Source organism: Lygodium microphyllum, chromosome 22 (genome assembly GCF_053477565.2).
Source record: "Lygodium microphyllum isolate KBCC chromosome 22, Lygodium_microphyllum_v1.1.10, whole genome shotgun sequence".
Lineage (NCBI taxonomy): Eukaryota > Viridiplantae > Streptophyta > Polypodiopsida > Schizaeales > Lygodiaceae > Lygodium > Lygodium microphyllum.
This window is the reverse complement of record NC_141156.1, coordinates 52,426,310-52,570,488: the sequence shown is the minus strand read 5'-3', so window position 1 is coordinate 52,570,488 and position 144,179 is coordinate 52,426,310. Positions and strand designations below refer to the sequence as shown.

Sequence of the window (144,179 nt, the reverse complement as noted above, 5' to 3'; positions counted from 1 at the left end):
GGGAAGACATTGCATAAAATAATTCTTAACATCCCTCCAAATGCCCTTCCAATAGAAACTCTTATGGATATTATCAAATTTTTTGAACAATCCATGGTATCCCGCTAAAGGCGAAGAGTGCATCTCATGCAAGATTCGGTCTTTAAAAGAAGATTGTGGTGTTAAGTAGACTCTACCATGATACCATAAAATACCATTGTGCCATTTAAAATTGGGATACTCTTCTCCTTTACCTTACTAAAATTCATTCATCATCTTTGATGCTTGCTCATCAAGCAAATACTCTTCTTGGATGTCATGGATCCAATCCTTATGCACGGTTGAAATAGTAGAGATAGAACATGCCCACATTCTCGATAAGGCATCCGCCACCACATTGTCTTTTCCAGCCATATAATAGATCTCAAAGTCATATCCTTGAAGAGTAGCTAACCATCTTCGTTGCTTGGGAGATAAATTTGGTTGTGAAAGGAAGTATTTTAGCACACAATGCTTGCTTTTGACCTTGAAATGGCTGCCATAGATTTAATGATGCCACTTTTTGATAGCATGCAATATTGCTAACATATCTTGCTCATAAACATGCAATTGATGCTCCTTGTCATCAATCTTTCAGCTTTCATAAGCTATGACTCCATGATCTTGACATAAAACAGCCCCAATTCCCCTTCCACTAGCATCCGCACATATGATAAACTCCTTAGAGAAATCCAGGCATACAGGGATGGGTGCTAAAATTAGAAGAAATTTCAACTCATTGAAACTTTGATTGGCGATGGAGTCCCAAAAGAAAGACTCCTTTTTTAGTCTATCCGTAAATGGAGCCATCACATGAGCATAATTCTTGATGAACCTCCTATAAAATGATGATAACCCAAGGAATCCTCTCAAAGAGGTTGCATCCATAGGAGTAGGCCATTCTTTAACACATTTTACCTTATTGGGGTCCACTCTAATGCCTTGCTCTCCCACAACATGACCTAAGTATTCAACTTCATTTTCCATGAAAGAACACTTTGTCATCTTGGCAAAGAGTGTGTGTCTTCTTAATGTGTCAAATACCTCTCGGATATGCTTCAAATACTCATCCTTGGATTTTCTATAGATTAAGATGTCATCAAAGAAAACAAGGATTTTTTTTAACAAGAAGGTTTGTAATATTTTATTCATGAGGGCTTGAAAAGTAGCGGTTACATTGGAAAGCCCAAATGGCATAACCAAGAAGTTGTATAACCCTCTTTCAGTCCTAATGGCTATTTTGAACTCATCTCCTTCCTTCATTCAAATTTGATGATAACCCGATTGAAGATCTATTTTGGTGAAGACCTTTACATCCTTAAGCTCATCCAAAAGATCATAGGATACCTATTCTTGACCGTTGACTTGTTCAAATCCCGATAATCAATACACATGCGAAATGATCCATCCTTCTTTTTTACTAAGAGCACGAGAGACCTCAAGCCGGGTTGTGCACCCCTTTAGGGTCTTAATTGGGAAGGGAGGTTCACCTCTCTTTTGTCTTCTCGACTTGCCTGGCATCCGATTTTCCTCACGAGAACCAACATGGCAAGTACATTCTAATGGCTAATCAAACAAGGATGGTATGCATTGACTACAAAAGCCTTTAAATTCTTTAATGAAATGCAAGTGGATATTGGGAAATGATTGAATTGAAAGGGCTATGGATAGGGCATTACCCTTTTGCAGTGACTCGCTGCTTTTACAATATCTCCACTTACCATTTTCATCATTATTTTATTCCTATAGCATCAATTTTCAATCATCCAACAAAAATACAAGTCAAGTAGGTAGTGAATAGCATTTATGTAATCAATTGAGCTTCAACATTTGAATGGGCAGGAAAGAAACTCATCAAGCAATCATAATCAATCTTGGGCTAAATTCTACATGCCCTTCAATGGGAATTAAGGGGTTCTATTACACTCAATCTCTCTTATGAACAATGAGATTGGTTCAACAATTGGATGAAAAGAGAGATTAAGCTGAAAGCAATAGGATTACCTCTTTAATGTTGATGGAAAGTAGTAGATGAATCCAACCAATCAACATTAGCATAAACCATCATCAATAAACCAAGATTTCAAATCATAAGACTAACTTCAAGAAAGCTTTGTCCAATAAGATTTCCCCCATGTAATCTTCAGCTCCCAATCAATAAGATTGCTCCAATGCAATCAAAAGAAGCCAATGATTTGATAGAAGTCTACAATACCTTGTTGGAAAAGACCCTTTGAGCTTTGATGAGTGTAAATTCTAATTTGAATCATGGATTCCATGAATTTTCAGACATTGCCATGTTCAAGAGGCTGAAAATGCTTTCAAACTTGAAGAAATTCTTCAATGTAAGCCTAATCTTTGAGGAATACCTTCAATTGAACCTTCCCAAGGTTGTAGCCAACAAAAGCCCCATGAATTGAAGCCTCAATGAAGCAATATTTGATGAAGATTGATGGCTGCCCTATTTTCCCCAATCTAAGATGAAGAAAATGCTTCAATCTTGCTTGGAAGCTCCAATGTTTGCTCAATGTCAATCCAATGCTTGATGTAGATGCTTGCTCTTGCTATTAGGAAGCTAGAAGAAGCCAAGAAGAGGCCAAATCTTCAAGAAATTGGAGGATTCTTCATGCTCTACATTTTCAACCATGGCCAGGGTTGTGAAGAAAGCTTCAGGGCAAAAGGAGAGTGTAAGATCAAGTAATAGAGTGTGGGTACTTCATGTCAAGGATGCCAATGATCCAACAAATAAAGGAGCAGCTCAGTGATGAAGAAGATTGATGAATAACCAAGCAACAAGGAGCACCAAAAAAATGGCACAAACTATCCAGGAGCTTCTTCTTCTCCACGTGATCATAAACTTGATGATGCTTGGCCAAATAGGTAGTCCACATGTTGCTTAAGACCTCAGAAATCATTCTTTGAAGGTCTCATGAAGAGATATGGCTATGGAAAAGAGAAATAAATAGATATTTCCATGGCACTTTTCAGCAAGAATCTTGGAAAGAGGAAAGATAAGCTTGTTCCAAAAAGTAACCACGGTTTAATCTCTCCAAACCTTATTTAAGCTTCAGTTAAGTCCATGATCCTTCAAAATTGGCCCAAAATTGACCATGTACCACAAAATGACCATGAATCTGCCATTATTTCTTCAGGCATTCTTCAAGACCATCAAATTTAGTCACGGTTTGCTACACAGATCTTAACTAGTCACGGTTTTAACTAAATCAAATCCTATGACTATTTCTTGTCCTCCAGTTACTCTATGCCTAAAATATAACTAGATTCACCATGAAAATGACTCTTCCCATGGATCAAAGTCCATGCTCTGATACCAATGTAAAGAAGCTAATTTCCACATGTAGCTATTAAATTGAAAATACAAGAAATAGACATAAAATGCCAAGAAACCATAGACAATGTGGCTAGGCATGAAATGATATTACCAATGTTGGCTGAGAATCAAATGATGAGTGGCTGCAACATGGTATGCACCCCAAGTTATGGTGGCCAAGAGTATTCACCCTCTTAGATGGTGGGAGGTTGAGACCTCAAATATGTAATGTTTGTAAAATGGCAAAAAGATCCTTCACATTGTGAGAGAGAAGAAGATTTCTTGTGTGTCTTACTCACCACCCAACCAAATATACCCTCTTCCCACCTTCTAATTGGGTCTCTAGGGCCTGTTTTCATGGTGTACCCGATCGGTGTTTCCAAATAGACAAGTCCTGCCCAATTTAGTAAGAAATCTGAGGGTATTCCCCAAGCTTCGGACCTTGGCACTTCTTGCCCTTGTCCGGGACACACTAGTTAATGGCCGTCTTGGGCTACTTGCCCGACCGAAGGTTATTATGTCTGACATTCTCTCCCCCTTTCAAAAATCATTGTCCTCAATGATTAGTGATGGAAAGTGTCATCGAATCAGAGCTTTTGATTCCCATGTAGCATCAGTAACTGGTAGACCCTTCCAGGCAACTAGATACTCATGGAGAGTACGATTACGCAACTGTTTCTCTCTCCGATCTAGTATCTTGTCTGGACCATGGTCAACAACTGAATCCTGTTCCTGCAAAGGTACCATACCATCAATTAGATTATCATCACGTGAGATATACTTTCTTAATCTGCTAACATGAAACACTGGATGAACACGGCATCCAAGAGGAAGTTCCAATCGGTAAGCTACATCACTTAGCTTCTAAATAATTTTCCATTGTCCACAATATCTTAGAGATAACTTTGGACATTTGTTAGTCGATAAACTAGACAACTTGGCTGGTACTTGGAGAAAAACTTTTTCTCATAATTCAAAGATCCTACTTGACCTTTTCTTATTTGCAAAATGCTTAGCCCTATCAACAGCTTGCTGTAGCTTGGCTTGAGCAATTTTAATATTAGCCTATATGTCAGTAAGAAATTTTGCCACAGCTGGGCATTTCTCATCTGACCTTACTATACTAGGAAAACTTGGATTCATTCCATAATTTATTTCAAAAGGAGACAAACCTGTTGCCTTATGAGGTCTGTTGTTATACTCAAATTCTAACAAGGACAAATGTGTATCCCAATCTGTTTGTTTATCAGATACATATGCTCTCAGCATGTCTTCTAGTATCTGATTGACTCGTTCTGTTTGACCATCTGTTTCTGGGTGATCACCACTTGACATGTTTAAAGACACTTTTAAACGACCAAAGACATGACGCCAAAAATGACCAATAAACCTAACATCCCTATCAGACACAATGGACATAGGTGGACCATGCAATCTAAACACATGATCAATAAACAAATCTGCGACTTGTGGAGCTTCCACAATTTTGCGAGTGGCTATAAAATGAGCCATTTTACTGAAGCGATCCACTATCACTAGGATAGTGTCTTTTTGTCTCTGGGTTCTAGGTAAGCCGACAATGAAATCCATGGAAATACTTTTCCAATTAGATTCTGAAATTTGTAATGGCATTAGCAGACCTGGTGGCTTCACCCTTTCTGCTTTATTAACTTGACATTGAAAGCATTGTTGGACATATTGGCAGACATCCTTAGCCAACTTTGGCCACCAAAATTTCCTTCTAACAAGCTGTATGGTCTTATCAATACCAGGATGTCCTGCACAAGGCACATCATGGTTATCAAACAAAACTTTCTTTCGTAGTTCCCATGCACTAGGAACACAGATCTTGCCTTTTTGTTTAAGAAACCCATTCTTAATTGAAAAGTTCTTAAATGAACTTGCCTTATCAGAAATAACAGTAGGTAATGAAATAGAAGTATCTGGTCCATCCCTAATCAAAGAGTCTCGTTCTATGGCCTGATAAATTTTTGCCATATAAGAGTCCTCTAACTGTGCTTCCTTTATTTCTTGAAGCAATGAGCTTTCTAAAATTGTAAAGCTCATTTGATACATTATACGAGATAATGCATCAGCAATAACATTATCCTTACCCTTCTTGTATCGAATTTCCATATGAAATTCTTACATCATTTCAGCCCATCGAGCTTGGCGCCCTCGAAGATCTAGTTGACTACAAAAATACTTAAGGGTATGGTGATCTGTATTAACTTTAAAATCTGTACCATATAAATAGTGCCGCCAAACTTTAAGGCAATGAACAATAGCATAAAGCTCTTGTTCATGAACTGGCCAATTCTGTTGGCTTGGGGAAAGCTTCTTGCTTTCAAAAGCTATAGGCATGCCTTCTTGGCTAAGGATTGCACCTATCACGATGCTACTTGCATCTATTTCTAAAACAAATGGTTTCTCAGGATCAACTATCTTGAGAACAGGGGCAGTAGAAACTGCTTGTTTCATAGCCTCAAAACTCTATTCTTGCACTGATGTCCACACATAGGCCACCATATCTTGCAATAAATGTGCCATATGAACAGCTATATACGAGTATGTGTGTATAAATCTCCTGTAGAATCCTGACAATCCCAAAAAGGAACGAAGAGCTGTTTCATTTTGGGGTGTTGGCCAACTAAGTATCACAACAACCTTCTTGGGGTCAATCTTGATCCCATCTGCAGATACAATATGACCTAAATACTGTATCTCTACTAAATATGGAATCGTCTTGTCTGGGTTAGTATAGAGTTTTGCTTCTGACAACCTTCAGTCAGGCAAGTAGCCCAAGACGGCCATTAATTAGTGTGTCCCAGACAAGGGCAAGAAGTGCCAAGGTCTGAAGGTTATTATGTCTGACACACATGTTACATCTCCACCTTTTATACTTAACCCTAGACTAAGGCATTTATGCTTTATTACAAATAGCTCATGATCATGATGGCTTAGTGGGGCTAAACACTTTGCACATGCTTGTGATATCTTGGAACCTATATTGGCTCTTATTTTCATTAGAGAAGTTTGTGAGGGATTTCCAACTAGTTGGTCAAACCATATGATTGTATTGCTTTTTAAGAGTGGAGACCCTATGATATCTACTAGACAATTATGATTGGATACATGTGTAATGTATCGCCGCAATCGTAAGACCCCCTCTAATTTTTTAAAAAATAAATATTCAAAGTTTTTTCATCCCCCCTGTCGTTGACAATGACAGGTGGCGGATGGGGGAAAGGAGGAGAAAACAGCACAACATCGACAATAGGGGAGGAAGCCGAGAAGGAGATGATGATGTCGATTAGTTGACTGCAGGCCGCAGCCATGCACCACAAGGACAAGAGGAGGGTGGGGGAGATACCACCACTCCACCTTCTCCCCATGCCCCCCAATAATAAACCACCAAAGGCCTATATTAATTCCCCCCAATTGTAATTAAAAGATATAGAAAGCCTTAGAGGAGGGGCCAGGACGTTGTAGGGAAGAAGAGGGAGAGAAGAAGAAGAAGAAGAAGAAGAAGAAGACGAAAAAGAAGAAGAAGAAGAAGAAGAAGAAGAAGAAGAAGAGAGGGAGGAAGAAGAAGATAGGTAGAAGAAGAAGAAGAGGAAGAGAGAAAGGGAGGAAGAAGAAGAGAAGAAGAAGATGAAGAAGAGGAAGAGAGGGGGAGAAGAAGAAGGAGAGATAGAGACAGAGAGACAGAGAAAGAAAGAGAGGGAGAGAGATTCTTTCTCTTCCCCTCCTTAGAGGAGGGTGGCCACACGCATTTCCTCTTCCTTCTTCCTTCTTCCTCGAGTTTTATTGCCTTTCCCGCAAACTTAATCCATATCCTACGAGCTTTTTCCCCCCCTCTTTTGCTCAAGAGGCTGCTGAAATTCCTAAGGGAATTACACCTAAAGCAAGGAAGATGGAGAATGGCCCCCAAGCGAAGAATGTCAATTGCGGGTGGCAATCCCACAAACCGCAACAAAGCCATGGGTGAGGGCACCACTGCCAATCCAACTGTGGTTCCGGTCGTAAGTAATGTATTTCCAAATTAATGGATGTTTGCTCGATTATCGCATGAGACATGTTAGGGCCATATTATGTAGCTCAAGAATAGTACATTGAAAAGGATAAATTGCATCGTAAGTATTTGAAGGATCGAATTCCTCAAATGCATGTATTAAGAGAAGTTAATTGCATTTAGATGTTATATGATAAACTCATAATCAGCATATAAGGCTTCAAGCATTGTCTTCTTCCCGTCCTCACAATAATAGGTGTGTTTCCACCACACCATTGGTATGACATAGCTTGCACATTTGATGGAAGTCATGATAAGTAATTTAGCTTAAGGATATTCATTTTTGAAGCTTTAAGCTTTGCCCAAGTTCTTACTAACAATACGAACTAATAGCTCATGTTTGGTAGATTGGAACCTTGATGTTATGCATAGTTAGCACAAATAACAATCATAAGGGCTAAAACTAAGATGCCTTGGGGAACTTTGGCAACCACTACCTTCATCAACCCAACTCGAGGACTGGGCTAGGTACGAATTACAATCCCAATCTTCAAAGGCAAGAGGAGAGCTCTAAGGATTGGGAAACCCTTAGTCGAAGGAAAGACATATGCTTTTGTACTTATTGGGAAGAGGGTTAGGTTATCGATCAATATAAGTGGTTAATAGAACTTATGTTTTTTACCGCGTTTGAAACCTTAGTCAAAAGAAGAAAGTGTTAAGTAATTTCTACGTAGATCACTCTTTGATCCCAAGGGGGAGAGCAAATACGCAATGGAAGGTTATCACGACTATTCCTGCAATGTTTTGGAAAAGGATACCATTATTTTGTGGATTGAGTAGATAACATCCCAAATGCTTTTGCATTAAACTGATTGTGGGATGTGAAATGGATTATTATTCCAAGTGCTTGTGTTTGATGGTAAATGCATGGCAAGGGTCTGTAATGACAAGTTGCCATGACAATAAAGGAATGGTCTTCTTGGAAGATGATGTTACGCGGATTACCTTGATTGTGCTTGGCTCTTAATTGGATTAATTAAGGAAGGATATTTTGCATGGTGGATCGTCTCCATGATCACACCACAGATTACCCCAAGAGGGCACTGCTCAATTTCACAAGCTGAAGGTCGAGTGGAAAAAAGGCCAACCACAAAAGTTGTGTCTCACTCCTAGGTCGCTTGGGGTCAGGTGAGCTCTAGACACCCCTTGCCAAGAGCAGTAGACTACCGTGAGCCCAACGTTTGTGGCGTTGGAAGATCCAATTCTAGATAATGGATAGAAAGTATGGTGCCATGTGATTTGGACCGGGTACTTCTATTGGACAAAAGGGATACATAATTTCTCTTGTATGGGCAGGAGACAAAGATTAACTGGAAAATAAGTTAAGAAACTTGTTTGTCAAAAGGACTGCTTGCACTGTTTTCGTGTCTGTGCCATAAGTTACGTGAACGAACCCTATTCCCTAAAATGCTTAATTAATGAAGCTGATTTTGAATGTCACACATAAATGCGATAGGACCTAATTAGAAAACTAAACTATTAAGGGAAGTGGGTGGACGGAACCTGGACAGAACCCTGACAGGTCTGATAGGGTGGTCCCAAAGAATTGGGAGGCTTCTCACAAGGATTACCATCGTTCGACCTTTAGGTATGGTTAGGTAAGAACCCGATTCATGCCATTTTAGGGGACCGAGATGGGACTATGCCCTACGAACAAAGAGGTTGATCGGCGCATCCCTCTCATTTCCCATTCTCTTTGAACTAAGTGTGGCATGGGTCTACTTTGGATTAGTTATCTCTAGGTAAAGTAGGATGTCCAAAATCCGACGCTAGGATGCTGTCAGGAGACCTTGTCCACTAGGAACCCAAATTTCAGGTCGATCCTAGTGGGATCGGCCACCGCAGAAGTTATTTTGCAAGGTGGAATCGGGAAACCCTAGGCGACAAACCCCGCGACATTCCATGGGAGTGTCGGCGGCATCGCTCTCTATGGACCGTTAAAAGCGTGCCTGAACAGCCAATAGGCAAGCACATAATTGTTGGTATCATAGTAAAACTTTGTAATGATATGTGATTGATTAATGTATGGTTCGTAGACATATCCTAAACAAAATAACCTAAGTGGTATGACTTGATTGTTAGGTGCCTTTTGCACCCACGCATGCTAACATCCAAGAGAAGAAATTCCTTCTTAAGCAAATTAAGGCACCCGAGTTTGATGAAGAAGGAATCGATGTCGCAGCAGAGGTGGAGATATGGATTGAGTCGATGGATGATTATTTCTCTTCTTTGGGAACTGTTGCTACCAATCAAGCAATGATAGCCAAACTTAAGTTAGTTGACCAAGCTCGGTTATGGTGGAAGCAATGGTGCAAAGATCAAGGTTATTCTAAAGCCGTTGTCACTTGGGCTCAGCTGAAAGATGTTGTACGTATACGATACCTTCCACCAACCTACCAGACTTTTAGGATGAATAAATTCTTCAAGCTCAAATAGCTGGAATTAACCTTGGAAGCCTACTACTCGAAGTTTGTAACCCTACTAAAATACACACCACCTATGGATATTGCACAGCAAGTATCCAAGCTTTTCCATGGCCTAAACACTCCTCTAAACCATCGTCTTGAAGCAATGCGTCCAACAGACTTGCAAGATGCATTACTTTAAGCAAAGCTAATCGTCCAAGAACTTAATTCAGGCAATGGTGACAAAGATGATCCCTGAGATCACACCAAGAGATGCCACATGTGCGGAGAAACAGGACACATCTGTAGGAGATGTCCCTTTCGTCAATGCTTCCACTGCAATGAGCTAGGACACGTCCAAGCAGACTGCCCTCTAGAAGACAATGAACCTCCAAGGAAATGAGGTTACACATGTGCAGTCTTCAGATATATAGAGGAATCATATGAAGAAGAAGACCTAGAACCTACAACGCCTCTTCAGGATGATTAGTGATCCTAGAAATTCTATTGACATGTAATATAACTTCTATTTGAAATAAATCCTACTCTTCTACCTACGACTAATTGCAATAATATGAGTTGCACTACTTGAGTCATTAAGAGTAGCACAGTGGATGCATAGACCCACAGGCCTTAAGCCCCATTAATGCTTGTCTTTCCTAGTTCTTTCGACATGAGGACATCTCAAGCTCTCTAAGGGGGAGAGGATGTAACATATCGCCGCAACTGTAAGACCCCCCCTAATTTTTAAAAAAATAAATATTCAAAATTTTTTAATCCCCCTTGTCGTCACCCATGACAGGTGCAAAGGGGGGGGGGGGGGGGGAAGAGGAGAAAACGATGCAACGTCCACAGTAGGGGAGAAAGTTGAGAAGGAGATGACGATGTCGATTAGTTGACTACAAGCCACAGCCATGCACCACAAGGACAAGTGGAGGTTGGGGGATATACCACCACTCCACCTTCTCCCCATGCCTCCCAATAATAAACCCCCAAAGGCCTATATAAATTCCCCCCAATTGTAATTAAAATATATAGGAAGCCTTAGAGGAGGGGCTAGGACGCTGTAGGGAAGAAGAGGGGGAGAGAGAGAGAGAGAGGAGAAGATGATGATGATGATGATGATGATGATGATGATGATGATGATGATGATGATGATGATGATGATGAAGAGGAGATGGAGGAAGAAGAAGAAGAGATGGAGGAAGAAGAAGAGAGGTAGAAGAAGAAGAGAGAAAGAAGAAGAAGAATAGGTAGAGAGGGGGAGAAGAAGAAGGGAAGAAGAAGAAGAAGAAGAAGAAGAAGAGGGAGAGAGAGAGAGAGAGAGAGAGAGAGAGAGGGAGGGAGAGAGGGAGAGAGAAAGAGGGAGAGAGATTCTTTCTCTTCCCCTCCTTAGAGGAGGGTGGCCACACACTTTTCCTCTTCCTTCTTCCCGAAATTTTATTGCATTTCCCGCAAACTTCATCCCTATCATGCAACCTTTCCCCCCCCCCCCCCTTTTGCTCAAGAGGCTACTGAAATTCCTGCAGGAATTACACCTAAAGCAAGGAAGATCAGGAATGACCCCAAGCGAAGAATGTCAATTGTGGGTGGCAATCCCACAAACCGAAACAAAGCCTTAGGTTAGGGCACCATTGCCAACCCAACCACAGTTCCGGTCGTAAGTAATGTATCTCCAAATTAATGGATGCTTGCTCGATTATCGCATGAGACACGTTAGGGCCGTATTATGTACCTCAAGAATAGGACATTGAAAAGGATAAACTGCATCGTAATTATTTGAAGGATCAAATTCCTCAAATGCATGTATTAAGAGAAGTTAATTGCATTTAGATGCCATAGGATAAACTCATAAATAGCATATAAGGCTTTAAGCATTGATGTCTTCCCATCCTCACGATAATAGGTGTGTTTCCACCACACCATTGGTATGACATAGCTTGCACATTTTATGGAAGGCATGATAAGTGATTTAGCCTAAGGAAATTCATTTTCGAAGCTGTAAGCTTTGCCCAAGTTCTTACTAACAACACAAACTAATAGCTCATGTTTGGTAGATTGGAATCTTGATATTATGCATAGTTAGCACAAATAACAATCATAAGGGCTAAAACTAAGATGCCTTGGGAACCTTTGGCAACTACTACCTTCATCAACCCAACTCGAGGATTGGGCTAGGTACGAAATACAATCCCAATCTTCAAAGGCAAGAGGAGAGCTCTAAGGATTGGGAAACCCTTAGTCGAAGGAAAGACAGATGCTTTTGTACTTATTGGGAAACCCTTAGTCGAAGGAAAGACATATGCTTTTGTACTTATTGGGAAGAGGGTTGGGTTATTGATCAATATAAGGTGTTAATAGAACTTATGTTTTGTACAGTGTTTGAAACCTTAGTCCAAAGAAGGAAATGTTAAGTAATTCCTATGTAGAATCGCTCTTTGATCCCAAGGGGGAGAGCAAATACACGATGGAAGGTTATCACGACTATTCCTGCAATGTTTTGGAAAAGGATACCATTGTTTTGTGGATTGAGTAGATAACGTCCTAAATGCTTTTGCATTAAACTAATTGTGGGATGTGAATTGGATGATGAATGGGAGCATATGGAGCAACCACTAGGTGTGATGATATCACGTATCATACAACTAAAGAGCTCAATCCCACATGAGATCGTCATAGAAAAGATAAGACTAGTGTCTATGGTGGTTGAGGCCCTACTCTAGGTAGTGACTTTCTTACATAGATTATGGGAGCTACCTCAAGATAGATACCCATGACAAACATTAGCTTCATGTAAACATTTAGTAGTAGAGGGTGACAAACCTTGTTGGTATGCTCGGATGAGTATGTAGATGAGTTTGCATCATCCGTCCCCATGATTACACCCAAGATTTCCCTATATTATGTCAGAGTCAATTAAATTCAAGTAGACATACTGAGATTAGATATAGAGAAGACTTGGATTAGACCCTTTTCCCACATAGCACAAGGATGGCATACTATCAAAGAAATTCTCGTTAGCTCTTTGAGGATGGTTTCGAGCTATATGGATACTCAATTTTTCCACATGGTTTACACATAGTTATTGGGTAGATCTGCACCTCAACACATCACTTATAAGGATTGAGAAAAGTAGATGAAAGTGTATGGAGAGTGCAAATCACATCTGCCAACTTCATGATAGAGAGGTAGAGACCAAGGAGTATTATATCTATTGATGTATAGTATATTATGATATTCAATGCAAGTACCAGTGATTGTTTTGAGAGGAATTTGTCTCTCCAATAGGTGATGTAGTTTGAGGATTTGAGATATTTGGGATTCTTTTTTTGGAGCTTCAAAGGCATAGAGCTACTATTCTATGGAATAGAAGCCCCCATAGCCAAGTATGATTAGACAAAGGGTTGTCATTGACTTTTTCACTACCATACAATCAAGCATGGAATCGCCACCACTACGGGCCAAAAATCAATAAGATACATTATAGAGGAGCTTCATCTTCAAGGGATATCTCCTTGGATAGAGAACTAGCACTGAGTTTAGTGACACCCACATCCATTTAGGAGGAGGCCCACACACCCTTATCATAGACAGATTAGAGCTCTCATTGAGTGCCACAAAAGATAAATCTCAAGGCACCTCAACCACATAGAGCTATATTTCCACCCAAGGGAGACACTTAGCTAAGGAAAAGAGCATTTCTATATTTTCTTCTTCTCTTATTTCTTAGTATTATCACTTACATCTACACCACACATATATTCTTATAGAGATCTAACATCTAGTCTCGTATGCACATCTTGTATCTTTGAAGATGATAAATACAATTCTTTGTATGTTTTGGTGTAGTCTCATAGGCTACAGTGCCCTTTTAGAGATGTTAATACTCTCTCTCTCTCTCTCTCTCTCTCTCTCTCTCTCTCTCTCTCTCTCTCTCTCTCTCTCTCTCTCTCTCTCTCTCTCTCTCTCTCTCTCTCTCTCTCTCTCTCTCTCTCTCTCTCTCTCTCTCTCTCTCTCTCTCTCTCTCTCTCTCTCTCTCTCTCTCTCTCTCTCTCTCTCTCTCTCTCTCATGGTTTGGACGGCCAACAAATGGGAGAATCAAAAATCTGCCCTGAGCTCAAGTATGGGCGCCATTATATGGTTGTCATAATCACTGTAATGATATGTCCAAGAGCTATCTCATGGAGAGAGAAGAATTCTTCTTTGCTTGCAATTTTCTCCAAGTTCTTTCTCATCTCCATCATCATGTTATTGGCTCCTTAGCTCATGATGTCTATTTTGATCTCGTTATCTCCCTCTTAGTATTTGCATGGTAGTGGCTAGATAACAAATTGATAGTGAAAGTGATAAGAAAAGAAAGAGTTGAAGACACTATTAATAAAACTATTAAGCTTATAAGGTTTTTAAACTTTAGTTGTCATATTATTTTCTAAGTCCCCATTCACATTTCCATTGGACAAAAGGGTTAGGACATTACATCCTCTCCCCTTAGGGCTAGGGACATTACATCCTCTCCCCCTTAGAGGAATCAAGGTGTCCTCATCTTGAGAACAATTAGGGGTGTTATTTATTTAAAAAATTCTCATCAATCTAAGTGGCACCCTCTTCAAGGTAGTTCTTCCACTAGATGAAGCATTCTTTAAGAGTTCTATTCGTAAGGTTTTTTTTTAAATATCATGTACTTTCTCAGATTTAAGCTCAACGACTCCTTGGCTTGGAATTAAAGCATGTTGATCATGAAGAACATGTTGAGGATTGGATACATAAGCCTTTAGTAAGCTAAAATGGAGGAGATTCTAGATTTTCAAAGTGCTCGAGTAGTTGCAACTTATATGTGCTAGTCCCTAGGTACTTATCTTGTAAGGTCCACAATATATTGGGCTAAGCTTCTTGAATCTACTCAATGATATTGAACTCTTCTTAGGTCGAATGCAAAGGAACACTATTTCCCCTTTCTTGAAGATCCATTCATGTCCTCTAAGATTAGTGTATGCCTTCTAATGATCTTTAGCAACTTGAATTTTCCCCTTCCTTAAAGATCCATTCATGTCTTCCAAGATTAGTGCATTCCTTCTAATGATCTTTAACAACTTGAATATCCTATCTTATTGCCTTAGCTTGCTCATCCATTTTCTTTAGCATCTTCTTGGAAATAATACCTTTAGAGTGGGGTTGGAGAAGTTGAGGAAAGTAAGGTAGCCTTCCTTGAGCCTAGAATGGAGTCATCTTGATGATTTGATGATAAGAGATGTTGTAGGAAATTTCTACTAAGGGTAGATATTACATCTAGTGCTTCGGTTCTCTACAATAATATGCTCTTAACATGTCTTATTTTACAATTAGTTTGTGGGTGCTAAGCCATACTAAATTGTTCTAATAGCCTAAAATAAGATCTTCCAAAATCGAGAAGTGAATAGGCCCGAATCTCGATCATTAATGATCCTTTTTGGTAACCCATGAAAGTTGAATCTTTGACAAATAACCTTGCAATGTCTAACACCATGTAGTTGCATATCTTAATTAGCGTGTCCACAATTACCATGATTGAGTTATAACCTCCCTATACTGAGGACAATCCTACCACAAAATCCATGCTAATGAATTCCTATTTCATTTGAGATATGTCAAGTGGTTGAATATTTCCTAGCATCTACATGGTCTGATTTTACTCTTTGGAAGGTAAGGCATTCAATGGCATACTTAAGTACATTGCTTCTTAGCATATCCCTATGGTAGCTCTTCCTAATTGCATTGCAAATCTTGGCATAGCTAGGGTGTCTTAAAAATGGGGAGTTATGAGATTTCCAAAGCATCTTTTTCTTTAGCTATTGACTAGCTAGAATACATAGCCTTCTTTTGAAGTGAAAAAACTCCTCCATCCTAAACCTATTATGACGTGCTATCAGCTCATTTTAAAGAGGGTATCGTTGGCTTTGATTTGAATCAAAATTTTGGTAATCGAATTTTTCTTTCAAGTTATAGCCAATTTTCTGGCAGGGGGTATTGCAAGACTGCACTACTATGGCAGGTCATAAAGGCAAGAATAAGGCCCAAGATGAGTATGCATAGCAAATCAAAGATTCCATGCTGAATAATACACCTCAAGAGGGCCCTAAAGAGCCTCAAATGCATGGGGAAATCAATGTACTCAATAATACCATGTATGAACATGAGAATAGGCATGCCCAAAGACATATGGAGATGTTATCTAGAGTGGGCCAAGAGGGCCATTTCTTTTGTCATGATACCATTTATCTCATTAAGCCAAGAGGGCCATGTATATATTTGGTGCAGGTTTAATGGTTTTTTAGTTTCAGTGTTGTACCAAACAGGTCTGACGTATCACCTAGGAATAACTCATAAAGAAAGTATATCACCTCGACTACTTGGCCACAAGAAGTGTGGCACAACAAGAAGCTATGTGTATCTTTGGGGATTGTTTTTTCTTTGTTGGCCACTGGAAGTCAAGTCATGAAGTCCCAGGGTTAGGTTAGGTGTGTCTAGGGAGGTCCAAGCAGTTGTTTGCCTATTAAGAAGAGCTACACAATGGTCTTGAGCTTCACAAAAATGTAAAAGCAAGATCACCAAAGGCAAGAAGGCTCTCAAAGGAGCCATGGTGGCATTCTCATTATCTAAGCTTAAGAGCATGTATACATAGTAAGCTACCTGCATTATGGTGGTCTACTTCTATTTCCTGAGCAAAATACCAAGAGATGAGGAGTTTGTAAAATGTTTTGGATCCACATACTCAAATCGTCTCTTTGTTAATCCTCCTTGTTGGCAAAGAATATTCATTTGCACTACACCTAGCGCATTATTAGCACCAACACTCATTCACACACAACATTGAATGAACTCTTACTAATTCATGAGTTTCAAATACTCATCAATATGACCATCTCTCACATAGACTAATCATATTCTAATCTCAAATTGTAGCATAACCAAAATTCTATAGTCAAATATACTCAATTTAATATTATCTATCATCCATTTTTGCTCAAAACTATTTAAACTAAGATAATTAATGTTTTTCAAAAAATAGATTAATTCATTTTTTTCTAAATTAAAATAATTTATTTAAATTTTGAGAATTTTTAAGATCTTTACGACTTCAAAATCAATTTTATTTGCCATTCATTTCTACTAAAAATAGTTTAAACTACACAAAAAATGTTTTTTCAAACAAACATGAATTTTTATGAACTAATTAGGATTTTTATAGATTGAAATAATTTATTTTAGGCTTTTTAAGAATTATTTTGAGATCCTCATGGCTCCAAATCGGATTTTTCAAATTATTTTACTAACTAGCAATCTTTTTTTAATTAGGGCTTTTTTAATTCTAAATTTCTAATGAATTTTAAAATAATTATTATGAATTTCATCCCTTTTTTATCAACTTTTTTTAATTAATCATATTTTTCTTAAAATAATTTAATTATTATATTAACTTTTTCATTTAAAAAATAATATTTTCTACATCATTAAATAATCTCATTTGTGCGTGTATGTGTGTGTGTGTGAAACAAGGGCTAATGGGATAGGGGACTAGGGTGGGGGCTATATTTTTCGATAGCCATGCAAATACCACGCCCCCCCCCCCCCCCCCCCCCCGCGGCCTCTTTTTCAAAATTAAAAAAAACGACCAAATCTCCACCCCTCTGTTTTTAAATTTAAATAAAAGAAAGTACTCCCTCCTTTCTTCATATAAAAACAAAACTTAAGTAAAAATATTTTATGCAATTAATTAAAGTTTTTATCTAAAACACACAGATAATAGAATAAAAATAGTTCCCCTTACCAAAATCTCACTAAATGACAAATCTCTCTCTCTCTCTCTCTCTCTCTCTCTCTCTCTCTCTCTCTCTCTCTCTCTCAAACTAAATAAAGGAGGGTCCCTCTTCTCATTTTCAATACACAACAAGGATGAGTTAACTCTTGAGAATGAGAGAGGGAGTGAGTTCCAAATTAAAGGTGAGAAAATTTTGCAAGGAGTTAGTAATAGTTCGCACACCATCCATATATCATGAAATCCTTTCCTTTCTTCCAATCCACAATGGCCCTTGCATGCATATCAACATATCACTTGCTTAACCTTGGCGAACTTGCTTGATTTGATTCAACGATGTGAAAAGATGTCAAGGATATGAAGAAATGTCTTAAATTTCAAGACATTCAATGGTTTGTGGAGTATTTTAATGCTGAATCTTTCAATCATCCCATCATTTTTTAATTTAACCAATGTAAGTCCCCCCTCGAGTAACCATGATGCCAAAATCCAACTGTTAATATGATTAAAGAATAATATTTTGTTTCTAAAAAATAAATTATTATTTAAAATAATATTTAAATTTTTACAATTTTACAATAAATTTAAAAGTACTTTTATTTGTATTTAAAAATATATATTTTCTTAATTTTAATTATAAAAACTCATTTTACATCAGTAAAACAATCCTTATCTAATTTTCTTTAACACTTTTATCTTTTAAAAGTAGAAATATAGCCAAAATAATGTCAAATTTTTTTATTATAAATTTTATAAGAAAAATAAGCTAGATTAAAAATTAAAATTAATTAATTATACTTTAAAATATTAACTTTACTTTTTTCAATTTAAAAATTAGTTTAAGTTTCTTATAAAACCTAAAATTGATATAAATTCATAAAAAAATCTTATTTAGTATCTATGATTGTTGCCTTATTGAATTATTAAATTGAAAATTTAAATCATTCTCATAAATTAAAAAATAAACTATATAAAAAGTATACTTTTTTAGATAAGATTATTTTTATTTTTATAATATTTAGTTACTTAATATAAATTAGGATAAATACTTAAAATACTAAAAATTGATGTTCTTTTTGTAAAGTAAATTAATTTAGTTTCTCACCATTTTGTTAGAGTGCATTCACATACATTAAAATACTTGGTTTACTTTCTTAAACAAAAACATGAAAATATAGCATGCTTATACTCGTATAAAGTGAAATGCATGTAAATGCACAAAGATGAATTGTGATTGATTAAGAAATCATAGAGAAATGTCTATTCATTGATTTTCATTTACTCTTTTTTTTAATGAATGATTAGTAGAAAATTTAGCAACTGAGTGTGGTTGCTTTAAAATATGAAAATATTTATACTAATCACGTCCATGGCTTTAGTAGTCGGATAGGAATGAAATTTGATGACATCCTGTCAGAGAGAGAACCAAGGAGAGAGGAAGAGGAGAGAGAAGACTGCAGAGGAGAGAGAAAGACTGCAAGGAAGAGAGAGAATAAGAGTGACGAGGAGAGAGAAAGACTAGATTTGGAGAGAGAAAGACAAGAAAGATGAGGAAGCCATAGAAGCTGTGAGCAAGAAGGGAGAGAAAGACTGTAATTGTATTAATGTGTCAAAAAGATATGAAAATTTACATCTTCTCTCCTTTTATACCAATGTCAGTGTGACATGGCATATTATCAACATTTTTAACTATTCCCAACTTCTTACAATCCATCCCTTCCCAAAAGTTTTTGTCCTCAAAAACAAACCTAGAAACAACTAGAGAGGAGATGGATAGAACAGAGTACTACTCTGTTTTACAGCTTTACAAATGGGAAATGAATGAAGAATGATCATTACAAGAGCTGAATTTGAAGAACAGAAGTAAGGCTCAGCTATATACATGATTTGAAGTACTTCAGAAGCAAATGGAGCCATAAAATCTTCAACAAATAGTCCCAGAACAAAGTAGATAGCTTGCTGAATATACAGTCCCTCTGGACCAAATCTGCCATAACTTTGGATAGAAGTGTCCAAATGAGATGTACCATATATCAAAACAAAGCTCTTGAAGAGTACTTTAAGCCCATGTAGATAGCTTGATTCTGAAAATTAGGTACAATAAAAACTGTTCTAAAACAGCGTGCTGTCCTGAACCAATCTGCATCAATACTAGCTCCATAAGCAATAGGCTTCAGCCACCAATGTCTCCCTCAAGTATGGATACTCATCCAATATAGAATCAGGTCTCCAAGAAGCCTCTTCAGAGGGTAAACCTCTCCATTTGATCAAATATTCCACAATAGAACGTGATCGAAGCTTCTTTTCACGCTGATCTATAACAGCCTCTGGGATGTACTGAACAAGACCATCTTCATCAATAGGTGGCAGCTCATCAACTATATCCACTGGATCACCATAATAAGGCTTGAGCTGACTAACATGGAAGACGTTATGAATCTTTGTAGAAGAGGGAAGCTCTAGTTTGTATGCCAAATCTCCAATCCGCTTAAGGATCCTGTAAGGGCCATAAAATCTATGGGCAAGCTTATTACTGGATCCATCTTTCAATGTAGAGTACTTGGATTTGGGCACCTTCAACAAAACCAGTTCTCCTTCTTGAAACTCTAAAGGCCTCCTCTTCTCATCAGCATATATCTTCATTTGATCTTGAGCCTTCCGTAGATTCACCTTGTATTGCTGAAGAAGGGTCTACATTCTTTCCAACTCTTCCTTCCCATGAGGATTGATCTTTTCATTAAAGATGACTGTGGGTAAGGGCACCTTGTAACCATACAAAGCCTCAAAGGGTGAAACTCCTATGCTCGCATGAGTGGAATTGTTATAAGCAAACTCAGCCAGGTGTAACCAAGAATCCCATGAGGTTTGGACATCATAGCAAAAATGGCGAAGATAAGTCTCCAACCATTTATTAACTCTCTCTGTCTGTCCATCAGTTTGGGGATGATAAGCCGTAGATGGAGCTAACTTAGTGCCCATAGATGTAAATACCGCTTGCCAGAAGTTACTCATAAACTTTGAGTCCCTATCATGGACAATCACCTGCGGTAATCCATGTAGTCTAAAAATATGCTCCATAAACTGTTTGGCCACTTAAGAAGCAGTAAACTGAATTTTTGTTGGGATAAAATGAGCTGCTTTGGTGAGTCTGTCAACCACCACATAAATACTATTCCACCCCTTCTTGGTAGTAGGTAAGCCAGTGATAAAGTCCACAGTAATATGAGTCCATTTACCCGTAGGAATAGGCAATGGCTGTAACAAACCTCTTGGCTTATGGGCGCTATCCTTATTTTGCTGACAAGGCATACACTTCATAACAAAGTCCTTGACATCTTTCCACAGTCTTTTCCAATAAAAGCTCTTGTTGATCCTGTCATACGTCTTGAAAACTCCCAAGTGTCCAGCTAAAGGCGAAGAATGTAGCTCCTCCATAATTTTCCGTTTGAAAGAAGAAGTAGAGGGAATAACAATCTTGCCCTTCCACCAAATAAGACCATTTTTAAGTTGGTAATGTGAGTTTTCTTCCATAAGACCTTGCTGTAATTTCTGAAAGATTTGGCTGAATTCCTCATCTAAAAGATAGGCCTCCTGTAGTTCTTCAATCCAATCATTATGTAGTTCTATCATGGCTGACACTTTACAGGCCCACATACGAGAAAGAGAATCAGCCACTATGTTATCTTTGCCCCTTGTAAGAGTGATTTCAAAGTCATAATTCCGTAATGTAGCTACCCATCGTCGTTGCTTTGGAGTGAGATTTGACTGAGTAAGGAAATACTTGAGTACCCGATGATCACTATGTACTCTGAATCGACTGCCATATAAGTGATGGTGCCATTTCTTGATTGCATGCAGGATAGCCAACATTTTCTGGTCATAAACATTCATGGCCATCTCCTTATCTGTAAGCTTACAGCTCTCAAATGCAATTATTCCATGCTCCTGAAGCAAAACAGCCCCAATGCCATGGCCACTAGCATCACACTGTATAGTAAACTCTTTGGAGAAATCCGGGCATACTAGGATAGGAGCAGAAGTAAGTAGTTCCTTTAACTGGTTGAAGCTACTATCTGCAAGAGCATCCCAAAAAAAAGCCTCTTTCTTCAACCTGTCAGTCAAAGGAGCTGCAATTGCCACATAATGCTTTATAAATCAGTGATAGAATGAAGATAGACCAAGAAATCCTCTAAGAGAGGTAGTAGTAGTAGGCGTTGGCCAATCTCTTATGCATTGCACCTTCTTGGAATCAGCCTGTATTCCTTTTTCACTGACTATATGCCCCAAGTATTCCACTTCAGTTTGCATGAAAGAGCACTTCTTCTCCTTAGCAAAAAGCCTATAATGTCTCAACACATCAAAAACCTTCCTCATATGTGACAAATGATCCTGTAAAGTCTTGCTATAGATCAAAATGTCGTCAAAGAACACCAAGACAAACTGAAAGAGGAAAGGTTGCAAGATCTTATTCATCAGGCTTTGAAAGGTAGCTGGAGCGTTTGTAAGCCTGAATGGCATCACCAAGAAATGATAGAGCCCACGATCAGTCCTAAAAGCAGTCTTGACTTCATCACCCTCTCTCATGCGAATCTGATGATACCCTGATCTCAAATCAATCTTCGTGAAGAATCAAGCCCCCTTAAGCTCATCAAGCAAATCATCAATCCTGGGTATAGGATACCTGTTCTTCACTGTTATCTTATTGAGATCCCTGTAATCAATGCACATTCTGAAATATCCATCTTTCTTTTTTACTAACAGGACTAGAGATGCATAAGGTGAAGAACTTGGTTCAATGAATCCCATTTCAAGAAGTTCTTTGATTTGCTTGGCTACTTCCTCTCATTCACATTTTGATAGTCTGTAAGGTGGCTTATTGATTGTCTTTGAGTTGGGCTCCAAATCAATGGGGTGATCCACCGCTCTCTTAGGAGGCAATGAAGTAGGTACTTCAAACAAATCTCTATACTCCTCAAGAAGAGCTGTCAAGGCTGGATGGTTTGCTGAATTATTGGGCTGATCCTGTGTTTCTTTGTTCAAATGCAAAACAAATATATGTGAGCGCTTCTTGTACTCTCTCTTGAGTTGTTGAATGGTGATAAGCTGAAAATTAGATCTACTAGGAATTCCCTATAAATGGATGAGATGTCCATTGAAGAAAAACTCCATATATAACTATGAGAAATCCATAGTAATCCTGTCTAATGTCATCAACCAATCACAACCAAGTACAATATGTATGGGCCCCATTTCCAAAGTGATCAGGTTTACTTTGACTTCAAAATTTTCAGCCAACTGCAAAGAAACCTGTGGGCAAATCTGTGTGCTAGTTTCCTCTTCACCATTAGCCACTTGTACTCTAATGGGCTGCTGTAAGTCTGTGGGAACACAATTCAACTTGTCTATAATGGACTCATTGACAAAACTGTGAGTACTGCCACTATCTATCAGAATGAACACTGGCTTTCCACATATGCTTCCCTTCATACGAAGTGTATTAGGGCTCTTAGATCCCGTCCAAGCATCCATAGAGATAGAACAATTAGTGGTAGCAAGCAACTCATCACAAGATCCACCAGGATCAAATGGAACATCTCCGCCTGGATCAAAAGGAAAAGAGTCGACTGGATCATAAAAGTACTCCTGTCCACCGTCATCCTCAAAATCTTCATTTTCAGCATTGATTGTCACTGCATTAGCTTCATCTATGTCATCTTCAAAGTCCTCAAAAACTAGCATACTCTGAAGCTTTGGCTTGACATTTTTGTATACACACTTTGAAGCATGGTCAGGAGTATACTTTTCTCCACACTTGAAGCATAAGCCCTTGTCCTTCCTTTCCTTGTAAAGATCCATGGGAATAGATTTGGGATTTGTATTAGCTGAAGTGGACTTAGGCTTGTTGTCACCCTGCTTAAATTCAACCTTTGGACTGTTTGCTGTCCTGAAATTACTTTGAGACCTAGAAGCATTGAATGGAGAATAAGTTGGTACCCATAAGCTCCCACTAGGCATATGATTGCTGCCATAAATGTTACCAACTTGTCCTTGCTTTAAAATAGTCCTTGGTTGTCCACAACTTGGCTGAAATGAAGGCTCTTTCCTATACTTTCTTCCATAGCGCTCCGCAAGCTCAATAGCCTTGAAAAGTGAAGTAGGATTTTGCGCCATAACATCAGCTGACAAAGATGGTTCTAAACCATACATAAACTTGTGTAGCTTGGCCTCATCACTGATGCTTTCCACATACATGGTCAAGTTGAGGAATTGGTTTGTATATTCTCTTACACTTAGGCCCCTTTGTTCCAAACCATACCATCTTCGTGCTAGCTTCTCTTTTTCAAGAGGTTAAACAAAGACTTCAGCCATAAGTGCCTTGAAAGCTTCCCAATTCTCAATAAGTACATTCTCTTTCTTGATATACCTCCACCAAGTATGGGCAAATCCTTCTAGGTGCAAGGAAGCAAAGTGAATCTTCATATCATCAGTTTTAGGATATATATCAAAGTAGGACTCCATCTTAGAGGTCCATTCCTCTAATTCTGATGGTGAACATGACTAGCCATTGAATTTGGCTAAAAAAATTTGTCCTTGAATTCTCTTTCATGAAAGGGTTGCTGTCCCAAATTGGCTGATCAGGATTTCCAAGTACAGAACCTCCAAATTGAGACTGAAATCTTCGAACAGGTGGCTGAGAATTACCAAGAAATCTTCCTATTGGTAAAGTACCCCTGGAATTTTGAGTATGCAGTCCAAAAGCTTGAGTATTGGCCCCATTCAAACTGCCCAAATAGTCATCATGCCTTTGTGAAGCTTCTCCTACTTCATACTGACTATTTGGAATGCCTCTTCTTCCAATAATCCCATTTCCATGACCATTCTGGTTAGATGGCTGAAGTGGGACTGAAGAGCCACTGTTTGAACAAGCCTTCTCATTAACTTCCTTTGATGCCATTTGCAACTGCATAAATTTAGCAATTTGTGCCATGAGTTGTTCATTGGATTCTACCAACTTATCAATAGAAGCCTTGGTCTGATCAGTAGATTGAACCATCTGCTCCATTCTTGACAAGATGGCCTCATGTCGTTCCCTATGTCTTTGTTCATGGGCACACAAAGTATTATTGAGCAAATTGACTTCTCCTTGTTGTTGAAGCTCTTCAGGGTTCTCTTGAAGTGTGCTATCCATCATGGAATCCCTGATTTGCTGAGCATAATCCTCTTGGACCTTATTTTTGCCTTTATGTCCTGCCATATTAGTGCAGTCCTACAGTACCCCCTGTCAGTAAAACGGCTATAACTTTGGCTAGGAAGCTCCAATTTCAGAACTTTTTTGTGCGAATCGAATCTAACAATGCCCTCTTCGAGATGAGCTATAGCACGCTATAACAGGTTTAGGACAGAAAATTCTGTAGCTGGATTTCAGAGTCTGAACTGTCCAGTCTTGCACCCTGTCTAGACCTGTAAGTGCCCTATTTTGACCCTGTAATGCAAGATAGTAACCCCAAATGGCTACCAAACCCTGCAAAGGGGTATATAGGACCTGTGGGTACCTTGTAGGTCCTGCACCTATGCTTCAGCAATGAAGGGTGTACCTGTATCCACCTGTAAATACCCTGTAAGTGACCTGTAAATTCCATGTTTTACCCTGTTTTGGTGTCCTGTAGGTACTTGAGTCTTTGAAAAGTCTTTAATCTTCAATCCTCCACTCGTTGTACCTGTGTGAGGGATAAAACGGCATGACAGGCTCCCTACACGGGCTCCGAATCACCGGGAGGTGGGCAAAGTTCCCCCCGGGTCAGTTGGTTGCACCCCTTCGGGATCTTCGATAGTGAGGGAGGGTCACCTCTCTTTTATCCCACTATCTCCCCCAGCATCCACCTTTTTCCTCGGTGGGAATATCAACATAGCAGAGGCTAGTGTGCTAAGCAATCAGCATGATATGCATTTCAGAAATATTCATTCAGCCTTTCATGAGATGCAATTGATTGAGATAAGAAAATTTTGGATAGGAGAAGGGTCTTACCGCTGCAATTCAGTGACTCACTGATTGCTAGTACTTACCCTTTTACAATATTTCAATTTGGGCAAAAGAAATTCAGCCAATCAATTGGATTAGAGTAAACAAAGGCATCAATCAATGTATTCAGTCAATAGGATTCAAGTGTTATGCTGAAATTTCAGATTGAAGCCTCTAATTCACTGATTGGAACTAATATGCATTAAGCAAGCATTGCATTCATGAATAGATGGATTCAAGCAAAGATTGGCTGAGAATTTAATGAATAATGTTCAATTCTTTAATCTCTCAATCAAATGGATTAAGCTCAGCAATTGGATTAATGAGAGAGATTAAGAATTGAAGAGAAGTACCTTAACATGGCTGAAGATGACTTGATTAATTCTCAAATGCTTGATAGAGCCCCCGGTTGTTCAATGTTGGTAAAATAATCCATAAGGCTTGCTTATCCGGTGCTTGAGACCAATCTTGAAGCTTCAAATGCTTGAAATTGAAGCATTAAACCCGTTTCCCCCAAATTTTTGCTCCATAGAAGCTCTTGATCTTCAATCTTTAACCATTCCGTGCTTAATCCTTGCAATTTGTTGAAGAATCCTTGCTGAGATGATTCCACGGGCCAAAAGGATGAAGAATCTTCAAGAAATTGTCAAGAAATGAAAGCTTGGGCTGAAGCTTTCATGGCTACCCATGGACTGTTCATGTAGGGTTTCAAGAGAGTGAAAAGCTGAGAAATATAGCTCTATTTTGGAGTAAACACACCAGGACCTTGAAGGAATCACTGCCAAGGATGAATTAGAAGCACCATAGCTGAAGATTAGCTAAGAAATGATAGAGAACAGGGCTGGAAAAATCAGCGCAAATTTCGGGCTGTTGTCCAGGCCACGTGGCAACTTCAACAGGGCATGAAATGGTGCTCTACTTGTTGCATTTGATGTCTAGAGTGCCATTATGCAGGCCATTGTTGATGGAGAGCAAGGATCAGTGAGAAAAGAAGAGATCTCAGTCAGCAAACTCCATGAAAGCTTGGGCAGAGCTTGAAGAAAGAGGAAAGGAATACCTCTTTTGAAAAGTAACTGTAGTTTAGTCTCTAACTAAGCCCGATTAACCATCCTTTACCCTAGTTACCTCCATTTTGCATGAAATTTGATGACGTCCAGCCATTTAAGCCTTTACCCTCCATATCTGACCTTGGATATCTCTAGATGTAGTCTCTTGCTAACTGTAGATGTCCTGCAGTACTCCACTAGTCACTGTCTTGTACCATTTTTGTCTGAAATTGGTTTTGAAATAGGAAAATGGGACTGAAAATGGAAGAAAATAATGGATCAAAGACTGAAGCTCTGATACCACTTGTCAGAGAGAGGAAGAGGAGAGAGAAGATTGCAGAGGAGAGAGAAAGACTGTAGGAAGAGAGAGAATAAGAGTGACGAGGAGAGAGAAAGATTAGATTTGGAGAGAGAAAGACAAGAAAGATGAGGAAGCCATAGAAGCTGTGAGCAAGAAGGGAGAGAAAGACTGTAATTGTATTAATGTGTCAAAAAGATATGAAAAATTACATCTTCTCTCCTTTTATACCAATGTCAGTGTGACATGTCATATTATCAACATTTTTAACTATTCCCAACTTCTTACACATCCCTAGGGCCACCTCTATTACTCCTCACCCAAAGTATTTGTATACTACCCAATGTAGCTAACCATCACTTAGGTACATGGTCTTCCATATAGGAAGGTTCACCCTTGTGGTAGGTAAGAACTAGCGAGGCTTTAGTTTGAGTTCTAATCTCAATATCGGTTCTTAAATAGAGTTGAAAACCTATACAAGCTCAATATGGTCAAGCATTGGAAGGCCCGATATGAATAAGGCAAGGGTAGTAACTCATTTTTGGGTTGATTCGCTTTTGAAGCGATTGTATGTATGTGTATAAAATTCAAAAACAACTTGTTTTCAAATGGATTACTTAGTATTCGTATCTTAAAGCTATGCTAATGAACCCTATGAAAATACTAATTAATAAAGCTATTGATATTATATCATTATATTATGGTATCATGTTTAAAAATACTAAAATATGCATCAACACTATGGGAATTAGGTAGATAATTTCTCAAATGAATCATCCTACAATCAAGTGGATGTAGTTAGCGGGGTGGGTCTCCCCAAGTTTAGAGTTAAGACTAATAAACATAATGAGTTGTGGAGGATCCTTTGGGCCGAGAGGCTTAACATTGTTCAACTTTTTATCTTCTACCTAGGTCCTATGGGTTTTGTAGAGTATCATGAGAGTGAGGTGAGGAGCCGAGCCAAGTGGGTGTATAGGAGGATTATCCAAATCATGCAACCACACTAGGTTGTATTCACCCATAGATCCCACTCTTCTAGCTTTATCAAGTAGAGAAATTCCCAAATCTACCCACCAAGTATCTAGCCCTAGATACCCTTAGTGAGCCACCCAATATAAAGCTATCTCCCTTCAACATTTTCATGGTTACTTTTGTATATCATACGACTTCTAAGTAAACCAAAGCCTTGTATATAAATTCTTTTTTTAAAACCAATACAATTGGCTTTCTTTTATTTTCACTGAGTTGTTTTGTCTCCAACACATACATATAACTGTGTTGAATTAATATATTTTATCGCATATAAATTTAAGGAGAACCTTGGCATAATTTATTAGTCTTTCACAACACTATGTATCAATCCGCTATGCATTTGTTGGATTATACTTGGAAACAAGACTTCATGAAGATCATGGAAAATTCGTATTACCCTCATGGATACTATCAAGAGAGGCAATGGACCCCGCATGGTGTCTATTGTTTTATTCATGCCAAAAGGGTAGCCTATCTTGAAACAAATCTTAAAATAATTCAATGGATAGAGGAACTCAAACTTGACACGATATTTTTGTTCAACGAGCTATAAGTAAAAAGCATTATAAACTGTGTATGATCAAAGTATCTATCAAGATCAATATATCTATAATTGAGTTACCGACATTTTACATCCTAATAGATTAGCTTACCAAGGTAGACTAAATCAAAATGACTACATTGTCAAGGAAACTTTCGACTTCTAAGAGTCCATCATAAGCCTCTAATTTATAAAGAAATATATGTGGTCAAGTTTCACAACTAGAGGCCTTACACAATGTTTTAAAAAGCCACATATTATATATATTGAAGCAATAAAAATTGAGCTTTTAATGGTGTGAATAATCTTGCCTAAGGTTACTATATATCTTTCATGTATCCCCACTACAAATTTCCTTGGCCAATCAACATGAAAAGCATTTTCTATTAATTTAGCAAGTTAACTCACCTAGGTTTAATGGTGAAGGATTAAAGATAGAAACAAATGCCGAGACATGGATCAAGAAAATGGAAGACTACTTCTCCATGGTGGGAACAAGCCTGTCATTGCCTAGTTACATCTCACCAACAGAGAAGCATGTTTATGTGGTGAAAACCATGGGATTGCAACAAAGGTGTTACTAAGATATCCCAAACCTAGGAATAGATTAAGGTAGCTATCCAAGGAAGATACCTATCCCCAGCATGTTGAATCTATAGAATGGACAAGTTCTTTAGCTTAAGGCAATAAGGCCTAGCCATGGGGGGATACTACTCATGTTTTGTTTCCCTCCTAAAGCATGCCCCGAAAATGGCAATGACACAACAAGTAATGCACTTCTGTCAAGGCCTAAATCCACCCGTGAATGATAACTAAAGCCCCTAATTGCCAACCTAACATTGACAGTAACCCTCACCCTACAAATCCCAAACAAGGGGCCCATCCCTTTTGCATTGAATGCAACTAGCTATGCCACTTTCAAGCTCAATGCCCCATTTAAACAAACAATGTCAATCCTCCTCATAATGCTACAACCAAGGAAAACTTCAACAATCAAGATGATGATGGGGAGTAGGACAAGGAACAAGTAGTTGAACAAAAAGAAGAAGAGGATCTTGCTCTACAAGAAGCTAGAGAGAGGTACTAGCCATGCGGCCATCAATGATCAAGAGATCGAGCACTAATTCACCATCCTTCAAGTGTGTGCAAAGCACCAAGGTAAATCTTTCCTGATTCTTATTCATTGTGATACTACTCATTCATTCATGTGTCCCAAGTACATTAAGGAATTACAATTGGAACGTGAACCCTCTAGGACACTTGTAGTTGAACTAGCAAATGGAAAAGAAGTGTACTCAAATCAAATTGTCAAAAACATTGATCTTCATCACTAGAAAATCAATACACAAAGCTTGGAAATGTATGAGTATCTCTTATGTATGGATTGGCTAAGTCGTATGTTGAGTGTGAAATATGTTGGTTTTTGGGCTGATTTTTTGTTGTTTTTGATGATAAATGGTTGCTTATTTTGAAGCGTTTAGAAAGGTTTGGATAAGTTTTAAGGGTTTTTTATGGTTTTTGATGAGGATGTTTGGTTCTATAAGGTCTAATTTTCTTCTGTTTTGTTTCTATTTTGGTAGTAGAGATGGATGAATGAATGTTTTGAGAGATGATTGAAGTTGTGTGAATAGGTTTATGAAAGATTGAATTTTTTTTGTTTTGGTTTTTATGATTTTGATGGGTTCTGTTGATCTTCTGTGAAGTTCTGTAAGCTTATGTAGCTCTGTTGTTCTGTACTTCTGTTGCTCTGTGGTTCTGTTCTGTTGTTTCTGTTGAGTGTTATAATGGATGTGTGGATATTTTGGGAAGTGTTTTTGTCTTAGGAAAGGATGAATGGAAGCTCTATCCAAGCTAATTCAAGTGAAGAAGATTTACAGAAGATTTACAGAAGGTTACAGAAGACAGTGACAGAAGACAGATCTCACAGGACACTATGAAGTCTCTGGTGCCCTTTCATATCAGACATACCTTTTGGAAGGTGTATCCACAACCTAAGAAGGATTATTGAGAGTGATTATTGATTATTGTAGTGAGGATATGATATACTATTGATGGAGAGAGAGAGAGAGTCAGAGATAGTCAATTTTATCAAAACAGTGTAATTATATGTGAGAGATTGAGAGAGAGAACTATGAAGATATTGAAGATGAATAATATGTGATTGATTTCCATTCAAAGATGGTGTATTCTTTTTTGTTCTTTGTTCTTTTGATGGAGATTGTGAAGATTATGAAGAATATGGTTGATTCTATCAAATCCGTGGGAGATCTACATGATGTTGCATGAAGATTTGTTGTGCCTAGTATTCTTTTCTTCATTGTAATCATAAAAAACCTAATAAAAAAGCTTGTTGATGATGACAATATAGATTTTCTTGTAGTAGAAACCCTATTTCCTTGGTTTCTCTCTTGGGGCTCCATATTTTTGGTGCGCAGCCGGGGAATACTGCCATCAACAAGCACAAACAGAGGCTGAAAATGGAAGAAGTGGCACTGTGGAAAAAGAAGTAAATCAATGGATAGTAGAGTTCCTGCCACTATTGAAGAATTGCAAGACTTCATTGCCAAGGCAACATTCTACAAAAGATTCATTCCCCAATGGAGAAAGCACAATGCTATTCTGATGAAGTCCCTCTGTTGACTGTCTGTTTTCACTACCCTTTGAAGCTGTAGAAAGTTGCATCACAGTTGCAAAGTTCCTCCCACAAAACTAAAGAGTAGAATAGAGAGAATGAGTATCAATGGAGGATTTGGCCTTCATTGAAGGATTTCCAGATATCATCAAGTGGGAAATAGTCAAGAAGCTTCAGGAGTCGTGGTCTGTGGAGGTTCACAAAAATAAGAAGAAACAGAGCTGGGACTTGTTCATAGACGCTCAATAGCAAGATACGTGGGATGCTTGGTGTTCTGACAATCTTTTGTTTGTCCAATTGGCAACCCACTGGAAGTTGGTAGACAGAGTGTTCTTTACAACATACATTGTTGAAACCATCATAAGCTGGCATTACTATGATGATGGCACCACCACAATGCTTAGACGTATGCATTTTGACACCTTCAGAACCGAATACCTTCCTCTGTGCAGTGGCATGAAAGCAGAATTTAGAGACGTTGAAAAGGAAGAAGTAGAAGGAATGTTGGCAAGAGAGTCCTCCAGAGACTGAAGCCTTCTGTTATCCCTCTGTGGAGCACTAACAACATAGTGGAGTCAACCCCCTGATGAATGATGCAATAAAGAGGCAAGTGTTAGAACGAGTCCAGAGGTACGTGAGAAGAGAGAAAGCAAAAATCAAAGCCAAGAACGAGCTAGCAGGAGAAGCCGCCTTTGACGCCCTTGCGGAACTCTTTACAGAAGTCCCAATGGCACATCAAGCCCTTCCTCCTCCTGCTGGAGGTCCACTTCCAAGCCAGATCCGTCTTGGAAATATTGATGACAGGCCAGCGAATGTAGTCCCGTTGCCAATTTTTAAGGGAGAGTATAATGAAGACCCCGATCCTCATGTATCAGAGTTTATGGTAGAATGTGTGGCTAACAATGCCAGAACCCCTGAGCATTGGTTGGCAATCTTCCCCGTCACTTTCAAGGGTGTGGTGTTTCAGTGGTATGAGAGACAAGCAGTAGGAACTTTTGGCACATGGGACGACCTGAAGTTGGCCTTCCTGACTAAATTCAGGCGTGAAGGTTTTGAAGAGCGGATGCGAGAGGAGTTCATGAATTTAAGTCGATCCTCTGGAGAAAGAGTAGAAGCTTATGTCTCGCGAATGGAATCCATCCTGAAGAGATGGACCAACCATAATCTAGATGATGGCATTCAGAAGGGAGTGTTTCTTAGAGGATTACAACCAGAAGTCCGTAAGTTTGTGGAGCTGCAAAGACCAGCCACACTGCAAGCTGCAACAGAAGGTGCAAGACTATACAATGAAGTGGAAGCTAGATTAGCGATGAATCCAGGAAGAGGAGTCCCACCTCCTCTGATGCCAGGAATGATGTACCCACCAAATGTAATCCCAGGGACTGTCCCCTACCCCTACTAACAGATGCCCCCAGTATCACAGTACAGTGCACCAAATCCCCAGTGGTCACAGTCAATGTCTCAAATGATGGTTCAACCACAACAACAATGGTCCCAAACAATTCCCCCAATGCCAAATCAACAGCAACAGTGGAACCCTACCAACTGGAGTCAACAGCCAACAGTTCAAACAGGAGCTCTGAATCAAAATCAGAACAGAGACCCCTCTGCACTTGCCCAATCTGTTTATGCAATGACTACAGAGACTCCTCAAAACCCTCCTGCCAATGCCTCAGGAGGAGAAAGCTTGAAGGATTATTTATCCAACTCAGTTGCAAATATCAAAAAGAAGTTGATGGATGTGATTACAGAGCAGTTGCAGACACTGAAAGTGAATACCACTAGCATATCCAACGTTGCAAGAGCAGGAAGAGATGTGATGCGGTCAAATACTTGGTGTGGTAAGTGTCATCAAGCAGGCCATTTAGCCATAGAATGTACACGAAAGCCAACAGTCCCTGGAGCTTTCTGCTCCTACTATCTTAGGAAGAACCATACAAAGGATATTTGCTCTCTGAAGGAGATGCATGATAGGAGAAGGAAGGAAGAAGACGCAAGATTCAACTTGCTGGAATCCAAAATGACAACACAGGATATTGGACCCAAGCCTAGAGATTTTGGTCCTAATTTCGGACCCAAAAGATTTCCCTCTCAAAGTTACAGAGGAAGACAGTCTGGTGGTGGTCAGAGATCAGAAGTGGAGTGCTACAGATGCAGAGAAAAGAAACACATTTCACCAAATTGTCCAAATCCCAAAAGGTCAGTGGATTACAAACCCTTATGCAGTCGATGCAAAGGAGAAGGCCACACTGTAAAAGACTGTCCAAGCCCAGCCCCAGTGAGAAATAGTACTACTAATAATCCATTCAAGGCCCAAGAGCCTAACTCCAATTTAGTGGAATTGGAAGTTGCTGTCATCACGCATGCAAAGAAGAAGAAACCACTACCAAACAGTGAATTTCAATCGTGCAACAGAAGAACAGAACAGAACAGAGCCTGACAGTGCCGTACAAAGCACTACAATGCCACAGAGTGTCACTGAGATAGTTCCAGAGACAGGACTAGAGATCCAGGAGATAGAAGAGGAGGACGTGCCACAAGTGGCAGAAGAAGTCCCCATGATGCCCTTGTTGGAAGAAAAAAAGGAAAATGAAAATGGGTGTCGCCCCATTTCCTAACCGATTAGAGAAGCCGGTGGATCCTATTAAGGAATATGATCTGGTTAGAGATCTAGATACCTTTAAACCAAACCTCACATTCCGAAAATTGTTGATGTTGTCTCCCAGTTGCCGAAAAAGGTTCAAAAGTATACTGACAAGAAGACGTGGCTTAAGGATTGCTCCCTCAACAGCAACAAAGTCCAACAAAGCTCGAGAGCCTGTAAAAGAACTGGATGTGGCTAATGCCTTCTTAGATCCTGGTACCCCAGAGACTAGCGTGTGGATAGAAGGCTGCTTTATTGCAAATGCACTGATTGATGGTGGCTCATCAGTGAACATTATGACGGATATGACAATGAAGGATCTAGGCCTACAAGGTGTGCAACCAACTCAATGGCTCATCAGACTGGCGGATCAAAGCAGAATCAAGCCTTTGGGCATTCTCCCATATGTGAAGACTACAGTGGTTGGAAAATATTATTGGCTAACTTATCTGGCGGTGAAGCCAAACTCTTATGGTACATCTTACCCCCTGTTACTGGGTAGACCATGGCTTTTTGAAGCCAGAGCAAGGACGGATTGGTTCAAAGGAACCTTGACCTTGGGTAGAGGACCCAATAAAGTGGTGCTGAAGCTATATGGTGCTCAAAAAGGACATGGATCCACCTCCTTGGAATTATCTTCTGACTCCCTCAATGAGGCTACAGATGGAACATCAGCAGAAGAAGATGCTGTCAAACAGATCCTTCCCAAGAAAATAGAGGCACATTCCCTAACAGTAGGTACTGTAAGCCAACTCCCAAAAGATGCAAAGCCATTATCAATGGGTGAATACTTCCTGCCTGAACCAGGAACGATTTCCGAAATCACTTCTGACAGTGAGATAGAAGCATGGATGTACTGCTCTCCCTGTTACATGGCCATAGCAGAGCCAGAGACAGAGGCAGAAGGCAAAGCAAAGGACATGTTCTTCTCTTACAGAGCGCCTACAGAGGCAAAGCCGGAGTCTGAAGAGGATGATGATGAATCTGAAGAAGGAGACTTTGAAAGTGAGACAGAAGAAATCACTCCACCCACAAAAGGCATAGATGAGGAGGGAGTTCCAGAAGCTTTAGAAGCAAAAGACTCCATGCTATGGGACAGAATGGCAATGGTACCCTTTGGATTGGTAAATGGATCTTTCCATAGGCAAAGCCTATATAAGAAGTGGATCAAGCAAAATAAGCCGTCTTTTATCAGTGGTTCTTGTCGCACCCATCGACACTTGTCAAGAAAGGATGATGATGATGCTCCTTGTCAACAAGTACCAGTCCCAAGGCCACAACAAAATTCGAAGAGCCCCTATTATGTAATATTCCTGGATGCATTCTCTGAAGAGGAGTCCTCGAGCTCTAAGGTAATTAACATTCAAACCAAAACTGAGACAGCGCTGATCCCATTTCAGCATTTCAAGGAGCAACCTAAGTCCTTACTGAAAGAAGACGTTGGGTCTAGTGGGACATCAGAAGAGGACACCACCCCCTTGAAGGAGTTGGATCTATACCCAGAAGTAGTCCATGGGACCTTCATCCGTGAAGTAGAAGGTGAAAGGCAGTTAACCTTGGTAGATGCAGATGGCACTGAACGCCACTTGAAGGTGGGCAGCAGCCTACCAGAAGAGGAGTTGTCAACCTTGTACAACTTGTTGAAAGAGAATTTGGATGTGTTTGCATGGTCCCACAAAGACCTAAAGGGGATTGATCCCACAATATGTCAGCATCATATTGACTTGGAGCCTGATGCCAAGCCAGTATGGCAACGACAAAGGTGAATGAACCCGAATTATTCCACACTGGTGAAAGCAGAGCTGCTGAAGCTTTTGGAAGCGGAGTTTATCTATCCAGTGGCCAACAGTGAATGGATTTCACCCATCGTGGTTGTACCCAAGAAGAATGGCAACCTTCGTATATGTGTGGATTTCCGCAAGTTGAATTCGAAGACGAAGAAGGATCACTTTCCTATCCCTTTTACAGACTAGTTGTTAGACACAGTGGCAGGACATGAGCTTTACTCCTTGTTAGATGGCTTCAGTGGTTACAACCAAGTGCAGATAGCAGAAGAAGATCAGTTCAAAACAACCTTCACCACAGAATGGGGGACCTACGCTTACGAGTCATGATGGCTGCATTCCAAAATCATCTGCACGACTTTATTGAGGTATATTTGGATGACTTTTGTGTTTACAGTTTGATTCGTGAATACTAGGGACATTTGGAACAATGCTTTGACTGATGCCGGGAGTATGGGATCTCCCTCAACCCCGACAAATGCATCTTTGGAGTCTCTTCTGGAGTTCTGTTGGGCCACATTGTCTCTGCAAAAGGGATATCAATAGACCCTGCAAAGATCGAGAAGATTGCAACTCTGACAGCACCCACCAACCTCAAACAGTTGAGGGGATTCCTAGGCCATGTGGGTTACTACAAAAGGTTCATAGCCCATTTTGCAACAAAGGCAACCCCCTTGCACAAGCTTCTGAGGAAAGATGCAGAGTTTATTTGGACGGAAGAATGTGACAAAGCCTTCAACACTCTGAAGCAGTGTCTGATTGAGGCACCCATCCTACAACCTCCTGATTGGACGAAGGAGTTTCATGTACACACAAATGCATCAGTTGAAGGGCTAGGTGCTATCCTATGTCAAAAGGGCCCCTCTAAATTAGATCAACCGATATATTATGCAAGCCAAAAAGTCACTGATAGAGAGCGGAACTATACAGTGAGACCGAGCTGGAGTGCTTGACAATGGTATTTGCCCTAGAGAAGTTTCGCCACTACCTACTGTCTACCCACTTTAAATTTTATGTGGATCATGAGGCCCTGTCCTTCTTGATGAACAAAGCAAACGTGAAAGGACGAATGATGAGATGGCTCTTTTTATTCCAGGAGTTCGACTTTGAGGTAATTACCAAACCTGGTCGTTCCCATGTTCTAGTTGATCATCTGTCACGTATCTCGCAGACTACAAACGAGGAGCAAGATGATCCAGACCTCCCTGATGCTTCCCTATTCCTGGTAGAAACTTTAATCCCCTGGTATGCAGACATTGCCAATCTATTGGCAACCCAACAGTACCCTCCTAGCATTTCAAGTCGGGAAAGGAATAAGCTTATGTTAGACTCAGCCCCCTACACCCTGTTAGGCGGTGCACTATATAAGAAAGGCAAAGATGAAGTGCTCAGAAGATGTGTTGCAAGAGATGAGATTGGGATTGTTTTGAAGGCTTGCCATGACGAGCCATTGGAGGCCACTTTGCAGGAGAAGCGACAGCCAGGAAGGCTTTGCTAGAGCAGGTTACTAGTAGCCGACCATTCATAAGGATGCCTATGACTACTGTAAGCAATGTGATGTGCAACCTATCCTTTCTTTGAAGCCATTCGAGAAGTGGGGCATCGACTTCGTCGGCCCAATCAATCCTCCTACCAGAAGAAAATAGAACAGATACATCCTGGTATGTACGGACTATGTCACAAAGTGGTGTGAAGCTAAAGCTCTAAAGCGGGACGATGGTAATAGCGTGGCCCTGTTCCTGTACGAGAATATCATCACCCGTTTTGGCAGTCCCCTAGAGCTAGTAAGTGACAGAGGCACTCATTTCATTAATAAAGTCATGGAAGAGTTGACAGAGCTGTATAAGATCCGCCATCGTAAGTCCACTCCTTACTACCCCAGAGCCAACGGCCAAGTTGAAGTCACCAATTGCATTCTTTGCTCGATTCTGACAAGAACGATTGTCGCACATCGTCGCGACTGGAACGATCAACTTACAAAAGCCCTCTGGGCGTACAGAACCTCCCATAAAGCAGCAACAGGACAGACACCCTTCCAGCTGGTGTATGGTACAAAAGTTGTTTTCCCTGTTGAACTGGAATTGCCCTCTTTGCGAGTGGCTATCAAAGAGCGTTTGGGGGACGATGATTCACTGCAACGTCGTCTCCTGCACTTGGAATGTTTGGACGAAACTCGCAGGATGGCTCTACAGTGCATGGAAGCCACGCAAGCTCAACGTAAGGCCTACCATGACAGCTTCATCAAGCACAAGGAGTTCAAAGAGGTGATTTGGTCCTAGCCTATGATTCACAATTTGGCAAGTTTCCTAGCAAGCTTCAACAGCGGTGGATGGGCCCATATAAGGTACTTGCTGTCAACCCTAATGGCTCTGTCCAAGTGCAGACCGTTGATGCCTCTAATGATCCCTTCCTGATGATCAATGGATATCACCTGAAGAAGTACTTCCCTCCTTGGGGATCTTGACAATCACAGTCACCTGATCCTTTCCCCCGTTGGCGTGGCACTGTAACTCTTATGATGCTACTTCTGATAACTGTTCTTCAGCCACTCCTGATGAGGTGGACACAACCCTCTGTCCCCTCAACCCCACCTCCCGCTCCTGATCTCTTATCCTCTATTTTCCACTAGTGGTTGTGGCGAGGATGGTTCTGACAAATGGTATTTCTACCATTCCCTTGCTTGATTCCAAAAAGAAAAATATATATATATACATATCAATCATGGGAGAAAAGGACTTCGGTCCCTGTCATGCCGACCTATTCTTCGAGAAAAGGTGGAGAAAAAAAAACAAGAAAAAAGAGAAAAAAACAAACAAGAAAAAGAAAAGAAAAAAATTGTTATGGGAGAAAAGGAAGAAATTCCCTGTCATAGCAGGCCTCGTTCCAAGAAAAGGTGGTCAACACCCTTGGGCGGGAAGCTGGCTGTGGAAAAGGTGGCAACACCCAGCAGTCCAAAAAGTGGATTCATCAGTTGACATCCCCAGGATCCAGTTCCGAAGCTGCCTCCCTTGGTACGCTGTGTCCTGTGCCTTTCTGCAGAGCATTTGACAGTCCTCTAGCAGACGGCATGTTCCTATCTAACACAACGTTTGATCTGTTAGCTACCTCCCTGGGTACGCCTCTTCAACAACTGACGACGTGATCTTTATCGACAAACAATCGAGTGACGCGAGCTTTCATCCTAACCGGATGGGGAAGTGAGTATGGGTTGCCCTCTGTAACTATCAAACGAGTGTGAGACAGAGGGTGGGGCAAGTGACCAGTCTCTCCCTTTAAATCAAATGAGAGGTGAGAAGTGTGAATGAAGTGTTGCATGCACGGGATGGGCCTCTCAATGCACAAAGTACGATTTGTCCATGTACACTGTACTATAAGGCTCACTGGCCTTCCTTCTTGCACTGTATACCGGCACAGGGCAGGATGCACAGTTGCATCATCAAATGCATACAAGGCATGCAACCTTTGCACAAGTGACCGTGAGGAGTACATCAATGGGTTTCAGGACATGGTTGCCCTCTATATCTTTCAACAGAGCGTGAGATAGAGAGTGGGCTGAGTGTGACTGGAATTTCTTCAATCAATTACCGAGAGGTGAGGATTGAGGGACGTTACGACCTTTGGAGTCAGGCATGTTCTCTTTTCCCTATGCACCCACGGGTTGGGTTTCTGCCGTCATCACTAGATACGCCACCCTGTTCTGTACACTGCACTGTAAGACTCCATGGCCTTCATTCCTCCTTGCACCTATGCCAGACGGGTTGGATGCACTGATGCACCATCAATTGTGCACCCTGGCATACTCCTTCTGCACCATCCCCTTTGTCAATTCCTAAACCGAGTGTGAGATATGGGTTTCAATCATTATTCATCGAGTGATGTTCGTAATGGAGCGAGTGACTGTTCTCTAATCCCATCTGAGTGTTGTAAAAGCTGAGTGACTATCCTTCGTCAGCAACACCGACCCGACGAGAATCATCCATTAGCTACCTCCCTGGGTGTTGTTACATGGTCCCTGCCATGCTGGACGCATCTGTGTTGTAGAGCGAGCTCTGGTACCTCCTGCCGCCGCCTGAGACACAACGCGCAACATCGACAATCAATATCAAATATCTGCCACACGGGCCAAGTTTTCCTAACCCTATCTCCTGATTGCACGTGTATGTTAAGGTATTAAGTGTGGGGACGTCAGCGTCCAGTCGGTTGTCGAATCGTCGATTGTCGTGATGCATTTCCCTTGCCGTTAATGTTTTAAGTGTGGGGACGCGTCCTTGCACGTCTATGTGGCATACCGTCCTCCATATGTCTCACTTTGATCATGCATGTACGTCATGACTTTCTTTTACCCTCCTAGGGTCCCTTCCCCACCCAACCGTCCACTATCACCCCTCCCTTGGGGTTGTTCCTCCTCCATTTCTCTTTTTCCCTTATTTTGATGTGTTTCCATGTGAACGCACCCTACGTTCACTGAATTTCCAATCCAAACTTATAGCCCTGTTCGTCCCTTCGAACTGTCCTATCTCAGTCGGAACAGTGTTTTGACGTGATAGAGTTGTCGAGCCTGTTCTTCTGCACATTTTTCCTTCTTTCCGCCCTGCATTCCGGCAAGCGGATTTCCCGAAATTAATCCCCGTATGTGTTTTCGGGGCCGTTTTTCGTATTTTTTGCATGTGCACGCCCTTTCTTCCCCCCGGAACCCCCGTTGACCTTTTCCCCTATCTTCCCCCTGTCATCTAGTATATTTTTTGTTTTTATACCATTTCGTTTCGACGATCGGATTGTGAAATAATAATTTTTCTTTATTTTGATGTGTTTCACGCGACTCATTTCTCGTGTGAACGCACGCATTTGCGGTTTTACGCGTCTTCCCACACCCCATCGCGTAAGCGCACCCGGTCCCGATGTCCCGGCGCCGTTCCGATCCCACCACTGCAAATTTTTTTACCCCGCCCCGTGCACACGCGCGAGACGGGGGCACGCCTTTTTTTTAAATTAATTTATTTATTAATTATTTTTTTTAATTAATTCATTCATTTTTTTCTCTTCCCCCACGGGCACCCTCCCCTATCCCAACCACCCACCTTTTTTCTCTCTCTCCCTTCTTTTCCTTTTTTCTCTCTCCCCGACATCCTCCTCCCCCTCTCCCTTCACCGTCCTCCCTAACCACCTCCTCCTCTTCTTCCTCCACCCTCCCCCTCTGCATCCTCCCTTCCACCATCTCTTCCCCATCACCTCCTCCTCCTGCTACCTCCCGCCTCCATCCCTCCCTCTCCCTTCTCCTCCCTGGCGCCCGCCTGTGGCGCTGACTCCCACCTGTGGCATTGACGCCCCGTCCCGGCCGTTCGCCGCCCTGCCGCTTGGTGTGCCGCCGGTCGCCGCTGGTGTGCCGCGCGTCACCGCCCTGGTGATCGTCGCCCGCTGGCCTGGCTACCGCCTGCTGGTTCTACTGCCCTTCCTCCCACGCGCTATGGGAGGCGCCATTCGATCCGCCCCGCTCGTTGGCCTAGTCGCATCTCCGCCCGCCGCTTGGAGCCTCCACATGGTGCCCTGGTACGCCCGCCTCTTCCTTTGCCGCCTGGTTTCCGAACCGCCGCCGCCGCCCTGGCGTGCTGGCCACCTGCCGCCCGCCGTCTGGAATTGCCGCCCGTGCTCCTCCCTTTGTCGCCCGACCGCTCTGCCCTCTACCTCCGCCCTGGTACTCTGTTGCCGCCCTGCATCCTCCCACCTGTTACACACACACCCCCTCCCAAACCCCCTATTTCCACCACACACACACTCTTAAACCCCCCTCCCCCCCCCGGTCACACATACCCCCCCTTTAATCCCCATTCCCACCACCCCCCCTTAACACCCACTTCCACCCCCCGGTTCCTCCCACCACCCCTTAACCCCTTCCTAAGCCCCCCTCCCCACCCTAGCTCCTGTTCACCCCCTCCCATAGCGAACAAATCAAACCCACCTCCACTTCGTGGTTTTCACAATGCAACCCGTGCGATGATTTCTTATCGTGTCTCTTAGCGGCTGTTCACGTGCGTGTACGCGGGAGCGTGTCTTTTTGCGACTGTTCACACGCGGGACGTGCGTTTGGATTTGTTCGTGAGGTGGTGGGTGCTGTTTCGTTCACACGCAGCTGTTCACGTGTGTCCGGGTATTCCTTTTTGAAATCCCGAAAAACATTTTTTACTCACAAAATTCCATTAAACACATTTAAATTTTGAAAAAAACCATAAAAATTAGAAAAAAATTCTAAAAAATTACCAACCTTTTCCCACAATTTTATAAATTTTTTGCTTGAAAAATCCTATTAAAAATTTTTCCTAAAATTTTCAAATTGGCTAAAAATCTTTTTAAATTGATGGAAATTGATAACAAAATCCAGAAAAATACATAAAAATCAAAAAATAATAGAAAAAAATTTAGAAAATCACATTTACCCTCTTTCCTATTTTGAACATTTTCTTGGAATAAAAATATTCACATAATATTGGGATTTCTGTTTTTGGAATATCTCATGGCAATGTATTTATTATAAACAATTTTTTTGAAACTCCCCAACATCAAATGAACATTTTCATCACATTGAACCAATATGGGTTTCCGTCCTCACAGTGGGAAAATTTGGGTTCTTGGTTTTTTTTTTTTTTAACAAAACACAAACAAACAAAATACCATAAATCCCAAACAAAAACAAAAACAAATATCAAACCATTCACACTCTACAAATCAACACATCCAAATAAATCCAAGACATCCATTTTTTCTTCTTTTCTTTTGGTCATCCGTTTCATTGTTCTTTGTCGTGGTCATGGTGTGAGCTTGTTTTTGTTTTTCTATCCAACAAGACGACTCTTGGCAGTCGATTGTTTGACTGTTGTGTGGATTTTTGTGGACTGGGCATTCCACTTTTGGAGGTTGTGATTTCAGACTTCGCAGGCAGACCCACACATTACCAGGTTCTTTCCTTTTTTCCCCTCTCACTTGCACAATAACACACATTAATTGTATAAAATCAACCGAACATTACACACACATAATTAATAGACTACACCTCATAAATTGTAACTAAAATGAATCGGACGTTAATTGTAAAAAGAACCCCCGCCGTTGCACATGCACCTTTGCACCCTAACCCACATAAGTTGCAAATTAAAATCAATTCACAAATGCACATGCACACGCATTTCAGACACATTAACTTGTAATTAAAATCAACTCTCGAAGTCACGCATGCATGCACGCAAGTGCCATACATCATCTAATTATAACAAGGAACTGCATTAGTAGAGACCCAGTCAGTCAATCCAGTTGTATCAAAATCTGAGTGGGGCTGGGTTAGGATGTCGACTCACCATGCATTAACGGGTTAATTTAATAATGAACGATGCTTAATTGTTTATATAATAAAAAATGAGTCGTTAGTTTCACTCACACACTCCACCGCACTATAGGATGTGAACGCTACGTGGGAGTGGGAGTAGTAATCTGGCATTGGTCAACATAGTATTTATTCTTGTTTTTAGTCAGAATATTTTATTGCGTCATGATTTTTTTTGAGTCTCTGTTTGGGCTACAGAATGTAGTTTTATTTTATTTTCTGCCTGATACGGGGTTACAGGGTGCATGTATGTGTGCATAGCATGAAGCTTTTGGTCGCACGTGTGTAGAGGTCATGCTGTTTTTTTTCTAGGATGTGGTTTGCCTGGGGGTTGTTATGGTCCAGTCAGTCGTGTAAATTAGTTGGTTTCCTATCAATGGTCTCAGTCTTGGTTTTGTTTTTGGGTTTTGCAGGTTTTCTTTTTGTTTTCCTGGTGGTGTGTGTGGGTTTTTTTTTTTTACATAGTCTAAATGGCACCTCTTTCTATGCCTCCAATTGTGGTACAGCATGTTCCTCTTGCGGTCCATGACTATTCTCTTCTGTTAGAGGCAGATTATATTCGACGAGCTGACCTTTGCCATTTTGTGGCTCTCACTTTACCACCTGTGGATGAGAATCTGTGTTATTCTTTCCTTGCTTCTTACAAAAACCAGTCTGGCCTGGCTTATAACCGGACATTCTGTTTATCAATAGCTAATATTAGTGAAGCATTATGCTTGCCCTTATCTGCTTCCTTTGTGCCCAGTGGTAACCAGCTATACTGACAGCTTAGGAGATAGTCACACTGATGAAGAAGGAAACTTCCACCCCCTTGCTCCTTAACCAACTCATTAATAGCTCAGGGGTGTCGGTTGCCCACATTTATTCTCCAGTCTGGAAGCAGTTATGCCAGTTCCTACAGGATCGGTTCATGTCAGGAAAGAATGCATCCAAATACCTATCAAAAGAATTATTCACAGCTTCTATGAAGATTCTGGAGGGGGAGCTAAATTCAATTGGGCAAGTTTCCTGTTATCTAAGATGGATCAACATTTCCAGCGTGTCAGGAAGGGTCAAAATAGTATTGTTTCTTATGGTGCCTTCCTACAGAGGATCCTTACTTTTGTACCTCCTCTTGGTGGTGTTCCAGTGCCAGATCCAGCTCCTTTACCAGTGCAGCCTACAATACCAATTTCTTCTCCTAGGCCCATGCAGCTTAATTCAGAAGATGAGGAGTCGCCTGTTATTTTTTCTAGAAAGAAACGCCTTCGCACAAAGGGACCTTCCAATCCTTCTATCCAAGATCCATTGGTGCAAACATCCACTCCTATTGTGTCTGGCAATGCCCTTCCTTCATTCCTTTCCTGTACCAATCTACTTGTCACTCAAAAGGAAGGAAAATTAGATTCACAGATCCCTTCCTCATTACAAACCATTTTAGCTAGACCCATGCTTCCACATATGGTTTCCAATGTCCAGTCTACTCTAGAAACTTCCCTTACTTCTTGTCTTCAAACACTGCACACCAGTGTTTACACTTCCATGCAAGACAAGGTGGATTCCCTCACTAGTCAATTGAGTAAGGCACTGGAGGATCTGTCTTCAGAAAGGGCTACCCTCAGTGATATCCACAATCAGATGACTACTGCCACAGCCTTAATGGATTCACAGAAGATCACTATTCAGGAGCTAGAAGCTAAGGTTGTTAAACTAGAGGAGGAGAATGTATCTTTGATGCTTGAGAAGAATTCTGCCCTTGTAGAGATGGTCACTTTGGCTAGTAAGCTTGCTACCATTGAGGGTTAGTTCCAGCAATCTCAAGACATTGTAGAGTCCCAACAAAAACTCATTGAGGAACTTAATCAGAAGGTGGATGTTCTTTCTGTTTCCACTCCTGCTCTTGTATCTTCTGTTGTGTCATCCCAAGAGGAGCTTATTCAGTTGCAACATAAGGCTAAGCTCTGTGATGGGTTCTCAACTAAGGTTGATCGCCTTCAGCAGCGGATGGATTGTGTGTAGAATGATTTTGTCCATTATACTGAATTGGTGTCACCTCCTCCATCCTTTTGGGTGAAATATCATCAAGAGGTTTGCCTTATATATCTCTTTGAGCAATGTGGATTTAGAGCCTCCAGAGGATGGATGGTCCAATCTCTGGCCTGCAGATCTCTTACGAGCTGTTTTTGATAGATTTTTGGATGACTTGATTTCCCATGAGGTCCAGTTACTCTCTTTCATGTATCTTCCAAGCTATCTACAGATCCGTGATGAGGAAGATTTAAACGTTTATGTGGGAGATGTCATCTTACAGGCAGTGATCTATGTACATTCAGTTGAGCTTCTGTTAGCAGAGAGCTTACGAACTTATCGTGAGCAGACGTCTTGGTGCAAGGGATATGCTTGGCATCCACCTTTGGAGGATGTTGCTTTGGAACCTCGCCGCCTCAGAAGTGTCTTTCATAAATCAGATATCCAGCCTCTTCAATCTCAGTTGTTGAGCTTCATTACTGATAACCCTTTATTTACTGAGTCTTTCTTTCAGGATTTAAATTTTCGATGTTCTATTTATCCTTTAGATCCTGCTGATCTTTTATCATATTCCCTAATGTCTTATCATTTCCCATTATATGTTTCTCTTCTTTCATCTAGTTCTGATAATATTCCTCTCTTATCATTTACCCCTTCAGGATTTCCTCATATTCCAGTGTTCACTACATGTCCTTTCATTGCTGATCCTACACTATCTCCTACTCCTTCTGACATTCCACCTATTGTTCCTCCTGTTCCTTCAGTTTTTCCAACAGAATCCCTTCATACATTTTCTATGTATTCTCCATCTTTTCCACCTTCTTTATCCCTTCAATTACCCTCTTTTTATGATATGTCCTATCCTCCATTACAATGCTCTCCTTTCATTCCATTACCCTCTCCGACAGATTACATTAACCTTCCTCCCCAAACAGTGCTGGATACCCCAGGGTATGATGGTGACATCCTTCGTAGAAGACAGTGGACATTACATGATTCAGTGACATGTCCAGTGTTTAATTGGCCTCTCATTCCAGAGTCCTAGGATACTTCTGCAGCGTGTTTCAATTCTTAGCTTCACTTTGCTAGGGTACATGGTACTTCTGGAGATATCACACTTTGTCTTGCTACTCATTTTTGCTGGTATCTTGTGTTCATGCATCATCAGTTACACTTGAATGCTCGCAAGGGTATCCCCCAGATGCTGATTAATCCAAATGCAGATGTAGCAGTTGCTCAAACGGATCTCTTTTATTATTTTGCACAGGCCTTCCCTACCAGATTCATCATTTTATTGGAAAGGATGTGTTGCCTACAATTCCTCCAAAATGTACCTCAGTACTTTGTGGATGAAAACAAAGCCTTGGACCGTCTTAAAATTAGTTTGCAGTTTAAGAAGAAATACCTTCATCCTACTTAATAGGAGGGTTTTCTTGATTGTATCCACTCTCTTTTTTTTTAATGGAAATTTCTTATTTCTCTTCAACATTTTTGAGCAGTTGTGCCATTCAGATTATATTTGTGTATGGGTATTTTTTGTATTGGGTATTGTTGTTTTTCTTTGTGGATGAGAAGCTAATGAAGATGGAGCTGTGAAGATTGATGATGTTGCTTATTAGCTGGATGAAGTTGCAGTTGAAGATTTGGAAGCTGAAACATATTATATAGGTTTTATGAAGCTGATGTTGGGGTCATGATTGTAGCTAGTACATTGCGCTGATTGAAGATTTTTTAGCAAAGAGATTAGAGTTTTTATTCATTTTTCCCTGAGGTCATGAGGACGCTTCCTTTCTAAGTGTGGGGATATGTTGAGTGTGAAATATGTTGGTTTTTCGGCTGTTTTTTGTTGTTTTTTATGATAAATGGTTGTTTATTTTGAAGCGTTTGGAAAGGTTTGGATAATTTTTAAGGATTTTTTATGGTTTTTGATGAGGATGTTTGGTTTTGTAAGGTCTGATTTTCTTCTGTTTTGTTTCTATTTTGGTAGTAGAGATGGATGAATGAATGTTTTGAGAGATGATTGAAGTTGTGTGAAGAGATTATGAAAGATTGAATTGGTTTTGTTTTGGTTTTTATCATTTTGATGGGTTCTGTTGATCTTCTGTGAAGTTCTGTAAGCTTCTATAGCTCTGTTGTTCTGTACTTTTGTTGCTCTGTGGTTCTGTTCTGTTGTTTCTGTTGAGTGTTATGATGGATGTGTGGATATTTTGGGAAGTGTTTTTGTCTTAGGAAAGGATGAATGGAAGCTCTATCCAAGCTAATTGAAGTGAAGAAGATTTACAGAAGATTTACAAAAGACAGTGACAGAAGATAGATCTCACAGGACACTATGAATTCTCTGGTGCCCTTTCATATCAGACATACCTTTTGGAAGGTGTATCCACGACCTAAGAAGGATTATTGAGAGTGATTATTGATTATTGTAGTGAGGATATGATATACTATTGATGGAGAGAGAGAGAGAGAGAGAGAGAGTCAGAGATAGTCAATTTTATCAAAACAGTGTAATTATATGTGAGAGATTGAGAGAGAGAACTATGAAGATATTGAAGATGAATAATATGTGATTGATTTCCATTCAAAGATGGTGTATTCTTTTGTGTTCTTTGTTCTTTTGATGGAGATTGTGAAGATTATGAAGAATATGGTTGATTCTATCAAATCCGTGGGAGATCTACATGATGCTACATAAAGATTTGTTGTGCCTCGTGTTCCTTTCTTCATTTGATCATATAAAACCTAATAAAAAAGCTTGTTGATGATGAAAAGATAGATTTTCTTGCAGTAGAAACCCTATTTCCTTGGTGTCTCTCTTGGGGCTCCATCGTAATTAGATAAGTATCCCTTGTGAGCAAGGGACAATCACCTTTAACAACATTGATGGAACTTTAGTTCAAGCTCAACAAAAGGAAGGGAAACCCGGATTACAATTAGCAAAAGCAAGTTGGCTTATTAAGGATCTAAGGAAAGGACTACTTATCTATTTAATCAATTTAAATAATGCAAATCCACCTATAGACCTTAACAAACCGTCATGGCTTAACAAGTATGGAGATGTGTTTCTTGAATATTTATTTGAAATACCTTAGTTGAGATGTAGATCATGAAATTAAATTAACCGTGGGGATTAAACCAATGGCAAAGAGGCCCTACAAAATATTGATTCCTGATGCCATCAAATTGAAAAGAGTAGCTCAAAAAAAAAAGTAGAGCAAGGATTTATCTGACCTAATAACCCAACATGGGGTGCTCCTATACTTCTCCAAAAAAAAAAAAGGAATGGAACTTCGAGGCTTTGCATCAATTATTGCGGGTTGAATCAAGTAACCATTAAAAACAAGTACTCCATCACATGGATTGATGAATTTCTTGATAGACTTCGAGAAGCAAAGTTATTGTAATGTCTTTTAGATTGACCACTAGCTACTTTCAATAGATTAGTCTGTGACATTTTCAAACCATATCTTGACGAATTCATCCTTGGTTTCTTTGATGATATCTTGACCTATTTCAAAGAAGAGGAAGACCATCCAAACCACCTCAAAATTGTCCTTGAAACCCTTGAGGGTAAATAAGCTCTATGTGAAGAGAAGTACATGCACCTTCTTTGAAAAGAAGATTGAGTGCCTATGATTCACTGTTTTAGCTTAGGGAATCTTAGTTGACCCTACAAAGGTAAGGGATTTCTAGGAGTGGCCAGCTCTCCAAACTATTAAGAAATCCAAGGGTTCCTAAGGCTCACCACAAATGGTACTACATTTTCATCAAGGATTACACCCTTATTGCCACTCCCCTGACTGAACTCCTCAAGAAGCAAACCAAGATAATAAAGACTCCTATAGAGTAGAAGTGTTTTAACAAACAAAAATAATGCCTTAGTTTTGCACTAATATTAAATCTCCTTGACTTCTCTCAAGATTTTGAAGTCGTCTCACGATGCTAGCATTATTGCGATGGGTTGTGTACTTTCCCAAGAGGGCCGACCCATAGCCTATTCTTCTTGCCAATCCTTACAATAAGAACTATGCTATGCGTGATCTAGATCCTTTGGCAATCATTCATGCTCTTAAACTATGGCACTATTGTCTACTTGGTCATCACAAATTCACCCTCATCATCATCACTCACAAAAGCCTAAAATGGATATTCACCCAATCAAATCTCAATATGAGTCAAAGAAGGTGGATAGAAGTCTTATAAGTGTTCAACTTCAAGATTCAATATTGTCCTAGCAAAGAGAATGTGGTAGATCTAATGCTCTCATTTGCAAGGCCTTTCTAAACACCTTAATAATTGAAGATCCTATAAGGCGAAAGAGTCTTGGAAACCTCATCGCAATGTGTAGTAACCCATTCTAGAGGCAATGGTTATTGAAGGTCCTAAAGATCCAGTTTACTTGAAACTAAAGAGGATTATCTATCTAGAAAAGAAGACCCTTAAGAAGAAAGCCAAGTTCAAGGATTATGTCCCACAAAATGAACTGCTCTATTATTAGCAAATGCTTTATGTACCCAAAAGCTAGAAGGTGAAGAAGAAGATTTTGTGGAAAGCTTACGATAGCCTAGTAGTTGGACATCCAAGGTATGCCAAGACTCTAAATGCACTCAAGAAAAGCTATTATTGGCCTAGAATAAAAGCAGATTCTTAGGTATGTGACACAATGTCTAAGCTATCAAAGGATCAAAGATAAAAGAATCAAACTTCCTGGTGAACTACATCCCCTTGATATTCCCTAGATGAAATGAAAATATGTTAGTAGGGATTTCCAAAATCTTCATTAAGGGGATATTCCATCTACATGGGCTCCCAAAAAGAATCATCAGTGATTGAGATAGCCTCTTTACCTCCAAATTCTGAACTAGTCTCTTTCAAGCCCCATCGGGACTCCATCATGCTTCAGTATAGCATGCCAACCACCACAAACCCATGGACAAACAAAAAGAGTAAATCAAGTCTTGGAGGATATTTTGAGGGCTTTCAACTAAGAGCCAAAGAAGTGGATTGAATATCTTCCATTAGTAGAGTACAACTATAATGCTTCCTTCCAAAAGAGGATTGGAATGACCCATTCCAAGCATTATTTGGACAAGAGTACTTGTCTCCTCTTAACTTCTCCAATCCAACTATAAAGTTGGATACCTCAACAAAAATAATGCTGGGTGATATGCAAGAGTACTTGTCTCCTCTTAACTTCTCCAATCCAACTATAAAGGTGGATACCTCAAAAAGAATGTTAGATGCAGGTAAGAGTAGTCAAGGCAATCTGGCAAAATATAAAAGTAGCATAGCATTAGTAAAAGGCCTACATTGATCCAAACAAGACTATCTCGAACCTTTAAGGAAGTTGATATGATCTTCCTGTGAGTTTGATCCAAGAATAGCTCTCTCTCTCTTGGGGAGTTCAAAAACTCAATCCTAAGTATTGTGGACCTTACAAAACCATAAAATGCCTTGGAACACATGCATACAAGCTTGCATTACCTCCTCATCTAAAGATCCACAATGTATTCTATATAATCTTACTAAAAATATTATATTTCCAATCCAAAACATATCCTTAATGATGAACACGTTGCAATATCAACCTAAGGAATCCTTAAAGTCCAACTCACTAGGATCTTGGAAATTAGGAAGAAGCACTTAAGAAATTATACCTTATGAAAATATCTTATCCAATGGAAAGAGTTCCTAGAGGATGATGCAATTTGAATTGAGAAATACATCCTCCAAAGGGAACATCTAAAGTATCTCTCAAGATAAGGACATCTCAATTTCTCTAAGGAAAAGAGATTATAACATACTCAAAATTTTGCAATCAAATATACTCAATTTAGTCCTATTTGCCGTTCATTTCTACTTAAAATGGTTTAAACTAAGTCAAATTTTCAAAAAATTAATTATAATTTTAAGATATTAAAATAATTTATTTCAAATTTTTAGAGAAGTATTTTGAAAGCTTCATGGTTTTGAAACTAAATTTTTGAATTATTTTACCTGTTAACAACCTTTTTATTGCAATTAACTTGTTTAATATGTATTTAAATTTTATAAAATTTATTAAAAGCTAATTTTATTTCTTAAAAATATTTAGCTTTTTTCTTAGCTGGATATTTTTGGACTTAAATATCTAATTTCATCTCAAAGCACTTTGCACAACTAGTTAGTAACACAATTATTAACCATGCCTATTAGAATGTTTGTTGTAAACCTACAATATACCTATGATCATATATATTAGCAAAGCTATTAAGACCATATGCATGCAAGACCTTGTAATGGTTATATCTTCCATTTTTTATCCCCTAGGCCTTGGCAACAATTAAGGGGCTCTACCTTGCTATAATTGAGAGACTATTGATCTTTCTCATCCATGCTCTTTAAGGCATTCCAAAAGCATACAAAAAGAATAGATATGTGTTGTTGGGTTTGGTAGAGAGAGAGAGAGAGAGAGAGAGAGAGAGAGAGAGAGAGAGAGAGAGAGAGAGAGAGAGAGAGAGAGAGAGAGAGAGAGAGAGAGAGAGAGAGAGAGAGAGAGAGAGAGGGAGAGAGGGAGGGAGGGAGGGAGGGAGGGAGGGCATGGCTAACAATATCATGGTGCTTTTTAAGGAATTCTATATAACTTGCAATATATTTGGGTGAAAGCATGCTAACCTTTATTCTTTTTGTGCCTATTAGTAGGAATAACTTGCCTTGATAAAATTAATCCCTAAGCACCTTGAGAGACTGTAGATGGGCCAATGGAGTACCTTTGACCGTGCTCAATCTCTCATACAAGATTCTAGCCAAAGCTATGGCTGCAAGAATCAAATAATTGGTCTCCAAGGTGGTCCACTAGAAGCAATGTGGCTTCATTTTTTAGTGTTGAATTCATGATGCAATTATGAATCTAATTCTAGTAATAGAAACTGGGGTTGAATTCATGATGCAATTATGAATCTAATTCTAGCAATAGAAACTGGGCTATCGCCAATGGCCAAAAGGTGGTTTTGATGAATATGGACTTCAATAAGGCATATATGATCGAATTAGGTGGGACTTTATTATCAATGCTTTGTCAGCTATGGTCTTAGGGAAGGGCTTTATCCACATGATCTGCACTCTCTTCTCGAATGCAAGTGCTTATGTTAGTGTCAATGGTGCATTAGCTAAGCCTTTTGGCCTTCATGGATCACTTCATCAAGGGTGCCCCTTGGCCCTGCTACTGTTCGCAGTAGTCACTAGCCTTCTCCTCTCCACAAGTTGGATTGGCTTGTTTAGAGAGGGATGCTTAAGCCACTAAAGTTGCCTAGGAATGGCTATTTTCTGTTGACAATACAAACATGGTCCAAGCAAAGAAGGCCTAGGTGGATCTTTTATTGGAATTTTTGTCAAGAATTTTTAGACTTGTCAGTCTTGCTCATGAGTCGGACACAAGACAGAGATGTTCTGCATTGGCCTAGATGACTCGCCTGAGTGGTTGGGCTGCTATGGCTTCAAGATTTTGAAGAAGGGAGTAATGTTTAGGTATCTAGGATAACCCCTAGGGCTAGGCTTGACACAGTCGCGGTGCTTCCAATGGTTTTCACTCAAGTTTCAAGGTAAGATTTGTAAATGGTCACAAGAGGCTTATTCTTTTGGGATCAAGCTAGTAATCCCTCTAACTCCATGCTAGTTGCTAGTGTTATTTCTGTGGCTGCCATTCTGGCCTTCTCAGCAGCATGTTGGGATAGCCTGGTAAAACAAGTTAGGTCCTTCCTGTGGTCTATGGGTGATAAGCAGCAGTGGCGCACAATATCATGGGATGTACTTAAATGATAAGGCTCGACAACTAGTCCTAAGAATGCTTGAGAGGCAGTACAATAACCAACCTTGGGTCTAATGATAGAGACCAGCAAACTACTGACTGGAAGATGCATATGTTGGTGTGCAACTGGAAGAGCACTATCAAATACCTCACTGGATGATTTGTTAGACAAATTGTAAGGTGCTATTGTATTTAGTAAGATTGACCTTAAGTCTAGTTATCATCAAGTACGCATGGCTACCCACCCCTAACATTTATAAAACTACCTTTAGGACCCAATTTGGGCATTACAAATTTTTTATAATACCCTTTGGTCTTACTAATACACCTACCACTTTCAATAGGATGATGAACTGAATATTTTTAAAATTTTAGCATTGTATTATTGTCTTTTTCGATGATATCCTTGTTTTTAGTAAAACTAAACAAGAACATGAACATCATTTATCTTTAGTCTTTAGTTTACTCAAATAAATTCATCTTTTTACTAACCCATAAAAGAGTACTTTCTTTCAAACAGAAATTGAATATTTAGGTCATATTGTGTCTACTAAAGAAATCCAAGTTGATCCATGCAAAATTGAGACTATTAATACATGGCCTACACCCAAAAAATGTGCATGAAGTTCGCTCATTTCTAGGACTAGCTAGTTTTTATCATAAATTTGTTATAAACTTTTCATTACTTGCTTTGCCATTAGCTTTGTTATTAAAGAAAGATTTTGTATTTCATTAGGATAATAACTAATAGCGATCCTTTGATTTACTAAACCATGCATTCACTCATGCACCTATTTTACAACTCTTTGATTTCAATAGGCCATTCTTATCATCATTATATTGACACTAGTGGTTCTAGCAAAGCATGTCTCCACAGGCTGAGGGTTGAATTGGTGAGGTATTTATGCAAGGTGACCATCCAATTTCGTACTTTAGTTGTAAATTGAAACCTTTTGAACTTAAGTATAGTACCCATGACAAGGAACTTTTAGCTGTAGTACATGCATTACATACATGGAAACATTATTTAATGGGCTTAGAATTTATGATTAAGACATATCAACAAAATATCAAGCGCCTTCTTTCCAAATTGCAAATTTCTTATAGACGCATACAATGGGCATATTTCATTCAGTCTATCCATCCTTTAATCGAATATGAGCCTAGTAAAGAAAATGTTGTAGTTGATATATTAAGTCATAGTCTGTCTATAAATAATATTTATGTGCTTTTTACATCTTCCTTAGATACTATGAAAAATACTTATTTCCATGACTCTAATTTTTATGATGCTTGGTTAAATTTGTCTCAAAACCAATGGATTCTTGTTAATAATTTTTCTATCTCTGATGGATTCCTCTTTTATGAGAAACATTTGTGTGTTATTCACCCCTTTTGTCATTTTATTCTCCAAGAAGTTCAAAATCCACCTTATATGGGTCACCATGGCATCATTTCTACTCTCCATAATTTGCAAGAAGATTTTTATTGGTCTCATATGAATCAAGATGTTTTTGCCTTTGTTTCTAAATGTCTTGTTTTTCAACGAATTAAAAGACATCATGCTAAGTAGTGTGGTTTGTTAGTGCATTTATTCCTAACTTAGAGTGGGAACAAATCTCAATGGATTTTATTACTAGTTTGCCACACTGACTTCTTCGCAAAATAATATTATTTGGACTATTATCGAAAGATTTAGTAAGTATATTTTATTCCATGCACGAAAACTTTAACTGCTTCACAGAGGTTGCTAATCTTTTTCTTAAGCATATCTTTGTACATCATGGTCTACTGACTATTATTATCTCTAATCGTGACTCCCGTTTTTCGAATAACTTTTGGATAAATCTATTCTCTAACCTTGGTACTAAATTTGATTTTAGTTAAACCTTGCACCCTAAGACTAATGGCGAAATTGAAGCTACTAATAGCACTATTGTTGATTTAACTCATGCCTATACTATCTCTTCCCATCACATGGGATCAACATTTACACATTTTACAATTTGCCTACAACAATACAACTCACTCTGCCCCCACCAACGAAGCACCTTTTGAAATTATCTATGGTCACAAAATGCCAACACCAACATTTCATTTAAGTCAGAAAGTGCCTTTTGCTGATGATTAGGTACATACTCATTCAATTGTTTTTTAACAAGTTAAACAATTGATTGTTAAGGCCTAGCAATCCTATGTTAAGCAGCCTAACAAGCTATGTGTTTTAAAGAAGGTGATTATATCTAGTTGCGAATTGAGAAACATAGATTGCATAGTGTTGAGAAGAATCCTAATGTCAAACTTGCATCTAGATTTCATGGACCATTTGAAATTCTTCATTGTATCAATGCTAATGCTTTTAAACTAGAATTGCCTTCTCATTGGAAAATTCATAATACCTTTCATATTAGTCTTCTTCGTCCCTTTAAAGGTTCATTACCTATCCGTCCCATGTATGATTTTCCACCATTTCTTGAAGATTATCATGAACTTTTAATTTCTAAATCTATTATTGATACTGATTAACTCACCACCCACACTAGCAATACTTATCCTCTCTATCTTGTAAAATTTCAAAACCATCCTATTGAGGAAGCTCAATGGATGATTGCACGTGATTTGCGTGGTTCTCCACATTTATTAACTCCACATCCAGTCAATAGCAATTGAGGACAATTGCTATCCCACCCCAAGGGTATGTTGCCAAGAGGCACCTACACAAGGGGATGAGCACCTTCTTTAGTGGTTCTCCCTTGTGTGCACGTTGATGGGATGAGTGCCTTGAATGGTTCTCTGTTAACGCAAGGCACGTTCCTAAGGGCAAATTATTTTTTGTCTTGGGTGAAAGATTGATGGGGACGCATATCCTTTCCGAGTGTGAAACTTGCAAGTATGAACATGTGTAATGCCACAATATTCATATCTCAAGTGCTTACATCTACATGATTTGATTATTTAATGAAATTCTAATCGTTATATTGATTTATTATGGCTAGCTACATTTATTCAGTTAATTATTTTCCTAACATGGTTTTTTGAATTTTTGACAAAGCTAATGTGTAGAGCAATATAAATTGGATACACGCGCAATAGTGCAATTTATTCCATAGACTTCTTCATTAAATTATTTAAATAGACGCACCGTTGTTTATTCTAAGACGTGGATACATCCTCTTTGTAAATATTTATTGATACTTGAGATTCTAGGAGATATATTGAAGATATTTTAGAAATATTTTATGGTTCTCATCAGTAATTGTGAGTTGTGCAACTAATTGCAACCGTTTATTTAGTTAACTTCAACTCATTTATCAAAAGAGTGATAGTAAAGGGCCTGTCTTTGAGCAAAGAAAGACTCATTTTAATTTTATAAATACAGCATGGAGGAGATGCCCACTCCATGTTCCGGGAAAATTTGCACCCAATAGTGTCACTCAATTTCGATTTACTCTTCTTTAAGTCTATTTTGAGTTTTATGAGTCATGCTTTCAATTTTATAAGAAAAAGAGAGAGACAAAGAGCTTCTTCTACTCGCTACAAGCAAGTCTCACATCGGATCTGTGCAACAAAAAAAGGAGGACTCAATGTCATGCCAATTTAAAGCAGCAGCTAAGGAGATCTTAGAGGAAACCCTCAAAATCTAGAAATAAAAAGAGATCTTGGAGGAGTAGAATAGTGGATTGCAAATCCAAAATGATTTAAAGAAAGCCGAAGGGAAGCCATGGAGACCCAAAGTGCCCTTAACAAATAGGTAATTGAGCTACAACTACTACTAGCACAAGAACAAGCAAATACTACTTTAGTAAGCTCGAAACTCAATCCATATACCATTTCAAAAATCAATTGAGAAGGACCTTAATGGCACTCCAAGAAATAGTGAGGGGATCCTAACTACAAAGCATCAAGCTCATGAGAATGAGGTGAAACAAGTACAAAGAGAAGAAATCAATTTGTTCACGAGCTTGCCTTGGACCTAGCATAAAATATGCTAGAAAAGGACTTGTCAAAGGAGTAAGAGGATTTAATTAACTGCTACTAGCATAGTTAATAGAATGTAGATGTGAAATAGGGTTATATAATGTTCATTGTGTGTCACTATCTGACTTTCATTTTATAAATCGCATCAAGACAGTAATTGGTTATTCAAGTTTGTAAAATGGGAAAAGCTTGGGTATAGAACCAAGTCTGCTAAGAGTTTTAAAAATCATGATTCAATATATTTTTTGGATTAATACAAATATTAAGCTTTCCACTGAACATGGTGATGACTAGTAGTCTAGTACAAGGTCCCTACCTTTGGTAATGAAAATGCAAGATGTGTATTGATTAAATGGTTGCATACACAAGTAAGCCTAGAGTGATATGTTGTCTCACAGTAATTGATGCATGATGAGATTAATAATGATATATTTGCTAGTAAACACAACAAACCAATATTTTAATCATGTAGATAGCTTGCAATTGATTTGGAGAAGACTAAATAATGGGGTGTTAAATCAACCATAAATGAGGATCGAGTTTAGTCCTTATTGCATGGTAAGAGTTAACTATGTCAACTATCCAAAAGTCAAATCGACTAATGGATCTAGCAGAGCAAACAAAATGCTCCAAATAAGTATCACTTTACATTATTGTTGGTTATTAACTACAATACTAGTCATTAAATGACTTTTCACTTCAGCTCAATCATTATGAGAGGCTAGATCAATCTACTGCCTATAAGTAGTTGAGATTAACAATGACTTATAGATTCACACATTTGATATAAGGAAAGGAGTTCCCTTTGGTTGAAATGGAGGGAATTTCTATTAATAAGGAGTAATAGTATTTTGTATAGCCATATATGCTAATTTAGTAATTGATTATCCTTGGATATAGGCAAATCAATTGAGAAAACCCTATTAAGAGGCTTGGGATGTCAATAGTTTTCCATCAAAAAGACAATCCTTCATTAAAAAATGTCAGATTTGTAAGAGTAGACATGAAACTCACATGTCCAAGGATTAGAACTCAACCCTATTGGCCAAGTAAGGCTAAGCCTAACTTAGATTTTAGAAAATATAAGAAGTAAATAACAAGATATGCACCCTAACCTTGTGTGCTTCTTTTACTTTCTAAATTGGTGAAAATACACATCATTTCTTATCCTTAGAAGAAGATTGGGAAGTTAGTGGTCTATATATATTGTGGGTTGTGATACTTATAGCAATGAACAAAACTTACTATGTTGCTAAAGGTAGTGTAGGAGATCTTATTGCAATTTTAATTTGATTAGATCATCTTTCAAGCTCTATCCTCCTTGGAATTTATAAGTACATATCCCTTATATCTCTTTTCTCTTTTGAACTAGTTTATTACATTACGATTTTGTTGACCTAGATTAGTTCTATCCTTATAATGTAAGAGTACCTATCCATGTAGCTCCAAATATTACATGTTATATATGTTGTTTCAAGAACAAGAAACTTAAAAACATAGATGCTCCAACATATTTGGTGCACCCTATCTTGTGGTGTCCTCCTTTCCCAGACTAATCGATGGACTTGATTTTTTTATCTTTATGTTCCACAAAACACAAGTTTCCAATTATGTACACAAAGATAGAGTGAACTAGAACCAATATATATACACCAAGTTTTAATATCAAGTGAATTGTTAAATTTAAGGAAAACGTGACATTCTTGGAGGGAAGATTATTTAATGTTGACATGTAAGGTTACTCTAGTTATAATATGATCAAAAAAGCATAAAGAACCCAAGGAAAAACCCACGATTGTTGTTTAGTTATAATATGATCGAAATAACCTACAAAATCTAAGGAAAAACCTATAATTACTAAGATGAACTGTCGAGATTCAAGGTTTTTATATTGGCTACCGAAAGAAAAATAAAAGTTTTGGCGATTGCAGGCGCAAATGATAATTAAGGTCGGAGAGCTACGATCAAGGGCGAGCTTATAAAACCGAAGAGCAGTGTGAGCACCGCTTTCTTGATCTGCATTGGAAAAGGACGTAGTTTCATAGACTTTATAATTTAATATGCTGGCTCCTCCTTCATGCACTAAAGGCTATGACTATAAAAATGAAACATGCACTAAAGGCTCGTTAGCGATGTAGCAAGGTAAATTTTCTACCACCTCCTTCACAGTATCCTCCATGAAGGAAGGCAACTCCATGGAGTTACCTAACACCACAACGAGTGACATGGGTGGAGCCAAGTTCCTCCCTCATGGTGTAGCTAGTGCCATGATCATGCCTTTGACAACCCACAACTACTCTTACTTCCTAAGCATGTTTGGTGTCAGCAATGGCACTACCTTGGAGCATTTCATCAACCACACCATCGCACAATGCTCCACACCATGCCAAACTTCACCATCCTAACACCCCCCGCCCTCCCCAAGGCCAAGGCATGTGTCATAGACACCAACTCTTGTAGGGAGCAAAAACTAGTGTCTTGTCATGACATGAAGTTCCCAACCTTGGTTTTCAAGGGCCACCAGACTAAGGATTCCATGTTGTTTGATGTGTCCCTCAAGGTAGTAACACCCAATTCAAGCAAAGTCCTACATGGACTTAAAATTGGTCATGTTGACACAAGCTATTGGAACCCCTCCCATGTGTCCTTCAGAGTGCTCCATACTAAGCCTAGCAAGTCCCCTATTTGTCATTGGTTACCTCCAAGTGCCATCATCTTCCTGGGATTAGAGAAGACTACTTAGAGATCCATTATAGCTATAATATATGAGTTATCTCATAGGGTGGATTGCATTCACAGACTTTTCGTATATAAGTTACCATACTTCAAAACCCTTTTTGTAATCCGTCTCTCCTAGACATGCCCACAATAGTTGATGTCCCCCCCTCCCCCCCCCCTTTAAAAAGAGTGTTGTGAATACCTCTTTACATAATACATTCGCATTATTTATTTTTTTCAAAAACAAAAGCTAATAATTCCGCCATTCTTTTGTTCATGACATCATGACATATTCGCATTATTTGTTCTTGGAAAGAGACAGAAGCTAAGCCTGTCATTCTTTATTAAAGGCTTTGTGTGATAAATTATGAAAAGTTCATGCTACCATTGACGACATAGCAAATTATCTCAATCCCTTCAAGCTAGTGTTTATCAAATTACTCAATTTGCTTAATTGGATACCATACCCTTCAATTATATTAAATTTGAGCAAGCCTAGGTTCATCTGATTATATGGTATGCATTTCATATGCTCTGAATCCATGGACTTGTGCCACTTGATTTGTCATTATCACAGATGATCTTGATCTATTAAAGCTCGTTTGTTTTTTGAACATCTACAAAGACCAATACTCAATTTGCTTCAATGGATTAATATATGATCGATATGAGCAAAGATTTATGTGATTATATGTGGTGCATTTCATATGTTGTGAATATATATATAATGCTTACTTGAGGTTAAGTAAGCAATGAGTTGTGATATCAACTTCGTACAATCATATGTGCTAGTTATTGGTACTCCTTCCTTGAGGTCTATTAACGAGTACTTATATTTGAGGTTTATTGAACTATGAGGAGTTGTGATACCTATGCTAGTTTTAAAAAAATGTGTTGCAGCAGGTATGTCGCTACAAACAAATTATTTTCAAAATAAAAAAGATATTGTCAAAAGAATAGTCAATTTTAATTGTAAATTATATTCCTACAAACATAACATGGTCAATGAAATTTAGATTGTTCAGGAAAGAAATGGGGAACAAAATCATTTCATGAGTTGTATTGTCTGAAAATATTACATGTGTTAGACAATATGTATGGTAGAGAGGTTCCATAATTCTCCACAGAATGTATAAAGATAAGGGCCCATGTCCTTCCCCGTTCACCGAAGTGGATGTTGTCCTGGTACATGCACATACAATCTAAGTAAATAGTATTTCAACCTCTCAAGCGATATAATAGGAACACCACATCAAGCAATAAAGATCTACATCACAAGTGCTCAATTTTGATCAAGAGGAGGAAAGAGTCAAAAAGTTATCATTTTATCAAATGCATAGTGTGCAAACCTACATGAGTGACATACACACAGTCTGTGCATAGTGAAGAGTTGCTGCAATTTTCCACACAATATATATTTTCCCTAACGACCAAAATACATAATCCCAATATACATGATTATTGAGTCATAGACTTGGTTGTGCTTACACTTGGTTCTGCAACTTCTCCATCCTCTTATATTGCTCAAAATTGGACAGTACACACTGTCAACGGCATATGGCGCATTCCAAACCAAACATTTATCCCTCTTTGTGGCACATCATACTATCTATTTGTATACTTCAAGTGATGTATTAGTTCTCCCTTTTTTTCTCTTTTTTTGAGCTATTAGTTGTTTTCCACGAAACTTTTTTTGGGATAGGGCGACCATTCCTAAGGGGACCACTAGCATTGGTATATGGCAATTACCACATAGCACCAAGCTTATCATTCCTTGGGGAATACCCAATGCAATAAGGATACCCAATAGAATGCCACTAAAAGGATTCTTTGCCTTTGTATAGTTTGCTCCAAGGTGCACATTGGACATGGCGGACATCTCAAATTCAGCACCTCAATATGTGTCAAATTCCACCACAGATCCATGAACTTGGTAGAGGGTCAATTCCCCCATCATTACTCATACCATAGCTAGGGTAAGGGGGGTGAATTAAATGATAGTCCCTAATTTAATGGCACCCATTATAACATGCACTACCTAGAATAATGATAATCTCAATATCCCTGATGGCTGAAAGAAAAGCAGGAAAGTATCTTCAATCTCTCAATGTTCACAAAAACAACCCCCTTACCCTACATGAAGAGAGTTCTAATCCCTTTAATGGTTAATCTACTAAAGGAGAGAGTCATTGCCGTGATTTAATTGTTACACGGCAAATTGCACGATTAGAAAGCTCATTTGAGATTCAAGTTGCATCATGGTTGGCATCCATTTGTCTTCAGGGATTTCATTAAAGGACATTCTTTGCTTTCATGGGATACCTACTGAAATGCAAAGTGGCATAGATATGTAAAGATTTCATTAAAGGACATTCTTTGCTTCCATAGGATTACCCATGTAAATGGAAACTAACATTAACATGCAAACATTCTAAAGTGTTTCTACTGAAGTCCGTAAACTAAATATTAAATAAACAGATGTATGGCAGGGGTTAACAAAATATGCAACCGTTTCCAGCAAAGTGGATTTTTTTTCAATCAATGAAGCACCACATCAGTTCATATTTGATTCATGGAAACATCTGAGACACATTCGAATTGAGAAAGTATGAACCTTCAAGAACCCCTCAAAGCACTAGTATCCGTGAATAAATCACTCTAAACAAACACAAATTTATAGCATAAGGTGATCCTACCAGAGGCCCGTAGACACTTTTTTGTAGTTAAGCTATGATTATCCATTCATTATTATGGTGGCATTTCATGGTGGATAATTTTGACTTTAAGAGGAAAACAAGGATAGGATTGTTAGGGCAAACAATAATAGAGGCCAACATACTCCACCTACATTTAACTACAAGTTTCGTATTCCTCCTTCGATGTTGAGCTTGACTTCTACCATGGTTCTTTGCCTCTTTTGTGATTGCTTTAGTGCACTTTCTTATTCTTGCAGTAGTGGGTGCATCATATTTGCTTGCTTCAACCCAACAACTCTTTAAATGTTGGACAAATCTATCATCCCTCAAGAAGGTTGTATTAAAACTAAAAGGGAGCGAGTATTACTCAGATAGAATGATGATCTAATTCTAGATTAGAAATTATCTGCAACTTATGGAAAGGGGCAACCCACCATCCCCCACAATTAAAATAGGCACAATCTAACCTAGCAATCTCTATGAGGCATCTTTATGTCTATTATGCCAAGTGAACTCTTGTGTTGTATCCCTTTCATTCACCTATAGTCATATTCCAATCCTTGATGACCTAAATCATATTTCAAGACATGCCAAAGGTTGGCTCTACTCATGGAGGCCAAAGGGCCATAAATGGATAGCACAGCATTTCGCCCCCCATCTTGATTTAGTAACATGACATTGTGCCACCTTTGCCTCTTCCTACTAAGGAAAGAAACCAAGTGTAATTAGGAATGCCATGATTTTTTAAATCATGCTCACGTATCTCTACTTCTTGCAATGCTAATATGATTGGCCTCCTTTGCCTTACGAGTCTTGTGCATGCGACTTTCCTCCCCTATGAGCACATGCCTATGTTCCAAGAGACTATAATCATACCTAATCATAAGTAGCTAACCTAGCATATTTAGTGACCAAGTTCATGGTAAGCCACTGTAGTAAAGAGGCACCACCACAATTAGGTAACTGTGAAGATATTTGATTACCATGTCTATTGTAACCAACCTAACTCAAAAGCATAGTAATGCTTAGTAAGACTGCAGATTAACTCATCAGATTTGGGGTTGGCCTTCGTTATGTTGAATGTACAACCTTAAAAGAGAGCCATCAAAGTTTATTGTACTACAAATCACTCTACAAAAGCCATAAAGACTCAAAAACAACTTTGAAGACTCAAAAAACAATTCTTAGTAATGCTTAATAGAGCTGTGAGTTAACTCTTTGGATTTTGGGTTGCTCTTTAATCTATTGAATCTACTACCTTAAAAGCGTGCCATCAAAGTCTATTGTGCTAAAAATCACTCTACAAAAGCCATAAAGACTGAAAAATAACTATAAAAAGTCTCATAATGAAGACTCAAAAACAATTCTTGGTTAAGAAGGCTGTCGAAGCACAAGGAGCTTTTGAAGAAAGTGTTATGATCAGAGATAAAGTAGCCTAGTCACAAAAGCTCCAATGAGTTAAGAGTCCAAAGTGTAACCATCAAAACAATATTAGCATCAAATGTAAAGTTGTGAAATCTCCAAAGAGTCCAAAGGCGCACTGAGAAAAGAAAGCTTCCAATCTAAAGTAAAGGAGCTTGCCACCAAACAGAGGAAAAGTCTGAGAGAGGAACCTATTAAAAGTGCATACACAATGCATTGGTGGTCATTTTGAGTCACCTAGAAACAAATAATTATCCTTGTTTAGACTCTCCTCTCTTCATTTGAAGAGAGTAGAAACAAATAAGTTGCGATGTTGCCTATGCACTTAACATTCACAGAATGTCACAGTATTTGTCACCTGATACCCACATAATAAGAAAACTGTAACTCACTGTTTAGGGACATGGAAATTTGATTCAACTACAAGTGTTTTGTCGTATGAAAACACATTTGAGACATGCCTGTCTTTTAGAACAATCAAGATCTTTTCAAACAAAAGAATACTCGATGAACTTTTTCATCTTATGCCGGTATAACATGCTTGCACTAAAACATTAGATCATTGATGCTATTTTGTACCAAAACATCTGGCTGTACATGTGCTCACTTCATAATTTCCCTCAATGGAGGGAAAGAATGATTACAAATCAAAATTTCTCTTTTGGTCCTGCTCCATACCAAAAGAGTACAGTTGCGCCTGAGACAAGTGCATGTGTGATCTGTTGAACAATTGAGAACACACAGCACAATTTCAATTGGTGACAATAGGAGCCTATCTTCCTTGGTAATGAGGTTGAAGGTGGTTACAAGAAGCCAAAGAATCCACCACTTATCTAGCCTGTGATGGATGAGGCACAACTGTTGCCATGGTGTCAACACTCCGCTCCATTGGAACAGTGGGCTGCTCGATTCCTGGTTTGATAAAGATATTCCTAAGACCTTGCCAGGCCATGAAAGTGACAGCTGATGCTGGAACATACCACATCACTCGTGGTAGACTTCCCTTCCAAAAACCAGTGAAACCTTCATTTGTCCATATGTTTTGGACAGCATGTGCCCAACCTTTGTAGCTACACCAAAAACGAAAAGAGAAACTTCAGCATAACATATAAATCCTACAAATCAGTTGGCACAGGCATAAGGTAAGCATGAAATTTCTCAGCTTTGTGAAGTACTACAACCAGTAAGTCCCTGGTAAACCACATATAAGCCTGGACAGTCTACATCAGTTGGCAAAGGTAAGAGCTCAGCTTAGAATTTCCGAAAATTGTGTACTATCACAATCAAGAAGTCACAGATAAATAGCACGTAACTGCCAAACATCAGAAGGATTTTATAGTGAAAAAATAGTGTAAAATTAAACCCTTGGCATCTCAATGAATGGGCAGATCTGGATGCCTCCCTGTAATGTGATTATTCAGTCTCAGTTGAGACAGCACTCATGTACTTCACAGTGGGAGTCCTTCCAGGTCAGTGCAGAATAGATCGGCTGGAGCCCTCTTCCATCATCAGCGTATTGTGTGCATTTATGCACATGTAACCATCCAAATTCAACAGTGATGAGCATTTCACAAGCAAACCACATTGAGTCTTTGTCTCTATGAATGTGTGCTTGTGTATGGGACTGCATACTCTGAAATAACCTTGGAGGCACAAACTCTACATCTTGAAAGCACAAACATGCCAAAAAATCAAGGTGATAAGCACATGACATGATACACTGTATGGATAATGAAAAGACAAATTATCTACCATGTCTTGTGTCATTTGGTGCTTGCTTTGGCATCTAGATCAAATAGTTTGCACTCATTGTGCCAACCACATCTGTGTGTCCTGCATAAGTGTGTTTGAGGCTTTCCACTAGGATTCAGGGTCTCTAGCCATATGGGGGGCTGCCTACCAGTGGTATTATGGCGATTCCATTATGATCAGAGCTCTGCCACAATTCAATCCATAATTACAGCACAACAGACCCAAAAAGCATACCATCATATTAGTCCTCTCTCCAACCAACATTTCCTGGCCCCTCCCAACTTGCACCAAGCATCAAGAGTGTGATGCAGAGTCGAACTTGATAAGAACAGTCTTGGATCAGATTCAGGCTGCATTTTGAAGTCCCCCGGTGGAGGCAGTATGGCTGGCTGCAGACATTGCAGCTCCGTGTGTCACCTTAAATCTGTTCGACTTCCATCTTAGTAGGTTTTTCTCCAAAAAGGCAGCCATTCCAGATATCCTTCAGTTCAAACCTCCTTTGCAATGTTTTGCATACAGTGGGACAGTTTTCCCTGTTCTATATTGGGCTGACAAAGCTGCTTGACAGCAGCTGACTTTCAGTTGTGGTGCAAGCTTTAGTAAAGTCTGGCCTACATGGGTCAACAGCAGAAGCTCCAGCTAATAGCGCTCTATTTTCAATGTACATATTTATTTTAGCTTGGTTCATGTTTGTATTTTTGAACAAGAATGCGATACTTAAGATTTGACAGAGCTTTCCCCCTCTCATATAAAAAAGCCTCCCTCTAGTTTTCCAAATGCAGTCTATCTTGCATCTACAAAACATGTGTTATCTTAGAAGGATAATTTCATGTGGAGTATCTTGAAGAACACATCCTTCTCATGTCATAATGTATGGTGTTCCAATACTATATGAGCTAGTTTGACTGATGTATATTGATAATCCCCGGCAATGGTAACCAGTTGAAGGTCTCAGACGTTAGTTGTTTTAACAATGGCAACCACTTTAAAGGCATCAACCCTTAGTTGCTTCAACCAATGATATGAACTGTATTGCGGCAACATTCCATGTTGTCATAAGCAAGATTTGCAAGTGAAAAATCAACATGTTACGCTGTCTGCATAATTAAGGGCCATGTCAGCCACACTCTTTCCTGCAGAAGAATATCATGGACTGGACGTTCTAAGCAACTGACAGAAAAGCTATCAGAGAAAAGACAAGATGCAGCATGCCAAAACAGATCAAACTGACAAAGATCCTTTTCTGAGACTGTTCAATAACAAGGTGAAAGAGGACTCTTTATGGAGTGACAGAAACCCAAAGACATCACTGTCTAATAGATACCATGTATACACTACATATTAATTTGGTCAAACGGATTCCCTACCGTCCTGCAGAGCCTTGGACTTGAAGCCGTGTTTTGATCACATCAAGAGGAGTTGTCAAATATGCAGAGATTCCTGAAAAGATAAGGCATTAACAGTTAGAGATAACACCCACCCCCCCATCTTCTTATCCAATCTCCCCTTCAATGCAAATAAACCAAAACATCCAATCATGACAACTAGTGAACCTTCGAGCAGACAAGCTCATCTCACATGCTAGTTTCATCATAGTAGTTAGTCCAGCCTAGGTGGCAAGAAACCTTCCAAAATAGCTTTAAGTAACAATCAGATAGTAATTCCTACCTCCTGCAATACCTCCCATGACCAAATCTTCAAAACCAGTTATAGCATATTCCTTAGCATTTGTTGGATCTTTGCCAGATCTTACACATTGAGCCAGACCTTCATAAAATACTATCTGTGATGGTTACAAGGACCCAACCAAATGTTAGGAACTATATCACAACATTGGCATGACAGACATTGAATTCCTAATGACAAACACACAGCACATTATTTTCTGTACAGGAATTCAGGGTTAGGATGGATCAACATACCATCAACCCAGCAAAAGGAACATCTCGCCCCAGAGTTGGTCCAAATCTGTCAAAAAAGGTTCAAATAGGCTAGAGCTTCCAAATACATAAATTTTTCTTTCACTATGCATAACATCTATGTCCCAAAAAGAAACTGATTATATAAACATGTCAAAATGGTGCTAAAATAAAAGTATGCCTATAGAAAGATGGGACCTGCAAAGCATAGCAGGCAGCAAGGTCCAAAAAGAGAGGAAGGGAGAAAACATGAATAGGTGATAAGAAAGAACCTTATAAATCCCTGGTAACAATCATTTTGGTTTAATAAGGGCAATTATCCCACCCTCCTCCTTTCCATTTTCTTACACAGTGATTGTGTTTGACACTGCTGCCTGTGACCTACTAGAATTCCCTCCCAGGATATAGCTTTAGATGTGGGTCATACTGGAAACACACTTCATGTGGTTAGTCACATTTCCAGCTGACACAACCAAGTGCACTTCCTGCTTGGGCGTCACAGCAGAAAAAGACCTGCTGACTTTCTTTGCTAGGACCTTGTACAGAATTCCCAGAAAGGTGATCTGTGTGATCTCCAATCTCTTCTCACTGCCTTTGATGGTAATGTGAATCACCCCTCCAATAGCCTCTATCAAACATCTGGAAATGCAGCACACAGCCTGTACTAATGCTCTCTGAAGGGTCCTTCCCAGCCCATTCATTCGCCCTTCTGCAGGGCAGTCCAAGATCCAAGTAACTCCTTCGTGAAGGGGGCCATCAAAAAATACTTATATCCTGAGTCACAAGTCTCTGAATGCTCCAGAAGGGCAGTTCAAGGACCAAAGAGGGAAGTATAATATTTATTTGCCACCTGTCCCACCTCCTAAGTGTCCAAGTGATGGGGTGGTCTGTCCTCAACCTTCTCACTTCCTTTCCAGTGTGTAGAGCTGTGGTACAAAAGAAACTATCATGAGGATGTGAAATTTTTGGATGCTTTGCATATGCTAGATTGACATTTGATTAATCTACAAATGTGCAATGTTAAGATGCACATGTGATGTGCAAGCTAGTATTTCACAGTAAAAGGCCAAGGACCCCAAGGAAGCAATGGGCGTCAAAGGCAAAAGTTGTAACAAGTTATGTCAGCTAAGTTCTAAATGAATGTTGATGTCAGTATGGCCCTAGGGCAATTAATTGCCTCATAAGTGTCAGTGGTGATTTTCTGCTATTGGAGACCCTTAGGAGGCTGGCAACAGCAGCAACCACCCATTGTGAAGCAAGCAACAACACCTATGACCCCATTCTGGAGCTGGCGACAACAGGTAGGGACTAGCAACAGCAATCCATAGACTTCCTACCAGTAGGCAACAGCTTCTAGGGCAGACTTGACAAGGCAGCAGCCATTTTGAAGGGTTTCTCCACGATGAAACTCTGAAATCTCTCTCTACAGCATACTCTCACCTTGTCCACCTATGCTCAAACATTCTTAGCCATTTGGGGCAGATCTCAGCCAGATTTGGTGGACAACATGAGAATTTCTACTATAAACCCTAATTTGCTAATTAGGGTTTAGCAACCACCTTAGGACCCCTGCCAACAATCAAAGACACTAAAGTCTGAAATCAGCAGCTGGAATTTGAATAATTGCCAAAGAGCTAGCCTATCCCAATTGATTTGTGGCAGCATTTGGCCAGTCAAAGGTCATTGAAGAATCTTGGTTGTACCCCTCCCATTTGCAAGTGTTGGGGCCAATAGGGTGTCCAATGTCCGAGATTGTATGGTAAAGTTTGTATTTCCCGTTTTGTGAATTTATTCTTTGCTGTAATTAAGTGCATAATCAGGTCTTCACCACCCTTTCCAAGGAAGGTTGGTTTCAGAAACCTTGGTAACATTTCAATTATTAAGGAAGCTCTAACATCACATATATGTAACCAAAAATTAGTAAGGCATGGTTGTCCTCAGGTGCACTTCCTTTTTCTTTCTATAGCGGAGGTCGCGAGTCATTTTTAGGAAGATAGACAAACATGCATTCAAGGCATCATGCTTCCCATTTTAAGTATGAGTTGTCAGATGTAGAGTTTGCCTAGTCATAAATGATGCAACAAATTAAAATTCATCTAGATGAATCTTGCAAAGAATGTGTTGAACCAGCAAGTCTCCATTGGATGCACTTGTCCTTCACTAAAAGAAAAATGGCACAATGTGCTTTTGCATAGATTACAAAGGTCCCAATAAGGTGGCCATAGAAACAAGTACTCATTACCTTGAATGAATAACCTTATTGACCAACTCTTTGAAGTGAGGTGTTTCACCAAGATCGATCTTAGGTCTACATACCATCAAAAGATGCATGGCAATTGAGGCATCCCAAACATAGTGTTCACATACATAGCATGAACACTATCAACTCTTGGTCCTACCTTCTAGGTTGAAAAATACACCCAAGACTTTCCAACAAATGATAAATGATTTGTCCTTATTTGAAAATGTGGATAGTTGTCTTCCTTGATGATGCACTCATCTATAGTAAAATCATTGGATGAATATCCACATCACTAGTGTACCATCTTATAACTCTTTAAGAGCACGACTATTCGCAAAGCTATCTAAGTGTGAGGTCTTTTGCGCAAAGCTTTTGTACCTTGGACAAGTTATCTCAATTTGATGGCATTAGGATTCACACCCAAAACATATGAATAGTGCTTGATTAGCCTATTCTAAGGATGATTCAACAAATGAAGAGGTTTCACTTAATTCTTTTGAAAGCTCATCAAGGACTATGCTAAGATTGCTTAACCCTTGACTCATTTGCTCAAGGGTATCCAAGGCAAGAAAGTGCACATTTGCCCGCTTCTTGTTTGAACTTTTGTTTTGCAAATAAAGTGTGGCTAATTATATACTTTAGAAAAAACCAAAATACAAAGAAGTGCTCATGCTCAACAAACTAGTTTAAGCTAATGATGAGTCACAGATATATCAAGTATACAAGCCTCTTAAGGGGGTCTAGGGAGGATGGAGGCAAGAAGCCATGGAGGGGGAATGTATCACCATCTGGGGTTGCCCACCTGCATCATGAAGAACATGTCCTGGCTGCCCCAAGTGCGCATGAAGTGAAAACGGAGCTCCTAACAAGCTCAAGACTTGCCCTGCACCTAGTCCCAATGACAGTGGAGTAAGTGGATGAGGGAGGTCTAGAGCTCTACCAAAGTCGCCTATACTGAAAGTCTCTCCCCGCCAAAAACCTCCTAACACCACCCCTTCCAGATGTGCCATCCACTAAGACTCCCTACAATCTCCCATACCTCAGAGCAGTCTATTGTGGGCTCCAATACTTAGCGGGTGGGTACAGCCTCCAAGCCGACCACTACACACAACCCAGCCTCAATGATGGAGATCATGTCCTGCATCCCAACCTCATACAAAAGGTGACGGCCCTAGCTGACTGCTTGCCAGCAAAAAGCTCCCCATGAGATACATCCAAGGCTGGGTGCTATACGTCAAAGAATGCGACATGCTCCTCTCCACACGAGCTACACCATCTCACACGACCAAGTGCTTTGGAGTTTCCAAAAACTACTGTGGGCCGCATTTACAATCTCCATCCTTCTGCATTTGGGCTAGCCAACTCCCTACCGCCAGGCCTCCATGTGCCAACTGTCATAAGAAATGCAATACCACTTCTTGTTTGAAAACTATCGTTTGAAACCTAAGAGACTAACCCAACACTATCAACATAGGCACATAATCAAGCCGCAATGGATCCCCAAAGATCTATTGCGAGCCCAAGGATACTACGAAGGCAACACCTGGATATGGGTACCCAAGAAGGGAAATCCTAGAAGCATAGCCCAACCAGGACATCGCTTGCCACCCCACCCCCAGGCAGCCACACTCCATCTGAGGCAATGAAAACCCACGAAACCCAAGCTACAAGACCTACAGAACCCGTGACAATTGCAATCATCAAACTCCAACCAATATATCGACCGAAATAGCAGCTTGATACCTTGGAATCATCTAAGTCCAGAGAGCTTGGCAACCTAGTGGCTGCACAACAGGAGGGCAACACACCATCTATGCCACTAGAGCCACCCTTAGTACCCCCAAGCAACACTAGACACACGGATCAGACTATGGAGCTGCCCTTAGAAACACCACTGTCTAGTTTGCTGCCACTAGAACCATCGCTGTCTAGTCCAATTCCACCGCAACCACTAGTAGGTCTTAGGCCTTCCTACGAGCGATGTTCATTTCTATCAGTCTCTTGACAGATGTTTCCAAACATTAAAACGGTTGGTTACCACTACACCAATGCTGCAACTCATAGATCCAAATAGACCTTATGAGGTTCATATAGATGCTAGCAATCATGCTATAGGTCTGCCTTATATCAAGATTGTCAAAATATTGCATTGACTTGCATTAGCCATCCTCAATGTATAGAGATTTGTTTCTTTAGCCTAGAGATCTCCAAGCCAAGTTGGAGAATTGGGCCTTGGCCCTTACCAGTGGAATAGGTTCAACTTATATCAAGATCATTGATCTATTGCATTGGCTTGCATTAGTTTGCATTAGCCATCTTCAAAGTTTATTTTGTTTTGTTTTCTAAGTTGGGTATGCACAACCAGGTTATGAAAATGCTATAACAGAACCAAACCCTTAAGCCTCTGGTTTCCCTGGACTATGCTGCTTATTTCCACTCCCTTCAATTGATAGCTCCAAGGAGACCAACATTACACCGGTGAGGATAGGCACCACGCACTGCATTTAGAGACCCAAGTAACTCAAGACTTGCCAAAGGATCACCCTAACCCTAACTCAATAAAACGCCCCATCTCAACAGGTTTTTGCATAAGGAGTGCCATGCCCATCTTAGACATCAACTTATAGGAGGATTCTGTCCCTATGAGCTACCGCCACACTCCTAGACTATTCACAACTCATTTTGGTAAAGCTAATTGTGTGATGATATCACAAGATCTAAGCTCTCTGGCATACAGTTGTCACGCCTCCAAGGTAGTATCGTCATCTCCCAATGAGTTCAAAAACTATGATCTATGTAGATCTCGTAGATATCACAATATAGCTTCATCAAGGAATGCAACGACTAGAGCGTGTCCAACCATTACATCCCCCGAGTGTAGTTTCGGAGCCACCCAATTGGGTAGCCTTTCTCCATAAGCCTCCTCTCTAAGGAGCCATATCGCAACTTCCTGATCGGTCCCATTAGCCATCTTCAAAGCATAGAGATTCATTTCTTCAGCCTAGCCAAGTTGAAGAATTTGGTCTTGGCCCTTAGCAATGGAAACCCCTTTTAGACTAGAGTTGAACTCATGACAATAGGTTTGAAGAGACCCATTCCACAATGGGCCCTCAGGTGTTCCATCTCTTTTGGATACATGACCACATTAGAAACGATCCTAGTGAGTACAATACAACCCTCTCCGACAACGACACCTCATTGGTATAGACATGGCATTATATCGCTTTTTCTCACAAATATTTTAAGGAGATTAGAAAACAACTTTTGGCCTTGAAAGATATCCTTAATTAGCAAATATCATCCATATGTTAGATATGCTCAATGCCCTACCCTCGTAAGGTGCCACTAATGATCCATGGTGCTCAAAGTTGTAAAGTCCCCATTATGAGGAGAAGCCATGCGTGAGTCTGGACATAGGTGGGTCTTGACTCGTATGTTAGATGAGGTCTATGTGACTAGATGGCCAAAAGGTGACCGTTGCGGATGTAGCCCTTGGGTCAGACAGAGTAGTTAAAGTTGGTAGCAACTTGAGGCACACCGCATGGAGTGTTACAAGGTAAGGAAGTTATCAAGGACGCCTATTTTGAGTCCGAGGGCCATGAAAGTAGCCCTTGGCTAGGGGTAGGGAATATTCCTTAACCAACTAGTAGAGATGCACATGGAAAGTCAACAGACACATATGCAGATGGAAGGTCAACAAACACATGTGCATATAGAAGGTCATCCATCATGACCCCCTTCACAAGCTATAAAAGGTAGACCCCTTCATGGCTTTCAAGATCCATCCTTTCACCCAATCAAAGTTATTCCACCTAGCCTTAAGCTCTTCACCTATCTTCTATCTAGGCTTCACATTGGAAGTGCACGGGTGGACAGAGTTATCTTTGTATCAACTTGTTTGGAGTTAAAGAAAAAAAAAATTATCTTATATGCTATGTACTATATTTCTCTATCTCTTACTCAAATTCTATTTGTTGCACCATGTAATTTTTCAGAGCCCAGGGGGCTCTAGGGATTGAAGAGTGCGCGAGAGGCAAAGGCTTCAATAGCAACAGGCAGGAGCGATGTTGACTTCCGCAAGCGGTTCTGGCACATCAAGAAGCAATCCTAGAGGCGGTGCTACTGTATCAGCTATTCAAACATTGGGGATTCATCCACCAATCTTCAACGAAGGCAAGTTAGACGGTACCCTTAAAAGTAAGGAAAAGGAGACAACCAACACAGCTGAAGTAGGGCCGGAGTTATTCATGGCAACCATCAAGAAAGTGTATTCCTCTCGACACAAGAAAAATCTATAACTCATTCATGGGTATTGGATAGTAGTGCATCCTGCCACATGACCAACAAGAAAGGTCTATATAGTTTTATGCAGTCCCTACAAGAATCCATCACTATGACTGTTGGAAACGATGCAAAATGCCTTGCTATGGAAATAGGTACTATTTTTTTTAATGTTGCAAATGGTAAAGTCCAAAAGCTTTCAAATGTATTGTATATTCCAAAAATTAAGAGAAATCTCTTATCATTTACCGCCATAACTGATCTTGGTCATAAAGTGAGATTCAACAAAACAAGTACAAAAATTAACAGTACTGACAAAGTTGTTAGTAAAGGAGAAAGGAGGAGGAACATGTATGAGCTAAGTGCTCTTACAGCCACTGCTGGAGTGGGCACAAATAAGCTTTGGCATGAAAAATTTGGACACGTTGGATTTACAGTTTTGAAGGAGATGCATAAGCAAGGTGTGGTTGCTCACCTACCTACATTTACTGAATTGAATGATCCATATGAAGCTTGTATGATGAGCAAGCAACAAAGAAAGACATTTCCACAAGAAAGTAAGAATAGAGCAAATGCTCCTCTAGAGTTGGTACATGCTAACTTGGACTATTCTTATTCAAGGCTTCCTTTATTTAATGGTCTAGAATTCTTTAAATCTAACTGCAAAAAGTCAAAAAGATTGAAAATAAAGTCGGAATATCACATCCTAAGCTGCGAATACAATCAGCCAAGCACTCATCATGGACCCCCAAGTACTATATTTTTATAATAAGAGCAGCTAGTAAGCCATCATCCCATGAATTGGCAACAAAAGCTGCATTCATAAAATAGAATTTTATTCATTTTTTGCATATAATCTTTTAAAGAAATTCTTAACCACAAATTCCAGGGGATAACTTGGATTTGTACAAGATGAACCAAAGAGAGTACAAGAAATGTATTGTGTCCCTAAAAGACTTAATATTTTTTATTTATATTGATCTAACAAAACCTCTAATGGATAATCACAGACACTAATTCTTGGTATATAAAAGACCTTGAGATAGAATTATCAAAAGAATACTTTTCATAATAAAACTACCCAATATTTTTTTATCACGGGCAAGGACCCACAAAACTCCAAGGGAGTTATTCTCAATAATAGAATTCTTATTTAATCCAAACTAGATCCCGAGGAAGGAGGAATTCAAAAAGACTATTGGAAGGTATTGTCATTACACTAAGTTTTGCCTTGATTTTTTTTTTTTTTTAATTTGTCTTGGAAATAAACTTGTTAAAAGTTTATGTTTAATACATTCGAATAAAGTTGTTCGTGACTGTAAGTTAGGTACTAATCTTTTCTAAAATCATCAAGCTAAGAGATGGATAACCCAGTACAACTTGACGACTGAGACAATATTTTGGTAAGCACAGAACGTCGACTGAGGCAATGTTCTTGATGGTGCTAGACCTTCCCAAGGCCAGCGTGAATAAAACCTGCTCCAAGGGGTTTTCTCTTTCCAATTTCGCGTTAGTGAGTATAGACCAATCATGATACAAAAGGTCTTGTCGTTAGGAAACTCTAGTCGGCAAGAGGAGGTGAGGATACCAGGGGGCTCTAGTCATAAACTCCTCAAGCTCTCACGAACTGCCAACCACCCTTCAAATTCCAGATAGTATCCTAGAAGTTCTAGTACTACTTTAAGAACTGAACTTGGAGAGAATAATACCTTCGGGTTGGCATCATTCTAGTTAGAACAGAAAACATTGTAAAAAGTTAATTTTCTTAAAGGCACTATTGAGAAGGGATTGCTTTATTCTTTTTTTGTGTCATGAATTAAAGACGTGTAATAAATTTGTATCAAGAGATAATTCAAAGAAGCTATTTTTATATATTGAACCTAAGGTGGTAGGTAATTAGGTAATTAAAAATACTCTCTCAAGGGAAGCGAGAGGATGACTGATCCAGACCTATGCTTGGGTGGTCTCAGTAAGCCAAGAGCTTTCCTAAGAAGGAATAAAAATCACATTTTTTATGGATCATTAAAGATCAAAAAGCCTAACTTGCATCACTTTAGAACCATGGGCAGAAGGGATCATAGTGCCACACTTCCCTTCGTCTCCCATTCACTTTGAACCTAGCACAATGTAAGACCGTTTCAAGCAGTAAATTCTATAAGGGATGGATACTCGAACCGCTAACACTAATCAACCGTTAGTAGTTGATTTGACTAAAAAGACTCAGGTCGATCCTCATGGGAACGGTCGAAACTTCCACTGCGGGGTAGACTCAAGCAAGCCTAGTTAGCAAACTCCGAGGGTTTTCATCAAATCTTGAATGGCGTTTTCTAGGACATCTCTTGATGGGTTACTAAGAATGTACCGCCAAGGAAGTAGCTTGGGCGGGCACGTTACAATGGGCAAGTTTTTCCAAGTTGCAGCCTTCTAATTGCATTGTAGGCAAGAACAATTTTAGGCAAGTTAGTGCATGATGCAGACCCAATCCTTTGCAGGTCAATGTGGCCACTTTATTCCATACAAAGAAAGCACTTCACATGTCAGCTGCACATGCACCCCATGAGCTATGAACCCCCTGGACGTAATCCAAATACCGCAGGTAAACCCAATGCAGCTAACACAATTTGAGACAGAATTTAAAGGATTCAATACTTACAAATACCCCATCAATGCAGACAAATCCTGTATTTGTCACAGAATACTTGTCAGTGCCAAATACTAGGTCCTTACATTTACACCAGTATCCTCTAATATAAATATATTGAAAACTATAATAGGACATAAAGGATGACCAGAGAATAAAATAAAACAAGAGCATAAAGCATAAAACATGATGCATGACTGCAGAGACAGGCAGAAGTTTATAGAGCATGACTTGCAATAATAGAGTTGTGCATTGTTGAAGTCCCACCAAACATGACTTTAATCAACTAAGGGAACCACTAAATGCAAGGAGACTCATACCCTGTATACAGGCCTTTGAAACCCTCCTGCTTAACAATTGAGGCTGCAGCATGTGAAAATGTTTGGTAATATTGTGTTTCTGAATTTGCTGCGACATTGGCCATTTGGACTTTCCATGTATGAGGTGCCCCTTGAATCTGCATTCGTTGCTTAATGACTTCACAAGGTACATAAATGACAGAACCCACTGTATCTCCTGAATCACACACAGAAAACAAAAGTTTTGAAACAAAGCACAAAAGAAACAAAATTAATTTTGAAAATGATCATCACAGACAAAAGGGTTTCCAAGAAGAAGACTGAAATTCACTGCAACCAGGTACTTTTTTCTGGAGGCAAGACATTTACTGTAAATTCAATGTTTGCATCTCACAATCAAAAGGAGCCCAACTTTCATTGTTTCATCTCACAAGAAAAGGGAACCTGATCTGTGCTGTACAGTGTAGCCTTATGAGCAAGGTTAGCAAACTTGATGTTCATGTAACTACTACTTGTCTGATTGAGGCAGAGGGTGTACTGGTGAATTCCTGCAAACATTAGATAGTAGCTCCTGGAAATTGGCCTTATTAAGCTGTAAACCATGGCCTTCTGTACGCCTTACACAATCCATACAAACTAATAAATTTGCAGTTATCTCTGGCCAGCCTTATCAGCTGCATTGATAACATTTGACCACAATTTCAACCAGCTCTTGCCATCATCATCCAGCCTCTGTCCAGCTAGTTGGAGCAGTCACTGGCTCATCTGCACCATAATTTCCAAATCCAGAGGTTTGACCCGCTGTTGCCATCTATGTTTTGATCAGCCACAGCTTGCGTTTTACTTTTGTTTGTGGCTTATTTCTCCTTTTTCAACTATCAACTGAAGGAAGTTGTAGCACTGCAGACCCATGTTGGATCTACAAAAGGTTTATGCAGTTGAGCTTGAGCTTATCACAGTGAGATAGTGGGACTCATTGTGACTTGTACTTTCTCTCTGTGTGTCCCCTTTTTTAATTCTCTCTCTCTCTCCCCCTCTCCCTCTCTCTCTCTCTCTCTCTCTCTCTCTCTCTCTCTCACACACATTTAGATGCTTTTCGTGAAGCTTCCATCTCATTCAGCAAGTTTGTATTTTTGCTGCCTGAAGTCATCTCAGCCTGCTGCTACATATTGGGATCTGTCTTGAGTATAGCACACTCAGAGTTGTTCTTGGCATCCTCAACAACTCTCAGCTCCAAGGATGCAAATGTATGCTTGAGACTAGGATCAATAGCAAACTAGTTTAGTGTGTTCGCACTAACATGAAAGACCCTTTCTGAAGCACAAATGCAAATGTCAGAGTGTGAGAATGTGTAAAATGTAGGTGATCAAGCACTTACAAGCAGCAGTCCTTGACAAGTGCGACCAAAATGTCAATTATGTAGAATGTTGAGAGCTGTCACCACCCCTTGAGAAATGTTGCCTAGATGGAGAAGAGGCCGCCTATGGTGAGGGAAGGTGACATGCAGTGATTAGCAGCTTCAAATCAGGCAAAGGCAATCAATAACCACTCTAGAACAGGAAAGTGCAGCTGCTTATCACCTGCAGTCAGCCAAAACACAGACGACCAAAGCACCAAGATCTAGAGATCTAGATCTCTGATACCATGTGAGAGTGCACAAGAGAAGCAGAAGCAAAGAACATAGGCATGGAGCACAAACAAAACAAATACTGAACACGCATAAAATAGAACTCAGATAGAATCATGAACAAGCATACATGGAGGTGAAAGGTTACAAGAATAGATGAAGGGGATCACCAAGCAAGCACAACCAAGGTGGTGTAAATGATATCCATCCATGAAGCAAGCACCTCTCTGAGGATCACACCAACCAAAACCATGGAAGTAATTTGCACCCCACCTAGGAACACACACAGAGTTCCATCCACCATAGCTTGCGGATTACAATACTCAACAAGACACGTATGAAGGCACATGCAGCATGCATGGAAGTGATGGCATAAAATAACAACTTGCTCTTTGCCAAAGCCATATGAATTCTTTAAAATTGACGGTCTTTAGCTTAGACAGGAGGCCGTCAATTCTGGAGTGAGAATGGCGTGCCTCAAGCAAATGGTGATTCCAGATATAGTGGATGACATTAGCATACCACAAATGATCATTGGAGCCAACTTAAGAGCACCAAGTATGAAGCAAGCCACTAGCATAGTTCAAAGGAATTTCCCCACCTCACAGCATGTAAGGAGCAAACAGGGTGCTCTCACAAACTCCTCCAAATGTTTCACCCTCTTCTACGTTTACACTCTGTCCTTTGCTTGATCACCACAACCACCTAAATGTCAAGCCTCTCTCAATCATTGCCTACTAAGAGGAGGCATCCTATAGGTTTAATGAATCGAGATCTCTCTCACATAGAAAGAGCAAGAAGCAACAGCTAAGAAACTCGCCGTTCTAAAGTTCAATGGCAAGTGAGATGGCAAGCCTGTCAATACTTGGATCAAGGAAACAAATAGTACCCTTGCCTACATATGGCAAACAAAGGGCTTCAAGATTCTTCGTGTTCAAAAGAATCCGAATGGCAATGTGACTCTTTGATAGAGGTTACACTTCAAGAGCTATCCAATGTGCACTAGGGCCAAGAAGCACTCAGCTATTCTCCAACACTTTACTATCACAAACAACAAATTGCAGCAATGAAAGAAGTGAGGATCCTTTCAATAGAAGCAAGAGGAGGATATAGATACATACCTCATGTGCTTCACCAACTTCCTACTCATATATCCTTTCTCTATCTCTAACGATGAGGTTGTCTCTAAGATTGTGGACACCAAATAGCTTGCTATGCCTTGGGGGGGCAAAAAAATGTTTCAGCTGGCACAACACCACCATGATTTCTTTTTCCACAATTTACTTTTCCCTTGCCAACGGCTGCCATGCCATCACCATGGTACAGCAAGTCATCAAGTGCACTGTATTCTCCCCCATTGAAACTACCTGCGTCCTAAGCTGCAGTGTACCCATCCAAATCCACAAACATGCGACCAGCCTTCTTGTAGACTGCCACCACTCTCTAGCCCATGGAAAGTGGTGCCTAACTTTACATTGTTTCCTTCACTTTGAAAGATTCCTTGTCCTCAAGTACCTAACCACCATGACCAAATTGCCACCATGGTGCTCATTGTTTCCTTCACTTTGGAAGTGTCCTTGTTCTCAAGTATCTACTAATGCCACCATAAGTAACTACCAGCTATAGTGCCCAATCATTCCAAGTAAGCAACACCTGTCCTGGCACTAGTCCATGCAATTGTAAGACATGAGAGAAAAATCTTGTTTACTTGCAAAAGAGAAAAATCTCACATCTATGTCCGTGAAAACATCATAATTCCTATGTAAAAGAGTGGGGATAGACGGGTAGGACACAGGTTAGAACAAGAATACCTAGTTATACTGACGGGGTATTTAAGGTGTTGGGAGATCCAATTAGGGATCACTTATCACTAATCAAGTCTCTTTTACCCTTCCTTCCAACTTTCATGGCTTCCCTTCTCTTTCTCTCTCTTTTCCTATGTTTTTCTCTCTTCTCTCATCTTCTTCCTCTTTCTCTCTCCTCTCTGTAATCTCTCCTTCTCTCTCCTAGGTCTTCTTCATTATAGTTGGTATTGCAGCTTAGGTATTTGGTCCCTTCTTCTTTCTCTTTTCTCATATACAGTTATATTTTACAAAAAAAAAACTAGTCACACGCGTACAGCAAGGACAGGAGCTATAAGAAGCAATGATGGAGTACCACATGGTGCTGGCAACCTATCTTGGAGATCTCACAAAGCTATGGCCAAGTTGAAGGCACTCGAGTCAAATTTAGTAGCTCATCACAAATTTTGAGGTAAAAATTTAGGGATTCCTGGTGGAGTTAGAGTAAAACTACTGCTACTTTTCAAGAAATACCTTCTTTCTCTTCTTCCCTCAAGCTTGCTTCAAGCTGCCATGGTCTCTCTTTTGGTTATATCTCTCATTCCTTGCTCCAAACCATCAGAAACATCTTGAGGGAAAGCTCCCTTGTGCTTTGCTCTATCATTCAAGCACCCTCTTGAGGTGGATCAGTCTAACTATGTGAGAGACATCTTCAGGGAGATTCGAGCTAGCTCCAAGAACATATAATGGCTGTTGTGTGAGAGTCCTATGGTAAAAAAATAGGCAGGTTTGGCAAGGGTTTATTGTTTTCTATAGGTAGCCACTGGAGGCCATCCTACGACTCAGCTCTTCGAAGGAGGCACACATTTGCTTGTTGTTGTAGCTGCTAAGGGTCCTGTTGATCTAGTCTGTTGGTAGACCCTTGACAGGTCAATTATTGTGAGACCATGCCTATTGTGCCAGATAAATACTAAGCATTTTTTGGAAAAACTCAAGACTGTTTGAGCTATAGATCATGTTGTGCCCATCAATTGCAAAGGAAGAAGCAACAGGATTTGCTAGGCCTTTCCATACTTTACAATCAGATCTTCTAGCGGCCAATATCAAAACACTGACCTTCCCAAGATGTTTTTGACTAGCAATGCTCCCCAAATATAAAAGTCAATGTTATGATTGCGATTGTCCCCTAAAACCCAAACGCAACCTTTAGAGACACATGTTGGGGCTGCATATCATAAGTGATCAGTCTACCTCCGAAAGCTGAATTATCGAGTATGCTGGCCTAGATAAGCGACCTGTGGTATTCATGCAAGTACTTGAGAATATGGATATTGTCAAGCAAATCGAGTCACAGGAAACAAATCGCATGGACAGACACAAGAAAAAGTGATGATAGCTGATTCTGATGTCCTTCCATAAGGTGTTGGTATCTGTGGGTGACTTTGCCTCTTGCTTCCAAGGCCTTTTTGGGAAATTTTTGCAAACGTTTCTTCTTTGCCCAAAAGTGGAGTTGAGCGAAGCAAGGAGTATCCTCTCAACATAAAGCCCCTTATTGATTTTTGTTTGATAAATGCAGCATGGTTATTTTTGGGAAAAGTAGGCAAGTAGTATCAACCCAACTAAAGGGGGCGTGCTGCCGAAGTTTTGATGCTTGGGAAGGAAGTAGAAGGCTGCTCTAGGCCAGCGTACCATTGGCCAAGGATGTTGGGCTTCAGAGGAGTCCAAGTTGGAAGAAAGGAACCCAGCTGATGCTCAAGTAGGGCTTCGCTGTCGTGTTCTCCAGCTGCATACATTGCAGCACCAACGTCTGCATTGTTCACCATAGACCTGGCATTCAAAGTGTTGAGGGTCAAAGGTACTCCCAAGGTCGAAGGGATCAATGGCGAATGATGGATTGATAGGGTTGATGTATTCCATGAGACATGGAGAGTCAGAATGTTCATTATGTTAATGCCTCAAGTTACAAAAGGCATTATATCCTTGGAGTTCTTGTTTCACTACTCCTTGGGACAGCATGCGGATCAGTAGCAACAGTAGCAATCATACTTGTGCTATGATCATGCATTCGTGAGAGATGTGCTATGTCCACACATGATGATGATACTGTTTAATTCCTTTATGGCTATCAGGCGCTGAAGGACATCAGACCTTGAGGGAATCGTTGGGGAGCTCCATCACTATAATGTTGGGAGCTTGTAGACCTGATGCACCACAAATCCTGCAGGCCTGCTGCAATCTCTTCTTCATCTGCACCTGAATTATTCTCTTCTGTGCTCTAGTATCGCGTTCTTTAGCTTGTACTACACAAACATCGACTAGGGAATACTTGAGTGTCCTTTGAGCTGCCCCATGCTCATCTGTACTAGCCACAACATGAGTTATGATGGAACACCATGTTTTGGAAATTGAAGCACTAGTGAGTCTTGTAAAAACAGCAAGTTGCTTCTTTGTTTTAGAGTCCAAGGCTGATCCATCCAAACCACATTTAGATGCAAGATCAGATGGCCATTTTCAAGAAGGTTTTCTTCATCAACACTGCTGTATCCATGTGAATGCCATCTAGATGAGGAATTCACTAATAAGGCTCTGAATCGGCCACTGTTGGTGCAAATTTTGCCATCCAACAAAATTGGCAATTGGAATCTTGATGTCACAAATAGTCTTGAAGTTGGAAAGGGAAAGTTTGTGACAACAGCCACATGATGCAGAGAAGATTTCAGACACAGCTGCTTTTCTAACTGTCAGTTCTGAAAGTGCTTTCATTTCTTATGCCCTGTGGTGTGAGGATCGAGACAAGCAATGCTTTCTCACAGCAAAGAGAGACACAAAGAGAGAGAGAGAGAGTGCAAAGTAGAGAGGAGAGTGAGCACGACTTGTGGGTACAATGACGAGCATCCCTCTTTAGGTTTTTAGATAGATATATATATGAAAGTACAAATGTGCCAAGGGTGTGTTCACACCCGAGCATATATAAAAGGCACGATAGCCCTTCATTCCCAACAACCTCCCACCTAAAGGCAATGTGCCTTAAGGGGAGAAAAGAATCAGCTAAGTCTAGGTATGTACAAAGCTAAAATACATATATCTATCCACCTCCCATCATCTGTTGACAATGAGCAAACCGCTCTACTGGAAGACCCTTCGTGAGAATATCTGCAAGAATATCATCTGTATGCACTTTGACAAGCTCAATGCTCTTACTGTCAAGTACATCTCTAATGAAGTGATACTTCACCTGTATGTGCTTCATCTTTGCATGAAAGAAGGGATTCCATGCTAGCATGATAGCACTTTGACTATCACAATGGAGAACAGGTAACTCTATAATGCCAAGCTCACCCACCAGTCGTGGAAGCTATAAAGCCTCCTTGCATGCCTTAGTAGCACCCACATACTCTGCCTCTGTAGTAGACAATGCAACACACTTTTGTAGCCATGGATCCAAGAGACTGCTCCTTCTGTGAAGGTAAACACATACCCAGAAGTGGACTTTCTGAAGTCCGCATAACCAGCATAGTCTGCATCCGTAAAGCCAACAACAGATGCCTTCTACTTTCCAAAGCAGACGCACAAATCCTTTATGCCTTTGAGGTATCTCATAATACCTTTCACTGCTTCCCAATGCTTTTTACCAAGGTTTGCCATGTATTTGATAACCACTCCCACTACAAAGGCAATGTCAAGACGTGTAGCAACCATAGCATACATCAAACTGCCAACAGCTGAAGCATATGGTATCTTGGCCATTTCAACCTTCTCATCATCTAATGTAGGGCTGTCCTCTGTACTAAGTTTCACATATGGAGGCAATGGAACCCCAATTGTTTTCTCCCCCTCCATATTGAAACACTGCAAAACCTTGGAGATATACTCCTATTGAGATAGATAGAGTAATCCTTTTGACCTATCTCTGAGTATTCGCATGTCAAGGATGTGATTTACATCACCAAGGTCCTTCATGTCAAAGCTGCTATGAAGACTTTGCTTCAGTGAGTCCAAGGCATGAATATCCCTGCCAGCAATTAGAATGTCATCAACATACAGAACCAAGATAATCAGGCTACCATCTACGGTCTTCTTGGTGTACAAGCAGTGATCCACTTGACTTCTATGAAAACCTTGAGATTGCATAAATGTATCAAACTTATGATACCATTCTCTTGGTGCTTGTTTCAGCCCATACAAACTCCTTTTGAGTTTACATACCATCTTCTCTTTCCCTTTCACCACAAACCCTTCAGGCTGCTGCATATATATGTCTTCATGCAGATCACCATGTAAGAATACAGTCTTTACATCCATCTGTATGAGCTCCATATCTTCAGCTGCAATCAAGCCCAAAACGGTTCTCAATGTAGTCATCTTGACTACAGGATAGAAGATCTCATCAAAGTCAACTCCATGTTCCTACTTGTACCCCTTCAAAACCAATCTTGCTTTGTACTTTGGTGAGGAACCAGAAGTGACCTTCATCTTGTAAACCCATTTGCATGGAAGGGTTTTCTGCCCTTTAGGCAATTGCACCAAGTCCCAAGTGTCAATTTTCTTAAGAGATTCCATCTTCGACAACATGGCTTTATACCATTTCTTGTTGTCCTATCTGTCCATTGCTTTTTGAAAGCAAGACGGTTCACCACAGTCTGTCAACATGAACATAATTAGCCACATTGTTTGCACCATGAACAAATCTATCAGGTTGTCTAGTAGCCCTAGACGATCTCCTATCCCAATGATCATTGTTTGCTGGCTGTTCCTACAAATTTTCATTTTCAGCTTGTTGTCCTGGCATTTTAGCTTGCAAATCAGTATTAACAGCTTGATGTCCTAGCTGTTCCTGCACTCCAGTGACTCGTTACTATGGGCAATAGCTAGTCGATCATTTCCAGTATTATTTTTTGTATTTGCATATTCATTTACAACAAATATTTGCTGTTGTACAACGGGCACATTTTGCTATCCAAAAGGTATTTCTTCCCGGAATACAACCCTACGGACCTCCTCAGTCTTTTCAGGTTGTTTATACATGCTATCTTCCTGGAAGATAGCATCATTGCTGCGTACTACTTTCCTTTTCTCGAGATCCCATAATCTATACCCCATTTGACCTTCATCACCATATCCTAGGAAAATACATTTATAGGACTTTGGCTCAAGTTTACTATGTTTTTCCTTGCGTGTGTGCACAAATGCTTCGCAGCCAAACACTTTCAAGTGTGCATACGAAAGTGGCTTGCCTGACCACACTTCTTGGGAAACTACCCCCCCCCAAAAGATCTTTTTGGTGACCGATTAATCAAGTGTACGGCTGTCATAACAGCCTCTACCCAAAAACCATGAGGTAAAGCAACATGAGACAACATCGTAAGGACCTTATCCTGTATGGTCTGATTCATACACTCTGCAACTCCATTTTAGGATGGATTATGAGGGACAGTGAGCTCCCTCTTTATCCCTTTGCTGTCACAAAATGCCTGAAAGGCCTTGGACACATATTCCCCGCCATTGTCAAAGTGAAGACACTTAAGTGTCTTATCGGTCTAATTTTCAACCAATGCCAAGAATTTTTTAAACTTATCAAGCACTTCGTCCTTGCTACGAATAGGGTAAACCCATGCCTTTCGTATAGTATCATTGACAAAGGTGACAAAATATTTCTTCCCCCCTAAAGATAACCCTAGCATTTGACATACATTGGAATGTACTAACTCTAGAGGAAAAGATTTCAGCGAAGAGACTTCTTATGAGACATCTATGCATGTTTACCATAAACACAATGATCACAATGCTCAAAATCAGCATAACAAAGACAAGGCAAGTAACCCAAACGAGAAAGCACTTTCATTCCAGTTTGAATCATGTGTCCCAACCAACCATGCCACAAAGAAACACTTGGCTGCTCGATCATGGCAACAACATGGTCACGCACACTAGATACATGGAGAGGATACAAGGTATCACTTTTACCACCTCTGGCAATCACTCTAGATCCCTTATAAATCTTCCATTTCCACCAAATGAGAAAGCACTTTCATTCTAGTTTGACTCATCTGTCCCAACCGGCCATGCCACAACGAAACACTTGGTTGCTCGTCATGGCAACAACATGGTCACACACACGATACATGGAGAGAATACATGGAGAGAATACAAGGTATCACTTTTACAACCTCTAGCAATCACTCTAGGTCCCTTACAAATCTTCCATTTCCCATCACCAAATGTGGTATGAAATCCATCATCATCTACCTGCCCTGTGCTAATCGAGCTCTTCTTGAGCTGAGGTACATGCCGAAGTGTGAAGACAGATTCATGCTTAAACTGCAATTGCACACTGCTAACACCTGCAATGTCACATACATCGTTATCCCCAAGATGGACAACCCCATGTCAACCCCCTATGTAGTCAAAAAACCACTCACAATGAGGGGTGACATGAAAGGAAGCACCTGAATCTAGAATCCAAGTATGCATGTCATCATCTGTATCTACAAATAAAGCATATGTACTAAAGTGTAAAGAGACCAAGAGTACATCATTCCCACTATCACTGTCACGACTAACTACATTCACCTCTTCAATTTTGACACTACCCATCTTAGGCTGACTCTCTGCCTTCTCTTCCTTACTATCATCTATCTTCTTGCCCTTTCCTTTCTCTTTTTTCCATTTGTAGCAATCACGTTTAATGTGAACCTTATTGCCACAATGATAGTATTCAACATTCCTGCCATGTGATTTACTGCGTCCCTTGCTATCACATTTGTCTTTCTGTTGTGATCTGCCCCTAGTATGCAAAGCACTACAAGACTTACTGGATGCATTGTTCTGCCGATTCATTTCTTCCATGAGTAGAGCACTCTCTACATCAGCATACAAAAGAATCACATTAGAATTGCTCATAACAGTCATGAATGTATCCCAACTCTCTGGCAAAGTGTAAAGCAAGAACGTAGCCTTAAATTCTTCATCAATCAAAAACTTCAAGGCAACCAGCTGGCTGAAAATAGAGTTAAACTCACTCAAGTGAGTAGACATTGTTGTACCCTCTTCATATGCAAATCCATAAGCTTTTTCAGCCAATAAACTTTGCTTGTGGCACTCTTCTGTGCATACAGTTCTTCCAATCGAGTCCAGATAGCATAGGCAGAATCCAAACCTTTAATGTTAAATAGCAAGGCATCAAAAATCGATAGCTCGATGGTTGAGCATGCAAGCTCATTTAACTCATCTCAATCTTCCTGTTCCATATTTGCGGCCTTTTCCCCTTTAGTCTTAATCGGCTTTGCTTGCTTCTTTTGCAACAGGATATTGTAGCACTGTTTTCGCCAGACTGCAAAGTTATGTGATCCTTCAAGCTTCTTACTGTGCATGAGATGACTACTACTAGAGGAGCAAAAGGAGAGATCATATTGACCAACTCACAGAAATAGTGAGCTTGGCAAAAGTCCAACTTGAAGAGTAGATGTGTAAAGAGCATTTGCATCAACAGTAACATATTGTATCCATTGATTGCTAAAGCGAATGCTACCTATACACCAACCAGTGTATCAGTACCCTTTTGAGTATCAACATCCCTTCACACACCTCTTAGCAGACCAGGAACTTATCGAACTTTCGATTAGGCAACTATATGACCTGGGGTTGCTATTTATCACATTGAATGAGAAGGGCTGATTTTCACACAAGTACAATAGGCTGACTTGCAAGCAAGGCTGATTTGTCTTTTGGCACTGTTTGACCATATAACAATACTTTTGAGGTTGATCTTTAACTATTAGAGTTTGAACTCCATCACACCAACAAAGAGGCAATAGTATCTGCAAAAACAAATCAATCATGGCTCCTAGTTCCGGTTCCTTTTCTCACACTTGGCATCCCCGAATGAATGCATTGGTTGCTACTCTATGGCGACAAGGTCTCCGAGCTGCAAGCCACAATCAACTAATTGAGCAACACAGTCAATTCATGTCTAAGATGGACTGAGTGGTCTCAACCCTCTCAGTCACCAACATGCAAATCAAGGTAATCAATGACAAACTTATAGCCCTTACGACTCAAGTCGCTCAAATGGCTACAATTAAAAGGACGGATGAACGTGATTATGAGCAACAGCATGGGCATTCTCATGAAAATTATGAGTACCATGAACAATTCTACACTTCTCGAATGGCTTTAGGGGAAGAATGGCTTGCAAGGGCATGGCACTAGATTTGGTCGGCTTTCCCATTCGCTAACAAGCATCACACCGTTTGCAGTAATCATAGGCATTCTAATGAAAGATCGGCCACCAATATCTGGCAAGTAAGGCCTTTCGGGCTATTGCCTCTCCTACGAAGTGTCCATCACAAGGCTCGTCATGGCATGCTTTCAATACGATGTTAATCTCTTCTCCTACCACACCCTGATTCCAACAGAAGCTTCTTCTTCTCATGGCTCGAAATACCCGGGGGGTACTATTGGATTGCCAAGAGATTGGCTATGTCGGCATACCATGGGGTAACTATTTCGACTAGAAACAAGGAAACATCAGGAAGATCTAGATCATCTTACTCCTCTTCTTCATCGCTTTGAGGGATTCGTGACAGATGATCAACCAGGACATGAGAATGACCAAATTTGGTAACTACTTCAAAGTCGAACTTTTAAAACAATAGGAGCCATCTCATCATTCTTTCCTTCACATCGGCCTTATTCATCAGAAATGACAGGGCTTCATGATCCACGTAGAATTTGAAATGCGCCAACAATAGATAGTGTCGAAATTTCTCCAAGGAAAATACCATTGCTAGACACTCAAGCTCCATCACTGTGTACTTTTGCTCTCTGTCGGTTACTTTCTGACTTGCATAATAGATAGGTTGATCTAGCTTAGAAGAGCCGTTTTAACATAGGATTGCCCCTAGGCTTTCAACTGATGCATCAATATGCACATCGAACTCCTTCGTCCAATCAGAAGGCTGCAAGATGGGTGTTTCAATCAAACACTCTTTGGTGTTGAACGCCGCATCACAATCATTGGTTCATGTAAACTCGGCATCTTTTCTGAGGAGTTTATGCAAAGGGACTGCCTTAGTCGCAAAGTGCACAATGAATCTTCTATAATAGCCCACATGGCCAAGAAATCCCCTTAATTGATTTAGGTTGGTTGGGGCTGTTAAGACAATAATCTTCTCAATCTTAACAAGATCTGTTGTTATCCCTTGTGCAGAGACAATGTGGCCTAAAATAACTCCTGATGATATGCCAAAGACGCATTTCTCAAGATTGAGAGAGATCCCACACTCTCGACATCTATCAAAACACTACTCTTAAGTATCCTCAATGCTCACGGATTAGGCTATAGACACAAAAGTCATCGAGGTACACCTCAATGAAATCATGCAGATGGTTTTGGAAGACAACCATCATCACTCGTTGGAAAGTAGTAGGAGCATTGCAAAGCCCGAACAACATCACTCTGTAAGCATACGTTCCCCATTCTGTTGTGAAGGTTGTTTTGGATTGGTCCTCTTCTGCGATTTAGACTTGGTTGTATCCGTTGAATCCATCCAAGAGGAGATAGAGCTTATGGCATGCCACTATGTCCAACGGTTGGTCTCTGAAAGGGATAGAAAAATTATCCTTCTTCGTCTTGGAATTCAAATTTTGGAAGTCAACGCATATTCGCAGTTTCCCGTCCTTCTTGGATACTACCACAATGAACGAAACCCATTCGCTGTTAGCCACTAGATAAATGAACTCAGCTTCAAGGAGCTTCAATAATTCAGTCTTCACTAGGGCAAAATAATTTAGATTCATGCGCCTATGTCTTTGCCTCACAAGCTTGGCATCACGCTCTAGGTTAATGTGGTGTTGGCATACTATGGGATCAATCCCCTTTAGATCTTTCTACGACCATACAAGCCCGTCTAAGTTCTTCTTTAGTAGGTCTCGCAAGACCAGTAGTTCATCTTTTGGAAGATTTAGACCCACCTTTAGGTGGCATTCAGTACCATCAGCATTTACGAACATCAATTGCTTTTCACCTTTCAGTTCGTGGATAAATGTCCCATAGACTGCTTCTGGGTAGAGATCCGACTCCTTCAAGGAAGTAATCTCCTCTTCTAATGATACACTGGAACTAGTGTCCTCTTTTCATGAAGGCTTAGCTCGCTCTTTGAAAGGCTAAAAGGGTGTCATTGAGGTTTCGGGTTTAGGTTGGGGATGAACTACTTCTTGGCTCAAGGATTTGTCTTCTAAGGATGCATCTAAGAATATCACATAACAAGACCTTCTACGTTCCATTTAGACTGTCAAACTGGGGGTTGTTGGCAATGTGTATCGTCATCATCTTCTTTGAGGAAGGGTAACTTTGGGCGACAAGAGCCACTGCTGAAGGAAGGCCTATTCTTTTTAATCCATTTCTTTTAGAGACTTTGCTGATGACGTGACTCATTATTCAGTCCAAAGGGTACCATAATCATTCTGTCAAACAAAAAGGGATCTTCTATCTCTGAGGCTTTAGAAATTTCAAAAACTTATTGCTTATCTCTGTCTTCTACAAGTAGGATAGACTCTTCTAGCTCACCTACATAGTCTTATTCTCCATTATCACCTTCGTCCTCTTCAGATTCCGTTTCTATCTCTGTGGGGACTCAATAAGAGAAGAACAGGCTCTCTTATGTCCTCTGCATCTGTCTCTGTGTCCGTCTCTGTCTCTGCTCCGGTCTCTGTCTCTAGTTTTATCTCGACAACTACCATATAACAGGGAGAACAATACATCCATGCTTCTATTTCACTGTCAGAGGTGATTTCAAAAGTCAATTCGAGTTCATGCACGAGGTATTCTCCCATGGACAAAGACTTTGCTTCCTTCGGTAGTTGGTTTACAATGCCCACTATTAGTGACTGTGCCTCTGTTTTCTTGGGAAAGATCTGTTTGGCGGTCTTCTCATCTCCTGCTGTACCATCTATTACTTCATTGGAAGAGTCTGTTACAACTTCGATGGACATGGATCCATTGTCTTTTTGCGATCCATATAACTTCAACACCAATTTATTGGGTGCTCTGCCTAGGGTTAGGGTTTCTTTGAACTAGTCCATCCTTGCTCTTGCTTCAAAAAGCCAAGGTCCTCCCAATAACGGAGGATATGAGGTCCTGTAGGAATTTGATTTAACCACCAGATATGTCAATCAATAATCTCTTCCTGCGAGGATTGTCTTTGCGTACAAGAGAATACCCAACGGTTTGATTCTGCTTTGATTTGTCAATCTGATAAGCCACTATGTAGGTTGCATTCCTTGCAAGCCTAGATCCTTCATTATCACATCCATCATTATGTTTACTGATGAGCCTCCATCAATCAATGTGTCTGCTATAAAGCATCATTTAATCCATACGCCAATCTCTGGGATTTCAGGATTCACGAAAGCGCTAGCCACATCTACTTTCTTCACGGGTTCTGAGGATCTGTTGGACTTGGTCACCACGAAGGGAACAATTCTTAGACCTCTTCTTCTTGTCAGTATGCTTTTGAATTTCTTTCGACAGCTAGGAGACAACAATAGCAACTGGCAAAATGTTAAGTTTGGTTTGAAAGTGTGCAAGTCTTTGACCAAATCGTATTCGTTGATAGGATTCAAAGGCTTTTCAAATCAACTGGGAAATGGAGCCACATCCACTTTTATCTTCCCTTTTTCTTTTATGTTAAGTACATCCTCAGGGAGAAGAAGCACAAGGCAACATTTGTGCTTCTTCTCCCTGAGGATGTACTTCAACATCCTCTATCTCCTAGACTCTGGTCCTTCCCCTACAACTGTCTCTGTAGCTCTCTGTGACTCTATAGTGCTCTTTACTACATCGTTTTGTACTGCACTATTTTGTTTCTCCCCAAGAAGGTTAAACTTCACAGTCTTGGCAAAGAGAACGTTCTCTTTTGGAACTATGGATTCTCCTATCTTTGCATGTGTTATTGCAGCAACTTTCAATTCCATCAAATTGAAAGTAGATTCTTGGATCTTCTATTGGATATCAAAAGTTGCTTTCATAGGAGCTGAACTTGGATAGTCTTTTGCAGTGTGGCCTTCTCCTTTGCATCAACTGCATAAGGGCTTGTAGTCCACAGACCTTCTAGGGTTTGGATAATTCAGTGAGATATGACCCTAACGTCCATATCTGTAACACTCCACCTCTGATCTCTGGCCACCACTAGACTATCATTCTCTGTAACTCTGAGAGAAAAATCTCCTTGGACCGAAATTAAAACCAAACTCCCTAAAGCTTTGGTCTAATGTCCTAAATTGTCATTTTGGATTCTAACAAGTTAAATCTTGTGTCTTCATCTTTCTTTCTTCGTTCATGCACCTCTTTCAGAGAGCAGATATCCTCCATATGATTCTTTCTCAAATAGTATGAGCAGAAGGCTCCAAGAATGGTTGGTTTTCGAGTATATTCAGTGGCTAAATGTATTGCTGACGGCACTTTCCGCACCATGTATTAGAACGCATCACATCTTTCCCACCTCCCACTATAGTGGATATATTGGTGGTATTCACCTTCAGTATCTGTAATTGTTCTGTAATCACATCCATAAGCTCTTTCTTGATACTTGCGACTCAATTGGATAGATAGTCCTTCAAATCTTCATCTCCTTGAGTACATGTAATAGGGTTTTGGGAAGCTTCTGTTATTACTATATATACTGGTTGGGTTGATCCAGAGGGTCCTCTGTTTTGGTTTTGATTCAAAGCTCATGTTAAGACTTGGGGTTGTTGATTCCAATGGGTAGGATTTCACTATTGTTAAGTTGCCATTGCAAGAACTATTTGAGGTTACTGTTGTTGTGGTTAAACCATCATTTAAGGCACTGTCGTCTATGGCCACTATGGATTAGATGCACTATACTGCAGCATTGCTTGCATATAGGGGTAGGGGTAGAGAACTGTCCCTGGGACTACATTTGGTGGATAAACCATTCCTGGAATGGGAGGAGGTAAGTCTCCTCTTCTTGAGGTCATTGACAACCTTGCTTCAACTTCGTCATAGAGTCTTGTATCTTCCACTACAGCTTGTAGATTAACTGATCATCTCAATTCAACGAACTTGCGAACTTCTGGTTGTAGGTCTCTAAGAAAAAATCCCTTCTGGATGCCTTCATCCAAATGATGGTTGGTCCATCTCTTTAGTATGGATTCCATTCATGAGACATAAGCTTCTACTCTTTCTCCAAAGGACTAACTTAGATTCATGAAACTCCTCTTGCATCCGTTCTCCAAAATCTTCACGCTTGAATTTAGTGAGGAATGCCAACTTCAGCTCGTCCCATGTGCCAAAAGTTCCTACTACTTATCTCTCATACCACTGAAACGCCGCGCCTTTGAAAGTGGCGGAGAATATTACTAACTAATGCTCAAGGATTCTAGCATTGTTAGTCAAGCATGCTATCATAAACACTGCTACATGAAGATCAAGATCTTCATTAATCTCTCCCTTAAAAATGAACAATGGGACTACATTTGCTGGTCTGTCATTAATATTTCCACGATGGATTTGACTAGGAAGGGGACCTTGAGTCGCCATGGGGACTTTTGTAAAGAGTACTTTTAAGGCTTCTGCTGCAAGCTCGTTCTCAGCCTTGATTTTTGCATTCTCTTTTCTCACATACCTCTAGACTCGTTCTAGTGCTTGCCTCTTGATTTCGTCATTCATCAGGGCGTTGGCTCCAACCAGTTGGTCTGTACTCAACAAAACATAATCAGAGGCAGCTTTAGTCTCTATGGGATTCTCTAGCCAACATTTCTTCTACTTTTTTCTTTTCCACGTCTCTAAATTCAGCTTTCAGACCACTACAGAGAGAAAGGTATTCCATTCTGAAGGTATCAAAACTCATTCTTCTGAAGATCGTTGTTGTGCCATCATCATAATAATGCCAGCTTCTAATGGTTTCAATAGTGTATGTTGTGAAAAATACTCTATCCACCAACTTCCAATGGATTGCTAATTGGACAAACAGGAGATTGTTAGTACACCATATGTCCCATGTATCCTATTGTTGAGCATCCACGAACAAATGCCAACTCTTTTCTTTTTTGTTTTTGTAAATCTCCATTAACCACGACTCCTAAAGCTTCTTCACAATCTCCCACTTGATGTCTAGAAACTTCTCAATGAATGCTAAATTTTCCATAGATGGTCATTCTCTCTCTTTCTGCACTTCAGTTTGTTCCAAACAATTTGCCACCAAGATACACGTCTCTATTGCTTCAACTGAAAGAGGAAATAATCCACCACATAGAGTCTACATCATGATACTAATATGTCTTCGCCATTCTGAGATGAACTTCTTGTGAAAAGTGGCTTTAGCAATAAGAATCTCCAATTCCTTAGTGGAAGAAGGAACTTTGCAGACATGCATTGAATTCTTTTTTTCTTGGCAATATTATTTCTTTCATTTTCAACCTCTTTTAATGCTTGTTGATGGCAGTTTTCCCCAGCTACACACCAAAAACATGGAGCCAAAAAAAAAACACCAAGGAAATAGGGTTTCTAGTACAATAAAATCTATCTTGTAACATCAACAATCATCTTTTTTATCTTTTATATAATCACAACAAAGAAAACAACACCATGAACAAGAAATCTTCATGTAGCTTCATCGAAACAATTCTCCCACCGCTTTATCTTTAACAAAATCCATCATTCTCTTCATATTCTTCATAGAATTCATTAACCAACAAAGAGAACACAAAAGAAACACCACTTTGAATGAAAATAAATCAGATAGTATTCATCTTCATTGTCTTCATAGTCTTCTCTTAGAATCTCTCATATGTAGATACATTGTTTTGCATAGAATTGGCTATCTACGACTCTCTCTCTCTCTCTCTCTCTCTCTCTCTCTCTCAATCAATCAATAGTATATCATCTTCCCTCTACAATAATCAATAATCACTCATAATAATCCTTCTTTGGTCATGGATATCTCTTCCAAGAGATGTGTTTAATATGAAAGGTCACCAAAGCTATTACAATGACTCTTCATAGCTCATCAATGTCACTTCACTCAAGTCTTCTCTTGAGTCTTCAACAGCTGCTTCTTTGACTTCCTTGAGATCTTTTGAACTTACATTCACCTCCTTCCAAGGCTAGAAAACTTTCCCAAAGTCACATATACATTCCACAGAACACTTACAAAAGCATAAAGAACAAAATAGAAACAAAAATAGAGGCTCTACAGAAGCTCAACAGAGGGTTACAGAAGGTCAATAGAAGACATCAGAACCACATAACTCATACTAAAACCATTCCAAACTATCAAAAACCATTCAATGAGATTTCAAACATTCTCAACTTCCATCAATCATTACAGGCTTTATACAAAAGAAAATCAAAACAAAACAAAAGCTAAACAAAAGCTATCAGAACCTCAACAGAATCCATCAGAATATCACAAAGCCTCATATCTCTACTGTAAATCATCGTGAGTTTCCAAAACATAATCAACCTCATCCAAAATATTATCAAACCACTTCCAAAACAATCAATCATCATATAAAATCAATCATTCAACCCACAAAAACAATAAAAATCAACCAAAAAATCAAGTCACTTTAGCACTCAACAATGTCCAGCTAAAGGCGAAGAGAATGTAACTCCTTCATAAATTATGTGAGTATTTCTCCATTGAACCTTGCTATAATTTGTGAAAAACATAGTTGAGCTCATCATCCAAACATAGACTTCTTGTAATTCTTCAATTCAGTCACTATATAGCTCAATCATAGCTAAAACTTTATATACCCACATGTGAGAAAGAGAATTAGCTATTACATTGTCTTTACCCCTCGTATGAGTGATATTAAAATCATAATTTTACAAAGTAGCTATTCACATGGGCTACTTAGAAGTGAGATTGGACTAAGTGAAAAAATAGTTTAGGACCCTGTGATCACTTTGAACTCAAAACCAGCTATTATACAAATAATGGTATCACTTCCTTATTGCATGTAAGATAGCCAACATCTCTTGGTCATAGACATTCATAGCCATTTTCTTATGTGTAAGCTTGCGACTTTCAAGGGCAATAACTCCATGCTCCTGTAACAAAATTGTCCCTATGCCATGGCCACTAGCATTACACTATATGGTAAACTCTTTAGAAAAATCCAAGCTTACTAGAATAGAAGCAGAACTAAGAAGTTGCTTTAACTCATTGAAACTACTATTTGCAAGTGCATCTTTAAAAAAACATTCCTTTTCAACATGACAATCAAAGGAGCTGCAATAGTCACATAATGCTTAATGAGTTGGCGATAAAATGACGATAGACCAAAAAACCCTATGTGCAAAGTAGTGATAATAGGTGTTAGTCAATCTTCAATACACTATACCTTAGGGTTAGCATATATACATTTTCATTGATAATATGGTCCAAGAACTGCATCTCAATCTACATGATAGAGTACTTCTCCTTAGCAAAGAGTCTATGATACCTCAATAAATCAAAAACCTTCATCACATGTGATAAATAGTCCTAGAGAGTCTTGTTGTAAATCAATATATCATCAAAGAATACTAGGACAAACTGGAAGATAAAAAGCTGTAAAATCTTGTTCATCAAACTAAACAAGGTAGCTAAAGCATTAGTAAGCCCAAATGGCATCACAAGAAAATGATATATCTCATAATAAGTCCAAAAGGCAATCTTAACTATATCACCTCTTGCATATGGAACTAATGATATCCTTATCTCAAATCAATCTTACTAAAGAATCTAGCCCCCTTGAGCTCATGAAGTAAATCAACTCTAGATATTGGATACATGTTCTTTATTGTGACCTTGTTTGGATCCATGTAGTCAATATACATCCTGAAGGATCCATCTTTCTTTTTCACTAACAAGATTAAAGATGCGTAATGTGAAGAATCTCTCGGTGATTCGAAGCCAGTATAATCAGCTTGTCCGAAAGTGGAGAACTAAAGATTGAAGCACTCTCAAAGACTCAAGTACATTGAAGATCAAAACAGAGTAAAACAGGATTTTTACAAGATAATGCAGAGTATATACATATCACTACATGTACGTATTGAAGAAGAAATATAAATCCTTCAAGACACGTATTGACTACATGGATCTAAACAAGGTCACGGTGAAAAACATGTATCTAATACCTAGAGTTGATGATTTGCTTCATGAGCTCGAGGGAGCTAGATTCTTTAGCAAGATTGATTTCAAGTCAATGTATCATTAGATCCATATGCGAGAGGGTGATATAGTTAAGACTTCCTTTAGGATTGATCATGAACTATACCATTTCTAGTAATACCATTTGGGCTTACTAATGCTCCAACTACCTTCTAGAGACTAATAAACAAGTTTTTGTGACCTTTTGTCTTACATTTTGTCCTACTCTTCTTTGATGATACATTGATTTACATTAAGACTCTCTAGGACTATTTATCACATGTGAGGAAGATTTTTGATGTACTGAGTCATCACAGACTCTTTGCTAAGGAGATGAAGTATTTTGTCATGTAGATTGAGGTGGAGTACTTGGACCATATTATCAATGAAAAAGGGATAGAGATTGACCCTAAGAAGATGCACTGTATTGAAGATTGACCAACACCTACTATCACTACTTTACATAGAGGGTTTTTTGGTCTATTGTCATTTTATCGCCAACTCATTAAGCATTATGCGACTATTACAGCTCCTTTGACTGTCATGTTAAAACAGAAGGTTTTTTTAAAGATGCACTTGTAGATAGTAGCTTCAATGAGTTAAAGAAACTTCTTAGTTCTAGTCCTATTCTAGTAAACTTGGATTTTTCTAAAGAGTTTACCATATAGTGTGATGCTAGTGGCCATGGCATAGGGACAATTTTGTTACAGGAGCATGGAGTTATTGCCCTTACGAGTCACAAGCTTACAGATAAACAAATGGCTATGAATGTCTATGACCAAGAGATGTTGGCTATCTTACATGTGATAAAGAAGTGGTATCATTATTTGTATGGCACTTAATTTAGAGTTCAAAGTAATCACAGGATCCTAAAGTATTTTCTCACTCAATCCTATCTCACTCCTAAGCAACGTACGTAGCTACTCTGTAAAAATTATGATTTTATATCACTCATACGAGGGGCACAGACAATGTAGTAGTTGATTCTCTTTCCCGCATGTGGGCATGTAAAGTTTCAGCTATGATTGAGCTACATAGTGGATGGATTAAAGAATTACAAGAAGCCTATCTTTTGGATGATGAGCTCAACCATATTTTTTAGAAATCACAACAAGATTTAATGGAGGAAAACTCACGTTATCAGCTTAAAAATAGTCTAATCTTGAAGACCACATCACGGCTTGCTATGATCTTCTTTGTTTCTTGGTCATACAATTTGTAAGCCTTTTGATCATCACTGTAACCCAAGAATATACATTTTGTGCTTTTTAGATTTAACTTGTTTATCTTATCCTTTGGAATATGTGTATAACATTCACATCCAAAAGTTTTAAAATATGAGACAGATGGTTTCTTACTAGAATAGGCCTAATGAGGAGTTTTGTCCTTAAGAGCCTTTGTATAACTCTGATGGACATGTAGACTACAGTATTAACAGCTTCTACCTTAAACTAGATAGGCAATCCCTTGCCCTTGAGTATGCACCTTGCCACTTCCACAATGATGTGATTTTAGCATTCAACAATGCCATTCTACTGACGTATATGAGGCATCATCAACGCTTAATCCCTTTGCCCTTACAAAAGTCTTCAAACTCCTTTGAGTTGAACTCACCAACACCATTTGTTCTAAACTTCTTCACACTTTGCCTTGCTTCATTCTCAATAAGTTTTAGTCATTCTTTAAACTTACCAAAAGCTTCAACATTATCACAAAGGAAATACACCTACATCTTCCTAGTGTAGTCAACAATCAACATAAAATAAAAAGATCCTCCTAAGGCTTTTGTAGGCATTTTATTGCACAAGTCAACATGCACTAACTCTAGAGGAGCCTCACTCTATTCTTGCTTTCTTGTGGAAATGTCTTTCTCTATTCTTTGCCCATCATACAAGCTTCACATGGTTTCTTCATTTCAATTACTGTATGTAGGTGAGCAACCATATATTTCTTATGCATCTCCTTTAACACTACAAAACCAATGTGACCAAATCTTTCATGCCAAAGTTTACTTGTGCCCACACGAGCGGTGGTTGTAAGAGCAATTAGCTCATACAAGTTGTTCCTTCTTTCTCCTTTGCCGACAACTTTGCTAACACTGTCAATAATTTTTGCACTTGTCTTAGTGAACCTCACCTCATGGCCAAGATCAATTATAGAAGCAACTGATAGCAGATTTCTCTCAATCTCTGGAACATACAGCCATTTGAAAGATTCTTGAGTTCACCATTTGCAGTAACAAAGAAAATAGTACATGTGTCTTCAGTAGCACATTTTGCATCATTCCCAACTATCATAGTGATGGATTCTTGTAGAGACTTCATAAAACTATATAGACCTTTCTTGTTGGTCATGTGACGAGAGGTGCCATTATCCAATACCCATGAGTCAATGTTAGATATTTCTTATGCTGAGGAACACACTTTCTCAATGGTCGCCATGAATAACTCCAACTTTGCTTCAACTATATAAGCAATCTCCTTTTCTTTCCTCTTCACGATGCCATTCTTTTCATATGCCTTCTTGACACGACAATCTACACTTGCATGTCCTTTCTTCTTATAGTAGACGCACTTTTCTTGAAATTTTTTCTTACTACTCTTTTTCTTTTTGTCACCATTGGTAGAGAACCCACCTTTACCTTTCGCATTGGTGGAAAATGCAATATCTCCACTACTGCTACATTCTCTGGCTTTAAGCCTTAACTCCTCCTCCATTAGTAGTTCACAAAATTCCTCAAACATGAAAGCTTGGAGCCTCATCTGAGTGTTTAGGGCAATTACCAATCCATGAAACTTTGGTAGATAAATTCAAAGACACCTCCAAGCTAGGTTTTCACTAGTTTTTTGTATCCCAGCACCAACTATCTAGTATCCCAACACCAATTATCTGGACATGCAGATTCTTGATCTGAGTGATGAATGCTTCAGTTATCTCTCCTTTAGCAAACTTCTCAATACTAGTTGATTCTCCAAGTTCTAAATCCTAATTTGATTCTGTGTTTTGTACTAACTCCTTAGTACATTCCAAGCCTCTGATACCTTGGTTGTATACTAAATCAAGGTCAAAACATTGTCAAAACAACTTGTAACTAAGATACATAATGCATTTATGTTCCTTCATTTCCAAGCTCATAGAAGATTTGCATTTGGAGGAATCATAACACTCAATTTCGATAGGTCAAGGGTGGGTTGTGGTTCTGGGTCAGCAATCCCCAGCACCGTCTCCAAAAGCTCATAAGAATCAAGGATAGTTGTGAATTTAAACTTCCACAAAGTATAGTTTGTACCATCTAACTTGCCTTCACTAGAGGTTGATGAATGAATCCTAAATGTTTAAACTGCCAATACGGCAGCACCAACATCTGATGCACCAATACTACTACTTGATGCAACAGATGACATTCTCTGCTTTGATGTTGAAGCCCTTGTCTCTCACATGCTCTTCACTCCTCACAGCCCCCTGGGCTCTAATACCATGTAGAAATTACATGACACAATGGATAGAATCTGAGTAAGAAGTAGAGAATACATAGCAAATATAAAATAACAAAGATTGCTTTAATTTCAAATGAACTAATACAAAGATGGCTCTGTCCACCCATGTGCTTTCACTGTGAAGCTAAAATGGCAATCTAAACAGGTGATAGGTGAAGAGCTTAGGATAGTTGGAAAAACTTTGACTGAGTGAAAGATAGATTGACAATGACTTTAGAGGGGTCTTTCTTTTATAGCCTCAATTTGTAGCCATCCAAGCTAGCATAACGAAAGTACATCAATTTGTGGCCATCTGAGCTACTGATTACTATATATGAAGCTATAGACAATGAAAAAATAAGCACCTCTCTCTCTCTCTCTCTCTCTCTCTCTCTCTCTCTCTCAAAACCAATGGAATATAATTTTGTGTGTTATGGGGAGCCATTGGAAGAAAGGATGTGGCCGCCATAGGTAGGCTGGATGAGACAACGAAGGCAAGCAGACTTTACTAATGGGGTTTATATCTATTATACGGAGAGCTTTTTCCATGCCTTTTTCTTCTTCGGGATGCAAAGCTCCATTTCACATATCATAAGAAACAACGATAAAAAAGAAGAAAAAGAAGTTGCTTGAGAAGCCGAAGCAAGAGAAGAAAAAGAAGCTGGCAACAGTAGCAAATTCACAAGCTCCTTCTCCCGTCTCTTCATCCAATTTTCTTGCACGAGTAGATGAAACTTGAGAATCACAATCCGAAGCTTGATAAGAAGAAGAAGAAGAAAAAGAGGACATAGGAATGCACAAGCAAAAAAACAAGACAACAAATACGAAGAATACGAAGAAAAGAAGCAGTCATTTCACAAGTTCCAAGAAGAAGAGTACAAGGAAATGCACAAGCAAAAGAACAAGATAACAAAGAAGAAGAAGCAACCATTTCACATATTCCTTCTCCATTCCTTCTCCCTTCTTCTCCCCTTATGACCTTGCAACATGTAAACTTTTTGTGGATTCAAAGGGTCTAGCTCAACCAAATCCTACCTACCAATGGAGAATTTAGAGTTCACCAACATGGTCTCTAGATTGAGGGAATGTCAAAGCTACAATACAAAGTCCAACTTCCATATTCAAGCTAAGTATACATCAATTTTAGCATCAAACCATCACATCAGCACAATCTTGCATTGTAGTGCCCTATTTTACAGAAATGCAATAGGTTTCGAGTGAGAAGTATACTTAATGTAATACGTCTGCCATCTCAAAGAGTCAAACTTCTAGTAATTTTTTATCAATGAGCCCATTAACATTTTTGTTAGCAAAAGTAAGTTGAACACATTAAACAAAGCAAGTAAATTAGGGCTCTCCTAAGAATTTAATCTAAAGGGATTTTGAAGATCTTTTAGATTTTTTTTAAAAACATTCTAATATTTTCTCTGGTTAGATTTGAACATACTCATCAGCCGATCGAAACATATGTGCGGATATAATGAAGTGTAATAAAGCATTTATCTATTTGAGTAATTTTGATGGTATGGTTTGGATGAGCGAAGGCACCATCATGTGTCTACTTATGGTCAGCATGCATAGGATGATTGTGCATATTTTGAGCAACAGCATGCATCTGATGACAATGTATGTTCTTATGAGCTACATTCCGGTCACATACATGAACAACCATCTAGACAACCTTATGTACATGGGCAGCATCATGCAAATGTATACAATTATGTACATGGGGAGCAACATCATTATCAGCAATGGAGTGCTTGATATCATCAACCACTTAATCATTACTATGAGCAACATGATGCTTCTCACGAACGATGCCATAATGAGAACATCTCACTGCTGCAGCTTCATGAGCAGGTGCCCCATCAGCCCAAGGCCCTTAACTTTGAATGCCCAGTAGTAGCCACGAATATGGGGCTCATGAACATGCAATGCCTAGGGGTTGATGCAACGAATGCAGTAGTGATTGCCGCCTCATCTGCTCTAGTTCTACATGGCACAGTGGTTCCCAATGAGTTTATGGACAAGTCAATGCATGCTACCGTATGGGTCAGTAAGGATCTCGTGCCACCATCAGTGCTTAAAGATGACACCATGAATTACTTCTATGATGCAGCAGATGCATTGGATCACAATTATCCTTTTGACCCCGGTGGTAGTACGGTGACCCATGCTTGTATCGATGGCCCTTATGCTCTTGATGCTTATTATGTAGGTTATCGATTTGATCCCAAGGAATAGAATGGTCTTGGAAAAGCCCTACCCCGATCAGCATTTCACCAGTGTAGTTCTCCCCCTACTTCAAGGGTGCAATTTTGACTAAGGATTAGCTAAATTTGCCCTAGTTTGCACTGCAGACAACTAATAGACAGCACACTATTTTAGAACAGTTTTTACCCTACATTAATGACAGTCAAGTGTCACCTATATAGGCTAAAAGTATGCTTCATGAAATTCGTGTTGACATGTCGCACGCCTCAATTGGAGCTGCCCATAGGAAGTCATAACCAGTTTTCACTAACAGACCTGTTCTGGACAGCATGATGTCCATTGTTTGTCAGCCCTTTACTGTCAAGAATTGGTGGCCAAACTCATACACTATCAACTTGCACATGTCGTATACATCATATATACATTTGTATGCCCCAATTCCACATGAGATTGTACTCTCCCATACCTATACTCTCCTTTGTAATGCTAAACAGAGTAGTACTCTACAACCCCCCCTTCCATTGTGAGCCATACCAATATGTCCGCTTTTTGTTTTTGAGAGCAAAAACCTTCGGGGCAAGGATAGAATGTAAAAGAGTGGGGATAGACGAGTAGGACATGAGTTAGAATGGGAATACCTAGTTATATTGACGGGGTATTTAAGGTGTTGGGAGATCCAACTAGGGACCAGTTATCAATATCAAGTCTCTTTTACCTTTCCTTCTAGCTTTCATGGCTTCCTTTCTCTTTCTCTCTTTTCCTGTCTTTCTCTCATCTTCTTCCTCTTTCGCTCTCCTCTCTGCATTCTCTCCCTTCTCTCCTCTCTCTTAGGTCTTCTTCATTACATCCTATAAGCAAGCTGATTACTATGCAAGAAATCCATCTGGAGTATAATGATGAATCTTTTTCGAACAAAAGCTACGTTGTAACACCTCCAAATCCAATATCATCAACTCATCACTATTTTTCCACATCCTGTGGGTGCCTATGTGAAGACATGTCTTGGATTAAAGCTCTTGATTGTTGCTCTCAAATTGTAGCAACTTCCAATTCTGGCCCAAACCATAGTGATGCCATCACCATAGACCTTAAACCTGTTGATTTCAAGCTCTATGTTGCTGTTGATGAAGCTTACATGTGATCCGCAAGCTATGGCAGATGAAACTCCATGGAGAGAGAGAGAGAGAGAGAGAGCTCTTGCAAGTACACAAGTTGAAAGAAATAGATTGATAATGAAAGATGATATATGTGGGATGAAAGTACGAGTGATGGAGCCTAAATATATAGACTAAGGTATCCACCTACACCTTTAACCCTTATTTAATGCTAAGTGGAGTAAAAGGTATTCACACCTACAAACACACGTTTACACATAATAATGTGTGTTCACACACAGTGATAAATAAATCTAACAAAAACCCCTTCGGGTCATGGGTGATTGAACCCATGACACAAAACAAAAGAAAAAGGGAAGTTCTTAGCTCTAGGAGGTAGTGTCTAATCTCCTATAATGATTCTGAAAAGAAGATATATAAGTGAGAGAGATGCACCGTGAGGAAGATCATGAGATGGTCTACCGAAAAGCTCAAGGATCCAAAGTAAGGCATGGTTCAAAGGTGTGTGTGCATAGCTCAAAGGCTGATCAAAAGCTAGCGTCGGTCAGAGGCACCTGGTACATGAGCAGAGACTAAATACATGGGTATAGCTTTCGAGATCACCTCAAAGGTCATGCGGTAAGTGGTTACAATCCCCCCTAAAACATAACTCCTTTGTAAATCGGATGGAAAGGAAATAGAAAGAAATAAAACTCACTTTGGATTAAAATCAAGGCAAAGAACCCCACACAATTATTTAATAAATGATGGAAAGGTCTTAGCACATGCATGTACATGGCCAATGTCTAATTCTAATCACCTAATATATATTTCTATTTCAAAAAAAATATTTTTAATAATATTTTTACTTTTTAAAATTTTTATCGAGATACAAAGCCCGTGTCATTGTTGATGTTGGGAACATCATAATCAATGTCAATCAAACACCTTGATAGGAAAAGCAAGTACCTAAATGGTTACAAATATGTCATCGAACACCTTGATTGGATGCCGGTGGGTGCCAATGTGAAAAGCCCCAATTTTTCCCAATGAGATTTTGAGAATCCACACTCAAATTGAAAAGTCCCCCAAATTTTGTTCATGAGATTTTAAGAGAGTGATTCAAAAATGGAAAAACCCTAATGTCTCGCATGAAGTGCCCCTTCTTTTAAAAAGACTTTAATATGTCAAAAAATGACGTACCAGTGAGACAGTAGGGTTTGCAGAGAGGAACACGGAATGAACTCGGCAAACATGGAGAAAAGAAGAGAAGAGAGAATAAACCCTTATGAATGGAATGATGAAGTTCTGAATCATGGAGTGAATGTGATACAAGGAAACAAGGGTGCCATAGCACAAGGAAGATAATGAAGACAGCTACGAACCACGAACCACAATGTCCTCCTGAAGGGGTGTGAGAGCAGTGAAGAGGCTAGAGAGAAGAGGTCGCAGACTGAATGAATCAACCGTGAGGAATGAATGAGAGAGTGGCCTATGAATAGGCATAGTCAGTTTAGGATGCGCCCCTTTTTGGGGCTGCAAATCCTAAACACAAAACGCAAAACGCAAACTGTAGGTGAAGGATGAGGGGTTTCTCAACACCCGCTCTCAGGCCCAAAAAGGGAAACAAGAGAAGAGTGAGGTGGAGATGCAATGCTACATGCTAAAGAATGCTCATGCGGCAGGTGCTACTTGGCCAGTGTCCCTCATGGGAAAATTGTTCGCTTACCCAAGCGCCCTAGTACAAAGATGATGAAAATATGCAATGCATAGGAAGAATGTCGAACTTTGTGTGGTGCCGAGAACCATAAGGATATGCTCGTACTCGATCTCAAGAGTTGGCTCCATGCCGACCAAGTGACCAAGGCAAAAAGAAGAGAGGAAGAAGATATAGAGAATCCCTAAGATCCAAGATTTCCACCGGAAAGGGAACCTGCAGTAAAGAACAGTCGACAGAGTGAACTGGAGAACCCGAAACTCAACCTCAAGGGAGAAGCCACTAGCTCCGTGCATCCATGCTCGAAGGAATATGAAGGCCTCGTCACCAAGTCGCAGCTGAATCTCCGAGGTCCCGATCTAGGTGGTACCTCAAGATCCTAGGTATAAGTATAAGAGATGACTGGTCGAAGACAACCACCCTAAGAAAGTAGAGGATGAGTAAAGAACTTCATGTGGAGTAGGTTCCCCCTCTGAGGTGGGAGGTGGAGGGGCCCCAACTAAAGTCAAAGAAAAAATAGATGCCTCCTTTGAGGGCAAAGAAATAGCATCTCCCTTTGAATCCCCCTCTAAAGTAGATAGAGAATCAAAAAACTCATGGATCACGGACTCCGAAATATCTGATGACGAAGAAACTGCTGCCGGTCATATCGAAGAAGGTATCTAGGGTGTCGAAGAGCTCCCAAAGGTAGCCTCTCGAACCTAAGTAGTCGAAGGTGGGGAAGGATGGGGCTCAGAATGAGAAAGAGGTGGGCAACAGTTGTCTCTCAGTGGAGCAGACTGGGTAGCTAAAGAAGAGGAAGGAATCGAGCAGCCACTGTCTCTCGAAGGAGCAGACTAACGAGGAGATGGTATCAAACAATCACTCTCTCTCGATGGAGCGGACTACAAATCCATAGGTCGTGAAAGCCATTGTACATGAAAATAAGTGGGAGAAGACTACCGCTGGCATTGCGACAATCTCCACGAGGTTGTAGCACCAATCAATCCTCCATGTGCTCGAAAGGACTTAGTGCACATCGGATGCGTCTTATTGCCTTGAGCATAGTACTCTAATAGCCGATGCAGAACGATCTCTGTGGCCCAGAAAGGAGAGGTGACACAAGGAGTGCCTGGTGGAAGACGCATATACTCCGAGGGGATGGGGAGCAAAGATCAAAGTCGGCAAGCATCGATGGTGCGTCCGGTGATGCCACAGTAGGAGTACCCAGTAGTCTGGTCATCTATTGGTAAAGAAGCCATGGATACCAGTGTACCTTGCTCAAGAAGGAGGAGGTCAACCACCATGAACCACGAACTGCAATGTCCAGGGGTGTGAGGGCAGTGCGAAGCACGAACCGCAATGTCCGTCTCGAGGGGTGGGAGGGCAATGGAAGGGTTGGAAGTGAGTTGCCAGTGGGAGGAAAATGCGACCAGTAGTAAAAGGTTGCAACCAGTAGAAAAATGTAGGTGAGGAGAGAGAGAGAGAGACTAAAAACGCATGTGAGGAGAGAGAAATACTAAAAACGCAGGTGAAGAGAGAAAGACTAAAAACGTAGGCTGCAGGAGAGAGAGACTAAAAACGCAGGAAAAACAGCAGTGTCAATATGTTAAAATCAGCTCCGAACATTGTGTGATAGGCTGGAAACAGGGGCCAAACTGTTGTAGATAGCAATGGCCAGCTTAGACTGCGATGTCCACCGCGTCCAAGGTGTGGGCAGCAAGCTGAAATACCTGAAATCTGTAAAAACGAGATTGTTTTCTGAATGGAGTGATCAGCAACAGTCGCTTTGCTGTAAACAGCTGCAAACTGCTAGTAGAAGGTTGGAAGCAGGTGCCAAACTGTAGATGACAGCAATGGCTAGCTTGGACCGCGATGTTCTCCGCGTCCAGGGTGTGGGCAGCGAGCTGAAAACACCTGAAACCTGCAAAAACGAGATTTTGATGAAGCGGAAGAAGCAGAGAAGTGGATGCCGAACCTGCCACCGGTCTTTGCCTTCACTGGAGTGGAGAATCTTTGCCACTGTTTGAGCAAATCCAGCTCTGATACCATGTCAAAAGATGACATACCAGTGAGACAGTAGGGTTTGCGGGGAGGAACACGGAGTGAACTCGCCAAACAAGGAGAAGAGAAGAGAAGAAACTCTTATGAATGGAATGATGAAGTTCTAAATCATGGAGTGAATGTGATACAAGGGAACAAGGGTGCCGTAGCACAAGGAAGATAATGAAGACAGCCACGAACAACAAACCACAATGTTCTCCTGAAGGGGTGTGAGGGTAGTGGAGAGGTTGGAGAGAAGAGGTGACAGACTGAATGAATCGGCCATGAGGAATGAATGAGAGAGTGGCCTATAAATAGGCACAGTCAATCTAGGATGGCGCCTCTTTTTGGGATTGCAAACCCTAAACACAAAAACGCAAACTACGGGTGAAGGGTGAAGGGTTTCTCAACATAATTAACTAAGGTTTAGTTTAAAACCTTATTTTTGTGGTAAATGGTGTCAAGGCAGATGACAAGGCCATGACGTGAATGTCAACACGCAAGGAGGTCAACGTGGCATAGGCAAGATGTCAAGTGGCAGCAAGGGGCAAGTGACGGGGCAGATTGACACATCTAACTAGGGTGCAAAGAACGCGGGCAAAGCTGTTGAGACAGCCTAGCATGTTTGACTAGGCCGCGCAAAACACGACCAAAGCGACTAGCACATCTAACAGGGGCTTGATGGCCAAGACAGCACACGTCTATAGGGCATTGATAGGACAGGCTAGGCAACAAGAACAAGTCCCATATCCTCTTCTTCTTCTCCTTCTTCTTTTTCGAGCAACCACAAGAACAGGTAGCTCCCTGCAATAGACTAACTAATGAAGTGGCAACGCTAGAGATGAGATGGGCTGAAATGGTGATCCCGCTCTTATATCACTATTGGGTATGGAGCTCGGGTGTGACCAGCAGGCTATGGCAAATGGAAGTCCATGGGGAGAGAGAGAGAGAGAGAGAGAGAGAGAGAGAGAGAGAGAGAGTTCTTGCAAGTACACAAACTAAAAGAAATATATTAATAATGATAGATGATATATGTGGGATGAAAGTACAAGTGATAGGGCTTGAATATAAAGGCTAAGGTATCCACCTACACCTTTGGCCCTTATTTAATGCTGAGTGGCGTAAAAGGTGTTCACACCTAAGCACACTTTTACACACAATAATGTGTGTTCACACACAGGGATAAATAAATTTAACACTTGCATCGTCCTTGCTGCTACCAAAATCTGATGTTGAGTCACTGCCACTCCCGTGAGCTGACTTATTTTTCAGACTCACATCTGATCGCATTCACTGAGGACATTCATGATGCCTAAGACCCTTTTCTTCGCACTTGAAACCCATGTTCTACTCTCCAACCATTGTGTCACATTACAAGCAATTGCCTTTGTGGAAGAGTCTCCTCCACTACTCTTGGGCTTGCCCTTCATCTTGGATTTTTCAGCAATAGACTCATGAAGTTGTCCAACCTTCCTATACTTCTTTGCCTCTCAAAGTCACAGCCAACTGCCTCTCAAAGGTCATAGCCAAATGCATGGCCCATACAATGGACCTCCACATCAGCCAAGATGTAACCCTGGTTCCTATCTGTGCAAAAAGCATGCAGGGTATTAAGATGAAGTATAAACTCTCAACAGAAACTGAAATCATCACAACGCCATCAACATACAATAAGACTGGGGCCAAGACTCCTAAAGAAATGTCCCTCCCCACCAATCCTATCGATGAGATTAGTAATCTCATCAATGTATAGTTCAAAGTGTGAAGGTGAGAAGGGGCAGTCCTGCTTTACTCAAATCATCCTTTGAACCATACCACATCCCACATAGCACCCAAACCAATCATCACCGACTCAAAGCTTGAGGACTCCCCATATTATCTCTGATGGTACTCCTATCTCCCACATTGGGGGGTGGGAATCTTCCTGAGGTCAAATTCTGATGGTCTGCAATAGGTGGGAGAGATTCTTTACAAGCATGTGGCCGAGCCCCTAGCAAACTGATCAAGCTTCAGAGCTGGCAGTTTATGCTTTGGAGGTTGGCAGGGCAAGCTATCCACTTTAGCCAGTTCCAGTCAGCCACCCTTCTCCTTGACTTTAACCACATAGAACTCATGTAGGTCTGACAGTGATCCATCCAATCAAATACAGAGTTTGGAAACAGAGGAACTATGTAGAGTCATGGGTGCAGTAAGGAACACTTTCTCCCTACCTCCAAAGGTGCCTAGTTTACAAATAGAAAAAGTGGGATGTATCCATCAAAACTATCTCATCTACTTGAGAGCCACTCGGCACTTGCATGTTCCCAATCTTAAAGTGTCACTACAAATGGCTATAATCATCTTGTATTCCTTAATTAACGGACCTTAAATGACACAGAGAATATACTATTAGTTGATTATAAAGTCAAGTCTCCTTAGCCTCCACATTTATCAACTTAGATACTCTTGATGTTTAAACTGTGTCACTTTCTACAAGTAAGCATGTCATTCCATTGCTAGCTCAAAGAAGATAATTAGAGCAGAATAGGCATACCAAGAGCACCCGCAATGAAATGGGAGGGAAGGCCTGACAATCCTGGATGTCTCTCTTCTAACCAAGCTCTTGTCAATTCTATCAGACCAAAATAAGTGGCACCAGTTGCAAATGACCCCGTCATGCCTGATGCTATGCCTCGATACAAACCTGGAAACAGAAATTAAATACATGAAAGCAAAGTCTAGGTGAGAGACATGTTACTCAGTTCCCGATAGAGGGGAGAGGGAACAGCACTCTGATAGAAATAGTTAACGACAGTCGGTCAAATCATGAACATAGCAAATGACTGGACAAGACTATAAAGTTCAACATGGAAACAAGTGATTGGAAGTTGAGACACACATAAAGCAGCACTTTATGCACTTGCAAAATGGCAGATAACTAAACAACAGTATTATGGATTCTAGAGTAATCCAAAAGAAATGTAATGTTATCCAGACTCAACCACAGACTGAATCTACACAGAATGGGCACCAAGGTTCCAGAATTTACCTCTTGGGCCATCCGTTTTCAGAACCAGCTTAAGGACTTCAGTAAATTTGGTGCTTTCCTGCAAGTAAAACAAGATCATCAGGTTTGACCAACTCCGTAAGATGAAGAACAAGACTTCATTCTCCCTGTATATAATTCCAACATGCAGACCTCTTAATAAAACAAATATCCTCTATTGCAACCCCACTAGCAGAGTTTTTTTAAAAAGAAAATTAGCATATAAAAAGACTTCTACCAGCTTTGTAGAGAAACTTGAACATTTCAATTCAGTAAATCTACAGCAGCACTAGATGTAGACTTCCCAACATAGAGGATGTAAAACTTCCCAACATAGAGGAACGAGACAGTACCAAGAGTCAAGGGTGGTATGATGTCTTAGCCGAGCAGTTTTCAGCTGCCTAGCTTAAAGAGTAAGGCAGAATGCATACAATGTGAAAACCACAAGACACTAGACTACAAGACTAGAGAGAGAGAGTTAAGAACAACAGCACAAGACCCACCACACAATAATAGAACAGTATGAGAGAATGCATCTCACTTATACGCATATGGACCAGGATGACAAATGTCTGGGTACCTAAGGGTGACCAGATGCCCAGAGGTAACCAAGCATACAAGGGCCACTACCTAGAAAAGGTTCCTATGCTAAAAAAGTGGCTCAAAATCTTGGTCAGACTCAGCTCACAACTGAAGATGCCCAATTCCACAACAGTGAGCCATGAAGCAATAGATAAATCCTCCTGGGACCTATAAGTTCACGCTTCTGTATAAACAACTAGTGGCCAGGAAAATGATAACATTAACTTGCTGAAACTTGTGAATTATGAACTGTAAACAACCCATAACTAATCTGGAAAAAAGCTCGCCTTTGAACTATACAACTGAACAAGCTGAAAAAGCACTCTCTCTAAACACCCTCAAACTGTGCTTTGACACAGACAAGGACCAAGAAAATGTCAAAATGGGCTCAACAGGTGTATTTGAAGAATCAAGGGAATCCTGCATAGACAAGAACTACCCCAGAAAAAGATGCTGAACTAGTCAAGAAAGTCCAGCTTGTGCAAGAAAAGTTGCTTCTAGAAAAGCACCACTATCCAGTTCCCCAAATATTCAATATCCAAAGCAAATCTTCCACAAGAGAGGTTAGCTCTCTACCCTGATGTATACCCAATCTGTCCCCTGACCTGGTTGTTTGCAACAAGAGATTGCCTTGTCCTCTGTTCAACAATCACAAGGGCTTGCTAAATAAGCAAGAATAGACAGACCTCCAAGCTCTAATCATAGCTGATAGCTGTTGCAAACCTGTCCTCAAAACTCTCCCCAACTCTTTAGCTCTGATCTCGTGGAAGATCAATTTGATGTTTAACACCAAGGGCCCAATTTTGGGCTAATCTCCTCCAATCGCCAAAGCAAATGCTTCTTCCAAGGCTCCTCACCTAGAAGAAGGCCTATAACAATGAGCTTGACAAGTGATGCTCTACTCCAACAATCCAAGTCAATGTTCCCAAGCCCAACTTTAAATATTTCATATATGATAGCATCTCAAGCAAACCTTCACTCCAGCTGGGCTGCCAATTCCTCCTAACCAGATGAAGTTCTAAATCAGACACTGCACCTGATAAATGTAGGATCTGGAGAGAGCCCAACTAGAGGCAACATACCACATGATCATCGACAGAACCTGATTAGCCAACATATCCTCCCTGCAAGAGAGAGTTTGGTCATGATTCAGTTAAGTAACTTCTATCTAATGCTTGGTAGAATGCCACTCTAAATAATGCCAACCTCGCAATGCAAACTGAATATGTTACATCCTAGGACACCTTGGAGTCTGGCAGATTGCCCATAGCATTGGCCATTGACCACCTGCTGACCATTGAAGTAGTATATGGGAACACACCCTCATTCTAGGGCAATTAAGGGTCTTATGTGAACATCTCTAAAGGCTACTGTGTTTAAGAAGTCCTATAAAAAAAGGAACTCAAGCATTCACTTATAAATCATCAGGTGAGAACACTAACTTGCAATCTAGACCCTGGGTGTGCTCGTAGCCTCATCCACACATAGATGGTATGGGCTGATAGGATGGGATGTCCTCTATCACAAAGCCACTTGCCCATATAGGACGCATTGATATGCCAAAAAATCCAGGAGGGATCACCTGCTATTAGCGACTTCGACGACTGCTACTACATCCCAGGATAGTATATCTCCCTGCATCTGTTACATATACACATCGCACCACTTTATCACAACCGACAGTTGTTCCCCTATCACAACCGACATTTGTTCCCCTTTTGTAGCCATTATCTGGAGTACCAGAGCTACATACGCACATACACATACACGACACTTATCACACTCACAGCACCGTATTTTCAGTTTCCAGTTTTTAGCTTTTCATTCAGCACTTTTATTTTGGATAGCTGGACCTCATCAGTTGTATCACAGTTTGTCTCATAGGCCAGTTTTGGTCTTTAGAAGACGTTAATATAACTCTCTCTCTCTCTCTCTCTCTCTCTCTCTCTCTGTGTGTGCCCCGTCCTATCCCGCCCCTGCTGATCAGTCCCACCACCATCTTCTCAGCTTCTCTTCTTAGCTCTGCCACTGTTCTGCTATGCCCCGGGTGACATTTGTTACAAACCAGCTAGGATGAAGTAGTCCCTACCACCTAAGGGCAAGGAGCTGTCCCTCAGATGGCCAGGACAGCATAATAATAACAGCCCTGCAGTCCCATCTGCATCCCCATCTACATGCAGAGATGTCATCCAAACCGAGCTTTCCTAAGGTATTGGCCCTACCATCATTGAAACAACAAGGCCTTCCCCTTGGGAGCAATACCTACTTGATATGGTCCAACAGCTGCAACAAGAAAACAAAACAATACAGGAGGAGCAGAATGGTACAAGGAAGAAAGTTCAAGAATTGGAAAAGCACATTAGCTAGATAAGAGATATGAAGACAAGACCATCCATCAGGTACAACAATCTGAACCACAGGAAAAGATTCTAGTAAAGGAAGTCATAACACAAATTGAAGAAAGGCAGCTTGAAACTTCGGTCACCAAGGAAATTAGGGTAGAGGGCTTCAAGGACAGATGGGACAAGGTAAGACTTGGAAGATGAAGAGAAGATATTTCTATTCTGGAACATGAAATCATACAAATAATGGTGTATAGAGCCATCCCTTTCATTGACATTGGGGATCCTTCAATTGTGATCAAAGAAAAACATTTGGTTCTAAGACACACAACCATGCAAGAAAAACTAGAAGTAATGAAGTAGACTAGATCCTTACAAGAAACTAAGATATGGATGGCAAATGAGTTCACACCCACCTAATGCAAGAGTAGGAAGTAAGATTTGGCTAAAGTACATGAAGCCCGAAGACAGTGAAAATGGATGGTCTACAAATGGAATAGGGCCATCGTTGCAAAGTCTCAGACACCCAAGGCAAACAATAAGTGACTATCTAAAAACGTTTAGGTGGACCTTTTGACACATTATACCTCTGTCTTATTATTTATAATGATAGGTTGTCGTTAGAACTTACTTTTACTTTTCCTTTAATTTCTAGTTGATTATTCCTTTTTGGCACCCAAAGTGTAGTGCACAAATATTGATTGATATGATGATTTTGTCCTTTAGGTCAATTTTGGCCTCCACAGGATGTTAATATAACACACACACACACTCTCTCTCTCTCTCTCAAGCCACCTACCAAGGTCTGCTTCCCTTCCATTGCCACATATCGATATCCAACATCGCCACTTGCCACCACACCACCCCTTTCCATAGGTATCTATCCCACTTCCCCCCACCCCTAGGACTTGTTACAGTTCAAAATGTGCATTTTAGTGGAAGTCTATAAGCATTATCCCAAAAGCTACACTAGCAAAGATTATGTGAAACAAACCTTTCTCCTCGAATAGGGTGGTAGATAACTTGATTTAACACTAATTATAGCAAGCATAAAATTCACATCACCTGAAAATGCACACTTTACCACTTTAATCTTGGACATTGGACACCCTATTGGCCCCAAAATTGGCGCCCCTTGTGGTATTTTGATAACTTTTATTGCAAATGGATGGAGTACCCCTTGTGGTATTTTGATAACTTTTATTGCAAATGGATGGAGTACAACTCAGATTCTTTGACCTCCTCCACTAATCCTCCACTAATCCAAGTGCCTCTTGCTGTCAAAACTGACCAGCAAGCCTCTAAACTAGTTCGCCCCATGGTTTGCTCGGGGATTGGCCTTCACCATGATCCTTGAAAGACAAATTCAGCCTGATCTCTTGAATCTTCCTGAAACTCCTCAATTTCAGCTGTAGGAATTCAAGTCCTAGGCCCTCAATCTTGACCATGCATCCCGAGGTGGCTGTCAAAACCCTAATTTCTGCTATAACTTAGGGTTTACAACAGAGATTGACTGAAATCTCTTCCTCTGATAGCTCAAACTGCTCGAAAATGCTGAGATAACTTGAGAGATGGCTGGGGATGAGACACGATACTGTAGAGAGAGAATTTTACGAGAAATGCTGAAAAACTATTATTACCCTACTCAAACAGCCATGAAAGCTATCACCTACAACTTAGGATCACCAGATAGACTACAACCCCATCCTATATACTCATCTGCTTCAAAAGGACCTTGGGCTGCTGCAGTCAAAACCCTAATTTATGCTATAACTTAGGGTTTACAACAGAGATTGACTGAAAACTCTTCCTCTGATGGCTCAAACTGTCGAAAAATACTGAGATAACTTCAAACGTGGCTAGGGGATGTGACAAAATACTGTAGTGAGAGAAATGTTGAAAAACTACTATTGTCCTACTTAGACAGCCATGAAAGCTGTCACTTACAACTTAGGACCACCAAAGAGATTACTATCCCATCCTATATGCTATCATTTGCACCAAACCTTGGGCTGCTGTCACCTCCTCTTGGAGGGATCCAAACTACTATCACATGCTGTAAGACTGATCCTTCATGACTAAAATCACATCAGTAAACTCTCCTTGCTCTCTAACAGCCTTCTTCTCTCTCACAATGGCTAAAATAGACTTTCACCAACCCCTAAAAACGTTTTTTCCACTTGCATGGGCAAGTTTTGCCAAGTGGCAGCCTTATAATCTCATTTTTCAGCATTATCCAGCTTATTAAATTAATTTTTAAAATATTACTTCTAAAAATTAATTTAATAATTATTACAGAACTCAAAAAATTAATTTCGCTAACCAATAATTAAATTGGCTAAGCCAATTTGTCTTCCAAGTATCCCTAAGTAATTATTGACCCTTAGACTAGCATTAATTAATTAATCAATGGCTAGTCTCTAATGTCACCATTGACATTGGTAGCCAATAAACTGGTCTAGGCCTAAATCTGACATGGAGTACCACCTATGACTTGTCAAGCATAACTTATTACAACTTTTGCCTTTGGCACCCACTGCATCCTTGTTGGATTATGTCTATGCTCACAAAGAGTGTCGATGATCCGCAACAGGACATTGGGGCACTTTTAACTCTTTGTAAGAGACTTTTTCCCCTAATCACATTATTCTCTATTTGTGTATATATATTACACAATTCGATCACTTACCACACTTTGCACACTTTTGGATGTGACCGCACCTTAAGGCACTTACACGACCCTAAGATCTAAGGATTGTACTTTGTACTTTCACTTAAACACTCGAATTGAATCGTGTGTCGAGCTGTGTCTACACTCTCACTCTCTCTCTATTATTCACTTTGTGTACTGAGCTTGGAGCTACCATCCTTGTCTTCAACATTTGGTATCAGAGCACCAAGGGTTGCCAAGCTCTTTGTCAGGTCCACCTCCTCCCAACCAACCAGCAAGTCCACCGCCCTGCTACTGGTCTCCCACCAGAGTTGTCCATCTAGCAACGTCTCAACTGTCTCCCGCCATGTCCAATCCTGCACCAGCAAGCTCGCCACCCTCAATATTGTTACCCCCGATCCAATATGCGCCGCCTGCAACACTACCCCCATGGTTCTGTCTATGCCTCCTGGCAACTACACCACCAATGCTTGATAAGTTCCGCTAGTGCCCACCAATTTTATCGCCACCTAGCAGCTACCGCGCAGCTCCGCCAAGCCCTCATCTCGCTGTCTGTCAGTCTGGGTAGTCATGTTCGTACTCCCAAAGTTCGGTTTACATCTAGGTGACACATATATTTTATTATTTTAATAGAGAAATCAGAGCTACAAGGAGCCATTCGCAAAAAATGTGCATTTCTACTCATGAAAGTACTTTTTCGGTACACATTACAAAAATTCCTTGGAATTCGGATAAAAAAATTTGGGGTTTTCACATGTTTGGTAGACATTGGCACATGTTTTGAAGAAATCTTTGAAAGTATGTTAGTGGTGATGAAGTCCGTCGTCCTTGAGTTGTGGATCCTGCAACTCCTCCCCAAGGAGGATGTGCTCAGTGGCCAGCTCCAACTCAGCCACTTCCCCAAAGAACAATTGCACAAAAAGCTTGGGATACTCGAGATGCCCAAGCATTGTCACTAATTGCATTGGCAGTTCAACGGTCCATAATCCCGCATATATAATTTGCTCCTTCTTCACGAGTAGAATGGTTTACACTTGAGTAAATGTTTGCTGGAAAAAATGAGACACACGTTTCTTTCTTGAAAAAGAAGCTTGAAAATGTGAAGATAGAAGAAGGTGTTGTTATGCAAGATCATCTTAACAAAATTCAGTACTTGCGTGAGCAGTTGACAAATCTAGATGAGTATTATTCTGATACACAAATGATCTTTACTACTTTGAATTCCTTGCCACCTTCTCATTTGGCCTTTCACACACCTTGAATCTCACAATGAGAATTTACCCGCAGCCACTTATCGCAGCCACTTATCTTTCTTTAACTAGTTAGTTTGCTAATGGAAAAATAGCAAACAAGGAAAAACAATGGGGTGGATGTTGTAGCCTCTGAACAAGCTTTTATAGCAAGACACAAGGGCAAGGGCAATCAATCTAGGAATGCTCCATAGAGTTCTAGAAGTTTATGCATAGCATAGAAAAACAAGCAAGGGCGCACGCAAGCTAAGAAGGGCAAGTGTTATTGTAAAAAGCCAAGTCACTACATCACAGAATGTAAGAAACACATTGCCAAAGAGAAGTTTGGGATGTCTGTTTCTAACGCACCTTTTACTGCTACTACTACAAAGCTCGCGTCGTTTTTCTTGGCTGTGACTATTATTTTTACACTTACAATTATGATTCTTCTTGGGTAGATAAAGCATTTAACTCTGCAGAGAATGCTAGCACTTGGTTTTTTGACAGTGATGCTTCTAAGCATATTATATCTCGTAAGGATTTATTTACCTCTATTGTTACAACTCTTACTGGCAAATCAGTGCAATGTGCCAACAAAGCATCTTATCCTGTTAGAGGTGCTGGAGAGATTGTCTTGAAAGCCATTAATGGCTCTAGTCTCTGTTTACAAGATGCATTACATGTGCCAAGGATAAAGAAGAATTTGTTATCCATTTCTTCTTTAGTAGAGTGTGGATTGCAAGTCACATTTGATAATGATAAATGCATGGTCAAAGATAAGGAATTCTTGACTTTGGTATTGACTGGCATATTATGTCATGAACTCTCCTTAGTTTGCTTGAGGATTGGCCTTCACCCTACTCCTTGAAAAACAAATTCAATCCCAAATCTAATACTAGCTGGCTAACCCCTTGAATCCCCTTGAAATTCCTCAATTTCAACTGCTGGAATTCAAGTCCTAGGCCCTTAATCTTGAGCATGCATCCCGAGGCGACTGTCAAAACCCTAATTTCTGATGTAATTTAGGGTTTACAACAGAGATTGACTGAAATCTCTTTCTCTAATGGCTCAAACTATTGGAAAATGTTGAGATAACTTCAAAGATGGCTTGGGGGATGAGAGACAATACTGTAGAGAGAGAAATTTTAGAGTTTCATCACGAGAAATGTTGAAAAACTACTATTGCCCTGCTCAAACAGCCATGAAAGACAATCCTATAGAGAGAGAAATTTCAGAGTTTCATCACAAGAAATGCTAAAAAACTACTATTGCCCTACTCAAATAGCCATGAAAGCTTCACCAAAGAGTCTGCTATCCCATCCTATATGCTAGCATATGCACCAAAAGGACCTTGGACTACTATCACCTGCTCTTGGAGGGCTCCAAACTGTTGCCACATGCTATAGGATTGATCCTTGGTGGCTGTAAATCTCATCAACAGCCTCTCCTTGCTCTCTAACAGCCTTCTTCTCTCTCACAATGGCTAAAATAGACTTTCACCAGCCCCTAAAAACGTTTTTTCCACTTGCATGGGCAAGTTTTGCCAAGTGGCAATCTTCTAATCTCTTTTTTTTACATTATCTAGCTTATTAAATTATTTTTTTAGAATATTAATTTTGAGAATTAATTTATTAATTATTCTAGAGCTCAAATTTTTAATTTCACCAACCAATAATTGAATTGGCTGCTTAGGCCAATTTGTCTTCCAAGTATCCCTAAGCAGTTCACCATTCACATTAGTAGCCAATAAATTAGTCTAGGCCCAAATCTAAAGCCATTTTACCTTTGGCACCCTTTGCATCCTTAGGGTCCTTGGCCTGTTGCCATGAAATAACTACCTTGTACATGACATGTGCTAAACAACCTTACACATGATTATAACTTCATCAAATTTTATTGGAATTATTAAAGCATCTTAAAATTTCACATCCCCATGACATTATGTACATGGGCATGACAAAGAAGGTAGCAATGATGAAACAAACCAAGTCCCTACAGGGGAGAAATGTGAATTGTAATTGAGCTGACACCACTCCAACCCAAAAACCAACTTACAGTACTAGCCAAAGTTAGAGAACCAAGAAAGAATGGAAAATGGGTAATATATTAAGGAGAAAAAGCAATTATCAAGGATTTCCACACCCCACCTACCCAAAAGTAGCAATTAAAGCTCTTAGGAGTCATAAGAGCTCAAAGTTTATTTCTTTTGCTTTTAATATTCGTTTATATGGCAATGATACCCAAAGTGGAATGTAATGCACTATCTGATTTATTCTATAGATCAACTTTGGCCTCCAAATGACATTAATAGACCTCTCTCTCTCTCTCTCTCTCTCTCTCTCTCTCTCTCTCTCTCTCTCTCGCATAATCAAGTGGATATTGTAATGGTAAACCACTTGTTTTATCAACTCATTGACCCGGGTTTCATTTGATACTTTTGTGGTCAATGACTAGAGAGAACTTGTTTTTAAGTAAATAGTATCTCCACAACTTGAGAGCATGAAAAGTAAGTCTGCTCCAAGAATCATCTTCACAAGTGATTCTACATCACATGTATGTCAATCATGCACAATTACGATTGCCTTGTATTTATATTGCTCTCATGATCAATTGCCTTGTATTTATATTGCTCTCATGGATCCTGCAAAAGTTGATGCTATATATATATGACCTCATTTGCAGAATGCTCATGAGATTCAAAGCTTCTTGGGCTTATGCTTTTACTATCATTGATTCACTATCACCTGCTGTTTTTTTATTCTTGTACTAAATGACCATACAAATGCAAGAATTAAACTCAAAACCATTTGGTCACCATACATTTAACTTAACCAATTGTGCTACACCCATTTGCTCTCTCTCTCTCTCTCTCTCTCTCTCTCTCTCTCTCTCTCTCTCATATAAACAATAGGGAACCTACAAATTGACCAATCCAACTGTGAACCAAGGATCTTAACCTGAAGTATCAAAGATTAAATCTTTCCAAGTTGCTTGCTTGTTACCTCGGAAGACTCTATCCCATTAAAATATGCATCTACAATCCAATCATCTACCTAAGGCAAGGCCTACCTCTCTAAAGCCCAAATCTATCTCCTCTTTCTTTGTTGAAGAAATAACCCATCAAGCCTATCCTAGAATTCTCTAATTGATATTAATCCCACATAGCTCTCCGTCAATAACCATGCCCCGATCATGTACTAAAGAGACCCACATGCTTTGCTACATCAAATGCAAGGTCTTGCTTGGACATTCGTCACACAAATAGTGGCACCCCTTCCTCAAAATATCTTCTCACACTTTTCGTTCAACAAGTACAATCTATCGTTTTCAACTCATACTGTCTACTCTCACTCTCTTGTTTCTCTCTCCTCCACAACTAGTCAAACCCAACATTTGGAATCAAAGCCAAGTGCTCTTACTGCCACCGGCTTTGTGTGTGGAGGAAGTGCCACCAAATCCACCAAGTTGTGCCCGCCATTTTGTTCTGCCCACCACTAGTCCGCCAGCCCGATGTTACTTTTGCTACCTTGTCTACCTGCATGCCAACAACACTACGCCGCTCAACTCCAACCGCCTCTACCAACAATTCGCCAACCTTCCAATGAACCAACTATTACCAGTCATGCCCTGCCTATGAGCCTCACTCTGAGTCAAACAAGGACTTTAGGAGCTCTGACCTATCTATCACTTGTTTTGACGGAGGACGTAGCTCATTCCAGAGCACTCAGTTTATTGCATTTCAATGCATTGTCTCCTCCAATAGGGATTTCATGTGCATTTCCCAGAGCAATTTCTGCAATCTTTAGCTTGCCTCACCTGCCAGACATTGTCCACCCTTTCCAGGACTTTTCTGAGCATTTGTGGCATTTTTACCAGCATTAAATGCTGGTCGGGCATATTTTTGGCCTCAAATTTCAGTTTGGCCACTTTTTTAGGATTTTTGGTTATTTATAGCCATTTTCCACTTGGCAATCAGTCAGATTATCATCTTCCCTCCTCCCTTGGCAAGTGCACACTCCGACTCCATCATCTTCCTGCGCCTTCGGTGCTACCATCATGATCAGCCTGATTTGATGCCCTCACTGACATTGTGGGCTGCATGCAAGGACTGATCAGTCCTCCTGTATTCAGCATGTGTTCCTTGTTCAATGTAGATTTCTTTTCTAATTCTCTTGCAAATTGTCTCTCTCTTCCTCTATGTTTGAGTTCCTTCTTCCATTGCGCACTCTCACATGGTATCAAACTATGGTATCTGAGAGCAACACAAAGTTCGTGAGGCCATCCACATCTGCGTTTGCTGAAAACGCAAGCTCCTAGTAGCTGGCGACTGCATCTAGTGCTCAAGCTTCACCATCTAGAGCCTACTAGGTGGAGATGACTATCTGTTGGCCAGGCGACTAGAACAAGCGACAGCATTCACATCAGCATTTTGGTGCTTCTGCATCCTTCGTGAGCATTTGACGATATTTTTTCCCTCAGGCAGACCTTCTACTTCGAGATCTCTATATCCTATATCCGAGACCTCCTATCTTGGGGCTGTCCATAGCCAAACGCAAAATTTTGTGGGTGTTTTGCAGATATATATGAAGATGTCTTACCTTCAGTTCTTTCTTAACTTAGAGGATGAGGTATGTGTTCCTTCCTTTGAGAGACAGAGAGATATTCGTGCTAGTTCATGCAATGACCAGAGGTCACCTAGCCCGTTTGTACGAGATCCCTCTTCTCCCCATTCTCTCCATGTTTTACAAACTGCTCATTTTGTTGGCCTTCATATGCCTTCCATGGTGCCCTCTATACAAGTGCCCGTACTCCCTTCTTTGCCCAAAGAAGACCAGCTTGATGGTTCCAACTACTCGCTTTGGTCTTGTAAGGTGGAATGTATCCTTGATACCTTCGATCTTTGGGAGATTGTTACCCACCCTATTCCTTGTCCAATGGAGGCCTTATGGGATCGGTTCAACTCAAGAGCTCAATCTTTCCTCTTTATGAGCTTACAAGATTATGTCCTAGTGCATATTCCCAAGTTGCGGAAATCAGTGGAAGTGTGGACAAAGATTGCTTCTTTGTACCATCAGAAGGCATTTGCCCATCCGACTATTCTCGAGAAGAAATTATGAATGCTCATCGTCGATGATTTTTCTTCCATGAAGGATCATATCAACAGGTTGAAGGACATGAGAAATGAGCTTGCATCCCTTGGCAAGCTAATCTCTTCAAAGGATATGGCCATGATTCTTTTGACTCAGCTGCCATTTCCCCAGTTTGATGTCTTCTACACCAGCCTTCTTACATCGAGGACACGTGAGAAGCTTTAACGGGAGAAGCTTACCCCGCTTGTTTTGGAACATGACGAGTGCACCAAAGAGGTAGCCGGTGGATCCACCTCCACCAAAGCTTTTGCTGTAGGTTCAAGAGAGGGGATGCAAAAGAAAGGGAAGTCACAGGCTAAAAGATAGGAGAGTTCTTCATGTTCCGACTTCGACTCGAAGAAGCCTAAATGCCCATATTGTGGGGACGAGACACATCCAAAGGAGAAATGTTAGAATAAGTACTCTCACCTTCATCCAAGAGTAAAGAATGGAGCTAAAACATCCGAGCCTTCTACCTCTACTCTGGCGGTTACCCATGAGTCAGTGTTCCTTGAACTTTCATATTGTTGACTTAGAGGAGCCTTCTTCAATGGTTGCCTCATCTTCTGAGAGGCCTTGGCTGATTGATAGTGGAGCTTCTAATCATATGACTCCCAAGGTGATTTGTTGCAAGATCTATGCCCTTCTGAGGGTTCGGTCACTGTTGGTGACATTGCTTCGTGGTCTATTTGTGGTATTGTCACTTTGCCTTTATTTCCCGACCGCATGTCGAGCTCCCTTTCACAAGCTCTTTATGTTCTGGACTTGGGCTTTCCACTCCTCTTAGTTTATGGCCTTATAAGGCTTGGTACCTGGGTTGTCTTCACCGAGCATGCCATTTGTATTGAGGATTCTTCTACACGGGCTGTTATCGCGACAGGTTGGCAAGAGAGCAGGCTTTACAAGCTCCATTCCCCTTCTCTTATACAGGGTTCTCCAAGGCAATTGTCTATTGCTACATCCATTCCCACTTGTACACCCTCTTTTCCACATGTTCCTTCCCATTCCCCACCCTCTCCTCGAGTGGTTCCCTTGTACCCCCCATCCCTTTCAGAGGGGAACAATCTCAGTGATGCAGCTGTGGATTTTCTAGCCCCTATTGTTTTAGATGGGGCTTCCCAAGATCACAAGGAGATCTTCATTGACAATCTTTATGGACGGACTTTATTGACATCGGCGTTCCTCTTGCCACCCCAGGATCCGTTTCTCCCTTGGCCTTCCACCACATCTAGGATTTGAGAGGGGGTGTTAGTGGTCATGTTTGTCGTGCCTTGCCATATCTTGCCTATGAGCCTCGGTCTAAGACGAGGACTTTAGGAGCTCTGACCTGTCTATCACTTGTTTTGACGGAGCAGGTAGATCATTCTAGAGCACTCAATTTATTGCATTTCTGTGCATTTTCTCCTCCAGTAGGGATTTTATGTGCATTTCCTAGGGTTGTTTCTACATTCTTTAATCTACCTTACCTGCCGGATATTGTCCACCCTTTCTGGGATTTTTCTATGCACTTCTCGCATTTTTACCAGCATTAAATGCTGGTTGGACATATTTTTGGCCCCAAATTTCAAGCCAACCAATTTTTAAGATTTTTGGCTATTTATAGCCATTTCCCACTTGGCAATCAGTCAAATTATCATCTTCCCTCCTTCCTTGGCAAGTGCACACTCCGACTCTATCATCTTCCTCCGTCTTCAGTGCTACTATCATGATCAGCCTGATCTGGTCCCCTCATTGACGTTGTGTGTTGTGTGCAAGGACTAATCAATCCTCCTTCTGTATTCAGCATTTGTTCCTTGTGTTCAGTGCAAGTTTCTTTTCTTCTTCTCTTGCAAATTCTCTCTCTCTTCCTCTGAGTTCCACTTCCTTCTTGCGTTGCGCACTCTCACACCAACTTGGGTTCACTCATGAACCCTACAAGCAAACCTACAGCAAAACACAAATCTATCCAAGTGTTTAAAAGCCATATCAATGACCCAATCAACTATCTGTAGCAAATAGCATCCGCCACTAATGAATCTACATGGGTTATAGCCTTCCGATTCAAATCCATGGGAGTAGAAGTAGTTATAAAACCCTCCATCTCAAAAGTAGTCAAAAGCTCCTACACATACCCCTATTGGGAGATCAAAATCCCCTCGAAGTCTACCAAATCTCATGACCTAGAAAGAAGTGAAGAAGGCCCATATCCGTCATCTCTGACGTATCATGCGGTGCCTCCTTTGTCTACTTGACCTTCTCTCAAAAGGAGAACATCCACATAAAGCATGAATAATACATGCCCTCTAGCTAAGGTGTGGACATACATTTGGGGCTTAGCAAAGGAATGTCAAAGTTCAATACCCTAACTTCCCAAGAAAAACAAATATATCTTCTCATTCCACGCAAAGCTTGTTTAAGACTGTAAAGGGCCTTCTTCAACCTGTAATATTTACCATTGGATGAGGAAAAGCCAAGAGACTACTCAACATAGACCTTCTCCTTCATATCATAATAAGGAAGGCAGACTTCAGATCAAGTTGATAACCCGGCCATCTCCTAGGGCTGGCTAAGGCAAGAATGGCCCTAATGATAGCCATTAGAGCTCTAGGTGCAAAGGTATCATGGAAATCCACCCTTGGCCATTGTGTGAATCCTTTAGCAATGAGTTGCACCTTGTGCTCATCCAAAGTGCCATTACTATGACACTTGGTTTTAGAGATCCACTTAACTCCAATCACCTTCCTATGAATGGGCCATGACACAAGATCCCCAAGTGTCATTCTGCTCAATAGCATCCAACTCCTGCTCCATAGCCTTCTCTCAATGTTGTGAGCACAAAGCCTCCTTCACATAGATGAGCTCTCAATGCTATATGGCACGAGACATCCAACAATAGTTAGTACAAACAAGCTCAACTGAGTGTGTCTGGTTCCTCTGAGATCACCGTGGACCATCTTGCAGCTGCCACTCCTCCAGAACTCCCTCAATCCCTACATCATGGAGTATATCACATGCCCAACAAGGAGGAGGCCAATACTCCCCTCATTGCTCTACCTCTAACTGAGGTCTCTGGAACATCCACCAACGCCATCTCGATAGGTGAATCCAACAGTGAAATAATCTCCTCCTCTACAGATAGTGGAGCCTCAAGAGCCATAAGCTCCAAAGGCAGTGCGTCAACTATCATCTAGATCTCTAAGGATAGAATGGTCAACACCCTCATCTTCAACCAAAAACTCCACAAACTGAACATTTCAACTCGTGTATACCTCCTACGAAATGGGATCATAAAGTTTGTATCCCTCGAACTACGAGCTATAACCCACGAACACCTATCTTTTAAAAGCCGATTCAAACTTATCCCTTTATTTCTTTGGGAAGTAAACATAAGCATCACACCCGCACGCCTTGAAATTAGGCACATTTGGCTTTATCTTTGGAATGCTCCAAAGACACATCTATAAAGCCTGTTGGCATGCTCTTGCATGGAAGCGGACTTGGACGGGATCAATGTCCACATCTATATCTCCAAAGACACCCGCTTTACTACTGTCATCCGATTGTACAATTAATCCAATTCTATTCATATCTCCCAAGCAACATCCATTGCTCTTGCTCTCCTGCCATAGCTCTCGAGTCCAAGCTTCGGTCCTTCTCTCCCTTTCAACTGGTATTAAAGCTCGGCTTCCCGACTCTTGATCATATTTCGTGGCATTCTCAGTATTCCATCGACTCCCTACTCGCATTGGGTCTCCTTCCTGGCAACCATATCTGACTCCTTCGAGCTCCCGTCACTCCCTGGTTTCTCGAGCACCTTCCCGGCAATAATTGAGGCACCATCAGAGCATTGACATTTAGGTATTGCTTCATTATTTCAGAGTTTTACTTTAGTTCTCAGGTCTCACAGGCTGTAAACAAGTTGTGGGCAGCCATAGCTCACACCTCTTGTAGCTTCCTTCACCTGGATCTTGCTTCCAGCCTATCAAGGCTTGCTGAGGCTTGGTGTAGGCCTTCTTTGGCCCTCATTTGTGCCCCCTTTGGGGGCATTGTTGACATGTGGGACAGCAGACCCCCCCAGCCAGTTCACGTTTTTTTTACGCCTGTTTTAAAATCTGGCCCAAAAATCACTCTTTTTGTCATATCTCGGGCATTCGGAACCCGATTCAAGCAAGGTAAGAGTCTAAGTTGGGGTTTTGGCACGCTCCAGACACAATAGTGATGTCAGATTTGCCAAATTCTGATGACAGAATCTTCTGCAACAGATTTCAGGTCTGAGACAGCATGTATTTGTATGCCTATGCTTATTTGGGTATGACTACATAACCAGTTTGATACCTATTGCATCCCGATTGATTGGGAAATCGAAGCTACATGTAATGCTATGATTTTGGCCTGATTTTGGGGCTGGAAATATACAACTTATAATAGTAAATGCATGCTGAATACTCTTGGGCTGAAGCTATCTTTCATGCTTTGACATATGCCTATTGGTTCCGGATGTATGTCTTGGGTTATGCTATGATGTATTGATCATCGAGGGACGGCTTTGAGCTTGTCATTGAATCCGGATGCTTTTGGAAGCTTGAGCTTATTTCAGCCTGCACTTATTGACATTGGTATATGCTTTGACAGTGATGCTTCTTGGGTTTATGCATACCCGTTGCCTATGGCTTGATGCTCATGTCACGGTTGATTACCCTATGCATACGTTGAGCTTGAGTTCTCATCACTGAAGCTCCACCTTGGATGCATTTTGGATTATCTAGAGTAGTCTTGGATGTTACTTGGCTTGTCAGAGTTTGGATTGGGATGTATTTGATGTCTTACATGCTTACGGATACTACATACGGATGCTCTACCGCCTACATGTTTAGGATGTACTATTGATGTATTGTCTTGGACTTATGTCATTGGCACTGTGTCTTGCCTTGGCTTGAGCTCTTGAGCTCGTACATACGACTTTTGTGCCAGTGGGAGCATTCTTGAATGCTTATCAGGCATTGAATAGACGGTACTTTTATGCATTGAGCAGTTACAAACACTTCAAACCTTGGGATTTCTTACCCTTTGGGATGATACATTATATGTCTTGGTTCACTGTATGCCTATGAGCTAAGTCTCAGTTTTGGATCCGTATCTTTGTGAGCTGACATCTACTTGTGTCAAGTTTTGGTAGTGGCAGGAACACTTTGCCCCGTTGACTAGGGGGTGTGCCTACTCACTAGCAGATGTTTGTATGATATACTTGGGTGTTGGATTCATGCTTATCGACCGTCATATGCTTATGCTATGCCTGCATGATGCCGGCTTTGGTCTTGAAAGTATCTGATTGCCTTGGGATCCGATTTTGGCACTGTTAGCTCTCTTTTACTAAAATCTGAAATTTATTACAGCAAGCATATATGTATGGACTGACATGGATTTTTCATGCTAAAACACTCTGAAATGATGTACTTTCGCTAGTACTTGGTGGGCAGCAGCTTTGGTTCCACTTTCCTTGCCATTTTCCCTCGATTTTGGTGATTTTTTTGTCATTTTCTGCAGTAAATAGCAAGCAGTTTTGAACTGTCTACTGTCTTTCAGCCTGCATTATGGCGAGTTCGTCCACTAATCATGCTATTTTCAACATCACTAAGCTTGATGGTACGAATTACTCTTATTGGAAGAGCCAGATTTGACAAGTGTTGGTACAAAAATCGCAGATCAAACCTTTGAGGTTAAGCGAGCATCCACCTGCAACTATGCCACATGAAGAATGGCTTGAGCTCGATGAGTTATGCAAGTCCACTATTGTATTGTCTTTCACAGAACAGGTTCACTATAATGTCTTTGAGGAAGAACAGAGTGCATGGAAGTTGTGGAATAAGATCAAAAATCTCTATGACAAGAAAAGTCCAGCGAGTCAGATGTATTTGCTGAAGCAGCTTATGGATCTGCACATGAAGGAGAATGTGACTATGTCTGCTCACTTGAGCCAGTTCCATGCTATACTCAAGAACTTGACTTCGCAAGACATCACTTTTGCAGAGGATGTCACTCCTCTTTTCTTGCTTGGTTCTCTTAATGAGTCATGGGATGTATTCCGCACTACATTATGTGCCTCTACTGCTACCTTGAAATTATCTGATGTTGAGAGTGCTCTTCTGCAGGAAGAGGTTAACCGTAAGAATTTGGATGCCTCTCGTGTGTCTCATGCTATGACAGTTAGAGGCAGGAATAATGGATATGGAAAGCACGGCAGTGGTAGTGGCCATGGACAGGATTCTCAGAAATCTCGGTCCGAGTCTCGTGGAAAGTCACATAGCAAATCCCGTGGCAAGAATGCAGATATTACTTATCACCATTGTGGGAAAAAGGGCCATATTAGGCCACAATGCCATGAATTGCGTAATAAAAGGCGCAAAGATAAGGGGAAAGACAAAGTGCAGGATAAGTCTTCTGATCGCAGCATAACACCTACAAAGTCCAATGTTAAAATTGAAGAGATCAATGTTATGCAGCCTGAGAATGTTGGTGATGATGATTATATCCTAGCAGTTGCTTCTAGTGCTTCGCAAATGACAGAGATACACTCTATGTATGCACAGTGTTGGCTCTTGGACTCAAGTGTGTCCTTTCATGTGACACCTTGTCGAGAGTGGTTTCATTCATACCGTACTGTTTCAGGTTCTGTGCGCTTGGGTGATGACAGCTCTCTTGATATTGTGGGCATTGGTGATGTTAGGCTATAGTTTTCTTCTGGCAGCAGTTTTGTTATGCAGAATGTACGTCATGTACCTGCTTTGACACGCAGTCTCATGTCAACTGGACAGCTTGATGATGCAGGATATCATGTATGTAGATCACTCGTAGCAGACTTGTGATTGCGAGAGATACCAAGGCTGGCAGTCTCTACCCCTTGATTGTATCAGCTTCTTCCCTTGATCATGTTTTGTCTGTGGGCTCTATCCCACATGTATCTCTTTGGCATGCCCGTTTGGGCCATATATCTTTGAAGGGAATGAAAATGCTTTCCGGTTTGCAATACTTACCGCCCCTTGATTATGCATGTTTTGATTCATGTGAGCATTGTCTTTATGGCAAGCAGACTAGGTCTACGCATAAGTCTGGTAGGCCACACATGAGTGAGCCCTTGGCATTGATACATTCGGATGTTTGTGGGCCCATGCCTTGTTAGTCTATGGGTAGTGCAAAGTATTTTGTTACATTCATAGATGATTTTTCACGGAAAGTTTGGGCTTATCCCATTAAGCTGAAATCCGATGTCTTGGCTGTGTTTCAGAGATGGCTTGTATTGGTTGAGAACCAGTCTGGGTATAGGCTAAAATGCCTAAGGACAGATAATGGAGGTGAGTATGTCTCACATGCTTTTGAGCAGTTATGAGATGAGAGGGGTATTAAGCGTCAGTTGACCGCCCCCTACACCCCCCCCAGAATGGTTTGGCTGAGCGGATAAATAGAACCATCCAGGAGCGTATACACAGTATGCTTAGCCATGCAGGCCTACCACAGAGCTTTTGGGCTGAGGCAGTTAGTACAGCTGTGCATGTCATAAACAGATCACCCTCTAGTGGTTTGGATTTCCAGGTTACAAAGAAGGTATGGACTGAAAAACCTCCGTCTTATGCGCATCTCCGTGTCTTTGGATGTGAGGCATTTTGCCATGTGCCCAAGGACAAGAGAAGTAAGCTGGATCCCAAGAGTGTCAAATGCATTTTCCTTGGTTATGGGGATGCAGGCGAGATGGGTTACCGTCTCTGGGATCCGCAGGCGCGGAAAGTCATCCGCAATCATGATGTAATCTTCCATGAAGACAAAATGCATAGACAGCCTGAGAGAGTTGTTGAGATCCGCAGGGTCATATTTCAGGAGGAGCCGAGAGCTCCCGCATAGGCAATTGGATAGCCTACAGCTGCAGCAGATGCTCATGGTCAGGGTGTTGGACAGGCAGTTGGGCAGGCAGCAGAGCCTGCCATGAGATCGTCTACTAGAGACACACGTCCACCAGATCAATTTCAGCCCTCGATGCATTATATCGAGGTTATAGATGCAGGAGAGCCTTTCACTTATGATGAGGCTATGCGCAGAGGTGACAGTCACTCCTGGGAGAGGGCTGTGTAGTCTGAGATAGACTCCCTGCATAAAAATGACACTTGGGATTTGGTTTCCTTGCCTGCGGGCAAGAAGGCTTTGCCATGCAAGTGGGTGTACAAGCTAAAAAGTACCCCTGGACACCCCAAGCCGGCATACAAGGCTAGATTGGTAGCAAAGGGTTTTAAGCAGGAGCATGGTGTGGACTTTGACGAGATCCTTTCTCCTGTGGTGGTTAAGATGACCACCCTACGCTTAGTCTTGGCTTTGGTTGCTCAGCTTGACTTGGATTTATACCAAATGGATATCAAGACGGCTTTCTTACATGGGGACTTGCATGATGAGAATTATATGGAGTAACCTAAGGGCTTTGCAGAACCTGGCAGGGAGCACCTAGTGTGCAAATTGAAGAAAAGTCTTTATGACTTGAAGCAAGTACCTAGGGAGTGGTATCATAAGTTTGATGCCTTTATGCAGTCACAGGGCTACAACCGGAGTGCTATGGATCCGTGTCTTTACACGAAGAAAACTCGTGATGGTTCTTTATTGATTTTGGTACTCTATGTGGATGATATATTGATAGCAGGAAAAGCTCGTGATGAGCCAGATGCTCTTAAGGCTCAACTCAAGAAGAGCTTTGAGATGAAAGATCTAGAACAGGCCGCTCACATACTTGGTATACGCATTAGACGCGACAAGCATCAGGGACTCCTCTATTTGTCACAGAGGGAGTACATTCATAAAGTCCTTGAGCACTTCCGCATGCAGGACATAAAGCCTATTGGCTGTCCATTGCCTTCTTATGTGAAGGTATCACCGGCTGATTGTCCGCAAACAGAAGAGCAGAAGGCCGAGATGGCCAAGATTCCCTATGCATCCGCAATGGGCAGTCTTATATATGCCATGATAGCCACACGTCCAGATATTACCTTTGCAATTGGTGTTGTGGCACGCTATATGGCTACACCTGGCAAGAAGCATTGGGATGCCGTGAAGGGTATCATGAGATACCTGAAGGGCACTGCAGATATGTGCATATGCTATGGCAGCCAGGATCCAGGAGTCATGGGGTACACTGACTCTGATTATGCAGGACATGCACATAGTAGAAAGTCTACTTCCGGCTATGTATTCACCTATGCTAGTGGTGTTGTTTCTTGGATGTCCAGGGTGCAGAAATGCACAGCCCTTTCTACTACAGAGGCCGAGTATGTTGCAACCATTGAGGCTTGCAAGGAGGCCATTTGGTTGGGTCATTTAGTTGTTGACCTTGGTATTGATGCTATCCTTACACTGCATTCGGATTCTATGAGTGCTATTCAGTTAGCCAAGAATCCCGGTCTTCCATGCGAAGACGAAACACATTGAGGTGAGGTATCACTTCATACGTGGGGTCGTTAAGGACAAGTCTGTTGATCTTGTCAAGATCTCGACTGACCAGAACCTTGCAGATCTACTCACGAAAAGCCTCTCTACAAAGCGCTTTGCCTTCCTCAGGAGGTTGATGGACGTGGGATGAGATGACGTCTTTCCTCATCCTGTTGTACATGTGTACATGTTGTATTGTCTTTTTTCTTTTTCTTTTAATTCCTCACTGGGGCAAATTCACCTTTAAGTGGGAGGTTGTTGGGGGTAAAGGCACCTCTGCCTAGTCGCTCGTGTATTACTACACTGACAGTCACCGCCACTGCACATTGCAAGTAGCGGGCGCCCATCACCGTCACTTTATTTTTTAATCTTTTAGTGACAATTTAAATAAAGAAAGGCCCGGTCACACATTGTGACTGTTGGAGTTCCCATTTCTTATCTCTCTCTTTCTTGCTCTTGCTCTCTCGCCATAGCTCTCAAGTCCAAGCTTTGGTCCTTCTCTCCCTTTCATGGACTTGAGCACAAGCTCTGCCAAATCATAGGACTCCAAGATGACAAGCATCATTACCTTACCAGATGCAATAGTTCTCCCTATCAAGCTTTTGATTTGAAGGAAGAGCCAATAACACAAGGACCTTATAGTTCATAGTAGCCTGACACTCCACATTCATCTCAGAAGACATTGTCACCTAAATAACATACACAAAAACAAGAGTAGTTCCCTTGTGACTCCGAAAACACCAAAAGGTGATAAAAACTCAAAACATGCACCAAAAGGCTGAATATGGAACCTTTTGTCATTCATGAACAGCGAAAACTTGCAAAAACAGCACCTTTGCTCATTTCCACACTTCACTTATTCACCTCATCCTTGTGTTTATGGACAGCTCTCTTGCTCTCCCTCCAACACTGAAAATGCAAACTTTTTATGAAGATATGCTAGGGCTTACACAGAGAAAACGTTAAATGTACAAACATGGCTGAAACACAATAACTCAAATAATAATGCAATAAACGCAAATGCAAAATGCAAAACACAAACAAAGAAGAAAGGGAGCTCTAAAATGAATGAATCAATGTTGTGAATGAATGAGAGAAAGTACAAAATGCTCAAGGGTAGAGCTATCCAACAACCAATGGCTCTCGAGGGTTGAGGGAGGTATCGATGTATGCCATTCACCAAAGATGGATCCTGAATGCAATTACCACCAATCAAAGCAAAGGCTGATGTAGAAAAGTGCTGAAAACACAAAAACAACCTACTGTAGATGCAAGTGCAAATCAAGCCGATGCTGGAAATGAAAGGGCTAGAGGCTGTCCAGCCTATAAATAGGCAAAAAATAATCAAGAAAATGATCAAGTCAACCAATTCAAACTGGTCAACTCCTCTAACAGCAATCACAACAATAAAATAATAAATAAAATGCTGTGCAATAAATGCATGTGCCATGTGGCATCCTACGTAGTAGCATGTGTGGCCTGCTTGACTACCCGAAAATTCTGGAAAACACCAAATGACTACATTAAACCATTTGACCTATATCAGTGAAACGCATAATTGTGCCAAAGAGTGCTAACTACACAACAATACACTACTTGTGCCCATCTAGGGGATGACTAAATCTCTAGCAAGCTATGCCATCACACCTCCCAAACTTTCTATCTCCTCATGCTCTATATCCTAATATCACTCTCATACTAGCTACCTATATTGGAGCAATAATAAGACTATCTAAACAAACTTTGTCCAACGTCTCTAGCAAGATTGCCTTCCACCATAGACATCTCTCTAGCATTTCACAAGCATCCTCATGGTGTTGAGTTAAAACATACATTAGTCTCTTTAAAACAGCCCCAAATCATGCTAAATTAATGAATTAAACCTTTTTATTAGAAAGAAATGCATTCCTAGAGAGTATCTATGCTCCATAAGCACAAACCTTGTTGGGAGGACCCAAACTTTCTACAAATAGGCATGCTGCCCTCCATCCAACCTTAATCTTGTTTTTCTAGTTTGCAAGTGCTAGAGCTTCGTTGTCCACACCCTGTTCGAAGAAGATATCTCAGTTGGAGCTGCCCATCATTGCCATCTACCATCCGGCACCTACTTTCTAGCCTTCTACTACAAACTTCAACTGCTTTCAACCCTCTTCTCATTGCTGTCCAACAAGGCAACTGCTGTCCACATCAGTTTCAGCTGCCGCCTGCTGTCTATTATCTCCAAAGGCTGCACTTATTGCTGATCATCACCTAGAAACTTGCATTTTGCCCTCTGTTGTTGTCACCTACAGCATGTGACTCATTCTACAACTGCATTTTGATCTTCCAGCTGCTAATCTGCCTGATTTCCACTTATCGGTGCTGCATTTTGCTACTTGGGATCATCACCAACTGCCACATCATCATCTTACCCTTGCGTTTGCAATTTCTACTCAATCTTCTCCCCCTCTAACTAACAGCTGCGTTTGTTGTTGCCAAACACATACAGAGGCTGCATGCTGCGTTTCGGGATACATCAAAGTACAATACACTCTCCAACTCATTATCTCTGCCCCGGTCCTTGAGACACCAAAGTTCGAGGTTCAATATTCTTCACTACATAGTGTGTTGCTGGTGCTGTGTTTTGCTACCTAGGGTCATCAACTACCACATCATCATCCTACTGCTGCATTTGCAATTTCTACTAAGTCTTCTACCTATTTGACATTGATCTGGCTTCACACAGCTGCATTTGCTACTACCAAACACATCTAAAGGCTACCTACTACACTTCAAGATTCCTTAGAGTACGACACACTCTCCAACTAAATATCCCTACCCCTACCCCTGTCCTTGAGACTTGGAAGTTCGAGGTTCAATATTCTTTACTGCAAAGTGTGTTTGCTACATTAAGCATTGTATTATATTCAGTATTCATTCATTATCATTCATTGTGTTCATTGTCTTTGAGTTACCCTAACCCTAACTATGTTTCTTTATCAATCTGCGTGTTTCCTTATATGTCTATGTGTTTATCATACAATTGTGTTGTTTTTTCTGTGTCAAAGCGTTTCTTTACACATGGTGTACCACTCAATCTCTCTAACTAGCACCACTATGCCACCACATCTCTTTGCCTTTCTATCTCCTCAAGTTCTACATCCTAATATCCCTCACACCAATTGCCTCTATTGGAATGGAGCACATAAAACACTCTTCCCTCTCTGCAATGCGCTTAAGGGATGCATCTCCTTGTCAACATCACCTTCCTAAACTTAAGAATCGTGTATCATGAAAGGAGTACAAAATGTGGTTTGAACCTAAGAAGTGGGTCATTGATCCAACGCTGCTCTCCAAACCCACTATCCTTGTCCCTACTATTACCTCTTCCTCATTTTCACCTACCTTCTCCTCTTGTTGTCTCTCTTACTCCTGCAAGGGCCTCTCCATCCTCCAATCTTGTCACTACCAAAGCTGCACACATTCTCAGTGTGCATTTGAACCTCCAAACACCTCTGTACCTTCTCTCTTTAGAAGAGACAAGTTGGTTCAATGTGTCAAATCTCCTTACCATCGTGTGTAACCCTGTCTTCTGCATAGGCGTGCCTCCTACGTTGGACATTACTACTTGAAAGGCCACGTGTAGACCTCCTACAACGTGCAGGGCAAGGCTTTTCCTAAATAAGTTCATGCATGCGCCTTTATCTTAAGGACGAAAAGTGGAGGACGAAGAGACGTCCTCGATTACAGTCAGATTCGCTTGGACTAAAGAGGCTCAATCATGTGTAGACCTCCTCCTATGTGTTGGGTAAGGCTTTCCGATGTATGTGCCTAATCTCAATGAGTATGAAGTGGTAGGAAAAGTGTAGGGAAAAGAGATGATACAGTTGCTTGCACTTGGACTAAAGCATGTACGCTGAGTAATGTATCCATGAAATGGCTGAAAAGGAAAACCATTGAAAGGTGTTACAAAGTAACAAATAAACCTTCTAAGCTTCATCATTTGACGCAGGCATGCAGACGATTTACCTGGACATTAGAAAGAAAGGAGCCTCCGCTTTGCATTCTCGTCTTCACGGTGTCCACTGGATGCATCAGGCTCTCTCCGAGAGCAGCGGCTATGCCTCCAGATACGAACTCTCGCCAAACTAATGGACATAGCAAATGAAATCACAGTTAGAAAGCAATCAACACAGCAAACGGCATCACAGCTAGAATGTGTAAATGAAAATCGCAGCAACAAAGCCATCAACAAGCATGAAAGCCGGAAGATGTTGCCATTGCATCACCTTCATTGCGGGCAAAAGTAGGAGGCTCTGCCATGAAAATGATTCAGGGAAGATGAACTGGCCCCTGCGAACTCGACTCAACGAACGGGAAGCAGCACAAGTGACGGAGGAGAGGACGGGGAAGTTGAAGCCTGGTTCCTGACAAATGGTAGTAGCATAAGGACAAAGCCTCGTCTCTTAAACCTTTTCTTATTTATTTACTTGTATGTATCACTCTACATTTTCACCTCCATTATGTCTTATTATTGTCTATACTCTTGCGGATACTTATATGTATGCTATATGTATGTAATGTAATGTAACAAGGTACGGAGTTGTAAAGGAATGAATCTTAAGTTTTTCTAGCTCGTCTTTAGCATGGTGGGCAATCGGAGCATCATCCCAGAGATTCAAATTTGACCTAATCACAATAACATAAAATTTTCCTAAACGCATATCAAGTTTTTATTTTACAACTTGAATACCAGTATATGTTAAGGCTCTTTAGGTTTTAGTACCTGTAATTTAATTGGCCAAGTAAATGGAGATTTGCTCAACAAATTGAATGTGTGTGTGTGTGTGTGTGTGTGTGTGTGTGTGTGTGCACGCGTGGATATCCTAGCTAAAACTTTTCTTATGCATTTGTGTGAGTGTATATACATATACATACACATATATCTCAAAACTATAGCTCACTCGCTTCATGTTTTTGTGAGCAAAGTGAAGCAAGAGTAATATATCACAGTTGCATCACTTTGCTCACCCAAAAAAAAAAACAAGGGCTCATGATCGTGCACAAAAGCATTGCCCTTTTTTTTTTGGACAAGGGGCTTGCTAAAAATTGAAGTGATAAAGCCTAATCAAATTACACCATTTTATCGTGCACCAATTGAGTTGAGAGCTTAAGCCATCATCATTCTTTAACTGGAAGTAATAATGACAATAGCACTTGGTTTGTGTATTGAACATCATTGATAAGCTGCCTTTGTCGTTCACAATTATCCCCTTAAAATTATAAAGCATAAATTTCCATTTTCATTAATCAAAGGAAAAGCATTACTATAGATAAACATAAACATTTTACATAGTAACAGAGTTTGAGTTAAAGACATTAGTCTGTTCAAGGAACCATTTGCATTTTGATCGTGTAAAGGCTAAGATCGATGCACCAATGGAAGGAGGAAAAGCCATCATTACTCTAAAACAATGAAAGCTGAATAAGGGCAATCATAAATGCAAGTAGGCGAACAAAGGAGAGAGTTGAAGAGAGAGGATACCTTTTGTTTCTTATTTGAGGTTTTGCTTTACCAAGAAAGCAAAAGCTACAAAAAAAAGGGTAAGTTCAACTAAATCAAATTATTTCTTAACAAAACAAAAAGTGGACCACTTGACTCAACTTAACAAGTGGGTAATTTTTTTGGGGAAGGCACCACCTTGCCATTGTACAATTGTAATAACATATGCCCTAAAGGGAAATGCTAACAATGAACATGCTTTGCATGCAATAAATAGCCAACTCAACATATAATAATGCATTTTTTAAAACTCACATGCAAGCAATAAAGATAAGGGTTAAGGGGACACAAAGAAAGAGCCCATATCAACTAAGAGATGGCTTAAATTTCAAGGTCACTACATGCTATGATGAAGATAGAAAGGAGCCCATATCCAATAACTATTCCTCCATATTTGGATGTCCTTTAGGTATGCACTTGAAAGTCCCTTCTTGAAGAAAAATACTTGGTTTCTCAATAGTGCATGCACACACATGCATATGCACGTGCACACAGAAGGAGGGAGTGAGGGATGGATATTGTGCTTTATGATCTTTCTCTAGGAGTCTTGTAATCTCACCTTGTGGATTCCAACTTATTAGTAGTTATGTGTGTCTTATAAGCTAATCATAAACTACTGCTAGGTTTATCACTCTTAGAATTGAGTCGACCATGGTAAGATTATGTTGCAATTTTAAATAGGACACGCACACACACACAATGTACATTGTAGACATGTAAGTAGTAACTCATTAATATTTAATCAAATTCCAATCAAAACTTGAATGTTTCACTAACAAACGTGTAGCGACCCACTATTGTTGGTGTAACCATCCTATTGTATATAATCACATATAGATTTCAAATCACATCACCTTAGTCTTACATACACCTAAATTTTGAATCCTAAAGTGCCCATAGTCATGATGATTTCTCTTCTCTATAGTTAGAAATATCAACTTCCTCAAAGCCCGTATAATTGCCATGAAATTCATGACCATCCTTTTGCCATGCTTCTCCCACTTGCGGTCAGCAAACCACAACATCTACATGACCATTAGGAGACCATTTGAGAGATGGCATACCCTGCACACATACAATTGCAAAAAATCCCCATGAGGCATTAATTAGTGTTGACAAAAAAGACTATGGATGATTAATAGAAAAGTTATAACAACATTTAGTACATTATGTTGGAAGAGAAGATTGATGATAGTTTTTATAGCCTTTGTAAATAAATATGGCAAAAACATTGGGAACCATTGTGTAGCACTCATAAAAAATCCTTACTCCAAAAAGAGAGAAATGTTTCAATTAACAAGGAGTCTAAACAAAGGTTTCTAAACCAAACACAAAAACAAAAGAACTTCATGCATGTAGGTAGAGATCAACAAAGACAATTTGTGAAAGAACACTACAAACTTGTGTGTTTTTGCTAGTGGCTTCTTATTCTAAAGTTTAACTATTTGCCTTGTACACTTAACTCACTTCTCATTTTAGAAGCATAGAGTCTACTATGTATGCTCAACTTGCTTTTTGCTTGGGAAGTACTAAGACTAGCTTTAATTATCTAATACAACTTCTCCTTGAGGTGTTGAGCACATAAACCAAGTTATAATTGTGAACCTGTACAATCCTTCTTATTGTTCTATCGACTTTGATAGATTGTTAGTAGGAGCAAAAGATCATTTGGTTATATGTGGCATGTTGCTATGGTGATTAATACATATTGATCCTTTGCATGTATAGTTAAAGCTCATGTGGTTTTTTTGACAATCTCAAATGCTTAAGTTTCAACCACTTGTGCACATGTACAACATAAATGGTTTGTGCATGTGGTCCTTATATATTGTTCACATACAAAATCATTAGCATGGTAAACTCAATGCATTTATTTTCACATGCCTAGCAAGAGGCTTGTGTAACATAGCATTAGAGAAGAATAATCTTATGGGATTGAAGCCCGCATGTTATGTTTTATGAGCAAGAAGTGTAGAGTTGCTTCTTGGAGAAAAATAATATTTTGTGTAATGTGGCCAATATATTAATGGCAAGAAATAAAACTATATAGAGCATCCTAAATGGATATTCCTTGAAACATAGAGAACTTACTTGATTAACTATTAATTATACAATGATTACTATTAATTAGTAATTAACTAATTGACTAGTTACTAATTAATTATTTAGTTAATTAGTTATTTAATCAATTAGTTAATTAATTTCTCGATTTAGGAGAAATTAAATAACGTTTTTTGCTTTTTTTTGTCTTTATATGAATGAGAGAGAGAGTGTGTGTGTGTGGCGGGCAGACAGACATGGCGTGAGCGATTGGACGGACACGACAGGGGTGCTCAAGCATCAAGTAAGCTCCAGGAAGGGGGCACCAGTGTCCCCCCCCCTCCCCCCCCCCCCCCCCCCCCCTTGTAAGGGTATGGGCTTTGTAGCCATGGCATAGGAGCCAGAAACACCTATATAGGGAGTAGTCATGACTCTAAGCTTAGCTTGGTTTCCACTCTACGTGTGATTCCCTATGCTCAGTGGTGAACCCTCATATGTGCGGCATCACGAGGGTGTAATCCTGAGATGTGCCTCAATGTTGTACCTTTTGATATCATGAATACAAAGATTCCTTATTGATATATCTTGTGTGCCATTCTGCTGCGCCTTTTTGTGCCTCATGATAGGTTTTACCATGAAGTCCCATAAAGATCCATAACACTTGGTATCAGAGCAACTCTAGCACAGAGCATACTATCTCGAAAGGGGAGTATGCTCAGGGATATGGAGGAGATCCTATCGTAACATGCCGTGCAATGCGACATGACGACCCCGACACAACATGACGCAACATGACACGGTGCGATGTGCCACATTGCGACGCCCTCCCAGGTGAGTTTTCTGTTGAAATTTGGAAGAGAACCTAATATGCCAACTAAGTTGAGAGGGAGCCATGGCATGATAGGAACATGTGGCATACCATTCAAAAATGTATTGGAAAGAGCTGAGGTTGTGGGAGGACACTTTCTTTGAAGAGGAAGATGAGCTATGTCACTGGCTCAAAATCACATACAAGAAGAAAGAGCTACGGCTCAAAATGATCGAGCAGAAAGGAAGACCATCAAGATGCTAAGGAATACCCAACAAGGATTAGATGTGCTAGACGATCTCGAAGAGAATGCTGAAGAGCTGGATGAAGACCTAGAAGAGGTTGACTACCAGTTGATCATGATGCGAGAGAGAGCTAGATTGTGGCAAGTGAAGATGGCCCGAGACTTCGACACAGAGTTACAAGAGAAAATCATGTTGTGGTGGAACTAGGAGATTGCCTCTGGATCTAAAGAAGCCAAAGAGAGGGCCAAACCATATTTGAAGTAGATGTGGGCTGAAAGAGTCCGAGAGTTGAAGAATGGAGCGAAGCCAAACAAAGAAGAACCAAAGAGCCAAGAGAAGTAGAAACACGCGAAAGAAGAAGAAGAAATATGGTCGGAGAAAGATGAAGATGAAGACAAGGGGGAGGATGAGCTCGACACTGATCTTGAAACACCTCGCCCCCAAGAAGAAGACGGTGGGTACTGCCCCGACTACTACCTGGAAAGCTACTACCATGAAAGCTACCCTAAAGATCAATACTTCAACAACGAATACTGTCCTGAAGGAGATGGATACTGCTACCCTGAAGATGTTCCCATCAACTACCACCCGGAAGGAGAATACCTCTACACCAACTACCCCTATCCTGAAGAATGCCAAACCAAAGAAGTTCCAGAATAGGAATAAATGATGGAATATTATATGAAGGGAGAAGGATGGAAAATGGATGTGAGTTCAAAAGTAGAAGATATTATGATGGAGTTAGGATATAGAAAAGAATAGGAAGCAAGGTGGACATGTTAGAGGGATGAACCACTATACCCATAAGTTGCAGTCCAATTGGTTGAAGAATGAGTGTTAGAAAAATAGAAGGGGGAGGACGAGCTCGATACTAATCTTGGAACACCTCTACGGATTGAGATTGAGGGTGAGGCCAGGTTGGCACCCTCTTGTGAGGCACGAGATGCCTCTGATGATAAAGAAGTAGATGAAGAGATAGAGTTAGAATACGAGAATGGAAGGGCAAAAGCACTTAGGGCAGGGGATCCACTACATGGAACCAACACTCTTACTTTATGATGATATAGGTGAAGAAAAGGGAAAGAGAGAGGAGTTAGAAGAGAAGAAAGAAGAAGAGGGGGAGGATGAGCTCAGCTCAGATCTCAGAACACCTCGACCACGACAACCCCAACAATAATAATCAACCAAACCCTCACAATTCAATGATGATAGGCTAGGAAAGGAGTTGAAGGAGAGAATCATGAAAATATGGGATGAGATAGAAGAAGATGATAGGAAAGAAGAAGAAAGAGAGTTGTTAGATGGAACCATAGAGAAGATCAAGGAAAAGATGAGACAAGAAAATATATAGAAGAACAAGCAAAGTTAGCTGGGAAGAAGCAAGAAGAAGAAGAAGAGAAGCTAGACCATGATAGGAGAAAACAAGAGGAAGAAAACAAGAAGAAGAAAGTTAGAAAAAAGATTGAGCAAGAAGAAAAAGATGAAGAGAGCAAAGTGAAAGAACAAGTGTGGAGAGCTAGGAAGCCAAAGAAAGAAGTTAGGCTAGAGTAAGAAGAGTGAGAAAAGATAGATCAAGGTAGGAAGGCCAAAGAAGAAAAGATGGAAGACAAGAAGGAAGAAAAAGAGCAAAAGATAGAGGAGAATGAGATGAATAAGAAGGCGAAACCAAATGCCAAGAAACGGAGGCAAGCTAATAGAGTCAGGATGAGAGATGAGAATGAAGATACCTCCAAAACCCCCCAAACTCAACTTGTGGCTAAGGACAAAGTAACCCCAGCTTTTACTCCAAGGCCACATCCCATCCCAGCCAATTTGGATCAAAGAAAGAACCAAGTGCACTTCAGCAATGGAGTCATTGGCTACGCCTTTGAGACCGAAGAGGCAAACCCTTATGAGCTTGAAAAGAAGGAGTCGAAGGACAAAGACTCAAAGAAGAGAGAGCACGAGGGAGTGCTTGCAATATGGTCTAGCCAAGGTAACTTAGTGCCATGGAAGGGAATCTTGCTAGTTGAGACTTGGAGAACTCTCCAACTCACACTTAAGGTGAATGTCTGTGGACTATGGAACTCGTTGGAACCATACTCAATGCTAACAAAGATTGAGATCTCAGCATTCAGGCCACAAGCAGTGCAAGGAGTTGTCATTTCGATCTTATGGATTCATGACACACCAAGCACATCACAGATGGGCGTCACACCAAGAACTTCAAGGATATCTCTACTTTTGCAACCCAAAATCTAGTCTAAGTGTGATGACTTAGCTCATTCCTGACCAAGAACCTCAACTCCAAATGAGGCTAAGAAGACAAAGAGGTGTCATGCACCAAGACCGCACCTTCCATACGAGAAGGCAAGTTAAACCAACTAGCTTGCAAAGCAAGAAAGAAAGATTCGACAAAGAGGCCAACATCTTGGCAAACAAACCAAGAGACCTAAGTCCCCAAGATCCAAGTTAACGGCACGAAGAAAGGGAGGCCCAGTGCAAGGAGCAACTCAATGGAGTACCTCCCTTAAGGTGTGTCACAACATGGCAACAACCACGCCACCATGCCTTGACCCCAACAAGCGACAACTTGGGATTGTGCCTATAAAGCTTGGCATGCAAAGCCATAAGAACCAAACCACCTCAAGTTAGAACTATGGAGCCCCCACCCCTCAAATGTATTTGAGTCAAGGGTAGACTGGAATGAAAAAACAATAAAAGAACTAAGACTAGATGGGCACACCTTGGCCAACTTGATAGCATAAGCTATGTTAAGACCCCCAAGTAGTAGTGTGGTAGACACTGACCAGCTTGATAGAAAAGGATGCATTAAGGCCCCGCTAAGGAGTTAATCCTAGATCGGTAAACACTAACTAGCTTGATAGTATAAGCTATGTTAAGACCCCGGAATGAGGCAAGAAATCACCCTTAATTGCTGAGGACAACAATTCATTAAGCGGGAGTGAGTGTAAGGTATGGGCTTTGTAGCTATACCATGGCGTAGAAGCCAGAAACACCTATACAGGGAGTAGTTGTGACTCTAAGCTTAGCTTGTTTTCCACTCTACGTGTGATTCCCTATGCTTAGTGCTGAACCCTCGTATGTGCAGTGCACGAGGGTATAGTCCTGAGATGTGCCTCAATGTTGTACCTTTTGATATCATGAATACAAAGATTCCTTATTGATATATCTTGTGTGCCATTCCACTGTGCTTTTTTGTGCCTCATGACAAGTTTTACCATGAAGTCCCGTGAAGGTCCATGACACCCCCGACAAAACAAAACCTCTTTCCCCCCCTAGTTGAGGATGTGTCATGGTCCAAGGA

The 144,179-nt window shown here is 40.4% G+C and overlaps 1 protein-coding gene across 2 annotated transcripts; it reads right to left on the bottom strand.

The window, feature by feature from the left end:
• Positions 1 to 63,961: 63,961 nt before the first annotated feature.
• Positions 63,962 to 136,674, bottom strand: LOC148017149 (uncharacterized). 2 transcript variants are annotated; one of them, XM_087662537.1, is made up of 10 exons: positions 136,506 to 136,535; positions 136,246 to 136,364; positions 136,102 to 136,156; positions 110,850 to 110,907; positions 110,355 to 110,504; positions 76,750 to 76,945; positions 67,269 to 67,314; positions 67,015 to 67,129; positions 66,714 to 66,786; positions 63,962 to 64,664 (listed from the first exon to the last, which is right to left on the bottom strand). In XM_087662537.1, the coding sequence occupies exons 2-10, from the start codon at positions 136,251 to 136,253 to the stop codon at positions 64,424 to 64,426; spliced, it is 942 nt and encodes a 313-aa protein (XP_087518663.1). In that variant the 5' UTR covers positions 136,254 to 136,364; positions 136,506 to 136,535; the 3' UTR covers positions 63,962 to 64,423. The 2 variants fall into 2 exon arrangements, with proteins under 2 accessions (XP_087518663.1, XP_087518662.1); XM_087662536.1 differs by lacking the exon at positions 136,102 to 136,156 and having other exon boundaries at positions 63,965 to 64,664; positions 136,506 to 136,674.
• Between the last annotated feature and the right edge of the window lie 7,505 nt (positions 136,675 to 144,179).

What these genes read in the sequence shown, in the direction of transcription:
- LOC148017149 (XM_087662536.1), bottom strand. Translation starts at nt 136,539, where the DNA reads ATGGCAGAGCCTCCTACTTTTGCCCGCAATGAAG. An exon ending in GAAAACGGATGGCCCAAGAG is followed by an intron (nt 110,505 to 110,849) that starts GTAAATTCTGGA and finishes TTCTGTTTCCAG; the next exon opens with GTTTGTATCGAGGCATAGCA. An exon ending in GTCCAAGGCTCTGCAGGACG is followed by an intron (nt 64,665 to 66,713) that starts GTAGGGAATCCG and finishes TTTTTGGTGTAG; the next exon opens with CTACAAAGGTTGGGCACATG.